The 144,179-nt window shown below is 42.9% G+C and overlaps 4 protein-coding genes across 8 annotated transcripts in view; 2 read left to right on the top strand and 2 right to left on the bottom strand.

Annotated features, from left to right (window-relative positions):
• Positions 1-12,156: 12,156 nt before the first annotated feature.
• Positions 12,157-52,043, top strand: UBAP1 (ubiquitin associated protein 1; the record flags this gene model as incomplete). Of its 3 annotated transcripts, XM_081103656.1 has the most annotated exons (7): positions 12,157-12,365; positions 21,750-21,790; positions 37,932-38,056; positions 43,321-44,253; positions 49,077-49,259; positions 50,205-50,306; positions 50,908-52,043. In XM_081103656.1, 6 exons carry the CDS (start codon positions 21,757-21,759, stop codon positions 51,046-51,048), a joined length of 1,518 nt encoding a protein of 505 aa, XP_080959782.1. In that variant the 3' UTR covers positions 51,049-52,043. The 3 variants fall into 3 exon arrangements, with proteins under 3 accessions (XP_080959782.1, XP_080959783.1, XP_080959781.1); XM_081103657.1 differs by lacking the exon at positions 49,077-49,259; XM_081103655.1 differs by lacking the exons at positions 12,157-12,365; positions 21,750-21,790 and having other exon boundaries at positions 37,853-38,056.
• A 1,237-nt stretch (positions 52,044-53,280) lies between these two features.
• Positions 53,281-99,525, bottom strand: KIF24 (kinesin family member 24; the record flags this gene model as incomplete). 2 transcript variants are annotated; one of them, XM_081103659.1, is made up of 12 exons in its annotated part: positions 53,291-53,990; positions 54,514-54,607; positions 56,072-58,306; positions 61,648-61,757; positions 64,056-64,127; positions 75,312-75,417; positions 76,233-76,354; positions 81,537-81,624; positions 83,665-83,880; positions 86,741-86,838; positions 92,549-92,738; positions 98,885-99,525. In XM_081103659.1, 12 exons carry the CDS (start codon positions 99,505-99,507, stop codon positions 53,850-53,852), a joined length of 4,095 nt encoding a protein of 1,364 aa, XP_080959785.1. In that variant the 3' UTR covers positions 53,291-53,849. The 2 variants fall into 2 exon arrangements, with proteins under 2 accessions (XP_080959784.1, XP_080959785.1); XM_081103658.1 differs by lacking the exon at positions 54,514-54,607 and having other exon boundaries at positions 53,281-53,990; positions 98,885-99,507.
• Positions 99,526-115,150: 15,625 nt separating this feature from the next.
• NUDT2 (nudix hydrolase 2) lies at positions 115,151-127,973 on the top strand. Of its 2 annotated transcripts, none has more exons than XM_081103689.1 (3): positions 115,151-115,322; positions 125,622-125,762; positions 127,409-127,973. In XM_081103689.1, the coding sequence occupies exons 2-3, from the start codon at positions 125,636-125,638 to the stop codon at positions 127,723-127,725; spliced, it is 444 nt and encodes a 147-aa protein (XP_080959815.1). In that variant the 5' UTR covers positions 115,151-115,322; positions 125,622-125,635; the 3' UTR covers positions 127,726-127,973. The 2 variants fall into 2 exon arrangements, with proteins under 2 accessions (XP_080959815.1, XP_080959816.1); XM_081103690.1 differs by lacking the exon at positions 115,151-115,322 and adding an exon at positions 123,462-123,527.
• Positions 127,974-135,671: 7,698 nt separating this feature from the next.
• Positions 135,672-144,179, bottom strand: part of LOC308528152 (myogenesis-regulating glycosidase-like) — a 12,444-nt gene continuing 3,936 nt past the window's right edge. Inside the window, 4 exon segments of the mRNA XM_081103695.1 lie at positions 135,672-139,688; positions 139,690-139,692; positions 139,696-139,723; positions 139,725-139,757. Coding sequence (XP_080959821.1) covers positions 137,538-139,688; positions 139,690-139,692; positions 139,696-139,723; positions 139,725-139,757 — 2,215 coding nt within the window. The 3' untranslated portion in view covers positions 135,672-137,537.

Here is a 144,179-nt window from a genome sequence, read left to right on the forward strand (position 1 = left end):
TAGGGTCCTTGCACTCTCTCATGTGTCTCAGGAGAATGACCCCATATTGACAACCTCTTCCTAACCCAATTTTAGGTTCAACTTCTCCCCACTTAGATTGAGCTTCAGAATTCTGATAATATACCCCTGGCTTCTGTCAGTACATATTGGTTGTATTGTCTCTTTCCTTCCTTATCAGGTCCTGGCTATTTGTGCTGCTACTTAATCCTAGTTATTGGTCTATTGGCCAGGTTGGGATGTTGGTTAAATCCAAAAGGGGAGGCACATTTCTTTTTTCTTTTTTTAAAAAATATATTTTATTGATTTTTTACAAAGAGGAAGGAAGAGGGATAGAGGGCTGGAAACATCGATGAGAGAGAAACATCGATCAGCTGCCTCCTGCACACCCCCTACTGGCGATGTGCCCACAACCAAGGTACATGTCCTTGATCGGAATAGAACCTGGGACCCTTGAGTTTGCAGGCTGACGCTCTATCCACTGAGCCAAACCGGTTAGGGCGAGGCACATTTCTTATAAGCCAGATATTTCTATACCATCTTCAAGCAAGGAAGAACTAACCTTTAGCAAAAGAAATGGGCAACTTATGAAGGCCTAGAAGTACAGAGAACACTGGAGGTTCAATATTTTCAGGAAGATAGACCCATATATTGCCATTCCATATCCTGATCATCAAGTTTTTCTGCTGTGTGGCAGGAGATGATAGTTTCTTCATATATTGCCAAGAAGGCCCTTTGACTCCACACCTAGCCTTCCCCCCGCCCCCACTTTTTGTTGAATGTATTGAGACAGTTAACCTTTATAGTCTTTCTCCAATTTATTACTCTCAACAACAAACATCCTATTACTTCTCAAACGTCCTATTACTTCTCAATAGTACAGAGAGTTCCCATTCTCTCCTAGCCTCACCATAGTTTCCTTTGTTACTGACACCTTGCATTAATGTAGTGCATTTAATGTTACAATCGATGAGCCAGTATTGACGCATTATTATTAACTAAAGTCCAGAGTTTACATTAAGGTCACTTTTTGTGTTGTACAATTGTATGGATTTTGACAAATGCATAATGTCATGTATACACTGTTACAGTATCATATAGAATAGTTTTATAGCCCTAAAAATGCTCTATACTTCACCTATTTATCCCCCTTCCCTAACCCCTGGTAACCACTTACTATCTATAATTTTGCCTTTTATAACCTTGTTTTTAATCGTTACCCAAGGATATGTCTTTTATTGATTCAAGAAAGAGAGGAAGGGAAGGGAAGGGAAGGGAAGGGAAGGGAAGGGAGAGAGAGAGAGAGAGAGAGAGAGAGAGAGAGAGAGAGAGAGAGAGAGAGAGATCATTAGGTTGCTTCCTGTATGTTCCCCAACCAGGGGTCAAATCCGCAATCTAGGTTATGTGTCCTAACTGGGAATCAAACTGGCAACCTTTTGGTGCACAGGACTATGCTCAACCAACTGAGCCATGCCAGCCAGGCTATAACATTCCTTTTAAAAAATATATATTTTTATTGATTTCAGAGAGGAAGGGAGAGGAAGAGAGAGTTAGAAACATCAATGATGAGAGAAAATCATTGATCAGCTGCCTCCTGCGTGCCCCCCCCCCCCCCCCGCCACTGAGGATCAAACCTGTAACCAGGGCATGTGCCCCTGGCCAGAATTGAACCTGGGATCCTCAGTCCACAGGCCAACACTCTATCCACTGAGCCCAACTGGCTAGAGCTATTACATTCTTTTTAATGGCTGCATACTATTGTGTTCTGTGGCTGGATGAATCCACTGATGCTGTTACATGACAAAGAAAAGGCCAGAATGGTAACAGCAAACCTTAGATTCACAATAGAAGCAAATCAAACTTTGCTGACCTGGCAGAGGATTCACTTGCCCATGTGGCTCACACTAACTTTGTATTTCCATGTTTCATTATCTTTGGGCAAAAGAGCCGTTTTGATCTCACACACTACCTTGGAAACCAGAAGAAAACATCTGGCACTCCCTCTGATGGGAGAACCAAAGCAACGCTATAAACACCATCTGTCAATTTTTCCTTTCAAAGGATTCTTTCCAAACTTCTGGGGGTTCTCTTTGCCAACGCCTTGTCATAGCAGCGCCAGAAGCAAATTAAATCATTGAAGCTTTAATGATGTCTGGTTAGGAGGCTGGGTTCCGAGGGCTTCCTGCTGCACAGGTGCACATCTTCATAGACTACCCTACTCTCCTCCACAGGTGCCCGTCTCCACCTCCTCAAGCAGAGCAGCCATGCATGGATGTGCACTTTGTTCTCCACACCAAAGTGCCTGGCTGAGGGGTCCAGAGAGAGCTGAAATCCTGCTGCACCAGTTTGCCAAGCTGTATACCCTGGCATTGCATCCGCTCAGAGAGGGTGCCTTTTTCTTTTTTTAATTAAATCTTTATTGTTCAGATTATTACATTTGTTCCTCTTTTCCCACCCCCCATAACTCCCCTCCTCCCAGTTCCCGCCCCACCCTCCGCCCTCACTCCCCACCCACTGTCCTCATCCATAGGTGCACGATTTTTGTCCAGTCTCTTCCTGCATCTCCCACACCCCTTTCCCCCCGCCAAGAATAGTCAGTCCATTCCCTTTCTATGTCCCTGATTCTATTATAATCACCAGTTCATTCTGTTCATCAGATTATTTATTCACTGGATTCTTAGATTCACTTGTTGATAGATGCATATTTGTTGTTCATAATTTGTATCTTTACCTTTTTCTTCCTCTTCCTCTTCTTAAAGGGTACCTTTCACCATTTCATATAATCCTGGTTTGGTGGTGATGAACTCCTTTAGCTTTTCCTTATCTGTGAAGCTCTTTATCTGACCTTCAATTCTGAATGATAGCTTTGCTGGATAAAGTAATCTTGGTTGTAGGTTCTTGGTATTCATCACTTTGAATATTTCTTGCCACTCCCTTCTGGCCTGCAAAGTTTCTGTTGAGAAATCAGCTGACAGTCGTATGGGTATTCCCTTGTAGGTAACTGAGTTTCTTTCTCTTGCTGTTTTTAAGATTCTCTCTTTATCTTTTGCTTTTGGCATTTTAATTATGATGTGTCTTGGTGTGGTCCTCTTTGGATTCCTTTTGTTTGGGGTTCTCCGCGCTTCTTGGACCTGTAAGTCCATTTCTTTCACCAGGTGGGGGAAGTTTTCTGTCATTATTTCTTCAAATAGGTTTTCAATATCTTGCTCTCTCTCATCTTCTGGCACCCCTATAATTCTGATGTTGGTACGCTTGAAGCTGTCCCAGAGGCTCCTTACACTATCTTAGTATTTTCGGATTCTTTTTTCATTTTGCTTTTCCGGTTGGGTGTTTTTTGCTTCCTCGCATTTCAAATCATTGACTTGATTCTTGCGCTCCTCTGGTCTGCTGTCGGGAGTCTGTATATTATCCTTTATTTCAGTCCGTGTATGCTTAATTTCTAGTTGGTTCCCCAATATAAGATCGAGGGTCTCATTAGTTTTCTTGTAGATCTCATTAAGTTTATCGGCGGCTTCCAAACAGTTCTTGAGAGACCTTAAAAGTGTGGTTCTGAACTCTATATCTTCCATTGACAATTTTGTCCTGTTTCTTTGTCTCCGCATTTTGTTATGCTTTCTTGGTGCACCCCCTAGTGGTCTTTGTTCGCAGTCTTATAGTTAAATCTTGATTGTTGTAGCTAATTCCAGGGAGGGTTTGACCTCCAGGCCAAGTGGCTCTGAGAATCAGCTGTGTCTGCAGTGAGAGAACTTCTGTCCTCTAGGGAGGTGCTAATCTAGCCTTTGCCTGAGGCTCTGCCTCTCTGAGTCCCAGCAACGGCTGCAAACCTTGGAGAGAAAGCTGCACTCGCTCTGACCGAAGCCAGACAGTCCCGCTTCTCCCGTTTGAGTCTGGGTCCCTAAAGACTCGCCCGGATCTGGAGCTCAGAGTCTGCGACTCCCTCCCGATTGAAAACGCCAACCGCGCCCTCCGCCGCCAGCCCGCTCCGCGCACTCCGCACCTCAGAATTTGACTTCAGCACTGCGCCTCCTCTGAGTGTCCGTATGCGTTTCTCTTTCCTCCTAGTTGTAGGACTTCCACTCAGCCAGCGTTCCTGTGGTTCTGGGTGATGTCCCTTCCGTTTTTTGGTTTCACTTTTGAAGTAGTTGTTCAAAGCAGCAAACTCCTGCGTTAACCTATGCCGCCATCTTGGTTCTCTCCTCTTTTTCTATCTTGCACAAAGGCACAGTTTAGCGTAGTGGCTGGCTTTGCCCTGGAGTTTATTTAATCCTATTGTAATTGTCTATTTATATGTGTGTCTTCCTCCTAAGGTTCTTAATGACTGAAATCTGGTCTTACTTAATCTTTATTCCCATTGCAGCACAGGGATAGTTGTATAGTAGACCTTAGTATATTAGCTCAATACATTACTAGGGACAAGGATATTCTACCCGTACCATTAAAAAATAAAATTGTCTTTACTATTAACTAATTACTTTTTAAAAAAAATCCTCACCAGAGGAGTGAGGATATTTTTTCCATTGATTTTTATATATATATTTATTGATTTTCAGAGAGGAAGAGAGAGGGAGAAAAAGATGAAATATCAATGATAAGAGAAAAACATTCATCCGCTGCCTCCTGCATACCCCCAATTGGAGATGGAGCCTGCAACCTGGGCATGTGCCCTGACTGGGAATTGAATCGTGACCTACTAGTTCATAGGTGGACACTCAACTACTGAATCACAACGGCTGGGCTCCATTGATTCTTTTAAAGAATGGAAAATGCCCTGACTGGTTTGGCTAGGTGGATAGAGCGTCGGCCTGCAGACTGAAGGGTCCCAGGTTTGATTCTGGTCAAGGGCATGTACCTTTTTTTTTTTTTTTTTAAATTTTTTATATATATATATTATTGATTTTTTACAGAGAGGAAGGGAGAGAGATAGAGAGTTAGAAACATCGATGAGAGAGAAACATCAATCAGCTGCCTCCTGCACATCTCCTCCTGGGGATGTGCCTGCAACCCAGGTACATGCCCTTGACCGGAATCGAACCCGGGACCTTTCAGTCCACAGGCCGACGCTCTATCCACTGAGCCAAACCGGTTTCGGCGGGCATGTACCTTGGTTGCAGGCACATCCCCAGGGGTGTGCAGGAGGCAACTGATCGGTGTTTCTAACTCTCTATCCCTCTCCCTTCCTCTCTGTAAAAAAATCAATAAAATATATTTTTTAAAAAAGAGTGGGAGGGGGGAAGGTGGAGAGAGAGAGAGAAAAAAAAAAAGAGAGAGAAATATCACTGTGACAGAGACACATTGATTGGCTGCCTCTCAGCCTGCAAGTGCTCTTGACCTGGAATAGAACCTGAGACCCTCTGGTGCACAAGTCAACGCTCTAACCCAGTGATGGCGAACCTATGACATGTGTGTCAGAGGTGACACGGGAACTCATTTTTTTGGTTGATTTTTCTTTGTTAAATGGCATTTAAATATATAAAATAAATATCAAAAATATAAGTCTGTGTTTTATTATGGTTGCAAATATAAAAAAATTTCAGAGTTAAGGGTTTTTCAAAATGCTGATACGCCGAGCTCAAAAGGTTCGCCATCACTGCTCTAACCACTTAACAACGCAGGCCAGGGCGACTATTTGTTTTTTACTCCTACGGATGACTCTTACCAAGTTTTCTGCTATGCTTTTTTTTCTTAGTTCCCTTTTCCTTGTTTTGTTTTATCTCCCCACCCCCTTTTTACTAGGTTTTCTCCCTCTCCTTCATTGATTCTATCAACAACCCAATAACTTTTTGAATTGGTCATTACATATTTGTTCTCATGCCCATTCCCTGTTCTTTTTCTGAGAACTATGATCCCCAGCTCCTTTACCAACTGGATACCAGCTAGATTCAGTCAATGGGAGGCACCAGCAGGAGAATGAAGGATGGGAGAAAGAGAGAAGTCAGGGTAGTTCTTCCTCTTTCTTATTATCACTGTGGGAGCATGTTCCAGCAGTGGCTGCCATCTTCTACATGGTTTCTACTTCCCTTCCTTTCTTGGACTCAAGTCCTGCTGTCCATTTCACTCCAGCCAAGCCCTGCTCTCTCCAGAGCCAAAGTTGATAGTTTGGTGTGTATTCTTTTAGTCATTTATGCTTGAATATATCTCTATCTCTATATATCTATATCTATATCTATATCTATATCTATTATCTATATCTATATCTATATATCTCTCTCTGTGTATAGGTGTACCAAAAATGTATACATACACTTTGAATAATTATAAAGGCAATGTTTATTATAATTATAAATTGAGTTATCAGCTGTTCAAGCGTGTATACATTTTTTGGGGACACCCTGCATATGTCAACATCTATCTATGTAGTTGTTAACTTTCTACAATGAGAACAATAGGCATTTTTTTGCAATTTGCTTTTTTATTTCCGAATATGTTGTAATAGTCACTGACAAATTGCTCCACAAAAAGGTTTCACCAGCCGAAACTGGTTTGGCTCAGTGGATAGAGCGTTGGCCTGCGGACTGAAAGGTCCCAGGTTCGATTCCGGTCAAGGGCATGTACCTGGGTTGCGGGCACATCCCCCGGTGGGGGATGTGCAGGAGGCGGCTGGTCGATGTTTCTCTCTCATCAATGTTCCTGACTCTCTATCTCTCTCTCTTCCTCTCTGTAAAAAATCAATAAAATATATTTAAAAAAAAAATTAAAAAAAAAAAAAGGTTTCACCAATTTATACTGCTATTAGCAGGGATAAGAATCATTATTTCTCCATCCATGCCAGCATTGACTATAATTAATCCTTTTTAGCTTTTGCCAATTTGATGAAGTGAAAAATGGGGCCTTGTTTATTTTTTAAAAGTTATTAGTGATGTTGAACATTTTTTCACTAGTTATTTTGTTCACTAGATATTTGTTTCTTCTTTAGTGAATTGCCTTTTGAACAAGTTACATCTATATTTTTCTATTGAATCATTCTGTTTTTCTTATTGATCTGTAGGGGCTTTTTTTGTATTGGGGAAATTAGCCCTTTTCCTGTTAGAGGGTCACAAATATTTTCTTCCAGATTATCTTTTCACTTTGTGTATAGGTCTGTTGTCATCATCAAATCTGTCAACCATTTCCTTTTGAATTTGGTGTCATGATTAGAAAAATTCTTCTCACCCATGATTCAAAATATTCTATATTCTCTTCTAATATTTTAGAGTTGTTGTGTTTATTTTTATGCTTTTGGAATTTGAAATCATCTTTTTTTTAAAATAAATTTTATTGATTTTTCACAGAGAGGAAGGGAGAGGGATAGAGAGTTAGAAACATCGATCAGCTGCCTCCTGCACACCTCCTACTGGGGATGCGCCCACAACCAAGGTACATGCCCTTGACCGGAATCGAACCTGGGAACTTTCAGTCCGCAGGCCGACGCTCTATCCACCGAGCCAAACCGGTTAGGGCTGAAATCATCTTTATCCATTCATGATCATTAGGATAACTGCATCTTCATTTGATGATCATCACGAAGTTCTTCAGGAACTTCAGAAGTGACCAAGAAACCTGAGTCCTTCATTGTACCCTGAGTTTATGAAAAAGGATAAAGGGTTTCAACCTGACCTCCAAGGTTCTCAGGATTCATCCTGACTTTTCTTTTGGATTTCACAGGAGAAAAGATGCCAGTGACTTTACTTCTACAGCCTTAGAACTGTTACACCCAAGCCAAGCCTCTTCCCTCGTGGTCTCTCCAACCTTATCTCTCTCTGCTCCCTTTGCTCTAGTTACTGATTCTTCTTGTCCTGGAACTTTCCTCCATCCTTGCCTTTGCTCAAACTGCTTTGTTCTAATTGCTTTGGGCACCCTCCATCCTGTTCTGTAAGGTCTAACTTAAATGCCTTAGTTCTCTATGAAATCTTCCTTGATTTCTCAAGTCCACCTAAATACTCTTTCCTCTCTACTCTTCAGCCATGGAATGTGTTATTTAGATGATTATTTGCCAGGTACTGTCATTATCTGTACAACTAAATGTCTGATTCCCTCATCGACCTCCCTCAGAGCATCTTTGTAGACTCATGGTGCCTGACACCTGGTAGGACTTAGCCAATGCTGGATGGCTACATGAATAAAAAATTGTAGAGCTGATTATATCTTTCCTACCTCTGCTCTTAGACTCCCCAAAAGTCTGGTAGTGTATGAAAGGAGGGAGAAAGAGTAGAAAAAAGAGGGGGAGGATTGTGAGGCGGTGTTCCTTGGACTGAAATGCTATTTGTAGACCAATTTCTAGTTGCACTGGGAGGAAACAGACACAGGGCAGGGTTAGTAGAGGACTGGCATCCTGTTCAGCCTTTTCTGGTCACAGGTTGAGTTACTACCCGGATTAATACCTGGAAACTGACACATATGCGTCACTCCTAGGAAGGTGGAGAAATATTTCATTTTCCAGGAAATGTCCCCACTTCCTTCCCATTTCTTTGTCCCCCCCCCCCCCCCCGCCCTTATTTCTTAAGGATGGGTTGCCTCCATGGGGGCTGGGTGGCACATAGCAGGCTGGCCTAGGAGTCAGTAGTCAGCAACCTGGTCCCCACTTAAAGCAAAAAGGCAGAGAAAGAAATATTAGATCAGGAATCTTAGGCTGATGGGAAATCTCAGGAAGACCCTGTCTGATGGGGGAGGCTTGTCTCTAGACTCAGGGACAAGCTAGAGGAGAGGCACAGGCCCAACCCTCCAGAGGTTTTTCCTTCTTAATCCTCCATGGCACCATAGTCTCCTGATTCCTTTTCTGCTTCTCTGGCCACTACTTTTCCACCTTTTTCTCTGCTTCCTCTTCCCATGCCCTACTTGTCAGTGCTTCAAAGGGTCCTATCCTCAGAAGTTATAATTAATCTGAATTTCCATTCTTCTAGCCAAACCTTCAAGAATTTGATTCAGGTCAAAAACCTTAAAGTCATCCTGCGTCCTCTCATTTCCTCACACCATGCAACTAATTTGTGAGCAACAATAATTTTTTTAATCCTCATCTGAGGATATGTTTATTGATTTTTTTAGAGCTAGAGGAAGGGGGAGAGAGAGAAACATCAATGTGAGAGAGAAACATCTATCACTTGCCTCCTGTACACGCCTTGACTGGGGATCAAACCCAAAACCTAAACATGTGTCCTGACCAGGAATTGAAACCAAAAGCAAATTTTGGTGTGTGGACGATCCTCTAACTCAGTGGCTCTCAACTTTCCTAATGCCATGACCCTTTAATACAGTTCCTCATGTTGTGGTGACCCCCAACCATAAAATTATTTTCGTTGCTACTTCGTAACTGTAATTTTGCTACTGTTATGAATCGTAATGTAAATATCTGATATGCAGGATGTATTTAGGCGACCCCTGTGAATGGGTCATTCGACCCCCAAAGGGTTCGCAACCCACAGGTTGAGAACCGCTGCTCTAACTGAACCACCCCGCCAGGGCTAATGTGAGCAAATTCTTATGGCTCTACCTTCAAAATGTACCCAGAACCTGACCATTTTTAAACACTTTCACTGCTGCTATCACTCTGCTCTACAGTACTATCATTTCCTTCCCGGATTACTGCAATAACCATTATGTGCTTCCACACTTGCCCTTCTTGCTCAGTGTAGCAGCTACAGTGATTTTGCTAAAAAGTTAGATCATTTCCCTTCTCTGCTCAAAACTCTCCTATGGTTTGCAGCTCACTTAGAGTAAAAGCCAAAGTCCTTAAAACTATCCTCAAGACACTATGTGATATAGCCAACTGTTACCTCTTTGTCACTTCATCTCCTACTATTCCTTTCTTTGCTCACTCCATTCCAGTCACACTGGACTGCTTACTTTTCTTAGAACATAGAAGGTGAGCTCCCACCTCAGGGCCTTTATACTTACTGTTCCCTTGCATTGGCCTGGCATTCTCTTCTTTTAGATATTTACATGACTTATTTCCTCACTTCCTCCAGGTGTTCTTTTTGGCCAGGGTGTGTCACTTCCTTCAGATCTTTACTCATGTCACCTTTCCCTGGCCATCCTTTATAAATTTCAACCATGGCCCTAGCTGGTTTGGCTCAGTGGAGTGTCGGCCTGGGGACTGAAGGGTCCTGGGTTTGATTCTGGTCAAGGGCATGTACCTCAGTTGCAGGCCAGCGTGTGTGCGAAGGCAACCAATTGATGTGTCTCTTTAACATTGGTGTTTTTCTCTGTCTCTCTCCCTTCCACTTTCTCTAAAAATCAATGGAAAAATATACTCAGGTGAGGATTAACAAAATAAAAAATAAGAAATTTCAGCCATGAATACTTTCTATCTTTCTTGTGCTTTATTCCTTTTCTTAACAGTACTACCATTATTATTATGTTATTTTTTTCTAGAATGTAAGCTCTGTGAGAGCAGGGATTTTTTTTTGGCGGGGTCTCTTTTATATACTGCTGTATTCCCAGTGTGTAGAACAATACCTACTATATTGCAGGAACTCAATAATACTTGTTAAATGAATGAATAAAAAGTTTATTTGGCCCAGGCTGGGTAGCTCAGTTAACTGGCGCATCGTCCTGTACACTAAAAGGTTTCGAGTCAGGGCATATACTTAGGTTGTGAGTTTGTTGATCCCCAGTCGGGTTACATTTGGGAGGCAACCAATTGATGTTTCACTCACATCAATGTTTCTATCTCTTTCTTCCTTCCTCTATAAAAATAAATAAAAACATGTCCTCAAATACAGGACACATGTAAACTCACATTCCCTCCTGAACATCTCTCCAGAAAATTTGCCCTCTTTGGCCAGCTGAATTCCTTATTATTTCCCATAGGGCTTCAGTAAACCTTAGGTCTTTCTTGTTTCTCTTAGTATGAGACCCCCAAAATGTGGCTCCCCTTTCACAATTTCTTCCCCCATATAGCTGGTCTCTTAATCTTGTTACGACAATCTCCTAAATCTTGCTCCAGTCATCCCCTAGTCTCCATCCCCAGTTTCTGCTTTAGTTCAGCTATGAGTATCTTATTCAATGCAGAAGATCACCATGTCTTCTCCATTTTATTCACTACTGCCATTTTAATTCTCCTGATGAAGAGCTTTGATCAGCTCACAGCTCTCTCCACAAATCTTTTATGGCTGTCTATTATCTGTTGAATTAAGTAGGCAAATAATATAGAATTCATGATTTGTTATTGTTTGCTTATTCTACCCCCCCCCCCCTTTCTGGAACTCTGTCATTGTGAGTTAAAATTGCTGCACTTTCAAAGTACATATATTATCTCCTTTGGAGTTCTGAAGAGAAAAAGAGGGTTGGAGAATTAAACATGAGAGAGTACACACTCTTTACATACCCAGAAAGTGTAGATGTAAATCTTTCCTAATCTCTTAGCAAAAATCAAGTTTTCCAGATCCATTGATGTACCATTATTATTACCCTCTGACTTTTCCTACTTTGAGAGGAGAGGCTTCTATTCTCCCACCATTCAGGAACTTTTGGGAACAAAGATTCACCTCATTCAGTTATGAATCCGCCATGCACCTGATTCCAGAAGACATCCAATAAACGCACAAGGCAGTAAAGGTGTGGGATTGGATTAAACTGGTTGAATGCCAGAATTGGAGGATTTCGAGGTCACCTTTCAACCCACTCACTTATAAATGAGGACAGTGAAGCCATTATCAGAACGGATTAAGTCTCCCATCAGGTCAGTGACCCGGGACCAGAAGCGAGACATCCTGATTCCCATGTAGGTCTCGTTGGTAAATACTTCTGCTTCCCTTCGTGTTTCCAGGCTCTCGGTTCCCGCCAGGTAGATGCCTATCTTCCAGGACTGGTTCAATCCTCTGACATGGAGGGAACCAGGAGAAGAGGCTAGAGGCCCAGCTGGATGAAAGGAGATGCAGTCGAGGGTAGAGGAGCGAGAAGAGGTCAGAGGTCGCATCTCATCTGCCAACTGCCCTTTGCCCCTTCAACTCTGGTCCCTGCATTCCGACCCGTCTCCCTAAATCCGCTTCTACGCCTTCCCCTCTCAGTGACCCTTTCCTTCTGCCTTCCCTTAGGGTCCGCAGGATTCACCCATTCCAATGGCAACGCCCCAGGTAGGAGCAGCTGCTCGGCACTAAAAGGGAGATTAGTTACGTCACGTCGGTTCCTCCCACTGGCCCGAGGGGCGTGGAGCGAGGCGTCATGACGTCAGACGCCCAAGGGGGCGGAGCGGTGAGGGGAAGGAGGAGGGAAGTAGGACTTCAACATGGCGGCTGTGGTACTGGCTTCGGCTGCGGTGACGGCCTGGCCTGGGGCGGACAGAGTGGAAGGTGGTGGTGTTCGCTCTCCCTAGAGGCCGTCAGCGGGACCGAGCGTGGGAGGTCGGCGGCGCCAGCACCTTTCGGCTTCTGGGACGGCGGCGGCAGCGGCGGCAGGTGAGGGGGGAGGCGCCTCCTTCTGGGGCAGGGAGAGGAGGGGCGGCATTGGGGGTAGGGCGCCGGTCCCGGGATACGGGTGAGGGAGGGAACCCGGGGAAGAGGCTCGAGGCCCAGCTGGGTGGAAGGAGATGCAGCTGAGGGTGTAGGAGTGAGAAGAGGCCGGAGACCCGTGCCTCGGGGCGGCTTCAGGGAGAGGGGCCGGCGTGAGGGGCCAGAGTTGAAGGGGCGGAGGGCAGATGGGTGTGGGGAAGTGAATTCGGATGAAGGGGACTAATACGTGCGGGACGATAGGCTGTGTAGACATCGGCCTCTCTTGCTGGAGTGAGAGCTCGGTGGGAACTGGAGGATGCCCGGGAGGGGGACCCAGGTGTGAGTCCGGAAGGTGAGTGATGTGGAGTTGAGGGTGAGTTGGGGACGCGCGGCGCAGATTGGGTTCTTCCCGAGGTGACGAGATGTGGGAGAAAAAAGGGAGTAGACCAGCTGAGGGATCTTTGGGGATACCTTTGACATGGCCAGGCCTTGTCCAGGTATGTTTACTTTGCCTCTCGTTGTTTCTTGGGTGGAGACTTACCTGTACAGTCCACCTGGGCCTCTGAAACAACCCCGATCTTTCTTGCGGAACATCAAGTTACAGTTCATTTATTTGATCTGTATCAGTGCTCGCTGGCCTTTGTGTCCTGCCACATGGACTGGATTCCAGAGTAGCCTCTTAAAGTATGACTGAACATAAAAACAGATTTTATATGAAGCCGAAAATTTTGAGAGTTTTTAGCCACCATGGTTGCAAACCAGATTTGGTAATTTAGTTAACTGTTAAATGAGTGTTATCTCTCTATCCTCAGTTGTGTATTAGTATTTGAGAATTAGGTTAGATACAGTGGACGTTTCTCTTTATAAAAATTTTATCAGATTTGGTGGTGGGGAAAACAGGGCACTTAGTCTTTAGTGATAGCTAGCTCTTTAGTTCATGTCTCAAAACAAGTTAAACTGAAGCTTTCTGAATTTTTATAGCAAATGTTTTGGGCTGAAAGTGTCCAAAGTCTAAAGAATTACATTGTCTGCATTAACTTTTTTATTTACTTATCTTTTTGTCGAAAGTATTACAGATGTCCCCTTTTTAACCCCCACTTACTCCCACTACCCCACTCCTGACCTCCCTTCTTCACTGCACTATTGTCTGTCCATGGGTTATGCATATGTGCATAGAAGTTCTTTGGTTAATCACTTCCTGCCCCCCCCTTCTCTCTGAAATTTGTCATTATTTACTTTTAAGTGGAATTAAAAAAATTTTATTTATTGACTAGAGGCCCGGTGTACAAATTTGTACACAGGTGGCGGGGGTGGGGGGGTGGGGGGGTCCCTTGGAGTAGCCTGCAGAGATCAGGATTCACCTCATGCCTCCAGCCTTGCAGCCCCACGTGGCACCCTGCTTTGGCCTGGCGCTGCTCCCTCACCTACTCCACCATCCCACCTGCGGGCGATAGATCAGGGTTGGGCTCCCTGCCTGGCTCCCTCAGCACCTAGGAGCTGGGCAGCAGCCCCGCCCCCTACCACCACTGTTGTGCTGCTGCTGTTCCTTGTCTGCAGGGTCATCGGCAGGGAGATTACCACCCCCCCCCCCCCCCCCAGGCCTTGGCCTGGCACCGCCCGCTCACTTGCACCACCATCCTGCCGCTGTCCTGCTCTCTTTGGGGCCCATCGGGAGGAGGTGCTGCCCACTGCCAGTGCCGTGTCACCCCCTGGTGATCAGTGCATGTCATAGTGAGCAGTTGAACTCCTGGTCTCCCAGTCGAGGTCTCCCAGTCCAACTCCCGGTTGAACAACTGCCTGAGAGGACAATTTGCATATTAGGCTTTTATTATATAGGATTTTAGAGAGAGGAGGGGGGAGAGAAACATCAGTTTGTTGTTCTACTTATTTATGCATCCAGTGGTTGATTATTTTATGTTTTTTTATTGATTTTAGAGAGAGGAAGGGAGAGGGGCGGAGAGAGAGAGAAATGGATGGACTGCCTCCTGCAAGACCCCCACTGGGAATAGAGTGCACAACCTGGGCATGTACCCTGACCGGGAATTGAACCAAGTGCTCAACCAACTGAGCCACAGTTGGCCAGGACAGTGGTTGTATCTTGTATGTGCCCTGACCAGGATGCACCACAACCATGGCATATCTTGATGACGCTCTAACCAACTGAGCTACCCAGCCAGGGCTTTAAGTGGAACTTTATAAATTAAATTTTTGTTTCTAACCCATCCTATTCATTTTTTTTCTGCCCTATTTCTGTTACTTTTTAAACATTTATTGAATGCCTATTTTTGCATTAATAAGTCATTAGAATTATGGAAATGGGAAAGTTTGTTTCTTTAGTGAGCATCTCAATCACCGCGTAGCAAATAACTTGCTATGGCCTTATTGGAAGATAAAGTGTTATCTATCTATCTATCTATATATATATATATATATATGAGCCTAAGTGACCGTTATGATGGAACAACTGGAACGACCAGACTTCTGGCCAGTAGCTATGATGCGTACTGACCCAGACCTTGTTGCTGGGGCCCTGACAGCCCCAAATCTGGTTCTCCTGCACCCCGGACCCAGACAGGAGGGAGCAGGGAGCCAATTCCTCGTGGAATCGGCCGTTGGTTAGCTTGCTGCTGGGGCCAACCTCCTGTGGTCCCTCTCCATGGCTGGCCGGCCTCCCTGATCGGTCCCATCACTGGCCAGGCCAAGGGACCCCACCCGTGCATGAATTCATGCACCGAGCCTCTAGTTTTAGAAATAAAGACAGGAAGAAAATTAAAGTATGTGAATAAAAGAACTTTCTGAATTTTTCTTTTGTATTTGATGCATTACCTCATTATGGCATATTTTATGTATATCTGAGAGATTTTATTTTTCATTTTGATTTTGAAGAAGACAGTCATAGTATCCTGATAAAATAATATTAGGTCGGTAAACAATTCTCAATGGTTGCTGGATCACATTTATCTAGGACTGGCAAATGTCACTTTATCTTGTTTATCTTTTCTTTTTGTCTTGACTAGAGTAAGGTATTTAAAATGAGATTTCAAAGTTTAATTCAGTGACTAAAATTCTCTCAAGTATTTTCTGCATTATAGGTGAATTTTCATTAGCCCAGAGTGTAGATGTCAGTATTATAAATATTTCCTGTTCTCTGATGATACTGTTTAATGTTTGGAGTTTTTTCACATGTAGATTATTTTAGTGTGAACTTTTTCCCGTAGACCAACCATAAAACCAACCATCAGTTCATCATAATCAGGTAATTTTCCTTAAACAATCTTTCTCAATACATGCATAAGGTATTGAGTAGTATCTTAATGTATTAAATAAGCTTTTTCTTAGGGGAAAAATATTTGAAGTTTAGAAATTAACTGGATTTAGTTTCTCATATAGCATGAGAATCCCTACTTCTGTATCATGAAGATAAGTGAAAAAATTTATCCTCTTTTCCAGAATCGTAATTGCTTATACAAAAAAGCCTTTCAGTTAGAGAAAGAAGTAAGGAGCAGATTCTAACCTATAGCCACAATTTCTTTCTTTTTTTTTTTTTTTATATATATTTTATTGATTTTTTACAGAGAGGAAGGGAGAGAGATAGTTAGAAACATCGATGAGAGAGAAACATCGATCAGCTGCCTCTGCACATCTCCTATTGGGGATATGCCCGCAACCCAGGTACATGCCCTTGACCGGAATCGAACCTGGGACCTTTCAGTCCGCAGGCCGACGCTCTATCCACTGAGCCAAACCGGTTTCAGCCACAATTTCTTATAGTATTGGAAAATAATTTGAATGTAAGAGTAATGTTTTCCTATAAATTGAGAGTTGTAATTTCAGGCTTTAAAAATTTAGGTGAAGGTAGCAAGATTTACAAAGAGAAAGGTGCTAACACTGGGTATATGCTGATGAGCTAGGCATTGTTAACACTTTACATAACTTAATCCTTACAGTTTGATCTGGTAGGCAGGTTGTGATATGCATCCTTTTTGGTGTTGAGGATCAGAGAATTAAGTAATTTAAGGTTACAGCTATAAAGTGCTTAGATTTGTCTAATTTTAATACCCATCTATTACACCATTTTGTCCCTTTTAAGTGGTCACAGAGCCATTCTAATTCCTGTCAAATAAATTTAAAGTGTAAGCACTTTTTAATTTTAAAGTTATGTCCTTTAAAACTCCTTCTTCTCATTGAAATAGTAGTGTTACTATAATGATAAGCACTTCACTAAAATTTTAGTCAATTAAGATGTCATTGGTATTCTAGGAGTACATGACTATTTTTGTACTTAACAAAATAATCTAGAGAAACTGGATAAGGGACTAAAAGTTTTCTTACTTGTATTGCTGAGTCAGGTTGGACCCAGTTTATTAAGGGCCAAAATTTGTATTTGGCAGTAATCCGAACATGTTCTCAGAATTCTGGATTGGTCATTATCAGTTGCTTAATGCTTACCAAACACTTCCAGTTTTTGAGTCATTGAATTGGCTCATGGTAAATGTGAATATTGTGCTTATGGAGTCAAGAGCCAGCAGTGTGTGTTTTGGTTGCTTCACTTCCTCCCTAACACAATATTGTCAGAATTGAAAATTTTTTTCTAATCTAGTGTGTTTGAAATGGTATCTATTATGTTTTTATTAGCATTTTATGAAATTGAGCATCTTTTCAGATGTTCATTGGCCATTTGTATTCCTGTGAAGTTTTATGCCTATTTTTATTGAGTTGTTTCTTTTTCTGATTGATTTTTAAGAATTCTTTATATACTTTGAATACTACTTATTTGTTAATTTATGGGTTGCAAATATCCTTTCAATTTATGACCTGTCATGAGACTTCTAAGGATCTTAGTGAGAATGTCAAAGACATGGAGCAGGGCTTGCTTCAGTGGGGCTTTGGTGCTCACTGAGTCTGCCTCTTGAGTGTGTCACTTGTGGATGTGTAGAGTTGTAACCTAGTATGATCTGAAGCTGTCCACTGGGCGCACTGGCTCTAGGGCCTTCAGGGAGGTGCAAAGTCAGCCACTACCTGGGGCCACCTGGCAAGAGCTACAGAGGGATTTGCAGATGACTTGGAGGCCCAGCAGTGAAGCAAAGCTAGTGCCAGGTCTTGGGTCTTTTATTGATAGGTTTGGGGTACACTGTCACCAGCTGTAGCTTGTTTGAGAGATTTTAGCAGAGTCTGAAACCTGAGCCAGGACAGGCCATTCAAATGGAAAAGCTGCTACAAACAGCTTGGGTGGGGCTGCAAATTGGATAGGGCAGGGTCTCAGGGAATCACCAAGGCAGAGCAAACAGTGTGCTCCAGGCTGATGGAGACTCAGATACGGCTGCCAGCCAGCCCTGCGACGGGAGGTTCCAGCACAGGAACAATGACCCCTGTGAGCACCCCTGTCTGGGATAAAGCCGCCCCCAAGTTCCTGCCCCAATGCCAGACAATCCAGTTCCTCCCCATATGTGTCTGGGTTCCCCAAAGCCACCTGGTGCTGGAAGTTCAAGTAAGTTCTTGCACAGGCCCTTTAAATGGGACACCTGGGTCTTCAGCAGCCTCCTTGTCACTCAGCCACAATCCCTGCTGGTTTTTACAGCCTGTAGATGCGGGGGACTTCTCTTCCCAGCTCTGGTACCCTGGACTGGGGTCTGGTGTGGGGCCAGGACCTCTTGTTCCTCATGGGTGGCCTCCTCAGAGATGATTTCCTTCCCAATTAAAAAAATGGCACACGTGGGTGTCGGACCAGCCCATTCTACCCCTCCTACCAGTTTCAATGTGCTTTCTTCTTCTCTAGTTGTAGGACTTCCATTCAGCCAGGTTTCAGATGGTTCCGAATGATAGTTGTCTTATATTTTAGTTGTAATTTTGATGTGGTTGTGGGAGGCAGCCAGTACAGGCATTTATCAACTCCACCATCTTGGTTCTATTTATATTTTTCTTTTTTAAACATTTTTTATTTTGTTTTATTTTACTTTTTCCATCACTGTTTATCCCCTCTATGCTCTCTTCCACCTTCACTCCCCCCTGCCCCAATCTCCACACTGTTGTTCATGTCCATGAGTTCTCTGTTTTTCGTTCAATCTCTCCACCTTCCCCACCTCCTGACCCCCACCCCAGAGCTGTCTCCATGTTCTTTATCTATGAGCCTGTCTCTGTTTTGTGTGGTAATTCAGTTTGTTCATGAAATTCGACATATAAGTGAAATCATATGGTACTTGTCTTTCTCTGACTGGCTTATTTCACTTATCATAATGTTCTCCAGATCCATCCATGCTGTTGCAAAGTGTAAAATTTTCTTTCTTTTTACGTCAGTGTAGTATTCCATTGTGTAAATATACCACAGCTTTTTTATCTACTCATCTATTGATGGACACTTGGGTTGCTTTCAAATCTTGGCTACTGTAAACAACGCTGCAGTGAAATAGGGGTGCATATATTTTTTTGAATTATTGTTTCAGTCTTCTTTGAATATATTCCCAGAAGTGGAATCACTGGGTCATAGGCGGTAACTTTTAGTTTTTTTGAGGTAAATTTCCACAGTGGTTGCACCAATCTGCATTCCCACCAACAGTGTATGAGGGTTCCCTTTTCTATATCCTCATCAGTACTGGTTAGTTGATATATTGATGATAGCCTTTTAGACAGGTGTGAGGTGATATCTCATTATGATAGAGCTTCTTTAAAACATCCCTGATGTTAGCTGGTTTCCAAAATTATGTATTAAATCAGGGGCTCAAGCAGCCTCCCCCCAGCCATTTGCCTCTCAAAAACAGCTGCTGCTTTGACCGATGATATCCAATAATACCAATAAATATTAGGACACCAAGATGAAAATGCTCATATCCTGAGCATATTCACAGCTCTCATGGTTGGATGCTTAGATACTGCTTCTTTCCCATCAAAGATTTAGGAAAAAACACATTTTTGGTATGTGCTTATGTGGGAAGGTTCAGGCTGTCAAGAATCTGGCTTCTAGGTTCAAAAGTCTCACTGTATTGTTGTGGTTTATGTACATAATGATGACTCTAGAGCAGCCGTGGGCAAACTACGGCCAGCGGGCCGGATCCGGCCCCTTTGAAATGAATAAAACTAAAAAAGAAAAAGACCATACCCTTTTATGTAATGATGTTGACTTTGAATTTACATTAGTTCACACAAACACTTCATCCATGCTTTTGTTCCGGCCCTCCGGTCCAGTTTAAGAACCCATTGTGGCCCTCGAGTCAAAAAGTTTGCCCACCCCTGCTCTAGAGCCTGTAAGAGCCTATGAATGTCTTCTGCACATATAAAAGGTTAAATCATTTTCATTATGGTTTGTTGGTTCTTTGAAAATCACCCCTAAAAGAACCCCTGTAGCCCTTAGCTAGGATCTTTCCATCTTTCTCAGTTAATTTGTATATATATTGCAAGGTATGGATTAAGGGTGGGTATAATAATATCATTATACCATTTCCACACTGTCTTTTAATTAGTGTAGCCTCATAGTAAGTTGATGGTAAATTCTCCAACTTCTTTTTCAAAATTGTTTTGGCTATTATATTTCCTTTGCCTTTCCATGTAAATTTTAAAATTAACTTGTCTGTTTCATATATATATATATATGTGTGTATATATATATATATATATATATATATTATTGATATTTTTACAGAGAGGAAGGGAGAGGGAAAGGGATAGCAGGTTAGAAACATCAATGAGAGAGAAACATCGATTCAGCTGCCTCTTGCATGCCCCCCACTGGGGATGTGCTTGCAACCCAGGTACATGCCCTTGACCGGAATCGAACCTGTGACCCTTCAGTCCGCAGGCCGACGCTCTATCCGCTGAGCCAAACCAGCTAGGGCTCTGTTTCTTTTTTTAAAAAAAAAAGTCCAAGCTCTGGTTGGGTGGCAGATAATCAATTAATTGGACCTTAATTGGGACAGTGGCTCAGTTGGTTGGAGCGTCATCCCGTACACCAGAAGGTTGCGGGTTCATTTTCCTATCTGGGTACATACCGAGGTTGCAGGTTCGTTCCCCAGTCAGAGCGAGTACTGCAGGCACCTGATCAATGTTTTTCCTTTCTCTCTAAATCAATGAAACCATATCCTTGGGTGAGGATTAAAAAACAAAACTAAAAAAAAAATCCTTTGCAGATTTTTATTCTGTTTTGAGTAATTTTTACAAATAGGTATAGTATGTTTACTTTAAAAAAAGGTTACAGTGGAAAATAAAAATGTTTTCACTATGATGCCTTGCAATATGCTATAGTACTGGCTAATAGATACCATACCATAAATTCATATACTTAGTCTTAATTTTTTTCTGCGTATGTCTTAGGTAAATTAAACACCATACCATATCAAGGGAGATAAACTTTAGGTTGAAGAGCTGAGAGTATTTGTGTAAGAAAAGACTTTGCACCTACTTCCTTATCTAGGGGTTGAAAGTGCAAAGATAATATTAAGCTAGATGTGTGGTTTTATGTTTTTCCCCCCTTCATTTTTTTTTTTTTTTTTTTAAAACACATTTTATTGATTTTTTACAGAGAGGAAGGGAGAGAGATAGAGAGTCAGAAATATCGATGAGAGAGAAACATCGATTAGCTGCCTCCTGCACATCTCCTACCGGGGATGTGCCTGCAACCCAGGTACATGCCCTCGACCGGAATCGAACCCGGGACCCTTCAGTCCGCAGGCCGACGCTCTATCCACTGAGCCAAACCGGTTTTGGCTTCCCCCCTTCATTTTTAAAAAATTTTATACAAAATTAAAACAGTACAAAGGTTGTATGTCATTCATTCCCACCTCAGAAATTTGTCTTTTTTAAAAAATATATTTTTATTGATTTCAGAGAGGAAAAGAGAGGGAGAGAGAGATGGAAAAATCAGTGATGATAGAGAATCATTGATTGGCTATCTCCTGCTTGCCCCTTACTGGGGATTGAGCCTGCAACCTGGGCATGTGCCCTGACCTGGACTCTAATCATGCCATAGATGGATGCTCAACCACTGAGCCACACTGGCCAGGCTCTGCTTTCTTTTTGGAGACTTTGGAACTGAGAAGTTTGAGGGCTATGTCAGTCCTGTTACCTTTTAGTCTTCTGGTTTCCTTTTTATAGCTTCAATTTTCTGTCTTTTTAAAAAAATTTTTTTAAAGTTTTTAATTTTTGTTGATTTTAGAGAGAGAGAAACATCAATTTGTTATTCCATCTATTTGTGCATTCACTGTTTGATTCTTGTGTGTGCCCTGACTGGGGATTGAACCTACAACCTTGGCAAATCAGGAAGATGCTCTAACCAACTAAGCCACCTAGCCAATTTTCTTGTAATGATTTGTTTATATTTTCTCAAGACATCATGAGTCTAAAAAATATTTCTTTGTTTTTCAGATTCTAAATGGCTTCTAAGAAGTTGGGTGCAGATTTTCATGGTAAGTAGACTATTAGATATGCTTTAAGTTTTGATTTGATCAGAAATTCGAAATCACTTATTTAAGTGCTCCTTTTTGTTTATTCAAATGAGCAGCTTGAGAAAAATAAAAGTGTACAAGGTAGCATATACATTCCCTAGGGCTTCAGATAACTTTAATATATGTATTTTTTACTTTGGAATTTTCTTCCTCATTACTATTTACATTCGGTATTCTGTATTAGCTTCAGGTGTACAGCATAGTGGTTAGACAGTCATATACTTTACAAGGTAGTCCCCCAAATATTTCAAGTTCACCATACATTGTTATTAAAATATTATTGACTGTATGCCTGATGCTGTAATTTACATCCCTGTGACTATCCTGTAACTGCCCATTTTTACTTCTTAATCCCTTCACCTTTTTTATCCAGCCCCCCAACCTCCCTTTCCTTTGGCAACCGGCAGTCTGTTTTCTGTGTCTATGAGTCTTTTCTATAGATAGCTTTAATATTGAAATATTTCCTCAAATGGATAGTTAGTCTCTCTGTGTTTTATTGTACTTGTAACTACCAGAGTTGGTTAGGGAGGCTGCCTCTTTTTGTTCTTTTCCTCACTGTTAGACGTTTTCTTTGTTGATTCAAAAGAGGGAAGGGGGGAGGGGGGGAGCATTAATGTGATTGGTTGCCTCATGCACACACCCCAACTGGGGATTGAACTCACAACCGTGGGTATATGTGCCCTGATCTGAACCAAACCTGAGACCCTTCGGTGCATGGGCTGGGGCTTTAATCAGTGAGCCACATTGGCAAGGGCTTCATTGTTCTTTGGCAGTATTTTGAAATATTTATCATTCCCTGGTCATAGCTCTTCTCTATATCAGGTATGAAAAATTCTAAACCTTTAGCTAATATTTTGATTAAGTTGCCCCTCCCCAAAAGGAAGTAATATACTACAAGTAAACCATGATCAGTAGATCAATGTATAATAGAAGTACCAATAGGAATAATTACAATTTTGCACTAGAGACTAATAGTTTACCATCTTTTTCTAAGATATGGCGTTTATAAACTTTATTATCTGCACTTGGAAGGAATGGAGGTGCCTAAGAAGTCATAATTAAAGACCTCTTTTCATATAGTAGAAGATAAGAATCAAAGAACAGAAATATCCAAACAATTATTTTTAAAAGGGTTTTAAAACTGATCTTTCATTTTATAAATCATGTCATTGTAAGAATGATTTGCTAGACAACTTGGCAACATGTGTTGGTCTGCTCTTCTGATTATGAAATTGTTTGTGTGACTCACCTCAGTCAGGGTGGTACAGCAGGCACTGCGCTGTCAGCTTGCTTATATACACTATACAACAGCTTTAATATCTCGAATTGCCATTGTATATATACTTACACTCATTACTTGCATATGTTTTGTTAAATCCCTTTGGAATTAAGTCATTGAAATTCTGGAATTTGCATTTTATATACTAGTACAGGTCAGCCATCAGATCTGCCAGGTAAGTTATCCTGTGTAAGGATCATTACAGGGCTCCTTGAAAGCACAGTAAAGTGCAACATAATGATGTTGTAGTTAACAGATTGAATATAGGATGGTGGTCCCATAAAATTATAATGGAGCTGAAAAATTCTTATCACCTAGTGATGTTGTAGCTGTCGTCATGTAGCACAAAAATGCATTACTTTTGTTTGTGGTGATGTTGGTATAAGCAAGACACTTTATAATAATACACAATTATACACAGTACATAATGCTTGATAATAATAGTAAACAACTGTGCTATTGGTTTATGAATTTACTATATTATACTTTTTATTTTAAAAATATTTTTATTTCATAAAGGGAGAGGGAGAGAGAGAGAAACATCAACGATGAGAGAGAATCATTGATCGGCTGCCTCCTGCACACACACACACACACACACACACACACTGGGGATTAAGCCCGCAACCCTGGGCATGTGCCCTTGACCGGAATCGAACCCCGGACCCTTCGGTCTGCAGCCCAATACTATATCCACTGAGCCAAACTGGCCAAGGCACTTTTTATTATTTTAGAATATACTGTATATGCTTTTTTTATATAAAAAACCTTTTTTTTACATAAAAAGAAGTTTGCCATAGCACAGTATGCTCTGTTACGCTGGGAGCAGACTTAGACATCTCATGTTTACTGCACCTCTTTTTTTGTTTGTTTTTTAATATATTTTTATTGATTTCATAGAGGAAGGGAGAGAGCGAGAGAGGAGACAGAGAGAAAGAAAGAAATAGAAACATCAATGATGAGAGAGAATCATTGGCTACCTACTGGGGATTAAGCCCGCAACCCGGGCATGTACCTTTGACTGGAATTGAACCTGGGACCCTTCAGTCTGCAGGCTAATGCTCTATCCACTGAGCCAAACCAGCTAGGGCTGCATCTCTTGATTGCATCATTTTCTCTTGTGTTTGATTTAATCTTGTGTTGTTTTGCTCATCATGGCCTCTAGTGTACAAATATCCACTGCTAATGTTATCACTAAGCAGCCACATTGAGTGATTGCTCTAGAAATGAAATTGAGTGATCATATAATCTTTTATATATACATATATATTTTGATTGATTTCAGAGAGGAAGGGAGAGGGAGAGAGAGAGAAACATCAGTGATGAGAGAGAATCATTGATCTGCTGCTTCCTGCACATCCCTACTGGAGATTAAGCCTGCAACCCAGACATGTGCCCTGACCGGGAATGGAACCCTGACCTCCTAGTTCATAGGGTTGATATTTAACTACTGAACTCCACTGGCCAGGCTGATCATATAATCTTGAAGAACAAGAACAAAGTGATGGAAATTGTTAAAGGATCTATGTCATTGAAGGCAATAAGACTAACAAAAATTTGAGAAGGGCTTATAACAGACATGGAAAAACTTCTAATGACCAGACATATAAGTGTATCTACCCTCTCAGCACTGTGATGATCACAGGCAAATCAAAAAGTTTGTTTGCGATTTTGAAAGAAAAGCCTGGACCTGACTATAATGTTGTATTTACTGCTAGCTCTAGGTCAGGGGTGGGCAAACTTTTTGACTCGAGGGCCACAATGGGTTCTTAAACTGGACCGGAGGGCCGGACCAAAGCATGGATGGAGTGTTTGTGTGAACTAATATAAATTCAAAGTAAACATCATTACATAAAAGGGTACGGTCTTTTTTTTTTTTAGTTTTATTAATTTCAAACGGGCCGGATCCGGCCCGCTGGCCGTAGTTTGCCCACGGCTGCTCTAGGTGGTTTAAATGATTCAAGAATTGTTATTCATTACATAATGAAAAAGTGAATGGTGAGTTAGTCTGACAGATGTAAAGGTTGAAGAAATTTTGGAAACTCTAGATATGCTGATTGTGGAGGAAAATTACTTGCCAGAGCAAATATTCAATATGGATGAAACCTCCCTATTCTGGAAGCAGATGCCTAAGGGACTTAACTTCTATTAAGGAAACTAAATAAGTGCCAAGTTTCAAGGCTTTTACCAGTAAGAACAGAACAGTCTTTTTTTTTTAATTTTTAAAAAAATATATTTTATTTATTTTTTTACAGAGAGGAAGGGAGAGGGGTAGAGAGTTTGAAACATCGATGAGAGAGAAACATCGATTAGCTGCCTCTTGCACACCCCCTCCTGGGAATGTGCCTGCAACCAAGGGACATGCCCTTGACCGGAATCGAACCTGCGACCCTTCAGTCCACAGGCTGACACTCTATCCACTGAGCCAAACCAATCAGGGCAGAACAGAACAGTCTTGCTTGGGAGCAATATTGCAGGCTACAAATTGAAACCCTTTCTGATTTGGCACAGTGAGAACCCCAGGATCTTGAAACATATCATTAAGCACACACTGCCAGTGTACCACAGAAACTGTAAGTAGTCATGGATGACCAAGCTTCTCTTCCAAGATGCTCTCCTGAACTGCTTTGCTAGCAAAATGGAGAAGTACTATTTTAAGATTTTGTGTATTGCTAATAACCCTTATTGGTCATCTTCATCCCAAAATCAAATCTCCCGCCAAATACCACTCTTTGATGCAATCAATGGGTCAAGGAGTTATAGTAGCTTTTAAGGCCTATCACCTGAAGAGGACCTTTGCCCAGGCTTTTGCTGCAGCTGAGGAAGACACTGATGCAATTCTGGAAGGATTATAACATCTATGACTGCAACAAGAAACTTGCTTGAGCTTGGGGTGGTGTCACCAAGGAGTTATGAATGGCATCTGGAAGCAGACATTCAAGAGGTTCATCTGTGACTTCAGAGGATTTGCCAAGCATGAGGAGGTTGCAAAAATCAACAAGTTGTGGTAAAGATGCCAAGCAACTTTAATCTGTCTGGATAAGGATGACATTGAGCAGCTCTTAAAGGTAGTTCCTGAGTAATTGACTAATGAGGAGTTAATTGTAATTGGAACAGGAACACATAGCTGAAAATGAGGCAAGAGAAAGCGAAATTGCAGGAGAGGAAAAAGAAGACCCCCCCCTCCCCCAAGAAAACTTACAATGGAGGGTTTAGCAAAAGCTTTTGTAAACCTTAACAAGCTCCTTTAAAAGTTCAAAACATGGACCTCAACACTGCAAGGTTTTCATTAACAGGAATGTTTATGGTGCAGTATTTGCTTAGAAGCAAATCTGATGGAAAAAAGAAACCAAGCAAACCCCGTGGACATGTTTTCTGAAGATTGATACCTCCTCAAGAAGAGCCCAATACAGATCCTTCAGGAGGTATTTTAGAATTCAGCACTGTTATTATAGGAGATGACAGCGCCAAGCATGTTATTTCCCTTGAAGACCTTGTAGTGGGACAAGATGTGGATGTGGAAGACAGTGATGTTGATGCTCCTGATGACCCTGTGTAGGCTAGTGTTTGTTTTTTAGTTCTCACCTGAGGAGGATATGTTGTTTTTTTAAAAAATTGATTTGAGAGAAAGAGATCGGGAGAGAAATACTAGTATTGATGGGAGAGAGAAATATCAATTGGTTGCCTCCTTTAGGAGTTCTACTGGGAGGGAATTTAATCCCCAGTCTTTTAATGTGTGAGACTGTGCTTCGAACACCTGAGCTACCCCGCCAGGGCTGTCTTAGTTTCTTTGTTTGTTATTTTAAAATATATATATATATTTTATTATTGATTTAAGAGAGGAAGGGAGAGGGGGAGAGAGAGAAACATCAGTGATGAGAGAGAATCATTGATTGGCTGCCTCCTGCATGCCCCACACTGGTGACAAGCCTGCAGTGTTGGCATGTTCCCCAACCAGGAATTGAACCATGACCTCCTGGTTCATGGATTGATGCTCAACCACTGAGCCATGCTGGGCTCTGTCTTAGTTTTTAACAAAAAATTTTAAAAAGTAAAAAAAAAAAGCCATGGCCGGTGTGGCTCAATATTTAGAGCAGTGGTTCTCAACCTTCTGGCCCTTTAAATACAGTTCCTCATGTGACCCAACCATAAAATTATTTTCGTTGCTACTTTATAACTGTAATGTTGCTACTGTTATGAATCGTAATGTAAATATGTGATATGCAGAATGGTCTTAGGCGACCCCTGTGAAAGGGTTGTTCGACAGTCAAAGGGGTCGCGATCCTCAGGTTGAGACTGCTGATTTAGAGCATCAGCTGTGCACCAAAGGGTCTCAGGTTTGATTCATGATTGAGGGCACATACCTGGGTTGCAGGTTTGATCCCCAGCTGCAGTTGCTAATCCTAACCCTGACCCAAACCCAAACCCGACTAGAGCACGTGTGGGAGGCAACAAATCAGGCAACCAATTGATGTCTCTCACATTAATGTTTATCTCTCTCTTTGCCTCCCTCCCTCTCTTTCACTCTCTCTAAAATCAGTGGATCCTCGAGTGAGGATTAACAACAACAAAATAATAAAACTAAAAAATTAAAAAAATTTTAAATAGGGAAAAGCTTATAGAATTAAGAATCCTATATAATAAAAGGCTAATATGCAAATAGATCAAACGGCGGAACAACCGAACAAACAGTCGTTATGACATGTGCTGACCACCAGAGGGCGTGTGCGGAACATGGCTGGTGTCAGCCACAGTGGGATGGTGGAGCAGGTGACTGGGAGCGCCAGACCAAGGCGGGGCGCTGGTCACTGTCATCAGGGTGAGCCTCTGGTGTTACTGAAAATTCTTTGCTCCCGTGCACCACGGTCCCACCGGTGCTTGTACCTGCTGCCGGTGCCCGCCCTGCTTGCACCTGCTGCCGGCACTGCCACTTGCACCCATTGCTGGCACCCGGCGCCGACCCTGATCACCCCGCTCCATCAGTGGGTTTGAGTGGTGGCTGCTGGCCCCAATTGCCCCTCAGGGCTTCTCCACCTCCCCCGGCTCCCGAGGGGAGATTGGGGCAGCAGCTGCCGCTCGCATCACTGATGGTGCCAGCCCCAATAGCTCTGCACCTTCAGTAGGTGCGAGTGGGGCCGGTGCCACCAGCGTGTGGGAGTTGTGGCGGCTGGAGCGGGGCTGCCTGCAGAAGGGGGTGGGGGTGGGGTGGGAACACAGCGGGAGGGCTGGGCAGGGGCATGGAGGATAGGCCAAGACCCGCCCCTGTGCCTACTGCAGCCTTGTGGTCCACAGTTCCTTTCAAGGTGCATGAATTTGTGCACTGGGCCCATAGTATATAAATAAAATAGTTTTGTGCAGCTGTACAGTGTATTTGTGTTTTAAGCTAAGTGTTATTACAAAAGAGTTGAAAAGTTAAAAAAATTACAAAGTTAATAAAGTTAAAAAGTTACAGTAAAACGAAGGTAAATTTATTGAAGAAAAATTTTTAAATGAATTGTCTAAATGTACAGTGTTTACAAATTCTACAGTAATATCCTAGGCCTTTACATTCCCTCACCACTCACTCACTGACTTAGAGCAATTTTCAGTCCTGCAAGCGTCGTTCATGGTTAGTTCCCTACACAGGTGTATCGTTTTCTATCTTTTATATCATATTTTTGTACTTTTTCTACATTTAGATAAACAAATACTTACCATTGTGCTATAGTGGCCTACAGTATTTAGTGCATTAACATTCTGTACATATAGGTTTGTAGCCTAGGAGCAATAAGGCTATACCATATAGTCTGTATGTGTAGTGGGCTGTAGTACCTAGGTTTTTATGATGTTTTTACGGTGATAAAACCACCTACCAATGCGTCAGAATGTATCTCTGTTGTTAAGTGACCCATGATTGTATTTAAATGATGAGAGGCAGATCTGAAGTTGCCTCTGCCTCCCTTTTTTAGGAGAAAAGAGAGGACGGAGCCAAGGACTGAGAGCAAACACCCTGTGAGAGGAAATAGCAAAAATTAAAAATTTAAACTAAGAGTCTTATTTAAAAAGAAAAGCTTTCTATCTTTAACCTTAGGGAACTCCTTTTTTGATTGGAGTGAAAATAAGGTGGACCGCAGGTTATGTGTTTCCGTTAAACCATTTAGAGAGACTATAATCTTCGGTTGTCTAATCAATAAAGGCTTTTTAGGAATTTACTCTATCCCTTACATTCCTAACCAGAGTTTTATTGTTGAATGAAACATTCTACCTGAGTAAAATTTGAGAAAAAAATTTCTCTCTTTGGCTTCTTCTGCTTTAATACTCTGAGCTACTACTTGAGTTTCAGTGACTTTGGTTGGGTTTTTAGATTAAGAATCTTATTTTTAGATATCATGTAGTTTAAGAAATAGAAATTAAAGGTAATAGTTGGAGAATAATAGGCAATCTTTTTTTAAATAAATTTATTTTATTGATTTTTTTACAGAGAGGAAGGGAGAGGGATAGAGAGCTAGAAACATCAATGAGAGAGAAACATGGATCAGCTGCCTCCTGCACACCCCCTACTGGGGATGCGCCCGCAACCCAGGTACATGCCCTTGACTAGAATCGAAAACTATTTTCTCCATCTCTCAGGAAGCTAAATAGATTTTCCTCACTGTTTTCTTTGTGAATGTGATCCATTTTAATTCTCCTTTTACATTGACTTGCTTTCTTGGCCTACTTATGTAGGATGCATGGTAAAAAACGGGAACCCCAGTTATGTTGTGTCTTGCTACTTGATCTTTTCAGTTTTAGTGACTAGCATCATATAGCTAGACTTGTATCTTTTGGTCAAAAGAGTATTTGATAAAAATTTAGTGTATTCCCCCTAAATTAGATGTTCCGTCCATTGAGGGGTCTGTGTGTGTGTGTGTAAGTCTTCTAGGGCTTTTGGGGTGTGGACAAGGAGGTAACTGCTTCATGAAAATGCCTTTTTTCTATTTACATATTTGGGCTGATCAGCTCTTGTGCTGCGCTTATGACTCATATTTGATTACCTTCTTTCCAATCAAGGTTGAACTTCTTCCATTGTCATTAATAACCATATACTGTGTTCTTAAATAGCACAATGAGAGATATAAACAGTTACTTTTCAAAGACCTTTAAAAATAATGTCCTTATGTACATTACAAACCCTTGGCTTAGTTTAAATCAGGCCTTTCTTGGATTATAGTGCTTTGAAGTGTCAATCCTCTTTAATTTTTTGTTTTGTTAATACTCATCCGAGGATATTTTTCCATTGATTTTTAGAGAGAGTGGAAGGGAGGGGGAGAGACAGAGAGAGAAGCATCAGTGTGAGAGAGACACATTGATTGGTTGTCTCCTGCATGTGCCCCAGTGGGGGCTGGGAGCCAGGGTTGATTCGGGTCAAGCTAGGTATTTGCTGTTGACCTGAATCAACTCCCACCCTTCAGTCTGAGGGCAGACACTACCCACTGAGCCAAACCAGCTAGGGCAATCCTCTTTAATTTTTAGCTCATTAACTACTTGTTTCATCTGAAAAAAGTTGTTTTCCAGAAGTGACTTAAGAGATTCTAAAAAATATTTCAACAAAGTACTTTTTTAATATCTGAAAAAAGTACCTTGAGATTCTAATTTAGGAAAACATGTTCCTATAATTGGACTTAATAAAAGTAAATTTCCTCCTTTGAAAGCTGTCCAATTTATGACCATTTAGCTAACCTCTAAAGAGGTGCATTTTGCTCTTGGTTTAATTTCTGCTAAGATATTGAAATACTTTTTCTGATTAGTAATAAAAAAAGGTATTTTATATTATAGAAAAAGGTTTTAAATGTTCATCTGTTAATGCTTTATAGTGTTAATGTAGAGAAGTTGACCATCATTTAATTGTTCTCCTGTATGTTAATATGCTGCCACCCTTTTTTCAAGATTTTCTCTTTATTTTTTGTTTTCAACATTTTGACTATTATGTACCTTGGTGTGATTTCTATGTATTTATTTTGCTTAGAGTTAGCTAAACTTCTGCGATCTGTGGGTTGATTTTTTTTTATCACTTTTGCAAAATTTGCAGCCATTATCTCATCACATTTCTTCTGCCCCATTATCTTTCTCTTAACCTTTTGAAACTCTAATTACATATGCATTAGGTTGTTTGATAATGTTCCAGAGATCTCTTAAGGTTCTGTTTCATTTTTTTCTCTCTTTGTGTTTCTATTCAGTTAAAAATTTTTTCAAAAATCCTTACCTGGGGATATGTTTTTATTGCTTTTTAGAGAGGAAGGGAGGAGAGAAAGAGAAAAACACTGATTGGTTGCCTCCTGAACATGCCCCTACTAGGGATCGAACCTGCAACCTAGCTATGTGTCCTGACTAGGGAACGTGCCCCTACTAGACAGTAGAACCCACAACCTTTTGGTGTATGGGACACGCTCCAATCAGCTGGCCAGGCACCATTCAGTTAAAAAAATTTTTTTTTGACCTAAGTTCTCTAATTCTTTCCTCTGCTGAGTATTATCATCTGATTAGTGAATAGCCTGGCTTATGAACTATCAAAATTATCTTTTCTGATACTGCATTGTTTTCATTTCTACCATTTCCAGTTGTTTCTTTATATTTCCATCTCTGTTGAAATTCCCCTTCTGCTCACACATGTTTACCTTTTCCATTAGATCCTTTAACATATTTATTAAAATTATTTTAAAACTCTAATAATTCCAATTTCTTAGCCATCTCTGGATTTGAGCCTGATGACTGGTTCCTTTCTTGATGGATCATGTTTTCTTGCTTCTTTGTGTCTCTTATTTTTTACTGAATGCCTTATAGTGTATATTAAAAAGCTCATTTTGCAGGTTATCTGGCTTGTTTTTGTTAGGGTATAAGTAACATTTCCTTCCTATTTTACATTCTCTAAGCAGATCTGTGTGTGTGCGTGTGTGTGCGTGCGTGTGTGTGCGTGCGTGTGTGTGTGAGAGAGAGAGAGAGAGACAGACTCACTCACTCTATCTATCTATCATCTATCTATCTATCTATCTATCTATCTATCTATCATCAGATTTTGCAAGTGTTACCCGATTTAGCCTTTAAGGTAGTAATAGCCAATCATGAAATTGCAATTTTCCACATAATTTTAAGTTTGATCTATTCTGTTCTTCTTTTTCAAAACCTGTTTGGATGAATTTGAATTAACAGTAAAACCAGAATTAAGCATAATCCATTTGTTTCCTTCTATTAGGAATTTCTCTTCCACATGGAATTGTAGCCTTTTTTTCAGAAACAAATAGGTCACAAGATCATAAGCATATTAGCAATTTAGAAAGAAAGAGAACAGAATGAAGCCTTCCCAGAATTTATAATGAGTCATTACACATGCAGCCCAGTCTCTTCCACCATGATATCATGCAAAGTGCTGTGCAGAACCTGACTTCAAGGACTGCCATAGCCTCAGTTATCAGAGATACACTTTCTTTTTCTAAATTGAACATAGGAAAATGGGCTTGGACGTTTTAGAAAGATTTTCAGTAATAAAGACGGAAACTAAAGGTGTTTGGGGTGAGCCAGGAAATAGCTACAATGCTTAATTCTCTGGTCCATGTAGGTTGAGTTTTTATTGAATCTATTTAAAAAGAAAATGTATTGAGAAAACAAGAAATTGATATGTTTAAATAGATATTGTGATATATTGAAAAAAATGAATAGTTCCTAAGGCATGGTTATACTAGTATTTGCAAAATATATTCTTTGTAATGCTCACAGAATTGTGATTATTCAAAATGTCCATTATTCAAAAGGTTGTTTTTTGTTGTTGCCATCACTTTAAATGCCTTTTTGTTCTTTATTTCTATCCCCTCCTCCCAATAATCACACAACGTTCAATCCCTGTTAACAAAGTTTAAAGGACTAAGGGAAGGTTAGGGGATGTGCTAAATCACCATGGCATTGATGTTAGTGAAATGAAACTGAATTTTATTTTATTTATTTACTTTTTAAAACATACTTTTATTGATTTCAGAGAGGGAGAGATAATCATGGATTGGCTGCCTCTTCCATGCCCCACACTGGGTATCAAGCCTGCAACCTGGGCATGTGCCTTGAGCAGAAGTTGAACCGTAATCTTCTGATTCATAGGTTGACGCGCAAACGCAGAGCCATGCTGGCCAGGCTGAAACTACTTTTTAAAGTAGATACCTGTAATTGGTGCTAAGTTAGTTGTTTAACGGTGTTCTAGTTGATCTTGTCTGTCCCTAAGCCAGGGCCTAATTCCATCTATAGAATATTAAGTCATCAGTGTATGTAACACTGTTATAGTTTCCAAGGAAACTGAACACCTTTCTTGAAAGATTCTCATTCTCAGATAGCTTTAGTATTTTTTATAGATTGCCCCCTTCCCCCAAATTTTTCATTACCATATAATGGAACTGTTTAAGAAAATTTTTGTTAGGATTAATGTGGATAGATTTTCTTATACTTGTATATTGTATAGGCGTGTGTTACTATGGATAGGGTTTTTTGTAATATGTATCATATTTTAAGCAAAATACTTAATTTTTTGATTGTTAACTTGATTTTATTCTTTCCAGTACTGCTTAGAAAATGCTAATTTCAGCTTTGTTTTTCATTAATCAGGGTACTAGCCAAAGATAGAATATAACTTTCAGGAACATTTGAGCACTCATTTTCATGGAAGACAGATAAAAATGGTTTAAAATTAAAAAGAGCTTTGTTTTTAATCTCGATAGCATAAAGCATTTTATAAGTGGCAGAAGGTTTTAGTGTTGTAATCAGCACTTGGTTTTGTTGGCAAGCTAGGTGATTTTTTTTTTCACCTGTTACGTTTTTGTGACTTTGTCCAGAATCTTACAAATGTGCTGTGTCTTGCTCTATTAAAACATTTTCATGACTAGCTTTGCCATTTTAGGTAAATAATGTTGAATTTTAATATTAATTGAATGTGAGTTAGTGTGGGGTTGAGAGTTAAATATGAAAGAAGTGTAAGACCCTGTCTTCTTTATTTGTTCTTCACTTACTGAGCAAATCTCATCTGCCAGACATTATACTGAGCTTGGGGGCTGTGGAGATGAGACATTTATCCCTTACTAAGGAGCATCTAAATGATCACTGATAGTCTCTGGGGGAAGTATGATCTGCCATAGGGGGCATGGAGAAGACAGCCGATCAATAATTCTTTCTTATCATTTGATAAATATTATCAATGGAAATGAACTATTAATAACACAGAGGTAAGACCAGGTAAGACCTGAGGTGTTATGAATTAGGTGTTCTGAGATGGAGGGTGTTCTTAAGATCATTCTTTTTTAAAATATATTTTTATTGGTTTCAGAGAGGAAGGGAGAGGTAGGGAGGGAAGGAGGGAGGGAGGGAGAGAGAGAGAGAGAAAGAGAGAGAGAGAGAAAGAAAGAAAAACATCAATGATGAGAGAGAATCACCGATCGGCCACCTCCTGCATGCCCCTCACTGGGGATCGAGCCCACAACCCAGGCATGTGCCCTTGACCGGAATCAAGTCGGGACCCTTCAGCCCACAGGCCGACGCTCTATCCACTGAGCCAAACCAGCCAGGGCAAGCTCATTCTTAAAGGACTAAAATTTTTTAATCAAGTAAATAAGGGTGGGAATGTGATAGGTATTGCCAGCTGAGAAAACAGCACTTAAAAGGGTATGACCAATTTGAAAATTTTCCTAGTGTTAATAATTATGGTTATGCCCCAGAAAAATTATTAAGTTGAATACTTATGGATTTAATTTGCAAGTTGAATGACAGAATGTTTTGATTCCAGCTAGTGGGAGAGTAGGGGTCTTTTTCCTGATGGAGGGTTTCAGGTGTATCAGACTAATATCTGCAACAAGATTGGAAATGATGACAAGATTACAAATATATCTTGACCTTGCTAGGTCTTTAAATCTATAGAGTTCTTAGAAGGGAAAGAAGTCATCTTCATGGAAGAGGTATATTGTTTTTTATTCTGTCTGTTAGTACTCAAGAAAATACACTAGTGTGAGGCTCAGAAATAAACCTTATTTTAGTAGCTGCTAATATTCCAAAAGCAAAACTCATTTTATTTTACTTATTTTTATATTTTTATTGATTTCAGAGAGGAAGGGAGAGGGAGAGAGAGATAGAAATATCAGTGATGAGAATCATTGATTGGCTGCCTCCTGCATGCCCCCTATTGGGGGTCATTGATTGGCTGCCTTCTGCACGGCCCCTACTGGGTATCGAGCCCACAACCTGGGCATATGCCCTTGACCGGAATCAAACCCAGGAACCTTCAGTCCACAGGCCGATGCACTGAGCCATATTGGCTAGGGTCAAAATTCATTTTATCAAGTATGTTTCATTGTCTGTGATGGTCTACCAGTAACTTAGCCACAAACCTGGTCCAGGAAAGAACCCATTGTCCAGTTTAGAGTGTATAGATCAGGGGTAGGGAACCCTTTTTCTGCCAAGTGCCATTTGTATATTTATAACATTATTCATGGGCCATACAAAATTATAAACTTAAATATTAGCCTGCTATATTTGATCAAACATTTCATTAACTCACCCCTAATGCCTTGGCAGGGCCAGACCAAATGATTTCGTGGGCCTTGTACAGCCTGTGGGCCAGACATTTCCCACCTCTGGTATAGGTAATGAGAGTCATATAAGAGGCACTCTCAGCCCTGACCGGTTTGGCTCAGTGGATAGAGCATCAGCCTACAGACTCAAAGAGGCACTCTCATTTTGTCTGACTCTATAAATCTGTGATGGTGTCCTGGTCTTTCTGTATTATTCAGCTGTGATAGACAACCTTTATTTATTTATTTATTTAAATACTAGAGGCCCAGTGCACGAAATTCGTGCACTGGGGGACTGGGGCCGGGACCCCTCAGCCTGGCCTGCGCCCTCTCGAAGTCCGGGAGCCCTTGGAGGATGTCTGACTGACATCCTTAGTTCTGTCTTGGTGATGGGAGAGGCTCCCACCACCACCACTGTGCTCACCAGCTGTGAGCCCGGCTTTTGGCTGAGCAGCACTCCCTCTGTGGGAGCGTACTGACCACCAGGGGGCAGCTCCTGCATTGAGCATCTGTCTGCCACCTGGTGGTCAGTGTGTGTCATAGTGTGTGTCATAGTTCCTCCCTTTGGTTGATTTGCATATTACCCTTTTATATTATAGGATATTTTTTACTTATTTCAGAGAGGAAGGGAGAGGGAGAGAGAGAAACATCAATGATAAGAAAGAATAATTGATTGGCTGCCTCCTCTAAGCCCCCTACTGGGTATCATGCCTGCACCCTGAGTCAGCAACCTGGGGATGAGTCCTGACTGGGGATTAAACTGTGACCTCTTGGTTCATAGGTTGATGCTCAACCATTGAGCCACACTGGCTAGGTCGGCAGACAACCTTTAGGGAGTTAAAGCCATTTAGTTATGTCTCTTGATAACCCTAATCTGATTCCGATGGTTTTCCTTTTTTTTTTTTTTTTGGTTAATCATCACCTGAGGTTATTTTTTCCATTGATTTTTAGAGAGTGGAAGGGGGAAGGGGAGAGAGAGAGAAAGGGAGAAACATCTCAGTGAGAGGGATACATCGATTGGTTGCTTTCCCCCTGTTTCCCAATTGGGGCCGGGCATCTAACCTACAACCCAGATATGTGCCCTTGACCAGGAATTGAACCAGTGACCTGTGGTATGTGGGCAGACACTCTAACCACTGAGCAACATTGCTCAGGGCTTTCCTTTTTTCATAAGTGCTGTGCTTAAAATATTTATACATCTATCCAGAATGTAGTCTTGAAAACAAAAAAACGAGTAATTCTTTATAGTAATTAAAAAGTGATTCCTACTGAAGTAGAGAAATCCTAATCAAAGAGGTTCTTTTGTGGAGATTCTGTCATCAATTCAACAGTATTTACTAAATGCCCAATATGTGCCAGGCAATGTTGTAGGTTTTGAGACTACATTAGTGTGAGTAAAATCATCTTAAATACTTGCCTACAAGGAGCTTACGTTCCATTGGGCAAGATACACAATAAGTATAATTATAAAGTGAATTATATAATTTGTTAGAAGGGAGTAAGTGCTATGGGAAAAAGATAGATGGTAACATGGGAGTATTGCAGTGAGGGTGGGGTAGTAATTTTATTTATTTTTAAAAAAATATATATTTTATTGATTTTTTACAGAGAGGAAGGGAGAGGGATAGAGAGTTAGAAACATCGATGAGAGAGAAACATCGATCAGCTGCCTCCTGCACACTCCCAACTGGGGTTGTGCCCGCAACCAAGGTACATGCCCCTGACCAGAATCGAACCTGGGACCCTTGCGTCGGCAGGTCAATGCTCTATCTACTGAGCCAAACCAGTTAGGGCTGGGGTAGTAATTTTAAATAGGGTGGTCAGGGTAAACCTCATTGAGATAGTAATATTTGAGTAAATACTTTAAGGGGGTAATGGAATAAGTCACATGAATATCTGAGGGAAGAACATCCCAGTTATAGAGAGCAGCCAGTGCAGAATTTTTGACTTGCATTTGAACCAGTTATGACTGTGACTTAGTGCAGTGTGAGCTAGGAGGCAACTACTAGGAATTGAAGGGAGAGAGGTTATGAGCATTGAGGAGATCTTTTAGTCCTCTGAGTACTTTGGCTTTTATACTATGTATAATTGAAAATAAACCCTAATAAGATCAAGTAGGATTTTTCTTTAGAAGTCAGGAGAGAAGGTAAGCAGTCAGAGAAGGAACTTCTAGTCTTAGGATAGCATATATTAATGTTGTATCCTAGACATAAGTTTATAGCAAAACAAATAAGATTTTTGCTGATATTTTCTACTTTATTTTTGATTGTAGGGACTTTCAGTTACCTTGATGATGTCCCATTTAAGATAGGAGACAAATTCAAAACACCAGCTAAAGTTGGTCTACCTATTGGCTTCTCCCTGCCTGATTGTTTGCAGGTTGTCAGAGAAGTACAGGTAAGTGGTGATATTTAGTTAAAGTTCAGTGCATTTAAAAATTTAATGAGTAAGAGTTGGATGTTTAGTGAAATAGAAAAAAAACCCATTCTCATATCTCTTATTTGTTTTTCTTATAGCTTTTTATTGCTTGGCTTACATTGTGTCACACACACACAAACACACACACACACACACACACACACACACACACCCCTATATATCTATTACAGATCTTTTGTAATATGTTAGATTGTATATCCTGGAATTCTATGCCTTGTCCAAAATGAATCCCCATTGCCTATCTTACTTATTTACTACTTTTCCTTTTCTTTATTAATATCCTTATTATCTCTCTGTCACTCGAGTTAGATAACATTTTTCTCTGTTGTGTCTCCCCATTACTGTCTAGTCTATCCATGTTCCCTCCAAACTAGGTTACTAGCAATTTGTTGAACATACTGGGTATATAACATGCTTTTTCTCATGAGCTGTTATCTCCATTTGGGGTATTTTTTTCTTTCTCACCATACTAAAAGCTGTTGCTCTTCTAGAATTGTGCTGAAATGCCATCTTCTCAAAAGCTTCTTTCTGAACCCTCTCATCTTTAAAGCTCAGTTACATATAAATGTATATATAGAATTCTTGAAACAGCAAAGAGCCCTATGTTATATGACTTCCTTTCTTCCTTCAGTACACATTTATTGAATGCTTGCTTTTGAGTGGTGCTCTGCTAGGCTGAGGATAGAGAGAAATGCCTTAATCGCTGTCCTCAAGGAGCTTACAGTTTAGAGAAGGAGTCAGGTGGAAAAACAGTACACTAATTCAAACTTCTTCCTGTGACTTAAGATTTTTTTAAATATACTTTTTTCAAAGTTGTTTTGTTTATGGGAGATTTAATGAGGCATTAGCATGTCATTCTAAAAAGGATTCTTTGTTGTATCTTTCAGTCTATATGCAGTGAGTAATCATAGTGGGAATATTTCAGTTATGTTTTCAAAAATAACAGCTTTACTAAGATATAATTCACATACCAAAAAAATCACCCTTTAAGGTGTGCAAATAAGTGGATTTTAGTATATTCAGAGTTGAATAATCATCATTATGATCTAATTTCAGGACATTTTCATCACCCCCAAAAAACTCCAGTGCCCATTAACAGTTACTCCCTATTTTCCCTTGTCCCCAGCCCTTAGCAAACACTAAATTTACTTTCTGTCTCTATAAATTTGCTTATTCTGGACATATCATATAAATGGAATAATACAACATATAGCCTTTTATAACTGGCTTATTTCACCTAGCATAATGTTTTCAAGGTTTGTCCATGTTGTATGAATGAAATATTAGTACTTTATTTTTATGGCTGAATAACAATCCATTGTATCGATAATACCATATTTTGTTCATCAGTTGATACATATCTTAGTGGGTTCCACTTTTTGACTGTTAGGAATAATGCTGCTATGAACATTTGTATACAGGTTCTTGTGTGGACATAGGCTTTCAGTTTTCTTGGGTAAATACCTAGGAGTGGAATTGCTGGGCCATATGGTAACTATAACCTTTTGAGGAATTGCCAGACTGTTTTCCAAAGTGGTTGCATTATTTTATCACACTCACACTACACGAGGGTTTTAATTCCTCCATATCCTTGCCAGCTCTTGTTATATTCTGTCTTTATACACTCTTCTGTAATAGTCTCTTATTGTGGTTTTGATGTACATTTCCCTAATTACTAATGATGTTGAGTATCTTATATATTTTTGAATATTGAATTGATTGATATTCCTTTTGTGTATGGAGACTATTGGACCAGAAAAGATATAGATTTCCCTTATAATGTTTTACCTTGTTTCGTTTGCAACAACAAATATTTGGTAAACACCTCTCTATGTAGGATACTATTAGCAATATGATTAAAAAACACCTCCATCTTTTTTTTTATAATTCTTTATTGTTTAAAGTATTACATATGTCTCCTTTTTCCTCCATTGATCTCTCCCCAGCCGTTCCCACCCCCTAGCACATGCCCTCACCCCCCTACTGTCTGCGTCCATGGGTTATACTTATATGCTTATATAAGTCCTTTGGTTGATCTCTTACCCCACCCCACGCTCGCCTTCCCTCTGAGGTTGGATGGTCTGTTCAGTGCTTCTCTGTCTCTGGATCTATTTTTGTTCATCAGTTTATGTTATTCATTATATTCCACAAAAGAGTGAGATCATGTGATACTTATCTTTCTCCGAATGGCTTATTTTGCTTAGCATAATACTCTCCAGGTCCATCCATGCTGTTGCAAATGGTAAGAGTTCCTTCTTTTTTACAGCTGCATAGTATTCCATTGTGTAGATGTACCACAGCATTTTAATCTACTCATCTGCTGATGGGCACTTAGGCTGTACACCTCCATCTTTTATTCTCATATTATCCACCACTTGGTTGACCCATTCAGAAAACTTGTTTTGAATGCTGTGACTTTTCTGTTTATTTGATCAGTGTTCACTATACTCATAGCACCCAGTAGTAACAGAAAGGGAAATCTAGGCTCTGAGCTCTATTCCAGTGTGGGCCAGCTGAAATTTTTTTGTTCTCTAATTGCAGATTAGCATTAAATTTTGACTGCCTGGGGTCTCCATGGGGAATTTGGCTGTGGTATTGGTGCTGGATCCTTCCCAATACAGAGAAGAATCAGACCTAGAACCACAGACAGCTAACTTGCAGCTTCCTATAACTTTGCCTTATTTGCCCTTACATGGTAGTACAAACTCCATTTTTCAGCTGAAAATTCATCAAGGGGAGCCAGTGAAAAAAACATACATAACCCTTGCACCCAGGGCCCAGAAAGCTTTCATTGAATGCGGTGGTAGTGGTAGCCACAGCAGTGGGGGTGGCCCTTAGTGTAAAGGTTTAGGGTGGATTCTGGTGTCACTCAATCATGGACTGGAATTGCCATGAATCATCTTGTATAGATTGCTTAAACTCCCAAGCCTCCATTTCCTCATCTGTAAAATGGGAATAATTACCTTTTAAAGTTATTGTAAGGATTAAACAAAATAATGCACTTATAATGCTTATTCTGGTTTCTAATACTCCATAATTGTTTTACTGTTTATTATAGTACACTCAAACCACACTCTTATCTTTCACTGTAATATTTCTGCTATTTTTTCCTGTATTTTTCTATGTTCCATGTATTCTTCATTACTTTAGTAGTTAAAAACCAAAAGCTTGGTAAAGATTTTTATTAAAAAGGAAAGAAATTTCCAATTATTTTTGGGAATAAAACATCGGACGCCTGTGTTTACAGGCATCAGGAAGTTGGTTACAGCCTCAGTTTTTGGTGGAGGAAACCACTTGGAAAATTGGATTTCCTCCACAGTTACAGGCAGCAGTCTTTGCCCAAGTGCTGTTTTCTGACTATGCTGTTAGTGATAGAAAGGAAGCACTGCAACCCTCAGGTGTCTTTCTGATGCCCAGCAGCTGGCTCGGGTGTAAGTGAACTTGGTATGCGCATTTCCAGGCTTCTCTTGTGTGGTTTGAAGCTGAAAGGCTTGGGAATGACCAGAGATTTCTTCTACTCTTTTCTCTCCTTTCCCCTTCTTTTACTCTTAATGTGTCTCCAACCTTGAATGTGCACACAAGACATGGATTAGCTTTGGTGCTTTCGGGTGAACACCAAAGGTTTTTCCTCCTATCCCTGGGTGGATTTAGTTTCATATAAGAGTGTATTTTTTCAGGTGTGCAAATGAAATTTTTGTAAATTGAGCTGTATACTTTAAGGCAGGGGTGGGCAAACTTTTTGACTCGAGGGCCACAATGGGTTCTTAAACTGGACCGGAGGGCTGGAACTAAAGCATGGATGGAGTGTTTGTGTGAACTAATATAAATTCAAAGTAAACATCATTACATAAAACGGTACGGTCTTTTTTTTTTTTTTAGTTTTATTAATTTCAAACGGGCCGGATCCGGCCCGTGGGCCATAGTTTGCCCACGGCTGCTTTAAGGTATTGTTAAGGATCCATTACGTAAATTCTTACGCAATTTGCTCTGTAAAATCTTAATTTGAATATGTCTAGATTTCTTATTTTTTTAATAATATATTTTATTGATTTTTTTACAGAGAGGAAGGGAGAGGGATAGAGAGTTAGAAACATCGATGAGAGAGAAACATCGATCAGCTGCCTCCTGCACACCTCCTACTGGGGATGTTCCCGCAACCAAGGTACATGCCCTTGACAGGAATCAAACCCGGGACCCTTCAGTCTGCAGGTCTACGCTCTATCCACTGAGCCAAACCAGTTAGGGCGTCTAGATTTCTAAATAAGCAGTTTTCCTGCACTTAGAGTACAATCTGTTTATTATAAGTTGATCGTGGTTTTAAGAAGCATATTTAGTTAGATTGCCTGGGTTCAAATCCAGGCTCTACCACTTAATAGCCTTATTACCTTGGGCAGTGGTACCTACTTTAAAGGGTTGTTGAAAAATCTAGGGTTATTGCATAAACTCTGCTTCAAATCATGCATGGTACTTTGTAAGTGCTGCTTAAATGTTAGGGTCTGTTATTATCCAGCACATGATCTATTAGGGCATTTGTGCTAGATAATAGCGACCTTAAGACCTAAAGCCCAGTTTGCTGCCCATAAGAGGCATGTGATATTGTCGGGGAAGTGTTTGGAGCAAGGGTGAGATCATCTGGCCCGCAGGCCATAAAGGCCTGTGAAATCACTTGGTTGGTCTGGCCTTGCCAAGGCATTAATTAAATGTTTGACCAGATATAGCAGGCTAATTTTTAAGTTGATAATTTTGTATGGTCCGCGAATGATGTTACAAATATACAAATGGCCCTGGGCGGAAAAAAGGTTCCCCACCCCTGGTTTAGAGAAAGATTAAAGCTACTGTGGTCACATGTGCTCTGCATCAAATGATAGAGACAGATCTTTGTAAGACTTCAGAGGAAGGAATAGGCCATCAGCAAAGCATCATAGAGCTGATGGCTGAGCTTTGAGCCACCAATGAAGAAACCTAGGAAGGGACATGGCCTGAGGGGAGAGAAGGAAGGGAATGTGACTGTAACATTTGGCCTGGTGCATAGGACTCGAGGTGGTGGGAGCTCTTTTTAGTTAATTTCTAGAAGTAATCCGGGAGCATACTTTGATTAAATCCTATAAATGTAGGAAGCCTTAGTCTTCCTGAGTGTAGATCATCCAATACACCTGAAATGCTGCATTGGGGAGGGGCAGCCACTTGGGTTTACATCTTCTTTCTCTGATATATCTTTGCAGTATGACTTCTCCTTGGAAAAGAAAACCATTGAGTGGGCTGAAGATATTAAGAAAATCCATGAAGCCCAGCGGGAAGCAGAGCGGAAGGCTGAGGAAGCAGAAGCTAAAGTGAATTCTAAGAGTGGCCCAGAGGGAGATAACAAAATGAGCTTCTCCAAGACTCACAGTACAGCCACAATGCCACCTCCTATTAACCCCATCCTTGCCACCTTACAGCACAACAGCATCCTCACCCCGACTCGGTACAGCAGTACCATGAAACAGAAAGTTCTCAGCCCACCCCACACAAAGGCAGATTTCAATCCTGCTGACTTTGAGTGTGAAGAAGACCCATTTGATAATCTTGAGTTAAAAACTATTGATGAGAAGGAAGAACTGAGAAACATTCTGGTAGGAACCACTGGACCCATTATGGCTCAGTTATTGGACAGTAACTTGCCCAGAGGTGGCTCTGGATCTGTGTTACAGGATGAAGAAGTCCTGGCATCCTTGGAGCGGGCAACACTAGATTTCAAGCCTCTTCATAAACCCAATGGCTTTATAACCTTACCACAGTTGGGCAACTGTGAAAAGATGTCGCTGTCTTCCAAAGTGTCCCTCCCCCCCATTCCTGCAGTAAGCAATATCAAATCCCTGTCCTTCCCCAAACTTGACTCTGATGACAGTAATCAGAAAACAGCCAAGCTGGCAAGCACTTTCCATAGCACATCCTGCCTCCGCAATGGCACGTTCCAGAATTCCCTAAAGCCTTCCACCCAAAGCAGTGCCAGTGAGCTCAGTGGGCATCAGAGTCTTGGGCTTTCAACTTTGAACTTGGACAGTGGCACAGAAATGCCAGCCCTGACCCCTTCTGATATGACATCCCAGATGCCTTCCCTCTCTGTCTTGTCTGTGTGCACAGAAGAATCGTCACCTCCAAATACAGGTTCCACGGTAAGCCTTTTAAATCCCCCTAAGTTAAAGCTCCAAAGATTTGTAAATTCTGCTTAGCAGTTGCCATCCTCACATTCTTTTTAAGGTTTAGGGCAAGATGGGCATGGCCAGATTGACCTTGCTTATACTGTAAGTATATGTAGTTCTGGTTATTCTCCTGAGGACAAGGATTATTAGCTCTCCACCTTACTCGAGTTGATGTTGGCTTGTTCCTGCCTAAGCAATTTCTTTTCAGTGGTGCATATCTTGTATTTGCATTGTTTTAAAGGCTTTCTTTTTTTGTACCCTTTAACTGTTTCCTATTACCTTCTTTGTTTTTTGTTTTTTTTTAAGATTGCTTGGTACTCTTCATTATATTTTCTCCCTACCTCATTCTACCTTGAAATTTGGTTCCTGTGTGTACCATGGTTCAGCCAATTTGTGGGTGTTTCTTCAGACTGGGTGGTGCTTTAGTACCTGGGAGATAATTTGTATTGGAAGTCCAAGAAAAACATAGAAATTTGTCACTTTAAACACATTGGATTTAATGGTGCAATTCCTTTTTTTCTCTCTCTGCTAAGAATTTTGCAGTTTTCTCCAAAGGGGGGGAGAGAGGGGAAGGTGGGGATTTAGATTTGATGTTTAAGTATGAGTTGATAAGAGAGTTGCGTCTTGTGCCAGCCCTGACCCCTTCTGATATGATATCCCAGATGCCTTCCCTCTCTGTCTCGTCTGTGTGCACAGAAGAATCGTCACCTCCAAATACAGGCTCACCTCACATGCAACTTTTTGTGTGTGTGACAAAACCAGATGATCTTTTAGAAAATCTGGTTTTGTCACACACACAAAAAGTTGCACGTGAGGTGAGCTTGCTTTGTCACAGAGTATACACATTGTTGCATTCTAGGATAGAAACCATGGAACGTCAGATTTTCCCCTGCTGTTCTTCCCTGTTTCTTTGACCAGTCCACAGATTCTTTTTTTTTTTTTTAATATATATTTTATTGATTTTTTTTTACAGAAAGGAAGGGAGAGGGACAGAGAGTTAGAAACATCAATGAGAGAGAAACATTGATCAGCTGCCTCCTGCACACTTCCTACTGGGGATATGCCTGCAACCAAGGTGCATGCCCTTGACCGGAATCAAACCTGGGACCCTTCAGTCCGCAGGCTGACACTCTATCCACTGAGCCAAACCGGTTAGGGCCAGTCCACAGATTCTTAAAATGAAAGCATATCAAAGACAGTATTTAAAGCCAGAAAGGAGCCTGATTGTATTGTTGGGATATCTCTCAAGACACCATAAGAAGCCTGCTATTAGTTGGTAAAAGGATGAGCCTTGGCCTGCACAGTGAGAGTAAGGTCCCAGCAATAGCATTCTTGGTAAATTATTGTCTCTGTTTCAGAGCTTCTATTGTCGAGAGCTCACTGCTGCTTGTAAATTTCCATGGGCTCTAGCTGGTTTGGCTCAGTAGATAGACTGTCAGCCCTTGGACTGAAGGGTCCGGGGTTTGATTCTGATCAAGGGCACATAACCTTAGTTGCAGAGGCAACCAGTATCTCTCTCATTTTGATGCTTCTCTCTGTCTCTCCCCCACTCCCTTTCACTGTCTCTAAAAATTAATGGAAAAATATCCTCCAGTGAGGATTCACACAAAAAGAAAAACAAACAAAAACACAAAATACTCTGGTGCTACCTTCTAGAAATCAGTTCCTCAGAGACTTTAGGGGGCACTCTGTTGACTCCCCAGGGCAGTATTTCTTTAAAAAACTTTTTAAAAAAATTTTTTTTATTGATTTCAGAGAGGAAAAGAGAGGGAGAGAGAGATTAGAAATATCAATGATGAGAGAATCATTGATCAGCTGCCTTCTGTACACCCCCTACTGGAGATTGAACCTGTAACCTGGGCATGTGCCCTTGACCGGAATTGAACCTGAGACCTTTCAGTCTGCAGGCGGACACTCTATCCATTGACCCAGACTGGCTAGGGTAATATACTGTAATTTTAGAAGTTAAATGCACTCTGGGAAGGATTAGGGATCCTCAGCTACCTTCCCGCCCTGACTCCCCTTAAAGTTATAGTAACCATTTAGATGAACTAATGACAGCTCTTTCTCAAACCAGAACACTCATCATTCTTTGAACCACCTGATTGTGGAGTTTCTTTTGGATCCATTCATTTTAGGGTGGGAGAGGCTCTGTTTCTTGCTGGCCTGGGAACTTGCTGCCCATAGAAACAGAACTGTTCTCTAAGGAAGTCATGACCCTTACCCTCAGGGAGCAAAGCCTGGTTTCCATCCTGGCCCTCTCTCTTAGTATGAGTCTGTGAAACCCACAGTGAGAACCTTTCTCTGTGAGAGAAGCTCTTTCCTCCAAGAGAGTCAGTGACTTCAGGCCAGGGGGAGGTGATGGTGTGGTCATCTGGGCTGTACACACACTTCACTTAGGAACTCCCAGGGAAGTATTCCTGGAATTTGGTTCTTGTTGGCTATTTTAGGCCCAATGTTTGGGTCTTAGTTTTCAGATTTTGACTTCATGTTTTAGTGTTTACATAAGCTAATCTTAATAATTGAGAAATCCATGGGATCATCTTGAGAGAACAATCTTATAATGTGCCTTTATTCTGAGTCGAGTATAAAACTGCCTGACTTGACTCTAGCCGGTATCTCTTCCCACTGTGCTTGCTGATTGTTAAACTTCACTATACAGTGGGGCCTTGACTTACGAGTTTAATTCGTTCCGAGACCGAGCTCGTTAAGGAGATCGTTAACTCAAATTACTCTGTCAACTCAATGCAAAAAATCGGCCAGAGACAGCTGGTATCTCAAAAAACTCGTTAGTCTGGACACTCATAAGTCAAGGCCCCACTGTAGATTGAAAGTTAATTGGCTTTGAGGGGAGCTCTGCAAAATGTCAACATGTGAAGGTCTTTGTGGCTGCTATGATTTCTCCAGAGAATTGTGCTTGAGGGCTAAGGAAGCTTGGGTAAGGCTGCTATAGACTTTTACTTAATCCCTGTTTTGGTTCTTGTCCCGCTCTCTGCTGTATGCTATGCCTGGTGTCTTAACCTCCTTTTTGTTGTTTGGTTCTCATTTTCTAGAGACAACCTTCTGCCTCCTGTGGAGGGTGAAGATGGGTGGGAAAGGTATTTATTGCCTGAGGTTTTTACTGCTCTGAGCACTCATTTTGTGCTCTTGCTTTATCCCAGCAGTACCTCTTGCTTCCAAATACTGAACCCCTCTCCTGTTTCTCACTTTTAATTTCATTGCTTCTGTTACCTTGCCTCTTAGCTTCAGATTTTCCCCTGCTGTTCCCTCTGTTTCTTTGACCTTAAAAGTTAATAGTTTTTATTATTTTAGTAGGCTTTGGGGAGGATCAGTGTCAGTTTGCTGTGTTAAATGAAATTCCCCCTTTGAAAAATGCTAATAGACCTCCATTTTTCAACTGATGATCAGAGCCCTGTGTCAAGCCCATATAGCCAGGCCCCCAGGATTCAGAAATGCCTGGTAACTAACCTCTAGCAGCTCACATTAATGTACTTTGATGCGAAAAGTACTGTGCCACCAGTGTGACCAAAATGCTATTTGGCTGTTGGTATTCTTGTGCCCAGGCAGAGTCTGACCCTGGAGAGACAATCTTGGGGCCTGCAAAGTGGCCAGATTGGTGTGATCCAGTCCCTATGGTCTGTGTATTGACTCCTGTAACCCGTGACTGTGGGTTAAATGGTTGAGTGGAAACAATGGATTTTGAGGCCTGTAATCTTAGCTTTTCCCAGCTGACTTTGAGGAGAGCATCTGGTTTTAGCTCTATAATTTTGAACTTGCTTGTAGGACAGCAGACTCCCTGTCTCCTAACCCCATGCCCACATAAAAAATAAAAATTTGTTGAAACATTTTTCCTGGTTCTTGGGAGCTGGGCCAAACTGCAGAACAGCTAGTGACCGTGTTCCCATGGTAGTTTGGTCCTTTGGCCTTCATGCCTTGGGCCTGAGTCATTATCAGAAGAGATGGGAGGAGTTAATTATGGGATTCTGTCCAATAATCAAGACTGGGGTTAGTAAGATTGGGTGGCAGGGAGCAGGCTGCCTATAGCCAGTGCATTCCACATTCCAGTCCTTGAGGCACAGCCTGGTGTGGCTAATATTCTTCAACCCTGGCTCTGTAGGACAGCAGCTGTAGCAGGGAATCGAAGCACAGTGTGGGGCAAAGGTGGAGCACCCTCAAAGCTCTCGGTCCCTGAGCTAACCGTGTGTGGGCAGCCCAGTGATAGAAATGAGGATAGAGACCTTGTTGGAAGAGGCAGCTCCAGACTTTGGGATGTTTGAGGTGAATGATCCCTTCACAGCCTAAGAAAGGGATAATGGAGCTCTGGAAAGAAATCATAGCAGCCAGCGTGGGCTTCAGTCCTGTGGGCAGCCTCAGAACTTCAACTCAAGCCTGGAGGATTTGGGATGGAAGGGCTTGTGGCTCTTGTGGTGCTTTCTCATTCTGCAAGGTGGGCTGAGGTAGACGACAGCCACACTTGCAGAGATGTCTTCCCAGCTTCTCTCTCCTTAGCTGGAGCTCCCACTGCTCTTCATTCCTCTTCAAGATGTCTGGCCAGCAACCTGGCCCTTTCTCCCAGGTAGACTGCTTCGACTGGGGCTTTGATTAATGTCAAAAATGGCAAACCCCTAGATTGGGCCATTTCAGTAACAAGTCTTTTGGACTTGCTTATAGGACAGCAGACTCCCTGTCTCCTAACCCCATGCCCACATAAAAAATAAAAATTTGTTGAAACATTTTTCCTGGTTCTTAGGAGTCCACATCTTCTTGCCTTGATCCTCTTGTTTCTCCACCACTAGGCCACACCTCCTAAATTCTCAATGTCACAAGTGCCCAACACTCCCAGCTGTCCCCAGACTTATTCTGAACTGCAGACGCTGTCCCCCAGTGAGCGGCAGTGTGTGGAGACAGTGGTCAACATGGGCTACTCCTATGAGTGTGTCCTGAGAGCCATGAAGAAAAAAGGAGAGAATATTGAGCAGGTGAGCATTTGGTTGGTGGGGAGGGGAGGTGTGTGATCAGCCAGAGAGAAGTCCCAGTCCTCTGGAGCTGAAGTAGTATCAATGTCTGTTCCTGTGAGTTTGGGGGACACAGGCACTTTCTTGGGGGAAACCAGCAGCCTCAGCAGCAGTGTTTCTGCTTTGGGGCTGCTCTGGAAACTAGGCTGAAGGAAAGCCTTGGGAGTATTGGAGCTGTTGGACTGTTATCCAACTACTCTCCCGCTTCTGCCCCTCCTGAGAGCACATCCTAGGGTTGAGATATGGTCAGGTTTCTCCCAGAAATTTTTATCCTGTCATAGCTACCCAGGGAGTTCCAGAATAGGGTACCAGTCTTAAACATTAGATGCATTTTCTGACTTGAGCTATTTCTTTTTAAAAATAATTATTGAAACTATTACATATGTCCCCTCTTTTTCCTCCATTGACCCCCTCCAGTCCGCCCCAGGCCCTCACCGCCCCATTGTCTGTGTTCATGGGCCATGCATATATGGATACAAGGTCCCTTGGTTGATTACCTCCCACCCACCCATCCACCCCCTCCTTCTCCCTGAGATTCCACACTCTGTTCCATACTTCCATGTCTCTGGTTCCACTCGTTCATCAGTTTATTTTGTTACTTAGATTCCACATATGATGACTTGAGCTATTTCTTAGCGGGATACCCTGCCCAGGCTGTGGAGTTAATGTTCTAGGAGATATGAGTCAGCTATGACAGGAACTCGTTTGAAAAATGGCTACTCATGTTTAGAAGGGTGTGCCTGTCTGTTCAGCTGATAGTCACTGAGGTCCTGTTGTGATGGATACAGTTCAAGGCACAAAATTAAGTCCTGTCCAGGATCTAATAGCCAGGTTGGGGAGATGTCACACTTGCTGGCTTGTGTAAGACTCTTGGGAAACAGTGCTTAGACCTCTTATTTCTTTTCTTAGATTCTCGACTATCTCTTTGTACATGGACAGCTCTGTGAGAAGGGCTTCGACCCTCTTTTAGTGGAAGAGGCTCTGGAAATGCATCAGTGTTCAGAGGAAAAGGTAGGAACCTTCATGCCCTCTGGAAAGAAGACACAGTGTGTAATCTCCTGGGGTTCCCCCCCTGACCCACAATACCCTTTCCCTACCAGTGACTGTAAGCAGAGACAGTTGAAGCACAGAATTTCCGAAATGTCCAGCTACTTTGGGTGTGTTTGGGTCAGATGAAATGTTGGGTTGAAGACAATATCTGGAATCCCAGAGAAGGGAAGGGGAAAATGATCTGGACTTATAAAGCGCACTTTAGGATGTCACTTTGCCTAGCCTGCTTCTGGGTTCAGTAAATTGCCTTGGTGGAAGTGGAATGTGGGTGGTGGGACTGGAACAAAGGTTAGTAAGAGTTGGCGCTGTGGCATCAAACTGTCGGTCCCAGCTTCCTCCACAGCCCTACTCTGCTAGGGCAGCGGTCGCCAACTGGTGGACTGCAGGCCACTGGTGGTCGGTGAGGTCCGAAAGGTTGGCAACCGCTGTGCAAAGGGGACCTCAGAGAGGCTCAGATGGCTCTGGCGAAGGATACATTCCTTAAGCAGCCCCCTATACATATATTTCTCCACTCAGCTGTGTGGCCAGACCCCTTTAATCTGTACTCTCTTCTGTCCCTTAGATGCTGGAGTTTCTTCAGTTAATGAGCAAATTTAAGGAAATGGGTTTTGAACTGAAAGACATTAAGGAAGTTCTGCTATTACACAACAATGACCAGGACAATGCTTTGGAAGACCTCATGGCTCGGGCTGGAGCCAGCTGAGACCAGGCCCTGCCTAAACCCTGCCACGGAACCACCCCTGCAGGAGGCCCTGAGGAGCCCACCTGTGGGGAAGGAGAAGGGGCGCACGTCCAGATTTTCTTTTGGGGGTGGAAGGTCAGGTGTGGAGACTGTTTGCCAGTCTCTATGAGCCTAGGCCCTGAGCTGGGGAGAAAGTGGGGAAGATTTGGCATGTGAATGCCCTTAGAACTGTCCTGGCTCCTTCCATATTAAATGTATTTGTATTTTGAGAAGTGTCCTTCCCACCTTGGCCCTCCAGAGAGATGTCTCTGGTTTTTCTGGGGTCTGTGTCTCCTCAGCTGAAACCTGGGCTGGCTGCCAAAAGGAGCCAGGGAGAAGAGGCGGGAGGGCCAGGCTCAGTGCTGCTCTGGGCCAGTTGCTTCCCTCCCCTGTACTGGTGGACTGAACTGTAATACAGGTTGAGTGCAATTGAAAGGTTCTTCCAGGGTTTTACTTTTCCCCTCTTTTAACAAAGTCTCTTAGTGTTACACTGGTTCTGCAATGTACTGAGGTGCAAAGAATGCCCTTTCCCCATGGGGCCCTGAGTTTGCCTCTACTGCCAGGCAGTTACCATGCTTCCCTGACCCAGCCTGTTTCTTTCGGCTTGGTTTGGACCACAATCCTGCTGCCAGGATTTTAAAGCCCCCTGCTCTAGGAAACAGTTGTCACATTAAGAAATCATTGGCCCCTTCCCAGCACACTGAGTTGGGGAGAAACAGGCCATGATTTAGTTGCCCAGCACTAACTCCATCTCAGTTCTCTTTGGAGAACAGCCTCTCCCACCAGTCCCCTGCTCTAGGATGACACAGCTAGTCATAGAAATCAGTCTCTTTGGTTTGTTTTGTATTATGCTGTACATCATTAAATATCTAAATACGGAGGATATACAGTCTTGATTAATCTAAAGTAATTTGCTAATAACTATTTTGATTCTTCAGAGAAAACTAATAAAAATCTAAAAGGTATGTCCCGCTATCAATTTCTTTATTGCCAAGGGCCATTTTACGTGTGTGTGAGTGATTTCCTGCTTAGATTTGCTTGCTGGGGATGAAACAGGACCTAACCACTTTGTCACTCAATACTTTCTTCCTACTCTAGGCCTGGGAGACCCAGGAGCTGGCCCTCCAGTTTGCCCTGGTTTTGGTTCACAAAGGCAGGCCAAGAGGAAGACCTGTTTAAACCTGACCTAGCTTGGTCTCTGGACCAAGGACATACCCTTTCTGTGAGACTGGCTGTTGAGGTGAGACAGGCTGGGCCTTTGGGGTAGTTACCCAGAAATGAGGAAGAAGTCCCTCTTCCCGTGATCTCAGACGTTTATGTACTCTGTACCACAGGTAGGCCTGGATGCAAACTGCTTCACCAGCTCTCAGTGGTGCTGTTGTAGCTGATAGAACTAGATTTATCCCTAAAGTTTCTTGTCCTTGTACTTAATACTGTCCTGTAGTCCCTGTTGTGCTCTTGGGTGGAGGTGGGTTTAATTCTTTTAGTGATCACTTGAGGGACTGCAGAGCCTTTGGGCCAGGAAGCACCGAAGTGGAAAGAGGCTGCCCTCTAGTGGTCAGATCAGGCATGGCCAGAGGTTGACAAAAGTTGACAAAGGATAGCAGGGCTATAGTCTCAGAAAGCCAGCTAGCCCCTCTACTTTTGGCCTTTAAAATTAAGCCCCCCTTTTAAAGCCATTAAAATTTATTCTTTACCTGTAGGCAATTAAAACTTCCATAGCATAATGGTTGTCGGGGCCAAGGCTGTGACACACGAATCTTGATTTGACCCATGGTGGCCTTGGTAAATGATGGCCACCTGGAGGCCACTTTGCATTTCTTGTCTTAAGCTTCTTCCTGCTAAAATGATAGACAGCAAGCAGAACTCAAGTGAAGATTGTGTGTAAAAATTCTGCTTCAGAGTCTCAGACCGTTGACTAAAATACTTATTGCCAAGATACCGAATAGAGGCTATTTTGAGAAGGGGGAGTAGACCAGGGTTTTCTGGATGAAGGTGAGCTAGGAGATGGACTTGCCTGAGAACCACTAGCTCTTCAACTGTTCCATGAGTGGGTGTGATGGGTGAGGAGTCTCAGATTGGAGCCAGGAAATGCCAACAGGATTATGAGGGCTTTGGGGGCTTGTAAAAGGCTGATCATCCCAGCAAAAGGCAGAGATGGACAAAGAACTGGATTGCAGGAAGGGAGAAGAACTGAAAGCATAAAGTGTGTCTCACATCTTCTGCTGTTAAAGAAAGACAGCAAGTCAAAGTTTATTCATTTTACATTTCAAAAGCCAACCTAAAGCCCCAAATAATGGGGCAGAGCTCACCCTGCCCCTGCCCCACTGGCATCAATGTTTTAGCTTTTGGCTCAACAACAGGCACAGAATTCACCTGATAAAGCTCCTGGGCTCAGCATGTCATCTTCCCCAGCTTGTAACCTCTGGCCTGTAGGTTTCCACTGATTACCCATACTCTTAGTTTCAAATTCAGAAACAGCTACAGGGTTATTCTGTGTGTTTCTACAGACAATGGGTAAGACAAATTCTCTTCCAGCCTCGAAGAAAAGTGAGGGGCACATTAAGATGCTCCTGCACTTGGAACTGAAGGATAGAGGCTTGTCCCTGAGAGAGGAGCTGGGGCCCAGCCAAGGCCGCGTGTGGCTATGGAGAGGCTAGCATGGACAGGTCCAGGGAGTGGGTTCTGATATCTGCAGGGATGATCTGGCAGAAGCTCCTCCAACCCCTGAGAACCTAGCACAGGCTCTTGAGCTGCCCCCACCATCCCATACTGGATTTGCTCTAAGACACCACTGTCCTCTCAGGGGCCTCAGACAGCCTATGGCAGGCCAGGTATAGCTGCAGCTGGTTCCTCAGACTCTGGATGCACTTGGACTTCAGAACCATGATTTCATCCAACTGGGTGACAAAATCTTCAAAATCCTGAGGTAGGGAACAAAGGACAAATGGTGCTGTTGCTGGCCCTCTCCCAGACCTGCTTTTCTCTTGCAGGAAAACTTCAGAGCCCAGGCCCTCCAGCTGTAAAACCTGCAGCAGTTACTATGGCACAGGGTGGGTCCCACTTCTCTGCATTTGGGACATTTTATATATAGACGTATTTTTCAGGGTAGGGGGTGCTTTTGTAGAAGTACTTCTATCTGCATGTGGCTCACTGTTACTGTCACAAGGAGGGCCCCAAGTAAGCTGCTGGGAAGGCAGAACGGTGAAGGATAGAGGCCAGAAGCATTTTAGCCTGGGAATGGGGAGTGTAGCACCATCCCCGACCTGTCCTTGTACTCCCTGAAGCTATCCCAGAGGAGTGGCAAGAAGAGGCCCAAAGCCTCAACAATGGTTAGCGTGTGGGCAGACCCTTACCCCACACCTAACCTTAGCAAACAAAGCTGACCATCATACTACTACAGACTAATTGCCAACAGCCCCTGAGTGTCCAGCCAAGGCCACTTACGTTAGGAGCCAGCTGGCTCATCAGTGTCTCCTCTTTGAAGCCCAACTCGGCCATTTCATCCAGCTGTTCCTGGTGTGCTCGGATGACCACCTGCCTGGGAACACCAGAGGGGATGCTGTGAACCTCTGGGCTCCCATCTCTCCTGGGTAGCTTTTAGGAGCTGAGCCCCATTTCCAAGCCAGGAGCTGGCTCTGCCCAAAGTGGTCAAGGCTCTGCCCAGGACCAACTCACCCAACCTCCCCCGGCCTGCACCTGTTCTCAGGACTTGTCAAGAAACTAGGAAATACCAGTGAGATACTGGGAGAGTTGGGGGCTTCTGGAACTGTCCCCTACCTCTCCAGGTACACTAAGGGTGCTGCTTCTAGAGATGAGCTGCCCACAGCTTCTCTGCAGAAAGGGTCAAGGCAGTACCACTCCAGCTGGCACACTTGGCACAAGGTAGAGCCTGCTGTCATTTCTACTTCTGAGGGGGTCCAGGACCAAAGCGAGGGTATTTGACCTAGAAGCCAGATGATCTGCCTTTTATCAGACCCTACCGATGGGCAAGACCACAGAGACAATAAGATTGTCTACCCAGGAGAGGCAGGCCGCCCCTCACCTGATTCCTCTGTCCACAGCCCTGGCCTGAGCATCAGTGAGTAGCAGACAGACAGCTAGCCTAGGTAACAGGAGCCCAAACAAAGGGCTGTAGCCTCATAAAGAAAGTATTTGTTCATCCTGCCCTCCAGCTCTGAGGCTTCTGATACTGTGAGGGGGTCTGCTAGATCCTCCACCTCCTTTCTTTCACATCCTCTAAGGCTGCTGTCTCATCTCTGCTGCACCATCCACACACATCCTCACCCTCATTTTTACCTTCCCTGTCTTGGGAGGTACCCAACCTTAGCTTTGAGGACACAACACCACAGCTAATGGGTTGCTGGGCAACACTTCTGGGAACACAGACCCAACAGAATGAAGAGGATTCTGATCTCACCAGAGGTCATAGGCCTGCTTATGGGGACAGATCCTCCCTTCTCACATCTCAGTTTTCCCAGGCAGAGGCCTATCCTGGTAGGCCTGCCCCAACGTTTTATTCATATCAGATGCATCTAGACCAGCGGTTCTCAACCAGTGAGTTGCGACCCCTTCGGGGGTCGAACGACCCTTTCATGGGTCGCCTAAGACCATAAGAAAACACATAATTACATATTGTTTTTGTGATTAATCACTATGCTTTAATTATGTTCAATTTGTAACAATGAAAATACATGCTGCATATCAGATATTTACATTACGATTCATAACTAGCAAAATTACAGTTATGAAGTAGCAATGAAAATAATTTTATGGTTGGGGGTCACCACAACATGAGGAACTGTATTAAAGGGTCATGGCATTAGGAAGGTTGAGAACCACTGATATAGACCGATTTCCTTGAAAAGCTGAACAAAGCCTTTCTCTAGTTGCAGTACAGCTGACACAGCTAACCATAGCCATTCCCAAAATAGATAAAACATTAAACTGGGGTGGGAGAGGGGTGCCAAAGGAGTTCAAGTCTCATGGAGAGAGTCCAACTTACTGTGCGTGCCCCAGGGTGGGCTGATGCAGTGTCCCGGCAGTCTTGGGAGAGCAGCTGGGAACCAGGGGAGAGCCTGGCCTTGCTAAGCACCTTTGGATTGGCCTATGTTTGAGCCAAGCAATGTCCTCATTGTAACAGGGCAACTTGATGGAGTCTATGGACAAATCCAGCTCCTGCCAAGCGAGCCCTGCCAGATGCTTTCTCTCCTGAACCCAGGGCTGGTCAGCCACACCACTGCTTCCTGTTTGTGGGGTGGGTGCAGGCTCACAGTGGGGTCTTCCTGCATGTATGGTGGGGAAGGGCTCTCCTGAGAAACCCTGGGAACTGTTCAGTTCTGTCTCCTTAGCACTGGCATCATACTGTTCACTAGCCATGTGCTTCAGGGAAAAAAGTGCAGTCTCTCTGCTCTGGTTGCCCTCTCCCAGGTCAGCCTCCCTGTTGGGCAGCTTGTCAGGTGGGTACTGTCGGATGGGTGATGGGGACAGGGCTGGCAGATCAGCACCAGGCTTATTGTCAGGGGGAGATGATGAGAGCCACAGGTGACCACTTGTCAAAGACACTGGCAGGACTACCTCTTGATCACCAGATGGCACTGTGTGGCCCACAGATGGCCCCTCTGTGCCCGATAGACTGTGTGTAGCCCCATCCTGGGCTGGCTGGTTCAAGGGAGGGCCCTCATCGTCGGGGTTCTCCAGGAGGGACACAGTGAGGGGAGCCATCAGCCCAGAAGCATATTCAGAGCACATGCCCAATTCCTCCTGAGGGGCTTCTCCTTGGAAAGGATGACTGGTTTTCACTGTTCTGGTTGCCACATTTAGGTTTCCTTCACCGAGTTCCTTCAGAGGTGTGCCGACTGTGTCTCTTTGGTCTGGGGATCCAGCAACAGCAATGAGGGATAGCGAGGAAGTGAAATCCTCTTCTTTCAGGGATGGTGAGCTGCCCTCAGCCTGCCCAGGAACTTCACTTCTGAGGGCATCCTGTTTGAAATCTGAGGCTGAGCCACTGCCTCTTTTCTGGTTATAAACAAAGTCTACCTGTGAGCAGTAAGGCCTCTCTGCCAGTGTGTCTCTGGGAGAAGGACCTGAGGGGGTAGAGTCCTCTTCTTTGCTCCAGTCCAAGGGCACTTTACTTGGGCTGTGGCCATGATCAACTGCTGCTCTTCTGTGGCTTGTGGGGTTCCTGGCACACATCCAGCTTCCGGTTAGATCCTTCTCATCACCATCCAACCGGGGGCTAAAAAGCAGACTCTGCTGCCTTTCAGCCACCTGCTCCTCAGGACCTTGTTCTCTCTGATGAAGGAAGAATGAGCCTTCGCTATTCTCCAGGGCGTGTCTGTGCTTCGTGGTCCTCTGGCTGGAGACATGTGAGAAAGAATCTTCACTGAAATCGCTGTCATCAAGGTCCTCAGCTTGGGCTCCATCGTGACTCTCAGAATAAGAGTGCAAGGGAGGAGCGGTCTCATGCTGGAGCTGCCCCTCTTGGGGCCTGTACTGGCATAAAAGTCTTTCCAGTGGTTGGTACTTCAACTTCTGTTGGAGGAGAGGTGGCTGCTGGAACTGCTGGTGATAAAAGCGCAAATGTTCCTCCCTCTCCTTCTGATGTGGAGGGATGTTGGTCCAAGCTTCAGAGGCAGGCCTAGCAAGCGTGTCCTCCTTGCTGCCCTGGCTGTACTCTGCTAAGTGGTGGACGTTGCCAAAGGGGAGCTCAACCCGTGACACAAGCTGCTTCTGCACTGGCTGCACAGTCTGCACTTTCTTGCACTTGTTGGTCAGCTTACCATGCACCAGGTCTTGTCCTGGGCCAGGGGCCCTGCTTCCGCACCCAAGGGCAGTTTTGTGGCCGTTCTGATTTTTCTCAGAGCACAATGAAGCTGATTCTTCTTCCCTTTTTTTGGCTGACTGTCCAGACTGCACAGTTCCTTTGACAGGGCTAGTCTGAATGACCCACTCTTGAGGACTCCCTCTGGAACTGCCCTTTTTACCAGGGACTTTAGGAACAGAAGTAAAAGGGATGTTGGGTGGGTGGCTGGCCAGAGGATGGGCCTTCCCTCTTGTGGAGCCAGGTGCCACCGTGAGTGACTGCGGAAGCCCCAGCTTGACTTTTTTGGGAGAACACTTATCCCCTGACAGGGCCACAGGGGAGCTCTGAATTCGTTTTGGAGAAGAGTTTCCAGATGTCCGATTTCGACTGGCAGCTGCAGTGCAACATTTGATGCCTTTCTTTAGTTCTTTGACCCTGTAAAGAACCATTTTATGTTAAATGCGATTCTTCATGTTCTATAATTCCTTTTCTACAACTTTCAGGGAAACAAAACCAAAGCAAAGTATTACAAGGACTGGGAGCCCTCTTTTTTATATATATATATATATTTTTATTGATTTTTTACAGAGAGGAAGGGGGAGAGAGAGAGAGTTAGAAACATCGATGAGAGAGAAACATCGATCAGCTGCCTCTGCACATCTCCCACTGGGGATGTGCCCGCAACCCAGATACATGCCCTTGACCGGAATCGAACCTGGGACCCTTGAGTCCGCAGGCCGACACTCTATCCACTGAGCCAAACCGGCTTCGGCGAGCCCTCTTTACTTGAACAAAAAAGGTCAATGTCTTCTCTAAGGACATAAACATGCACCCCACATTCCATAATCGTAAGTTTTAGAAATCACCACAGTCCCATGTCACTGAGAGGCCAGAGGAGCTAGAGTCAAAACTACATCCACGCAGGGCCCACTCCACGCTCCTGGAGCTTCATGTCTCCCACTCACCCAGTCACTATTCCACAAACTGGGCCCTCTTTTCCTGAAAACCACCTACTTTCAGGCTTCTGAGAAAACGAGTTCCCTCAAACCTGCTGGACACTTCAGGAAGCAAAAGCCTTAAGGAAATAAGCAGGCTTGTGCTAATACCAATAAGGGAAAATGACCTGTCTATTCCCAGGGTTTCTCAACCTTAGCACTAGTGGTATTTGGGGCCAGGAAATTCTCTGTTGGGGGCGCTGTCCTATGCACTGTGGGATGTTTAAAAGCATGGTTGGCCTCTACCCACTTCATGCCAGTAGCACTTCTCCCCCAGTACGACAATCAAAACGGTCTCCAGACATTGCCAAATGTTCCCAGGGAGGCAAAAATCGCCCCCAGATAGAGAAATGGAAAACCATGTTCTATTCCACACAGAAATTCAGGAGAACATAGAAAAATCCAGAATTAGCTCTCTGCTAGGATTCAGTTGCCAAGATTAAAGTCTCTTACTTTGTGATACTTAACACAAAAACACTGTAAAAATTAGGAATTACAAGGAGACTTCAGGTAAAAATGTAACTCTCTGGTGATTGGTTTGTAGATTAAAATCCCCTAACAGGGAGCAGTACTTCTGCCTGGGGGCTCCTGGAAAATGTCTTTTCCATTGCTTTGATTTTAATACAATCCTCAATGGGGGCTAAATGACCCCTCTGACCATTTCTGAAAACCAAGACAGTAAATCTGACACTGAAACTTGATTTAAATATTCCTTTTAGTCTGAGAAGCAAGGCTAGCAGATAACACAGCTAAGCAAAGAGATGTAGCAAGACATGAATTGTGTCCATGGATGGGCCTTTGCTTAGGTGTTGCAGTAGGGCATGCATACAAAGAATGGGCTGGCAGATGCCACAGCAAGTCTAAATGGTTCCAAATTACTTCTTGTTATTCAAATTTGAGCTATTTTAGTTTCATTAGGAGAGAAATCAAAATTCCTCCTAAGAAATATTTCTAGAAACCTTAGTGCCAGAAGGAATCTTACAGGTAATTTGGTCATCGATACTAAATGCTTCCAATATACTCTGCCTGTGACCAACGTCACTCCTGTCACAGAGCTCTCTTCTGATATACCTGTTGGGGTCCAGCTGGAACTTTATTTTTGCAACATTTTTCTAGTATGTGGAGAGGTGAAAATTTTAAATCAGAGAGGGGAAATTTTAAGCAATAAAATCATCCTCATTCTATGTGTGCATAGATTAATACCTAAAATTAGGCCTCATTTGAGCATATAAAACAAATGGCTTTCATATTTATTTTCAATAATTTATCAGACTACTTTGAATGGGAGAGATTGCTTCTATTGTACTTTTTCTATTCTTTTTCTTTTTAACCAAAATTATTCAAATAATCTCTCAGTTGTACTCAGTACATCCCCTATGATAAAGGGTTATTTCCATCTTCCTTCACTGAGCACTGGGAGGAATGTCTGTTCCTAATGATGAAGTTCAAGCAGTGATATGATGTCTATGATTTGGGGACTGGGTGGGGTTATGAAACAAGATCAGCTTAGAGTTCATAATTGTTGAAGTTGGGTAATGAACACAAGGGGAAAAAGAACTTCAAGCCATAGTGGTTTTATGGGAACAATCTGGGTCATCACGCATCTTCTATCTGATCTCAGTTTGTGAGGTAGCCACTTTCTTCTAGCAGGGCTAATGTGCTGGCATTAGGAAAACCATGTAATAAAAGAAACCTCCTTCAGGAAAGTTATTTGGGGGACCTACTAATGTCAAAAGTTAACATACACTGAGTCCTCACTACTGGGCATGGTGCTAAGCTCTTCATCCATATTACCTCATTGGTTCCACATAACTGCTATGTGAGGTAGGTGCTATTATTTCCTTTTGGAAGGAAACGGGGCTCAGAGAAATTGAAATCTTGTCCCAGGCCACTCAGGAGCTAGTGGCAGAGGCAGGGTATTGGCCCAGACAGTATGACGCCAGAGCCCAGTGTTGTAATCACTTTGTAAATGGTCTCTCCTATTTAAATGAGATAAAGTACACAGAAGGCCTCTCTCAAGCCCTGACACCCAGGAGGAGTGCCTCCTTTCATTCACAAATATTTATTGTGCATCTATTAGGTAGCAAGTATTGTCCGGGCAGCAGAGATATAGTGGAGAAAAAGGTAGATAAGGTTCCTTCCTGTTTTCATGGAACTTAAGTGATAGTTCATCTTTTCTTTTCAATGAGTTTCATAAAATGCCCTGGATACTAAGATTCTTCAACAGTAATAAAATAACAGGTTTCCCTCAAATAGTTTGTTAGTCTGGAGACAACTCCTGCGAGACCATAGAGGAGGATGTGAGAAGGACCAGGCAGCAAAGAAGCCAGAGAAGATGGTAATGAGAGCACCTTCACCTCCCACAGGAAACACATGTCCACAGGTAAGAGGCACTAGGTCTGCCAACAGCTCCTGCCCTTCTCTAGGCCTCAGTTTATCCTCCTATAACGTCTGCGTTAGTTTCTTCTAAGTGCTTCTGCCTTGACAAGTAACATGTATTATGTCTCTTATAATTAGGGCAGAGGCTAGTGGGAAGATTCTATTCCAGAAAAACATTTCATCTCCCATTAGCCATTTAAAAGCTACTGAACAAGGGAATGTATCACCTTCCTCTTGTCACAGTCACATTTGTAAAATGCCAGGGCCTAGCAGATCACATTTTTCAAATGATGAAGTGCACAATCCCTAATGGACCTCAAGGTCAGATCTCTGTGTGTGCATGACACACACACACAGGCACGCACGCATGTGTGCATGACCTGCCGCCTGAGAAGGACTCACCGGTCAGCATAGCGCAAGGTGTTCAGCGTGTGTTCAGTGGCCACGTGGCTGGGTGAGATGTTGGCGATCATGCAGGTTTTGGCATTGCCGATGAAGGAATCTTTCAGGACCTGTCCAAAGTAGAAGGTAGGCCAATGACGTCACCTAATAAAAGGCACACTGACTATTGTATGCAGGACAGGGGCCAGTTGCCCTGTCTACAAAAAGGAAATTCACAGAAGAAACACGAATAATAAATACAAAAAAAGGTACTCACTTCACATTAATCAAAGAAATGCAAACAGCCCGGCCAGTGTTGCTCAGTGGTTGAGCTTCAACCTATGAACAAGGAGTTCACGGTTGATTCCGGGTCAGGGCACATGCCCAGGTTGCTCGATCCCCAGTAGGGGGTGTGCAGGAGGCAGCCAATCAATGATTCTCATCATTGATGTTTCTATCTTTCCCTCTCCCTTCCTCTCTGAAATAAAAAAATGTATTTTTTTAAAAAATCTAATAAAAAAGAAAAGCAAACAAACCATTATAAAAACGAATATTCTTTTCACCCGTAAGATTAAAGAAAACTCATGATACCCTGCCTTCTGAGGGCCTAGAGAAACGGGCTCTCATAAACTGCCCATGTACTGTGTACTGTGAACTGGTACAAGCATTTGGGAGAGCAGTCTGGCAGTAGTATGAAAATGTAAAAAATGCACACACTGGTTTGGCAAATCTAAGAGTTTATAAACAGAACAAACTAGATAACTGTAAACTCAATACAATACAACCATTCAAAATAATTATGTATATCTGTACTTACTTACACAGAAAGAGCTAAAACTACTATAGAAGAAAAAAGGTATGATTCCATTACTCTGTAGGTGGATCTTTTTTGTTGTTAATCCTCACCAGAGGAAATGTTTTCTGTTGATTTTTACAGAGAGTGGAAGGGAAGGGGAGAGACAGAGAAAAATTGATGTGAGAGAGAGACATCGATAGGTTGCCTCCTGCATGCACCCTGACTGGGCCTGCAACCGAGGTACGTACCCTTGACCGGAATTGAACCCGCAACCTGTCAGGCCTCAGGGCCGATGCTCGAACCACAGAGCAACTGGCTAGGGATACAGGTGGATCTTCATATATGAGCGCAGAGAGATGCCTGGGAGGATGTTTACCAAAACGCAGTGGTGCCCTAACCAGTTTGGCTCAGTGGATAGCGTCGGCCTGCAGACTCAAGGGCCCCAGGTTCGATTCCGGTCAAGGGCATGTACCTTGGTTGCGGGCACATCCCCAGTAGGGAGTGTGCAGGAGGCAGCTGATTGATGTTTCTCCTCATCGGTGTTTCTGACTCTCTATCCCTCTCCCTTCCTCTCTGTGAAAAACCAATAAAATATATTTTAAAAACAAACAAACAAAAAACACAAAATGCAGCGGTGACTGTCACTGGGAGGTGGGATTTTCTGGTACCCTTCCCGTCTTCTTTGTACTTATATGTACTGTTTGAATTATTATTATTATTTTAACTAAATAGGGACACATTTTCTGGGATGAGGACTAATCACCTTTAAGAAGGGTTTCCTAGGTCCCTGGCTGAGTGTTTGGTAGACACAATCGAATCCAAAATCACCAACTCTGCCTGATAAGTAGCTATGTTATTACAGGGTCTGCTCCAGTCCCTGTGGAGCTACTAGTCTAGTTGAAACTTCTCCCTGAACACAACAATCGTCACCTCTACCTAGTCTGCCCTCTAGTGTGCAGGACTCGGTGAAGAAAGGAACCAGGGGCACCCACACTGTCTCCCAAGTAATTGTACCAGGCAGACTCCTCCATGGGCCATCTTCTGCAGCAATTACAGATGCTGTCTTATTGGTGTTTTCTGTTAATAAGTCTGAAGCACATTTTTCATGACAGAAAATAAAGCAGAAAAAATCACCTATATATAGTTCTACCACTCAGAATAATCAGTTAACAAATGCACAATTTTTCTGTAGAGTTTCTTCTCGTTTCATATTTTAAATTATAGATCTTGACCATCTTTCCTATCAGTACAGGTAAAAAATCTATCATTCTTTTTAACGGCAGCCACTAGTTTTTGTATTGAAACACTGGTCTAAGTCTTACAGCTAAGAAAGTACCCCTAAATCAACAAGGTTTCTTTACTTAGAAATAAGCAGAAAGCTGATGGATGATGGCCAAAAGAGCTTTGCTGCCCCCATGGGAGCCTGGCTACCTCACCCTAAGTTTCTATGCCTGAGTATGCTCCCCTCTCCTCCTATACATGAGAACTCCTAGAAGGAACATGACTCCTCCTCTCTCCCCACCCCCGGCCGTGCTTAGCATCATGCCTTACAGGCAGTGGATGCTCTGCTGAATGAACAGATGAAGGAACAAATGAGAATCAGAACAAATTCAAAACTCATGTTTAACATTACCTGAGTTAATTTGCTTTGCCGGAAGGGAGTATGGGTGTGTTCCTGATCCAGTGCTCGGATACATTCCTTCAGCTGCAAACAAGAAGCACATCAAATATCATATGTGATGAGGATTAATGTCTAGTTGTGCCTAGGTAAGAGCCCTCAACTTAAAATCAGTAAGTAGCTCTGATAGCATGGAACAGACAAACCCACAGACCTTCCCACAGGTCCTGAGTCTAAGCTTATATAGTGGCAGTTCTGGCTTGCAAGCTGCCTCTCTCCCCCCACACTCCTCCCAACTGCAGAAGCATTTAGAGAAAATATCTATACCACTCCCCCTCTCTTCCCTGCTCACACGTACACACCTATAATTGTAGCCTCAAGTGTCTATTAAAATATAAGTTGTCGGAATGGGGCAGGAAAAATTCTGGAGTCAGAGCTGGAAAGGAACTGAGAACACCTATGTCTTCCTCCTCATTTTAAAAAAGCAGGGACTGTGGCCTAAAGGTAAGAGCAAGTCACTTGCTCCTGGGATTAGCCCATCAGAGAAGTGCTCACAGGACATCACTAGTGCCAGCAGAGACCTGGATGTGCAGACCTCTAGGGGCAACAGATAGAGCAAAGGTGGGGAACAAGATAAGGGAGGAGAGATCTATTTCTGAGTCATGCATCGAGGCTAAAAGGCAGTAAATGAAAAGGAAGGGAGGCAAGAGAATGGAAGGAATCCCTTGGAAGTGCCAGTGCTGGGAGTTCACCAAGAACAGGTAAGTAGCTTTGTTATGGCTATTCTTGGTTGCAACCATAGATGCCTGCAGCTAACCCCTCTCTATCAAAGAAGCTGCAGGGTATAAGAAAATATAAGGGAGTTTCAATGTCCCCTTTTATTGCAAATCAATTCAATATCCCCAAACTTTAGCACTGGGAAGAATCTTCAGAATGGATGAACAGATAACCAAACCATGCCCCTGAGTTCCACCTGCCCCTTAAATATTCAAGTCTAAGTGTGGCCACCAAGCCCTATGAGTCTTTGAGAAGTGGAAAGCAGATTTTACTGAACACTAAGACTATCCAAGGAAAATAAGAAAGAAACAAGGGGCACCTTTGTGCATCTCACGGAATACAGCCTTTTACCCTATTCTAAATGGCTTGTTCCCAGGCCGCTTTACATGCTATTGCCCATGTGAGAGGCATAGTCAAGCCCCAAAGGGTTGTATGATTTCATAGATACTCCTTCCCAGTTTATAGTTGATTCCTGGGCCATAGTTTAAAAATTTGTTTTAAATTGATTTTTAGAGAGAGGGATAGAAAGAAACAAACATTGAGGAGAGAAGATCATCATCCATCAGCTACCTCCTGCACACTTCCTACTAGGGAGCGAGCCCACAAACTGGGCATGTGCCCTGACCAGGCATCGAATCAGGGACCTCTTATTCCTGTGTCAATGCTCAACCGCTGAGCCACACTGGCTGGGATGGACCATAGTTTTAAATATGAGAATCACAGATTTCTAGCTTGAGACTGTGGACCCTTGGCTATTTACTTAATCCATCTGAGCCTCAGAATCCTGAACAGAGTTGTGAAGACTAAACTGACTAGCATATAGTAAGTGCTTAAAATGTATTGGTTCTGGGGTTCCTTGGAGAAATAGTTGACTTCATTAGGGCTAGGAAAGCACAAGGTAAGAGTATGACATCTTGTAGTACCAAAAGGCAAGAAGATGCTCAAATAATGATGGGGCATGTCAAAAGGATACAGGAGCCATTTGAAAAAATTCCCAATAGTCAAATCTGGGACAATTTGAACAACAAAATAAATAATGATAAAAATGGATTATAATCTAGCAATAAAAAAATCCATTTACTGTTATAAGTAATCTATCCTATCTAATAAAAGAGAAACATGGTAATTAGCGTACGACCGCTACCCTTCCCATTGGCTAATCAGGGCGATATGCAAATTAACTGTCAGCCAAGATGGCGGCCGGCAGCCAGGCAGCTGGAAGCTAACATGAGGCTTGCTTGCTTCAGTGACGGAGGACTCCAACGTTCCCCGCCAGCCTTGCTGGCCTCTGAGCTTGCAGTTTGAAACATTGTAACAAATATAGAAGCTAAACAAACCCCCAGAAACCAGCTTTCAGCCTGCCGGGATCTCAGAGCTGGAGTTGATACTGTGTTTCGATTGTAGAACCCAAACAAACCAGATACCTGCTTTCAGCACCGAGGCCTAAGAGCTGGAGCCAGTTCTAAAGCTGGCCCAGAATTAAAAAAAAGAAAAAGAAAATAAGGAGCAGTTGGGAGCTTCAGTCACCCGCCAGCCTGAAAACAGCCCTCAGCCCCTCACCCAGACTGGCCAGGCACCCCAGTGGGGACCCCTACCCTGAAGGGTGTGTGACCAGCTGCAAACAGCCATCATCCCCTCACCCAGGCTGGCCAGGCACCCCAGTGGGGACCCCCACCCTGAAGGGTGTGTGACCAGCTGCAAACAGCCATCAACCCCTCACCCAGGCTGGCCAGGCACCCCAGTGGGGACCCCTACCCTGAAGGGTGTGTGACCAGCTGCAAACAGCCATCATCCCCTCACCCAGGCTGGCCAGGCACCCCAGTGGGGACCCCCACCCTGAAGGGTGTGTGACCAGCTGCAAACAGCCATCATCCCCTCACCCAGGCTGGCCAGGCACCCCAGTGGGGACCCCTACCCTGAAGGGTGTGTGACCAGCTGCAAACAGCCATCATCCCCTCACCCAGGCTGGCCAGGCACCCCAGTGGGGACCCCTACCCTGATCCAGGACACCCTTCAGGGCAAACCAGCCGGCCCCCACCCATGCACCAGGCCTCTACCCTATATAGTAAAAGGGTAATATGCCTCCCAGCACCGGGATCAGCAGAGCCGAGAGGCCTCCCGGCACCGGGATCAGCGTGACAGGGGGCAGCGCCCAAACCCCCTGATTGACCTGCGGCTCTGTGTGTGACAGGGGCCGGGGCCACAACCTCCCTATCCGCCCTGCTCTGTTTGTGCCAGGGGAAGGCGCTCCAACCCCCTGATCAGCCCTGCTCTGTGCCTGATACGGGGGAGCTCCCCAATCCCCTGATCGCCCTGCGGCTCTGTGTGTGACAGGGTGCGGCGCCCCAATCCCCTGATCGGCCCTGCTCTGTGTGTGATGGGGTAGAGCCATAACCTCCCCATCGGCCCTGCCCTGAGTGTGACAGTGGCGGCGCCCCAACCCCCTGATCGGCCCTGCTCTGTGGGTGATAGAGGGCGGCGCCCCAACCCCCTGATCCGCCTTGCTCTGTGTGTGACAGGGGGAGGTGCCCCAACTCCCCTATCGGCCCTACTCTGTGAGTGACGGGGGGAGCTCCTCAACTCCCTGATCGGCCCTGCTCTGTGCGTGACAGGGTACGGAGCCCCACCCCACTGATGGGCCCTGCTCTGTGCGTGACAGGGAGTGGCGCTGCAACCTCCCCATCGACCCTGCCTTGAGTGTGACAGGGGGCGGTGCCCCAACCCCCCTATCGGCCCTACCCCGAGCGTGACTGAGGGTAGCATCACAACCTCCCAATCCGCCCTGCTCTGTGCATGACAGGGGGCGGCGCCCCAACTCCCCAATCGGCCCTGCTCTGAGCCCGACCAGGGGCTGCACCTAGGGATTGGGCCTGCCCTCTGCCACCCGGGAGCAGGCCTAAGCCAGCAGGGCGTTATCTCCCAAGGGGTCCCAGATTGCGAGAGGGCACAGGCCGGGCTGAGGGAACCCCCCTTTCCCCCCTGAGTGCACAAATTTTTGTGCACTGGGCCTCTAGTCTATATATAAAAGGCTAATATGCCAAGTGTCTGACCATCCGACCAGTCACTATGATGTGCACTGACCACCAGGGGGCAGATGCTCAACGCAAGAGCTGCTGTGATGCACAATGGCCATTTACAGAGAAACGGCACTGTGGATCTGGCGCCCACAAAGCAACACTCGGCTTTCCCCAGGTGGGACACAGGCCCCACCACCACCTCAGAGTGACACCCACCAAATTGCAGCTGATGCCGAGACCCCATGGTGCAAAATGTGGCCCACAGCCCAGATCAGCCCAGCCCGAAAACAGTGGCTGTGGGTGCTGGGTAATGACGTCACATAGCAATGCCCAGCTTCCTCTCCCTAATGACTAGTTTCTTGGAGTTTCTTCACAGAAGTCCTGGAGTAGGTAGATAGGAGACTTGGTGGAATTCTATTTTCTTTTCATTAGCCAGAAAATGGAGATTTAGAAAACTTAGAAACTTGACCCGACTGAAAAGAAGTAAGAAATGGTGGAGCTTGAAAATGACTTCAGGTTTTCTCACTGTGCAGAATATAGTCAAACACTGCTGCAGTTAAATATTTTACCCTTTGTTCTCCTTTCATGATCTATAATAATAATCTGTTTCATGTTGATATTTACTGCTGTGTTGTTGACAATTACCTGAAAGAGAAGTTGGGGTGCTTCACTGGGTTGGAAAAAGTTTAGCTAAATCAGAAAGCAGGCCTAATTAAGCAAATTTATTCTATATCTATAAAAGGCTAAACTGACTTGCACATGCGCGACACATATAAAGCTCTCGCTGGCGCCAATCGCATGCGTGTGTCTCGATCTGTCAATGTCGATCGTGAAATAGGTTGACACTTCTATTATAGAGAAAGAGCGATATTAAAATATTTCTTCTATTATAGAGAAGGGATGAATAGCGATATTAAAATATTTCTTCTAATTAATTTCCTTTCAATGTTCATGAATTCGTGCACCAGGCCACTAGTATAATAAATAAATAAATTGGAAGTAACAGCTCTTTCTTACAGCAAATCCAACAAATGAATGTAGAAAGAATAATGGGAATAGAGACTCCCATCAGGTAAACACCACAGTAAATGGGTGCTAAAATTGGGCAGCAAAAGTGTGCCATAAACAGAGTATTTGCATAGCTCCAAAATATCTTCCCATAATGTTAATTACAAAGGGAAAATTATACCCTTACAGTGGAAAAACTCAGCCCAAACCACCTTAATTAGGCTATCAAGGTTAACATCACCAGTAATAAGACATATTGACTTCACACACCACGTAATATGATACACTGAGAAGGATGCAACTTCAGTGGAATTCTTGCTAAAAATTCATTACCTTAATCTAATCATGAGAAAACATCAGACAAACCCAAATTCAGAAACATTCTGCAAAACAACTGCCCAGCATTCTACAATGGTTTAAGGCCATGAATGACAAAAACTGAGAAACCTACAGAGAAATATGACAACTAAATGTATTACATATAGCATCCTGGACCTGAAAAAGAACGTTAGTGATACTAGTGGTGAAATTCAAACAAGGTCTGTATATTAGTTAATAGTATTACAACAATGTTAGTTTCCTGATTTAGGATAATTTTACTATGTTATGTAAGATGCTAACATTAGGGAAGCTGGGTGAAGGAATGCTATGTATTTATTTTTGCAACTTTTTCTGTAAATCTAAAATTATTCTTTTTCTCACCTCTCTTAGCCTCCCAATTTATCCCTTATGTGGTCTGCAAATAATGTGCCTAGCTGGAGACTTCAGTTCTGATCAACAGGACTTAAATAATGGGGCACAGGCAACACTATTATAGCTGTGAAAAGTAACAAAGTTCTCTATAAACTGCTATGGAGTGAGCTCCAGGATACTGTTAAGTGAAAAAAGCAAAGTGCAGAACAGTATTTACAGTATGCTACCATTTTTTTCCTGAGAAAAAGGGGTGAATACAAACATATCCTATATAATAAAAGCCTAATATGCTAAGTGCCCAGTTGACTGGTTGGCCATTCAACCAATCAAAGTGTAATATGCTAACAATATGCTAAGGCCACTCAACCGCTTACTTTGACGTGCACTGACCACCAGGGGCAGACAGTTGACCGATAGGTTAGCTTGCTGCTGGGGTCTGGCTGATCGGGACTGAGCGATCAGCCAGAGGGCTGGACACACCCTGGAGCCCTTCAACCATCCCTCCCTGGCTGGCCAACCTCCCGTGGTCCCACCCCAGACTGATTGTGCACTGGTGGGGTCCCTCAGCTTGGCCTGTGCCCTCTCCCAATCCAGGACCCCTTGGGGGATGTCGGAGAACCGGTTTCGGCCCGATCCTGCAGGCCAGGCCGCGGGACCCCACTGGTGCATGAATTCATGCACCGGGCCTCTCTCTATATAAATAATTATAAAAAAGGAGGAAAATAAGAGCTGAGGGGACAGGGGTGGACACTAGACTTCTCTGAACGCGGCTTGTTTTATAATTTCTACTTTAACTGAATATGAAACTGATAAGCTTAAACACAGAGAAGAATTATTCCAAGTGACTTCCCAACACAATATTATGATTATATATCCCCAGTGGGATACAACCTATGGATAAAAAGGAAACTGCAAAGAAGTCTTAATCTGAATTCAATAATCATATTATGAGTAATAATAGCATTATTCTGAAATACATATATATTGAAGTAGAACAAATACACTGATTAATGTTTTAGAATTTAAGAATTCTAGCATAATAGAAAACGTAAAGAAATACAAATTCAAAACATTAAGCGAAAATTCTATAATCTTTTTTATTGCTACTTATCCTTGATATAGTTTTTATTTAACTTTTTTCCAAGTGAAATTAACATTCAATATTACTTTATATTAGTTTCATGTATACAGCATAACAGACAATCATATACTTTACAAAGTGTCCTCCTTGATATTTCCAGTACCCACCTGGCACCATATGCAGTTATTACAATATCACTGACTATTTTCCCTATGCTGTACTTTATATCCCTCTGAATATTTTTAAACTACCAATCTGTACTTCTTAATCCCTTCACCTTTTTCACTTAGTCCTCCCCTCTGGCAACCATCAGTCTGTTTTCTGTATCTATGAGTCTATTTCAATTTTGCTTGTTTTGCTTAGCATAATATCCTCTAGATTTGTTCAGGCTGTCACAAATGGTAAGATTTCATCCTTTTTATGGCTGAGTAATATTCCACTGTATATATGTACCATGATCTTTTTTATTTTATTTAATTTTACATCTATTTTATTGATTTTTTACAGAGAGGAAGGGAGAGGGATAGAGAGTTAGAAACATCGATGAGAGAGAAACATCCATCAGCTGCCTCCTGCACACTCCCTACTGGGGATGTGCTCGCAACCAAGGTACATGCCCTTGACCGGAATCGAACCTGGGACCCTTGAGTCTATCCACTGAGCCAAACCGGTTAGGGCTACCATGACCTTTTTTAAACACTCACCTATGATGGACACTTGGGGTTGCTTCCATATCTTAGCTATATTGTAAATAACACTATAATGAACATAGGGGTGTATATATTCTTTCAAATTAGTGTTTTGGGAAAACCCTATAATCCCTGTTATATTTTTCTCTTTCAAAAAGATAATCTATTTCTTAGCTGTGTCCATCTTTTTAAAAAGATCTAGAAGCAAGGACTAACCCAATAGTAGTAAGCACCTGTAAATAGTCTCTAAATACCATTTCCCTCTAAAACACTGGGCTTGATGAATAAATGGCTGATTCAAACCTGGGGAAGGAAATGTACAAGATGAGCTTAGAACAGAAAGTCAAGAAGCTATCAGGGACTAGTAGGGTTGGGTCAAAGAAACACAGAAACATACTTGAAAAGGCTCCCACTAACCAAAGATACACAATTTAAGCAGCAAGAGAATAATGATTATGATGAGTTTATAGTAATACAAAAACCAACAAAAAAGTAAACGAAAACAAACTCATTGGTCATGTTTAGGTTCCCAGGATACCAACTCATTCTGAAAACTGGTGAATAAAGGCAAAAAATCTAGCATTTATCATGCCTCCACTGTATGAACTATATTTCAGGATAATCAGATAGCTGAGGAAAAGTTCTTTCCAGCTAATAAATACAGAAAAAATACTAGAATTACAATATCACCATTTTGTAATCCCTACTGAAACAATGGATATAAGTGATGAACATCAGTGGCTCTAAAGCTATTAGGTTAAAAACGCTGATGGTAAATTTTATAATGGAGGAATTAGGCTGACAATACTTGAATCTTTCTTAATTCTTAAAATCACAAAAAGAAACCACCAGACATTCTGTACCTCTTAATGTGTTCCTATAGGAAGTCTAAGAATGACACATGAATTATTCCTGCTAAAAAAATATAAAACTGGAGAACCAAGATGGCGGCATAGGTTAACGCCGGAGTTTGCTGCTTTGAACAACTACTTCAAAAGTGAAACTAAAAGACAGAACGGACATCACCCAAAACCACTGGAACGCTGGCTGAATGGAAGTCCTACAACTAGGAGGAAAGAGAAACGCATACGGACACTCAGAGGAGGCGCAGTGCTGAAGTGAAATTCTGAGGTGCGGAGTGCGCGGAGCGGGCTGGCGGCGGAGGGCGCGGTTGGCGTTTTCAATCGGGAGGGAGTCGCAGACTCTGAGCTCCAGATCCGGGCGAGTCTTTAGGGACCCAGACTCAAACGGGAGAAGCGGGACTGCCTGGCTTCAGTCAGAGCGAGTGCAGCTTTCTCTCCGAGGTTTGCAGCCTTGCTGGGACTCAGAGAGGCAGAGCCCCTGGGGACAGGACTGAGAGCCCCCATCACTGCTCTCTCCGGCCCACCCTATTGATACTGTGCGACCCGCCCTGCCCAAGCCCTGCACAGAGGCATTTGCCGGATAGCCTCAGGCAAAGGCTAGATTAGCACCTCCCTAGAGGACAGAAGTTCTCTCACTGCTGACACAGCTGATTCTCATAGCCACTTGGCCTGGAGGTCAAACCCTCCCTGGAATTAGCTACAAGATTTAACTATAAGACTGCGCACAAAGACCACTAGGGGGTGCACCAAGGAAGCATAACAAAATGCGGAGACAAAGAAACAGGACAAAATTGTCAATGGAAGATCTAGAGTTCAGAACCACACTTTTAAGGTCTCTCAAGAACTGTTTAGAAGCCGCCGATAAACTTAATGAGATCTACAAGAAAACTAATGAGACCCTCGATGTTATATTGGGGAATCAACTAGAAATTAAGCATACACTGACTGAAATAAAGAATATTATACAGACTCCCGACAGCAGAACAGAGGAGCGCAAGAATCAAGTCAATGATTTGAAATGCGAGGAAGCAAAAAACACCCAACCGGAAAAGCAAAATGAAAAAAGAATCCAAAAATGCGAGGATAGTGTAAGGAGCCTCTGGGACAGCTTCAGGCGTACCAACATCAGAATTATAGGGGTGCCAGAAGATGAGAGAGAGCAAGATATTAAAAACCTATTTGAAGAAATAATGACAGAAAACTTCCCTCACCTGGTGAAAGAAATGGACTTACAGGTCCAAGAAGCGCGGAGAACCCCAAACAAAAGGAATCCAAAGAGGACCACACCAAGACACATCATCATTAAAATGCCAAGAGCAAAAGATAAAGAGAGAATCTTAAAAACAGCAAGAGAAAGAAACTCAGTTACCTACAAGGGAATACCCATACGACTGTCAGCTGATTTCTCAACAGAAACTTTGCAGGCCAGAAGGGAGTGGCAAGAAATATTCAAAGTGATGAATACCAAGAACCTACAACCAAGATTACTTTATCCAGCAAAGCTATCATTCAGAATTGAAGGTCAGATAAAGAGCTTCACAGATAAGGAAAAGCTAAAGGAGTTCATCACCACCAAATCAGGATTATATGAAATGCTGAAAGGTATCCTTTAAGAAGAGGAAGAGGAAGAAAAAGGTAAAGATACAAATTATGAACAACAAATATGCATCTATCAACAAGTGAATCTAAGAATCAAGTGAATAAATAATCCGATGAACAGAATGAACTGGTGATTATAATAGAATGAGGGACATAGAAAGGGAATGGACTGACTATTCTTGGGGGGGAAAGGGGTGTCGGAGATGCGGGAAGAGACTGGACAAAAATCGTGCACCTATGGATGAGGACAGTGGGTGGGGAGTGATTGCGGATGGTGGGGCGGGAACTGGGAAGAGGGGAGTTATGGGGGGAAAAAAGAGGAACAAATGTAATAATCTGAACAATAAAGATTTAATTAAAAAAAATATATATAAAACTTAAATCTGATCAATCTTCTAGTTCAGCACTTTCACAAGAGAAATGTGAGCTACAACTATAAACCATATGTTATTTTAAATTTCTAATATCCACATTAATATATTTTAAATATAATATTAAATACATAATCTAATTATGTTTTAATCTAATTCATCCAAAAATATTATTTCAACATGTAATCAACATGAAAAAAAAAGAGCTATTTTATATGCTTCAAAATCCAGTGTGTATTCTACACTGAGTGTATCTCAATTCAGACTCGCATTTCAAGTGCTCAGTGGCCACATGTAACTTAGTGGCTACACAGTGAACAGCACAAATAGAGATCCTAACCACTCTATAGAAACGATAAAGGACATAGGACTATGTTACACATCCACACGGTGATGCAGTCAGCCTAATCCAGACTGTAGGAAATCTTGTAGGATAATGACCCAGTTTTCTTAAATGAATATATTGATATAAAAAGAGAGAGAGAGAGAAAGAGAACTGATAATGAAATAAAAGAGACATATCAACCAAAGGATCTTGTTTGCATATTGATTTGAACAAACAAACTATAAAAAGACATTTATGGGATAACTGAAGAAACTATACTACTTAATATAATGGATAATAGATAACATTAAACAATTATTTCTGTAGGTATGATACTGGTATAATTATATTAAAAATATTTTCTCATAATACAATATTTGTGGAAAATAACATGATGACAGGGCTTCATTTAAAATAATTCAACTAGGGAAAGGAAAGGTAGTGGGTAGACTTTTCACATGTTGACGCTGGGTGACAAGTATTTGGGAGAGCATTATACTATTTGTTCTAGTTTTGTATGTTTGCAAAATTAATGTAATTTTAAAACTTGATGAGAGAGAGAAAGCTTACCTAAGTTAATCATTCGGTAATTTCAGAAATACTTCTCTATTCCTAATTGGCAGGGAGTGACCAGAGGAAGGGAAGACAGAGAGAATAGGGAAGAGTTGCCTAGAATTGCTGAGGATCTGATTGGGCAGCCTCCATTTCCATTCTTGGAAATCACTGCCAGATAAAAGCATGCCCTTGCTCTGTTGATTCCATCCCACCCTCACCCACTCTGGCTGCATGTAAAGAATGGAAAAATCTCTCAAGAAGGATTTTTAGATGAAAGCTTTAGAACAACTTACAGCCAGAAGACTCTGGTTAATTTCTGCGCCTTCCATCTTTGTCTGTCTGTCTGAGTCTCTGGCATCTGCTGCTCTTTCACTGCCAGCCAAGTCGATGAAAGAGATCCTAGAGAAAAGACACAGCAGGGATGATTTCTTCGGAGCTTTGGTTTATTTTTGTATCAGTCAGCATTTTGTGACAGCCGGAAGAAATTAACACTGGCCCATACTCAGGAAAAAACACACATTACTGTCAGCTTTCCAAACGTATTGCAAGATTCTGATCTGCCTGCTGCTGCTGGCACTGTTCAACCCGACACTTTCATTGGTTTTAATCATTCGTGAGAAAGTATGATTGAAATTAATAAAACATTCTTCCCATAAGGCTAAATGACCACAATGTAAATCACTTAGGGGACCACTTAGATAATTAAACAGAAACTTTTGTGGGCTGCTTTCCAGCCAAAAAAAAAAAAAAAGGAGGAAGAAAGGAAAAAAAAAAGACTCATTACTCAGAGGTGATATAGGCTCATCCATCAGTGTGGCAGAGTTTGCTAAGATAGCACCAGAGAAGCAATGAATGTACCCAATTGTCTTATGGTTTCTTTCAAGAAGGATGGATTAATTTTCCTTTTTCTTTTTTCAGCCTGTAAGCTCTCTGAGATGCATTCTCTGCTATTCCTCTGCTGATACCGTGTTTCACGTTAGAAGCAATCAATGTTCCTTATAATAACTTAGGGTTGACCAACAATAGGCCATTACTTCATGATTAATCAACTGATGGCACTTCAGTATAATGATTTATTTCAGGGCTAACAACTCTACTCTAGCCTTGAAATAAAGAACTCTGTGGTGGCATGGTGTCCTGCTGTTGAGAACACATATTTCAAAGTCACATTAGGAAAAGGCAGACAATGCAATTCCTGAATATTTCCAGCTCACCTGCCAAATGTTCTCTTGGCTGAATCTTTAATCTGAATTTGGATGATAGCATGAGAGCGGGAGGAGTCTGCATTAACTCCAGTGGCCCCAGTGCTGCGCTCCTTGCTGCCCTTCAGAATCACCTAAAAAATAACGTCCATAGAGTGACTTCCCCAAGGAGTAAACAAAGCCCTCTGGCTCCCAAGAGTGGGCTGAATGCAACAGAGACCAGACATCTAACTTTGTCAGTACACTGTAGTTTTCCCCCCTTCATGTTGAAAGGGACCCAAACACTAAATCATACAGAGTAATGTATGATTCAACAGCAATGAAAATAACGTGGAATACTAATATTGGGGAGAACATTCAATAGCTTGAAAGCTCTTGATCTCATATATATTTTAATATCTTTGATGGATTTAGCCTGACAAAAATCCGTAGGGCATAATTTGGTTCCAAAGCAAGGTCCCATAATTCCCACCTATTTTAGTAATTGAAGCAAAGGACAGAAATGTGCATCATGGACTGACATCGATCAGCTGCCTCCTGCACACCCCCTACTGGGGACGTGCCCGCAACCCAGGTACATGCCCTTGACTGGAATCGAACCTGGGACCCTTCAGTCCACAGGCCGACGCTCTATCCACTGAGCCAAACCGGTTTTGGTGATGCTATCACTTTAAAAAACACTAGATTCCCTTTCCTCCCCCTTCTAAAATTCTTTCTTCTGAAGGAAGTATTTGTAGTAACTGAAGTCTATGGTGCAAGTTTCTAAATCTAGGTCCTTTAAACAAAGCATGTTGTGTGAGTAGTGAAATGGGGACCTGCTACAATAAAAAATAGAGGCAACTGCTGAATTCTGTGGTACTGGAAACATTCAGTGACTTATTAATAAGAATAATAGCTATGACAAATTGAGCTAGCATCACAGTAAGCATTTTATGTATGTTATCTAATTTCCTTGTCTATTACTAGACCTAGTCATCTACTATCATCCATATATTTCAGGTTCAGGAAAGTAAAGGTATGCTCAAGGATACACGGCACTGGGACACAGCTCTGACTGGTTATAAGGATTTAATCACTAAGTTTCCTGCATGAATATCAAAGAAGACCTATAGTACTTCAGTAAGATAGGCAATTATATACAACTGAGGTTCATCTAGGGGAAGCTCTTGCTATGTGGCCTCTGCTACCAATCATAGCCAAGGAAATGATAAAAAATAAAATAACATAAAGCTGCCAGTTGTGAGACAGGTAACAGGTGGCCATATCTGAGTGAGCCCGAGGGTGATCTCTGAGGATAACACTTGAAGATGATACCTAAGAGTGATACTTGAGCAAACACATGGGTGATACTTGAGTTAGTATGACACCTGAGAGACAGTGAAAGTGTGACATCTGAGTTTGCAAGTGCTGTTGTTTCGAGTCAATTAATGTTTATGAGGGTAACTGTGTCAGATATTCATAATTTATACCAACTTTCCATTTTGATCTCAGCTGGGCTTCCTTCTTGTACAACTTTGTATGTACTACCGATGGAGTGTATCAATGGCAATAATATGTTGACTAACAAGAAACTTCTTTCTGCTTTTCTCAGGAAACATACCATAGGATAAAGCAGTGCCATATACTCTTCCAGGGTGAAGAGTGTGATTTGACACCATAGCAAAGAGGACTTCCTCTTGATTTTTTCTCCTTTCCCACTGAATTGGTCTAATCTCCAGGGACAAACACATCATGAGGACCAAATCTCGTGAAACTCTGGGGCAAAAGAACAAATGGCTGGGGAAAGTGGGGCCAAGGGAACAGGTATATGAGAAACAATTTCCTTAGGACTCCACAGTGGAGGTAGTTCTAGACAGGTAAGAATGGTCACAGCCTCAGGGGAGCCTATTCAACACATCCCACAAACTTTGGTTCTGTGCCTGCCTTAGCAATCCAAGGGGCTCTTGGCTCTTAGGTGGCCCTCTAAAACAGCCACACTCAGATGCTAGCCTGAGATTTTGGATCCCAGGACTCAGAAATCTAATAATCACACAAGTATGAGGCTGCATCCCTTAAACAAATTTGCCTATTTGTCCCAGGAAAAAGAAACTATTAGAAAAAGACATATCATTAGTGGGCCACCCTCCCATTTCATGCATCCAAGTCTGTGGAGGGGTATATTGTGAAGCTGTTCTAAAGGTGAATATTGTCAAGTACCCAGTCTGTCCTTCCAGCCTTCTCCCTGACTCTAAACAAAACTTGTTGGATATACTAGAAGATAACTATGATGGCTGCACATTAGAATCACCTGGGGAACTTTTTAAAAAAATATATATTTTTATTGATTTCAGAGAAGAAGGGAGAGGAAGAGAGAGAAACATCAATGATGAGAGGGAACCATTGATTGGCTGCCTCCTGCACATTGGACCGAGCCTGCAATCTGGGCATGTGCCCTTGACCAGAATTGACCCCAGGACCCTTCAATCTGCAGGCCAATGCTCTATCCACTGAGCCAAACCGGCTAGGGCAGTGGTCGGCAAACTGCGGCTTGCGAGCCACATGCGGCTCTTTGGCCCCTTGAGTGTGGCCACGAAGTTTCAATTGCACTGTAAGTGCGTGCCCGCACGTGGTATTTTGTGGAAGAGCCACACTCAAGGGGCCGCAGTTTGCCAACCACTGGGCTAGGGTAAGGTGGGTATTATTTTAAAAGTTCACCCTAGCTCATTTGGTTCAGTGGATAGAGTATCAGCCTGTGGACCAAAGGGTCCCAGGTTCGATTCCAGTCAAAGGCACATGCCTGGTTGCAGGCTCGATCCCCAGTAGGAGGTGTGCAGGAGGCAGCCGATCAAGTGATTGTCTCTCATCATTGATGTTTCTCTCTCTCTCTCCCTCTCCCTTCCTCTCTGAAATCAATCCTATATAATAAAAGGCTAATAAGCAAATCGACTGAATGGCGGAATGACCAGTTGCTATGATGTGCACTGACCACCAGGGGGCAGATGCTCAATGCAGGAGCTGTCCCCTGGTGGTCAGTGCACTCCCACAGGGGGAGCGCTGTTCAGCCGGAAGCCAGGCTCACAGCTGGAGAGCGGAGCAGTGGTGGTGGGAGCCTCTCCACCTTCGTGGCAGCTCTAAGGAGCAGTGAGCCGAACAGTAATGAGCAAGGGGTCCTGGACTGTGAGAGGGTGCAGGCTGGGCTAAGGGACACCGCCCCCCCCTCCAGTGCACAAATTTTGTGCACTGGGCCTCTAGTCTAATCTTAATAAGAAAATTATATTAAAAAGCCACTGAAGCATACACTTTTAAAAGGTGAGTTTTATGGTATGTGAACTATATTTCAATTTAAAATACTAATACCCACATCTGGGCCTCACCCTTGAGAAATCCTGATTTAACTGGCCTTACATGGACTCAAGCAAAATTAAAAGACATTATATAACTAGAAAGACAAGACAAAGAACAAGACAACATGCTTATGACATACAACACTGACAAAAGACTCATATCCAGAATATACAAATCAATAAAAGACAGACAACCCAAAAATGAGGAAAAAAATCTGAACTGGCATTCCCAAAAGAGGAAATTAAAAAGATAAGTTAAAAATAGTAAAAGCTCTTCAATTTCCTTCTTAATCAGTGAAATGCAAATTAAATATATAATTAAACATTTTCAAACAGGCAAAAATTCAAAAATCAAAGAAAGTGTTGGTGAGGATGAAGAGCAATGGGTTTGCTCATATACAGCTTGTGGGAGTGTGTACTCTATGTTGGAAAGCAGTTGGCATCATGTAGTGAAGTGGAAGATGTGCATTTCACACCATAACCTAGAGAACTCGTATGCTGAAATGTGTATAAGAACATTGACAGACTCATTGCTCAGAAGAGGCCCAGGTAGAAACAACCCCAATTATTCATTAACAGTGGAATGGTTAAATAGATTATGCTACATTCATATGATGGAGTTCTAACTGCAAAAAAAAATGAACTACAGCCATATGTAAAAACATAGATGGATCTCAAAAGCATAATGTTGAGCAAAAGAAGACACAAAAGATGTGATTTTATTCATACAAATTTAAAAAAACGGGTGAAAACTAAGTTTATCTATGGATAATAGTCGGTAAAACTAACAAAGAACAAGAAAGTGATTAGCATAAAAGTTAGGAAGATAGGGGAGTATGATTGGGTTCTTGTGGATGCTGCAATGTTCTATTTCTTAATATGAGTAGTTGATTATGAGGGCACTTGTTTCTTTATACTGTATACATATAGGTTTTATGCACTTTTCTGTATAGTGCTTTTTCCACAATAAAAAAGGTTAAACAATTTTTTTTAAGTAAGGGAAAAAAATCCCCCTGATGATCTAATGTAAAGCCAAGTTGAGGACTACTTCCTTAAAGGGAAATTCACCAGAAATACGTGTACATAAGTTAATAAAATTCCAGAATAGAAAAAAAATCTAAATATTCTAAACTATTAACAGTGGATATCTCAGTGGAGAAAGTACAGTAAGTTAAAGGAGACTTTATTTTTCTATTTTACATATATTTTTTTTAAATATATTTTATTGATTTTTTACAGAGCGGAAGGGAGAGAGATAGAGAGTTAGAAACATCGATGTGAGAGATACACCGATTAGCTGCCTCCTGCACATCCCCCACTGGGGATATGCCCGCAACCCAGGTACATGCCCTTGACCGGAATCGAACCTGGGACCTCTCAGTCCGCAGGCCGACGCTCTATCCACTGAGCCAAACCGGTTTCGGCTATTTTACATATTTTTTAATGTTTAGATGTAATAATGAGCAAGTGTTACTTTGGTTATAATAAAAGGATAACTTTTAATAAAAGAAGATTTTAAAATACCTTTGGAAGGATATACAAAAACATTAAAACAGAATTAGTTGCCTCAGGAGAAGGCAATAGGAGGGATATTTTCATTGTATCTTTTGAATTTTGAGCCCCTGTGAAAGTATTACCTATTGAAATTTTTATTTAAAATAAGAATATTTCTCTCTAGCAGCTTTTCCCAGAGCCCACTACCAGAGAAATACTCATTAGCAGCCTTTGAAACTGGCCCAAGAGTATCCTCTCATGCATTAGGTTCTCTCACATGCCCTACCTCCCACTACCATGGGACTGAGACAACCAACTTAGAGAAAGAAGTGATCCTCTAAGAGAAGGGCTCACGTTTTACAAATGTGAAGTGGTGTGCTTGCCATTGCCATTTTCCTAACTAAATCTGAGTCCATCATACTTGCTAGATAGCAAAATGAATTCTTCCCCTGTACTTAGGCTGCTATAGTGGTGTAGTAAAGAAGGAAGGGAGAGTTACCTCTAACAGGAGCTCCACGCTATCCACCTGAACCTCTCGCAGTCCCACGATCTGTACCACGTGCTTGCTATCTTCTCTTGCGAAGAGCCTGCAGAGGCAAGAACATGTTATTCCTGAACATACTTCCCAGGCCCTATGCCCTGAGCTCACCCCAGAAAGGTTCCTAATGGACAGCCTAAAATATATACTGCTAGATTTTTAAATCCTATAAACAAGATTCTATCACTTTTTATGCAAGGGTATAAAAACAATTTGTCCTCTATTTTTAAGAGTTAATTTAAAGCTCCTTAAACTCTGGATTCTAGTTTAAGAGGTGGACTGAACATATATACTTTTTTTTTTAATATATTTTTTATTGATTAAGATATTACATATGTGTCCTTGTCCCCACATTACCCTCTACCCCCCCCAACATATATACTTTTATCTACATTTATCAAAGCCCGACTATTAGTATAGAAAATATATTTTATTAAAAAAACAACAACAGAACAAATTTAAAAAGCTCTAAACAAACAAGAAAGGGTGCCATCAGTGGACCAGGACATGTTAGAAGTCCCAGAATGGGAGGAAACAAAGAGATATTAGCCAATTAACCAGAGATACAAAAACAAACAAACAAAAAAAACACACAAAAAACCCCCACAGCACAAGATACTTGCAGAGTAAGTCTAGGTGAGCCCTAGAGAAGCTTAAACCCAGGACTAAGCATATTCCCATCCCCTTGGCTATAATCAAAGAATGCAAATATACAGGGCAATATACCTGGGTCATTCACTAAAGAATCACACAATGGTTGAATAATCTGACTGTCGCTTCACACGAACAAATGAACCACATACACAGCACAACAGTGGCTTTTATTCTCATGCCAACTATTATTTAGAGGAAGTGGCCATTCTGACTGGAAAGAGCCCCTAATAAGGTTGCTGGGACTTGGGACAGAAGCTGTGATTAAGCTAACTTGAGGCTTTAAAACCAAAACAAAGAGGGTAAAAAAGAAAGGCAACTCTTTGTCAAAGCAGCCCTAGAGCAGCACCCTCCTTAATTTGGCACAACTGAACCACCAAAATCTATACATTTTCTGATTGTGGCATACCGTCCCTTGTTGTTGGAAGAGTCCACAAGACCATGGCTTGCCTAAACCCACTCAGTGGCCTCTCTGGTTATGCTACTCGATACTCTAGTGCCCCTCTACAACGGGAGCTGATCCTATCATGTTTTCCCTACTGAACTGGAGCAGCTCCTCCACCTCCCCTCCCATCCAGTACTCGCCTGGAGCACACAGAACTTTCATGTCCTTCTGGAAACCTTTGCTGTGGGGCTAGTCTATTTCAGATTTGGTTTCCCCAGACTTCTACCATGCTCCGCCTCAACTCACTCCTTTCCACTTGGTGTTGCTACTCTACTCCCAACATGTCTCATGTCTGGTTAATTCTGTTACGATAAACTTTTATCCCTTCATCTCTCCTACTTCTTTTCTCCCTCTTTTTCCCCAGTAGATACCTTCACAATTTTGTTGCCTCCTACTCAAGTCATCTGTTTCAACATAAATAAAATTTTAGGCCATAAAAATACAATAGGGATTTAAAATCAGAGTTACTCAATAAATTTCTAAGTTACTATTATGTTGCAAGGGCAACAGTTTAAGCTTTATAAGAGTTAAAAGTCTAATGTGAAGTAAAGAGATTTTCTTTTCTTTTTACTGACTTAGGAGAGCTATCACGAAGCTTACCCTAAGGTTATTGAGGAGGAAAAACAAGAGAAAGTGGAAAACATTATAGTTCTTCTAGTGTAATAATAGGTCAAAAGAATAAAAAGGGATTTACATATATGTTGATTTCCTGACCTCCTGAAATTAGATCTTTTTCATAAACCAAAATAAAAGGGATAACCTTTGGGTAAATATTAGGATATTGATCACTTTAAAAAAATACTAATGAAAGACGAATTTACATCTTTCTCTAGCAAAACTGACAGTTTAAAAAATATGTATCTGATTCAGGAGACTCTCATTTCATGAAAGGGCATTAATGTACCAAACACTGTCATTAAATACCATGATTCAGTGGACTCTGGCTGAAAACAATAGTGAACAGATTCACAGTTTCCCACTCATATCCAGTACCTTTTTCTTCTATTTAGGAGGTCATAAAGCTGTCCGCAGTAGATTTCATAGAAGCTGATCCACACAAAGAGGTGCCTTCTTGGCTGGGGCACTTCTAGTTGCCGGAAGATGTCTTTCGCAGCCAGAGCATACAGTCCTGGGTTCTGATGAGTTCCTATCATGGTGTAGGTCTTTCCAGCACCTGTCTGTCCATATGCAAAGCAAGTGGCATTGCCTCTGAGGGAAGAATAATTTGTATTACTAATATATGAGAGAAATACTGATCTACCCGTAGATTTTTAATGACAAAAGTCAGCTTGAAAAAGAATATTTGGCAAAATTCAGCTATAAACATACAATCCTTTAAAGAGAGGAGGGCTTTACATGATAAAAACACAGGAAGAGGAAAAACAATTTTCAAAGCAGCACATGAGTTTTCTGACAGGAATATTTTATGGAACTGGTAAGATCACAGGACAACTCTTGAGGATAAGGAAATAAGAACTCTTGCTAGATGCTTTAGAGCAGCAGTTGCCAAACGGTGGTCCGTGGACCACTGGTGGTCCGTGAGGTCTGAAAGGTTGGCGACCGCTGCTTTAGAGGATCCCAGAGAACATGATTTTGTGTTAATCTGGAAAGATAAATTTGGTGAAAAAATAAGAGAATCAAATCAATAAATAATAGATCATAAGATCAATATGATGGTAGTGACCATTCATGTGAATATAAAAGACGTTTAGGCAGAGGTGAAATCAATGTAAGCAAAGTATTTGAGGAAGACCTCAAAGTTTTCACTTTTAGCAATAAATTGCTTGGTTACTTGATTTCTAAGATCCTCTCTAGCCCTGATGTCCTGTGATTCTAAGTGAGAATCACTATCCTTGCACGTGGAAAGATGTGTGTATACACTCTGTTTGAGTGTAAAGAACTACAGAATAAGAGGTGGAAAGGATAGTTAAAAGACCACCCGCCAATCATAGTATATTTAAGAGGAGTTGGAGACTAAGATTACCTGAGTATTGTGGGACCAAACTATGTAGTACTAAATCACTCTGAGATCTGTACCGTGCGCAACTCTCTTATTTATTGGTAATATCACAAACATTCAAATTCTACCTTATTTTAAAAACGTACTCTCTCAAACAGATTTGGTACATAAGAAACTGAACCTGAAAGATATTTTACTTTTTTAGCTTACTTATACAAATAATTATAAAAAATTTAAATGACTTCTACAAAACAATAATAAAAAGACAATAAAAACAAATGAAGATATATAAATGACCAATAAGCACATGAAAAGATGCTTAATATTATTAGGCAATAGGGAAATTAAAATTAAAAACACAGTAAGATACATACAGTTCCATACCAATTAGATTGGCTAAAATAAAAAGGCTGACAATGCCAAATATGGTGAGAATGCAGAACTGCAACTCTCATATATTGCTGCTGGGACTATAAAGTAATGCATGGAAAACTGTTTGACTTTTTTTTAAATTAAAAAATATTTTTATTGATTTCAGAGAGGAAGAGAAAGGGAGAGACAGAAACATCAATGATGAGAGAGAATCATAGATTGGCTGCCTCCTGCGTGCCCCCTACTGGGGGTTGAGTCTGAAACCCAGGCATGTGCTCTGACAAGGATTCGAACCGTGACCTCCTGGTTCATATGTTAACGCTCAACCACTGAACCACAGCAGCTGGTCCTGTTTGACCTTTTTTAAATACACCTACCCTATGACCCAACAATTCCATTTCTAGATTTTTATCCAAGATAAAGGAAAACATGTCTACAGAAAGACTTGTACAAAAATGTCTATACAGCTTTATTCATAATAGTGAAAAAAAAATGGAAACAACCCAAATGTAAACCAACAGGAAAATAAACAAATTTTGGTATATTCATAGAAGGAAATATTACCCAGCAGTAAAAACAACGGGTACATGCAACAAGATGTACTAATACAAAAAATACATTATGTCAAGCAAAATAAACCAGGCATAAATTTCTATTTCTATGACATTCTGGAACAAGAAAAACTAATTTCTAGTGACAGAAAGCAGGTCTGAGGTTATATAAGATCTGAGGATGATGGTGTGGAATTAACTAAAAGGGACACAAGAAAACTTTCTGGGGTGGTGGAAATGTTCTGTATCTTGTTCCAGGTATTGGTTAGTTGGATGTATACAACTATCAAAACTCATTAAACTTGAATACTTCTTAAGATCTGTGTATCTTACTGCATATAAATTACACTTCAAGTTTTTTTAATATTGTGAAAGTTTTTTAAAAAAATAAAAGTGAAAATACTCTGAAATCTGTGACTCTAGCAGATTGTTTGACAAACATGCCTACATTTTAAATATACAACAGAAGTCCCTACTACCTTAATATTTACTAAGTGTAAATAATTATTTCAAATTTAAAAATATATATTTATGAAAGAGAGATCACTGACAGTCACTTACCTATCCTACTCCAAGGAAAAAATTAATAGCCAGAATATATAACTCCTAGTATCAAAAGTTCAAACTAACACCCTGACCAGTTTGGCTCAGTGGATAGAGCGTCGCCCTGTGGGCTGAAGGGTCCCGGGTTTGATTCCGGCCAAGGGCATGTACCTTTGTGGCGGGCACATCCCCAGTCAGGGGTATGCAAGAGGCAGCTGATTGATGTTTCTCTCTCATCGATGTTTCTAACTCTCTATCCCTCTCCCTTCCTCTCTGTGAAAAATCAATAAAATATATATATATATATAAAAAGTTCAAACTAACTATGACCACTAAAACCTTTTTATTCTGAGGACTTTGATGAAATTATATTGTTGTCAGCTTATATTTTTCCACTAAGCACAGAGAATCAATATCATCAGTGTAAAAGAAAATTTTGCTGAAAATTTCTAAATGCTTGGTAAATTCTATAAATAGAGACACAAAATTTTTCAGAAGAGATTAATTTAAATTTGTAAGATCAAAACACAAATTAATGTTTAATTCAAAGGAACAAAAAAGCATAGCTCATATTTGTTTTTTAAAACATGATTTATGGAAAATAGAAAATAAAAAGCAAGAGAAGCAAAAATTATTATCATACCCATTGAAAATATGCTGAATGAGTGGGTGAGTAGTCTTCATATATACATCCTGATTGGTGCATGCCTCACCAAAGACTTCATCAAAATAAAAAACATGCTGAAAAAGAAATTTGGTTTTTATAGAAAGAGACATTTTCTTCACCACTATTCTAATTAGCACATGATAAAGGCACAAATACATCTTTAAACTAATAGTAACTGACCGTGACAAACTTAGGAATAAACAAGCAATCAATAACTGTCAAGTGACAGGGTCTTCTTTTACTTGAGATCTCTGTTAGACATTTTCTTATAATGTAAAAAAATGAAGACACACAATTTTTATAAATTAAATTGATGAGTACAAGAGTGAGCCAATCCTCTGTAGATCCAGGAGAGAAACTGAATTCTATGGAGATTATCCTCATATTTCATATGCCCAGCTACTGCTAACGTATTTGACAATTGGGAGAAATTCTGGAGGAAGACCTCCATTCTATAGGTTACATAGCTCAACTTTTTTTTTTAATCCTCATCGAGGATATTTTTTCCATTGATTTTTACAGAGTGGAAGGGAGGGAAGGAGGAAGTGAGGGAGGGAAGGGGAAAGGAGAGGGGGGAACACTGACATGAGAAACGCATTGACTGGTTATTTCCTGCACACCCTTCCCCCCCTGGGCTGGGGATGAACCTGAAATTCAGGTACATGCCCTTGATCAGGAATCAAACCTGAAACCTTCCAGTGGGTGGGCCGACAGTCTAGTCACTGAGTAACATTGGCCAGGGCTACATAGCTTAACTTCTAATTTCATAAACATTTACTGCTCATCTGGTAGCATGTGTATTACAGTAGGCACTTCAAGGGGCCCAAAGATAAAGATATTACCTGCCATTACCCCACTCTACCACCTAAAGATGTTAATACAGATGATTAAAGGTAGAAAAAAACTTGAAAGATAAGTACATGTGAAATTCAAAAGAGAAACATATTTCCTGATTGGGAAAGACTATGAAAAAGACTGTACTGAGAATGAGCCATGGGGAAAGAAGAGAAATTTGAGAGGCCGAGATAAAGGTATTCTAAGTAAGCACTGTGGGAACATGAGTCCAAGCAGGAAAGCACAAGGAATGTTTAGGGAACAGGAAGAATTTAATGTGGTTGAAATATAGGATCTTGGTAGGTAGAAAAGTAAACAAGAAGACTAGAATGAGTTACGACTATGTTGTAGAGGTCTTAGGACTAAGAGAGGGGGTGAAATGTTCATATTTAATTCAGCAAAGAATAAAAAAGGGCAACAAAAAAACTTTACAAGGAAGAGAGATAATCTGAGCCATTTTATTGGAAGATTAATCTGGCTTCACACTGTGAATGGACTGGGGAACAGGAACATTAGGTAGTTCAGGGTGAGGTAAAAAGGATCTAAATTAGATGTTAATAATGGAAGTAAAGGAGACAAATGCATGAAAAATTTGGATGTGAGAAGTTGGAGAAATGAATCTAAGATGACTCCCAAATTTCAAGCCTGAATGGACAGCATCATAATGGCTGTCCATTCATAATGAATGAGATATGAGGTCCTATCGTCTGCTACTTTTTGAACCTGCTGTAATATCTGGTTAAGGAAAAATTGTATGGGCAAGTCCAGAAAAGTGTACTTGGGTCAATTTACTGTGGGTGACTCTACCTCAGGTTCAATACTGTTTCATGTACTATTACATTACATTACATTACAATGGAAAATTGTTAGGTCATCTAAGAAGAAACTGGGGCCACAAAGCCGAATTTATCAGGAAAAAATCTCCAGAAGTTGGAAGGTGAGAAAATAATGAATCTGTGCAGCATCATTAAGAGATCTGTAAATAAAATTTTTAAAATGTAAACAAATAAATAAATAATAAAGTATTTAAGAGGCAATGGAAAAAAAAGAGATCTGTGAACTTTAAGTACTTTGAAAATATAATATGATTTCAAGAGCAGTAAAATGTTCATAATTGTTAAATCCGGGTGATAGGGTATATGCAGGTTCATTATACTTTTTATTAAGCTTGAAAATGGCAATAATAAAGAATAAAATATAGCCCTAACCAGTTTAGCTCAGTGGATAGAGCGTTGGCCTGTGGACTGAAAGGTCCCAGGTTCGGTTCCAGTCAAGGGCATATACCTTGGTTGCACATGCCCAGTAGGGGGTGTGCAGGAGGCAGCTGATTAATGTTTCTCTCTCATTAATGTTTCTAACTCTCTATCCCTCTCCCTTCCTCTCTATAAAAAAAATCAATAAAATAAATTTTTAAAAAAAGAATAAAATATATATCTAAAATCTGACTTTAGTGATCATGATTTATATATAACTCATAACTGGTCTTTAAGCAAGGAGTCAAATCCATTCATTGCTCAAATCTCATCAATGATCTTTATAGTTAAGTATGAAATAAAAAACAAGATACATTTTATATATTTGACACCTCTCAAGAAAATAAGAAACAAATGAACAGAAGTAAATGTGGGAATACATTTTTTGGCTTTTACATAATGGCTGTTTTTCCTTTTCTTCTCTAAGTATTAGTAAATAACTTTAGATCTTGAGTAAAACATCTTAGAAAAAAATTAATTGATGAAAAGGATTAGTATCTTACCTTTCAATAGAATTCAGGTATCAAGTTTTCCAGTACTTTTATAAGTATTTTCATGAAGGATATGTAAACATGCAAAATTATTATAATTCATAAATTCCTTTGCATCACAAAGGACTTTCATTTGATCATACTTTATCAATGAGAGTGGATTTACACTCACTTTGACCTTGATATGATCAGGGTTCCATAGTTTATGTTTTATGTAAGTTTTCTTTTCAGACCATAAAAGTAATGTGTATTTATAAAATATCTCTGGGAAGATACAGGTAGTCTTGTACCTTGTAACAGGTAATATTGGTTGCCTTCAAAGAGAAAATGGGATTAGAGAGACACTTCTCACTGCATACATTTTTGTGCCCTTTGATTTTGAAATAGGTGAATCTATCATATTCCAAAATTTTTCTTTGTCCACATAAAATGAGTAACACAGCCAACTCTAGATTCAAAAAACATGGGAAACAATAGAGAAGAAATTAAAATTATTTGTAAATCTTACTACTCAGAGATAGCCACTGTTGACTTAAAAAAAATTATTTTTTATAGGAGTTTATTTCAGCCAAATTGATGACATTGCTAGTAAGCAAGATCATAAATGCTCTCACCACCATTGACTTTTGATATGTTTCAGTACCATCTTTCTTTTCCCTCTAATATTTTTTCTTTATTAAAGAAATTGGAGCCCTGGCTGGGTAGCTCAGATGGTTGAAGTGTTGTCCCGATACACCAAGGTTGCAGGTTCGATCCCGGTCAAGACACATACATAAATCAACCAATGAATGTAAAAATAAGTGAAACAACAAATTAATGTTTCCCTCTCTCACTAAAAAAAATCAATCAATAAACAAAAATAAAATAAATTGGATTGAAACATACAGCTTTGTTTCCTTGTTTTTTCACTTACTATATTGAAAGGAAATTTAATGGTAAGCAGTTTAGCACACTACATGTATATGACCATATAGACTAAGTCACAAAAGATGTGAAAGGATAGAATATTTAACGAGCACAAACATATTGCTTTAATTCCTAAATAAGTTTAAAAATAAAGCTCTAAGAATCTTGGATCAATATTTATTTGCTATAACCTCCCTTTTCTTTCCTCTACTGAAGAAAGGAAAAAAAGGGAGGGAGCCCTCCCAACACTTTTATATTATAGCATTGATAGGTAAGGACTTTGACCTATGAGAGCAAAGGTCCAAAGTTCAAACGGAAGAGAAAGTGCTATGGAAATTATAGGTATTCAATAAATATTGATCAATGGTAATAACAAAGAGGTAAGGTTATTGTGTTTTGGGATAATGGAAAAATACAAAAGATAAGCTGATGCCTCCCAGAGGGAAATATTGTGACAGGAGCATCATTAAGGCAGTCCTGGGTGGATGGTGATTGGATAGGGCTATTACTATGGCTGTAAGTAGCTATACTAGATTTCATTACAACTAATTGATCATTTGGACCATCTTCAAAATAAATACCTCCCACCTAAACCTAATAGACTGTGCATTGACCAGCAATCGATAAAGCTATTAAAGAGTCTGGGTTAGTTATATAGTGGCCTAGTAATTTAGTGCCCACTGAGGAGGCAGTGGATTATTTTGAACGTTACTTTTAAACCCAATTTTGGCCACCAAAGAAGAATGCAAGTGTAAAAGGGGGGAAAGCAGTAACAATTTGACTTCAATGTTAAAGGGTTTGTTCCAGTAGAGTAAGATTTCAGTTGGCTAAGGTGAACTGCTAGCTCACTAGATTACTTACCACTTTTTTTCTTTCTACCAATCACTGGGTTTTGAGGCAAAAGAGTGAGTGTGAGAGCAAAGAGAAGAGGAGAATGAATATAATATGAATGTCATAGGGAGGCAGATTCAGAGTAAGAGAAAGTCCTAATCCCCATTTAGATTATTCACAACTGCTTCACAATTTTAGGAGTACCTAAGTTACAACATCTTCCATCTATGGGGTTTGCTGCTTCCCTATGAGACTGAAGAGCTATCAGTTTAGAACTTATTTCAATACCAAATCCTTTCTCCTTGGACTCTTCATGATCATTCTGGCAGGGATTGAACATTTTTTGTGTGTTTGAGCAACTAGTGTTTTATTTAAACCCTTATATATTACATGCGACATTATATCCCTGGATTATGTTCACCCACTACCCTGTACAAAGAGGTCTGCTCAAAGAGCCCAATTTCCACCAAATTAAATCTAAATTCAAAGACAGTTGGGAATCAAAATAAGCAGTTGGCTTGCAATCTAGGGCTTTGTTGCTTGAAAATATATCCTCTATTATTAAACTCCAGACTCACACTCAACAGAGTGAGAAGTTCACACTGGGAGAGACAGGTGAGAACTGAGAATGTGTGACCACCTCATAATAACTTTGGGGTATATGCTCAGTGACTAGTCCGATCACCAATTCATTATTTAAATTCTTTTTATCCCTTCACACCCCCTCCCCACCCCCTTTTGCTGAATATGTACAGTGGAACCTTGTTTCTTGAATGTCTCCCATCTCGAACAATTTGCTTCTCAATCTGACAACCCTTTCATGCTTAAACCTATATGATCAGTCATGCATCTGTGAGGTGACAAAAAAAGGAGAGAATGTGGGAATACAAGTCAGTTTACCAATGCTAAAATCTCAGTATATTGTGAATATTTTTGTGGTTTTTTGCTTTTGTTGCTGTTTATAATTATTAAATTTTCATTTACATTTCATGTCTTTTTTGTTATTAATGTGTTTATTTATAGTTAAACAGTACAATAGACATGTACTATATATAAGAAAGGTTAAAACAGGGAACCATTTAGGCGTCTGGAATGGATTAATTCCATTTACATTATTTTTAATAGGAAAAAATGATTCGGTTTTCGAACAGCCTTCCGGAACAAATTAAGTTCGAGAAACAAGGTTCCACTCTATCATTAAATTCACATAAAGCATATTAAGTGGATGTATGATACAACCCTACTGCATCAGAGTAGAGAAATTATGTTTTCGTATCCCCACTGCATGATGTTAAAAAAAAGCAAAGGTCCAGGGTATCAATGATTTAATGTACTGTCACATCAGGGATGAATGACAATACCAAACCAGAAACTGGAATTTAGAATTTGTATACTGTCACTTAAACAAAAAGCAAAAATTTGACATACTTGGTAATATTAGTTCCAAACACAAAAGGAAAGCATCATACCTGCAGAATATATTGTGTGAGGTCAACTGCTTCTTTCTTCTCATGAACAAGTAGAGTTTCGTTGTCTTCTACAGTAATAATATTAATTTCTCCACGGCGTACCTCCCTCATGCCCAGAGGGCGTTTTCGAACACAAACTCTGATTTTCTCCATCTCAGTCCAAGGATTCTCTTTCTCTGAGGTGTTCTGTCTGATACAGTATGTTCATAAGTGGGCTTTAATTTTTAACAATAGGATAAGGCTACTTAAGAGAGCAAAGTATCAGTACATTTTGTTGTAAAACAGTATATATATATATATATATATATATATATATATATGTATATATATATATATATATATATATATATATATATATATAGAGAGAGAGAGAGAGAGAGAGAGAGAGTTATATAGTTATATATTAACCAAAGAAAAAGAACAAGAATGCAAGACTGAGAAAGTTATTAGCTAAATCCTCCTGATTACTTCTCTCTATCCCTATTACACCCCACCCTTTGTCCTTACTGAAGAAAACAACAAAACCCTAAAACTTTGCTTTAGCTCTAAAACATGTGTTTGGCTTCCAGATGTGGTCTTCCAAAAGGTTTCTAATGATGGATGATGGATGCTTTCTTTATGCCCGCAAAACTCAGGCTATCAAAACCTCAAAATTGAATGCAATATGTCCCTCCAAGGCCTTTCTAAGATCTGAACCCTTGTTTCCTTTCAATCCAATTATTCTTGTACATCTACCGTTTTCTTGATCATTCAATATAATGTTTTTTTAATCTTACCTGAATTTACCTTGAATTAGGTGGTATGTTTTTATGTACTTTTCCCTTGTTTCTTCCAAATATATTCTGCCTTGTTCTCATACTTTCCAAATATATTATGTCTTGTTCTCATACTTTCTTTCTCCCCACCCTTATATGTATTTATTTTAAAAAATATTTTTATTGACTTTAGAGAGGAAGAGAGAGGGAGAAAGAGATAGAAACATCAATGATGAGAATCATTCATCAGCTGTCTCCTGCATGCCCCCTACTGGGGATCGAGCCGGCAACCTAGGCATGTGCCCTTGACTGGAATCAAACTTGGGACCCTTCAGTCCGCAGGCTGACGCTCTATCCACTGAGCTCTAACCAGCTACGGCAATATGTATTTATTTTAGAATCTGATTCTATACTTCTTCTTTCTAGGATAATTTTATGACTGGTTCTGTCCATCACTAAATTCATTCTTCTATTCAGATGCATTTCTTCAGTGAACTCACCAATCTTTATTTTTTAAATTTATTTTATTTGAACTAATCAATCTTTATATCTAGAATATTTGAGGCAAATAGTCCCTTGGGTTAGGGATACAAAATTCATCAGGTTTACTTGCTGAGCCTAATGATGGTATATATGTATATATCTAAAAATTGACCTCTTATCTATAAATTCCTCTTAAGCTAGGTAACAAGAAAATGGGATTCTTGAAAGTAGGAGTTTACAAGAAACAATGCCTTTGGAATATACTAAGAATATCTTAGCAAGACAAATGATTCCCTTCTTTTGCACTTTAGAATTTGATTAATAACTCCTAAAAAGCCTTTTATAATATACTAGAGACCCAGTGCACAAATTTGTGCATGGGTGGGGTCCAGCCGGCTGGCTTGCCCCGATGGGGGCTGATTGGGCCGGGCCAGTGGAGGGTAGGGGCCTCAGGAGGTTGGCCACTGGCCCCGCCCCTAGTCGAGGTTCGATCAGGGGCGGGGCCAGCTGGGGCAAGGGACCATGAGAGGTTGGCCAGCCGGCCCCATCCCCGATCCAGTTGGGGTCAGCTGGGGTAGGGGCCGTCCCCCAATCAGTCCGTTGTCTAGCCACAGTGCATGTCATAGTGACCAGTTGTTCTAGTCATTCCGGCGTTCTGGTCACTTAGCTTTTATATATATAGATTTTAAATAAGATTATTTCACTATATCATTGTTTCATGTCAATTTCAATTTTTATGAGCCCTCTAATTGGCTAGGAAATGATTTTTTTGAAAGGATCTAAATTAGTAAAAAGTGGCAAATTAATTTATAGTAAATGTATAAAGACATTTTGTTTTTTAGCCACATACAGTAGGTCCTCGGGTTATGTTGGAGCTCCGTTCCTACAGCGTGACTTTCGCCGTAAGTCAGAACCCACCTACATTAGCAGCTACGTCACTCACATGGAGCACATACACAGCAGTAATGAAGTGAAACAGTAAAAAAAATTTAAAAGATAATTCCTGACCTTACTTGTGGTAAATAAATGATAAAAAACATAAAGCACATATGTACATACATCAAAATGATGGAACTTTTTTTTTATAAATACTGTAAATGGGAGATGGTAATGTAACCATAAAACGACGTACGTCGAGTCCGACGTAACCCAAGGACTGCCTGTACAGCACAATTTATTTATTTTTCAAAAATATATTTTATTGATTTTTTGCAGAGAGGAAGGGAGAGGAATAGAGAGTTAGAAATATCGATGAGAGAGAAACATTGATCAGCTGCCTCCTGCACACCTCCCACTGGGGGGATGTGCCCGCAACCAAGGTACATGCCCTTGACTGGAATCGAACCTGGGACCTTTCAGTCCGCAGGCCGACGCTCTATCCACTGAGCCAAACCAGTCACGGCTATATAGCACAATTTAAAAAAACATATAATTTTGGGGTTAAGTGTGACAAAATCTTCACAATCATTAAAAGTGGATGATGGGCATATGCTGGTTCATTGTGCTATTCTCCCTTCTTTTGCATATGCTTCATTTTTTACAAGAAAAAGCAAAATTAAATTTTTATTGAATTTATTGGAGTGACATTGGTGAAAAAGCAAAATTTTAATGCATCTTTAAAAAAAAATGTTTTTACTGATTTTAGAGAGAAGGGGAGATATAGACACATCTATTGGCTGCCTGGCTGCTTCCTGCACGCCCCCTACTGGGGGGTGAGCCTGCAACTCAGGCATGTGCCCTGACTGGGAATCAAACCTGCGACCTCTTGGTTAGTGGGTCGATGCTCAACCATTCAGCCACACTGGCCAGGCTTAATGCATCATTTTAACAAGGGCTTTATGTCAAAGTCTCTAGTTGTTGGTGAGTATTAATGCCCTACTTGTATAAAGCTAATTAAGCAGGACAATGTCCTTTTCAAAATTGACCAGGGACTCTAGGATGGGTCATTAGACAAAAAGACTGTAGTTTTCAAGTTCAAGGGAGAAAAGGAATGAATATTCTTTTAAAAGGCTCTGGTTTTAGCCCGACTGGTGTTGCTCAGTGGTTGAGGATCAAATATGCACCAAGAGGTCACTGTTTTGATTCCCAGTCAGAGCACATGCCTGGGTTGCAGGCTCGATTCCTGGCAGGGGGGGTGCAAGAGGCAGTTGATCAATGTTTTTCTCTTGTTGATGTTTCTATCTTTCCTTCTCCCTTCCTCTCTAAAAATCAATAAAAACGTATATATTTTTAAAGGCTCTGGTTTTAAGGCCCAGTCTTCCCTAGAAGAAATAAACTATATCTGTTTGACAGGCAAAGAGTTAAGACAGCTGGAGTTAGATCTATTCAAGTCTTAAGTCAAGGCAACCAGTTCTCTAAATACCTTAGACTTCTATTACAATTCTGAGGCCAGCAATTTATTTTGAATGTATCTGAGTTGAGGCACTCAAAACGAATGCCTAACAAGCCTTAACTTGGTGAGAGAGTTTCTCAGGGTTCTGAAACCTTGTCTGTTACTTGGGGTATGGGTGAGAAAGCAATATTGAGGATTTATTGGGGGAAATGTATTTCTTATCTCTATTTCTCTAATACAGACAGTCCCCGACTTAAAAGGCTCAATTTATGATTTTATGACTTTATAATGGTGTGAAAGAGATACACATTCAGTAGAAACTGCACTTCAAATTTTGAATATTGATCTTTTCCCAGGCTAGTGATATGTGGTAAGATACTCTCTCATGATGCTGGACAATGGCAGTGAACCGAAGCTCCCAGTCAGGCAAGTGATTAGGAAGGTGAACAACGGATACCCTACATCAGTGATTTTCAACAGGTGCCGCAAGAATTTTTAAAACATGTAATACCTGCCCTAGCCGGTTTGGCTCAGTGGATGGGGCGTTGGCCTGTGGACTGAAGGGTCCCAGATTCAATTCCGGTCAAGGGCATGTACCTTGGTTGTGGGCACATCCCCAATAGGGGGTGTGCAGGAGGCAGCCGATCGATGCTTCTCTCTCATCAATAAAATATATTAAAAACAAACAAACACATGTAATACCTGACTATTTATTCAAGGGTACTGACCTCTTTTCTCTTAGATTTTCAAATTAAAAAATGACAACAGCCAACACAATAGCTGATGGATGTGAATGCCCTGTCTTGAACCATAGATATATAAGTCATATAACACAATTACATCTTATTAGTCACGTCACATAATAAGGTTGTATCTGATTGGTTAATTCTTGGTACCAGAAATCCTTATGTACAAGTATAGGCACTTACTTTTTTAAAAAAAGTCACTTTGGAGCAGAAAGGAGAGGTAACTACTATAACTTTTTTTGTGTGTGTAATCAATCAAAATTATACCTATTTTTTGTCAGATCAGCAAAAAATAGATTTTTTTGGTGTGCTGCAGAATTTTAGTAATTAGTTTATGTGTGCCATGATATGAAATAGGTTGAAAATCACTGCTCTATAGTGTACTGATTGCCAGTTATTTTTTTGGATATTGTGTTGTGTGATATTTTTAACTTATAATGGGTAGGACATAATCCCACCCTTTATTATCCTATTCTGTATAATAAAGAATGGGAAGAGTGAGGTAATAATAATATAAAAGATGAGAAAGTTAAATTGAACAGCTTTTGCTCTGGGTTTGTCACATATCAACCTCTATAATAGCACTTATCTCATCATACGGTTGGTTGTCTGTCTTCCCACTTATCCTGCCCCCTAAAAGATTAAGAGTCTCCAGATATCATAATCTTTATATCCAGAATTGAGCCTAGCAGAGGTGGTATTTAATATTTGCCAAGTAAATTACATAGCAATATTTAAACTAAAATATCCATTCTGTCCAAATAAATAATGCAGTGTTATCTTTAATCTACTTATAAATAACTCCAATTTAGATTTTTATGTGTTGTTCAACAAAAGGCTGTAATAGCCAAGAAAATATTCTTTCACCAAGAACAAATATATATTTTTATTACTAATTTTTGTGTTTTTTAAAGAATATTTTTTATGGTAACAAGACTATCTAGTCCTATCACAATGGAAAGAAAACAGTACTTTATGTTCTATGCTCTGCTAAACCAACCCCTCCCAAAAGTTTCAGAAACTCCCAAAAGTTTATGAAATTCACTTATGTATTTCAAATTATTAAAGGTACTTTTACCTTAAACATTGAGGCTTCTATTTTTTTTAAATAAAAGAACTGGTTGATTATGATCCTCTGAAACCTTAGCCAATATAAGACTAGTATCTTGTTTTAAGGTATGAATGGCTTTAAAAAGAGGAAATGTGGCTTAACAAAATATTTTGTTTCTCCATAACTCACCATCTAAAGTTTTAAAGTAACAAAACAAGCAATACATGTTATTTAAAATTTTTTTTCTATTATGCCAGTGTTAGTATTATTACTTGATATTTCACCTCTTTAGGAACCTTATTTAAAATTCTAATTTGAAGCATTGGGTGAAAATAACTTATTGTCACCCTGACTCTCAAACCCTAAACTCTAACAAAAGTGTCTTACTCTTTGAAGTCACCAAAATCATCTGTTCTTCCAGGCCTGGAGTTGTAGAAGGTACTCAAAATCAGGACCGTATTTTAATATGTGCAGGTAAACTGCTCCAAAGACCTACTTAATTAAACTACACTTTTTTTTTTCTTTTTTAAACTAAGCTTTACACCTCCTGGTTGGTTGAAGTGAATTTGATAGCCTTAAAAAATATGTATATCCTGTGGATTGTGTAATTTTTTCCCCACTATATAAGGCTAGTTAACTATTTTGCCTTAATGGATGCACTAGATGTACTGTATCATATTACAATACAATAAATTATAGAAATAGATCTGCAATAGGAATAATAGTGGATCCTGGCAAGTAACAGATGCTTGATGTACATGAACAATATCATCTTTCTTCCACCTGGAAAGTCCCAAGACCACATTAATTTTCCCCTTTCAAGGTATTTCTATTATCAATGCAGAAGCTGCTCACTATCATTTTCTATAAATGAGTCGGTTGCACTCCTCTGGTCACGAAGAGGCTCTTGCCTGAGGCTCCCCACATTCAAAAACAAACAAACAAACAAACAAACAAACAAACAGTTACCTGATAACAGAATGAGGGATTCCATAGTTATACCCTGAAACATGAGAGACTCTTTGAACAATGGGAATATCACAATCGCCCAGTATTGGAGAAAAGTGATTTGATGACAAGAGTGAAGTGTTAGTTTCTGTTTGCCCATAGGAATCAGCAACTGTGGCATTCAGAATTCTTGTTTTTGTTTGGTACTGGGAATCATCTGGTAGCATGTGCTCCAGCACTTTTAGGTAACGAGACTTCTGTTCATTTGCAGAAAAATCTGATAAAGTGCACATTTCAAACCCATAGTTGCTGGTAGTTTTGTCTTTGTGTTCAGCAGGAGAATCAAAATGCAATTGTCTGCGAGGTCCAGATCTGGGCTCCCGAGGCTTGCTGTACAGGTTGCTTGTCTGAAGAGGATGCTCTGGGCTACTGACTGCTTTATCTTCTTCTTGCATAATCTTAATGATTTTGATAAGTTGGAAAAGTCGTTTGCGGTCGTTCATGTCATGGACTCCCAATTTGGAGTAGTCCTTCATTGTAACCTTTGCTAATTCATCTATTTTCTGAAGGCCAAGGGCAGTAAAATGAGGATAATACTGTGCAAGTTCAGCTTCACAAAGACATTCATATAACCAGGATGTCATTTTTGTGAATAGGTTTCTATAAACTCTAAAGAAAAAAAACAAGTCATTCATTTGAAATACAGTATATACTAATATAATACAATTTATTCCTTTAAAAATACAAAACCCACAAAACATGCAGAAAAATCCATTCTAGCATACCAAGTTTTCAATAAATATATTTTTCTTCTGAACTGATTAAACAGCATAGTACCTAACAGGGTTAGGGAATATCCGGTCCTTGGACCCAGGAAATATTTTGGTCTGGCCCTGCCAAGGTATTAGGGGTGAGCTAATTAAATGTTTGACCAAATATAGCAGGCTAATTTTTAAGTTGAAAATTTTATATGGCCCAAGAATGATGTTATAAATATCCAAATGGCCCTTGGCAGAAAAAAGGTTCCCCACCCCTGGCATAAACAAAGATGCTTATGATGCATTTGTGGTAACAGATAAAATTTGTTCATCTGCTTAATAAAAGAGACTTTCATTTGTACATACACATAGCTACAAGCACACACACTTTATACAAGTAACTTACTTACTTCTAGGGAGTTCCTTCCAAACTTGTAATGTCTACTTAACACAAGCAACAAACTACTGAAACATTGCTCCCAACCACTGATTGTAGCAGGACTAATTTTAGATGTTCAAGTTAACTCCAAGGCATGTTGCACAACTGTTTCCATGATTAATGAACAAAGGCTAAGAACTCTTTTAGAATGCGAAGCAGAATTAAATAGCAAACCACAAAGGATTACAAATTAATGTAACTCTGAGAAAATCACATTTGTATCTGCTGAGTACTGGAAAAAGTTAGTTGCATAAAGAGGTAAAAATGCCATTAATTTGAAATCTGATTCATGATTTCAGATCATTCTAAAAGGTAGGTGGTTGTAGATGCCTATCTGTACAGAACATAAATAAGAGTTTACCTGGGAAATTAATACTATAGTCAAGATTTAATTTATTTTTAAAATATATTTATTTTATTTCAGAGAGGAAGGGAGAGAAATAGAAACATTAATGAAGACAGAGAACCACTGATCGGCTACCTCCGGCATGCCCTCCACTAAGGATCGAGCCCGCAACCCAGGCATGCGCCCTTGACTGGAAATGAACCTGGGACCGACCCTTCAGTCCACAGGCCGATACTCCATCCACTGAGCCAAACTGGCGAGGGCTACGGTCAAGATTTTATTTTATTTTTTTATTTATTTTTTTTAATATATTTTATTGATTTTTTTACAGAGAGGAAAGGAGAGAGATAGAGAGTTAGAAACATCGATGAGAGAGAAACATCGATCAGCTGCCTCCTGCACATCCCCCACTGGGGATATGGCCGCAACCCAGGTACATGCCCCCGACCGGAACCGAACCCGGGACCCCTCAGTCCGCAGGCCGACGCTCTATCCACTGAGCCAAACCGGTCTCGGCAAGATTTTAAATGACTGCATATTAAAATGCTTAATATGCCAAGGTATTTAATTAAATACTAACAAATGATGTAATAACATATAATCCTCGTCTATTAATAAAGTCAGGACCCTAGGAGTTTCTCCATACCACTGTTAAGTTCAAGTTCATGAGAACTTTCAGGTGTGTGTGTGTTTTTTTTTTTTGGGGGGGGGGGGTCAAATTCCTTATTAACTCATGGGTTTTTATATATTTCATGTACTCTAGTTAATTGTCTAAAGTCTTTGACACCTTCATCTTGTATATTTCCTATCCAAAACCTAAAATTGGCTTTCCTCCAGGAAACTAGAAGCAGCTGCCCATTGTCCCACATCCAAGTAAAGGTTATGCATTCCTAGCAAGAAAGGATAAAGAAAGTGGAGAGGGCTTGGGGATTAAGGAAAGAATGAGCACAACCACACTGGCCCTTCTCTTCCCTTTGGAGATCAGGAACAGCTCTTCTACAACCACAAGTAGCTAGTCCAGAAAGGTCATTACTGCTTTCATATTTGAGTTACTAAATAGTCTTTCTTGGTCAATTTCCAACTTTGTATAAACTCCAAACAACTAGTTGTGGCTTCTGGAAGGACTTATTAAGAAGGACTTTGAGGCATTTATAATCATTAATAGAATACAGGATGAGAATCTGGGCTGGAGGGTATCATGTCATTTCCATTTTATTTCTAGTGCCCTTCTTTGGTCATACTGTGACTGAAAGGATGTAAATAGAGTTCTTCATCATAAAAGTGATAGGATATAATAATCATTAAGAAGAACAACCAGGCAAATGGAATATAGGGCCAAAATTTATAGTAAATTATACATTTCAAATATTTTAGAAATTTGTCTGATCTCAAATATCTTCTACCACTACTAGTTCATATTCATATAAAAATGACAAATGAGTAAAGGAAGAGTTAGATGCCAAGGCTGATGATTGTTGATGTGGTTTATTTGAGCATTCCTATCATAGCTCTAACTTTACTGGGTAACTCAGAGCAAAGAGGACAAATACATAGCCTATTGATAGATATCTGTGCTGCTTTTTCTCCTCCCATATCCATAGTAAATAAGCCAAATCCATTTCAATATACTTTCTTTCTCTTTTTTGTTTTTGTTTTGTTAATCCTCACCCAAGGATATTTTTTCCATTGATTTTTAGAGAGTAGAAGGGGGGAGGGGAGAGGAGGGTAAGAGAGATAGAGTGAGAAACATGGATATGAGAGAGACACATCAATTGGTTGCCTCCCTCATGCGCCCCAACTGGGGCTGGGGTTTGAACCTGAAACCCAGGTAATATGCCCCTGACTGGAATCAAACCCCTAATTCTTTGGTGCATGGTCTGACGCTCTAACCACTGGCATACCAGCCAGGGCTCAATGTTCGTTCTTACTAAACTCTAAAACAGCTTTAGAATCTCCCCTTTTTGGGGGGAGGAGGAGGGTGTACAATACTGTACAATTCCATGAGTTTTGACAGTTATATATACTTGTAAAACCATCACCACAATCAAAATATAGAATATCACCCTCAAAAGATTTCTCATACCTCTTTACATTCATCCTTCCTGCTGCCCCTGGACCTAGGCAACCACTGATCTGTTTTCAGTCATTATATATTATTTTGCATTTTCTAAAGGTTTAGTATAAATGGAATTATGCCATTTATTCTCTTTTGTATCTGGCTTTTCTCAGCACAATTGATTTGAGACTTGCACATTATGCACATATCACACACACACGTGTATCCACACACACACACACACACACACACACACACACACACATTTCATTTAGGAAGAGAAAGATCAGAATGAAGACTTAGGTCTTTTCATGACTAATCCCATGTTCTTTTCACTATGCTGCCTCTTTCAGAAGTCTGCAAAGACAGTACCATTGCCAGGCCCTCTAATAGGTCCACTATCTATCCAGCTCAGTAGATCGGCTGCCTCCTGCAGATCTGTGCGGCAGCATGGTATATCACAGCTGTTACCACCAGGAAAATGCCCTGCAATCAGCGAAATACACTGGAGGACAGATGATCAGGTTTTTACATGTAGGGTCCAGTCATATTCAATATCACAAGTATGTAGAGTTCACCTTTGTGACAAATCCAGAGACTGCTAGGTCTCAGCTGTTGGGGTAACAATCAGAAATAGTATTGGAAGAAATCCAGTTGGCAGAAATTCAAATTTTCTTATCCTGGTGGCAGAGAAAATAAACTGGAGGGGGAACACATGAAACTTTATACACAATTAAGGAAGTTTATTCACATTCCAGGATGTGGAAAAAATCCAACTATTTAATATGCTCCCTCAAACTCTCCATTTATCTATTTAAACTAGGTAACTCTACCCACCAAAACTGCCTGAAACTGAACTTGCAATCAGATAATATTCCATTTAGCTGTGTGACCTTGGGCAAAATCACTTAGTTTCTCTGAATTTCCATTTCCCTCTTTCAAAGTATGCAGTAAGACAGTTGTGTAAAACTAAGCTGAAACTATAAAGTACTCCATAAGGATGGGGCCATGTTCTCTTATTCAACACTAGAGGCCCAGTGCACAAAATTCGTGCAAGGGTAGGCTCCCTATCAGCTGCCGGATGCCGGCCCGGGCCTCCCTTCACACCTGCCTTGGCCTGGCGCTGCCCGCTCACTTGCTCCACCATCCCGCCATGGTCCCGCTCTCGTCGGGGCCCATCAGGGCCAGCAGTGCCTCCACTATCACCCACTGCCAGTGCGGCGTCCAACACCCGCCATGTTCCGCGCCGCCCCATGGTGGTCAGTGTGCGTCGAACTCCCCGACAGTCGAACTCCGCCCATGGGGAGAATTTGCATATTAGCCTTTAATTATATAGGAGGATTGGGTCACTGGATTACTTTTTAGAAAAAAGTATGTGCCATATAAATGACTTTTAACACTATTAAAAGATGATTTCTTTACAGTAAATCCCCACTTAATACTGTTGATAGGTTCTGTAACTAAGTGAAATGACAGGTAACAAAATCAATTTTACTATATAGACTAATTGATAAAAACAAGAGTTAAGTTCCTATGGCATCTCATCAGTGTTATAATAAAACATTATTCAAGGCCCTGCCATATTTGATAAAAGGCTGAATATATAATATAGAATCAAAAGATAAGGAATTAGACATACTAAAGTAGATGTATTATACTACCAAATACACTAATAGTAACACTATGTGTAAGCTTCAATTAACTTAAAACTGTTTCATTAATGACAACTATACAAGTACATTTCTCTCTTTCACTGGCATAAATAGTTGATGTACAAGAAAAAAATAGTTGATGTACATGCCTGATCAGCATATATAATGTGGAGATAGATGATGCTACATATCAAAAGACCAATATTTCATACACATAGTCATGTGTATGTGCAGTCTTTTTTTCTTTTTTGTAGTCTTTTCTTTTATTCAACTTTACTGAGGTATAATCTTCCTATATAATAAAACCCTAATATGCAAATTGACTGAATGGTGGAATGACCAGTCGCTATGACATGTACTGACCACCAGCAGGCAGATGCTAAATGCAGGAGCTGCCCCCTGGTGGTCAATGCGCTGCCACAGAGGGAGCACCGCTCAGCCGGGCTCATAGCTGGCAAGCACAGCAGTGGTAGTGGAAGCCTCCCCCGCCTCCACAGCAGCACTAAGGATGTCCAACTGCTGACTGCCGGCTGGCCGGCTCAGGAGGGAGCGGGCCTAAGCTGTCAGTCGGACATCCCCTGAGGGCTCCTGGACTGAGAGGGCACAGGGCGGGCTGAGGGACCCCCTTGCCCCCCGAGTGCATGAATTTCGTACACCGGGCCTCTAGTCTACACTAATAAAAGACAAACATGCAAATTGTCCATACCTTCGCTATGCCTTAAGCCACACCCACCAGCCAATCAGAGCGACTATATGCAAATTAACTCAACCAAGATGGCGGCCGGCAGCCACAGAGCTGGAGCGAGCAGGAGGCTTGGTTGCCCAGTGATGGAGGAAGCCAAGCTTCTCGCCTGCCGTGGCCAGCTCTGAGCTCCACTCAAGGCAACAAAGTTTCAATTATAGAAGACAAATAAACCCCAGATACCTGCTTTCAGCCGGCCGTGGTCACAGAGCTTGAGCGAGCAGGAGGCTTGGTTGCCCAGTGATGGAGGAAGCCAAGCTTCCCACCTGCTCTGGCCGGCTCTGAGCTCCACTCAAGGCCACAAAGTTTCAATTATAGAAGGTAAATAAATCCCAGAATAAAAAATAAAAAGAAGGAAAGGAGAGGCTGGGAGCTTCCATCGCCGGGGAGCTTGGCCTGAAAACGGCCCTCAGCCCCTCACCCAGACTGGCCAGGCACCCCAGTGGGGAACCCCCACCCTGAAGGGGGTGTGGTAAGTCTGAAAACAGTCATCAGCCCCTCACCCTGGCTGGCCAGGCACCCCAGTGGGGACCCCTACCCTGAAGGGGCTATGGCCAGCCTGCAAACAGCCATCAGCCCCTCACCCGGGCTGGCCAGGCACCCCAGCATGGACCCCCACCCTGAAGGGGCTGTGGCCAACCTGCAAACAACCATCAGCCCCTCACCCAGGCTGGCCAGGCACTCCTATATAATAAAAGGGTAATATGCAAATTGACCCAAACAGCATAACGACTGGGAATGACTGGTCACTATGACACACACTGACCACCAGGGGGCAGACGCTCAATGCAGGAGCTGCCCCCTGGTAGTCAGTGCGCTCCCACAGGGGGAGCTCTGCTCAGCCACAAGCCAGGCCGCCTGTACAGCGGTGGTGGCAGGAGCCTCTCCCGCCTCCTCAGCAGCACTAAGGATGTCCAACTGCAGCTTAGGTCTGCTCCCCGCTGGCAAGTGGACATCCCCTGAGGGCTCCTGGGCTGCCAGAGGGATGTCTGACTGCCAACTTAGGCCCAATCCCCCGGGGAGTGGGCCTAAGCCAGCAGGTGGTCATCCCCTGAGGGGTCCCAGACTGCAAGAGGGCATAGGCTGGGCTGAGGGACCCCCCGAGTGCACAAATTTTTGTGCACCGGGCCTCTAGTTTATATATAATAAACTAAATCCATTTTAAGCACACAGTTATATGAAAACTTAACAAATATTTACTCATGTAACCACATCAATGGCAGAGAACATACTGTTTTCTAGAAAAAGAAAATAAAGGGCAGCGAAGCAAAGGGTTATCTTCACCAAAGGAGGAGAAAGAAAGGTGTGGAAGAAGAAAATACTCTCAATTAGAGAAGGCAGAGAGTTATGGAGAACTTTCAGAGTAAAGGACTATGGGGCTAAATCAATAACACTAAAAAACAGTTTGGCATTATCTTTGAAATTGAGTCTTCATGTATCATATAATCCAGCAACTCAATCTGAGAAAAACTTTTGCACATGTGCTTCAGGAGGCACATACAAAAATGTTCATAGCACTCTTCATAAGAGCCAAAAACTGAAATGACCTAATGTCCACTGACTGGAGAAGAGATAAACGTGGCATATTCAGATAATAAAATATTTTATAATAATGATAACAGAACAAATTAACATACCCTAAACAACTGATCAAATCTCAGAAGGAGAAAAACAAATCCCAGAAAATGATACACATTTCTTTAACGCTCAAAGCAAGCAAATCCAATGTATTACTCAGGGTAACAGTTACTTCTAAGGCAGTGGTTCTCAACCTTCCTAATGCCGCGACCTTTAATACAGTTCCTCATGTTGTGGTGACCCCCAACCACAAAATTATTTTCGTTGCTACTTCATAACTGTAATGTTGCTACTGTTATGAATCGTAATGTAAATATCTGATATGCAGGATGTATTTTCATTGTTACAAACTGAACATAATTAAAGCATAGTAATTAATCACAAAAACAGTATGTAATTATATATGTGTTTTCCGATGGCCTTAGGCAACCCGTGAAAGGGTTGTTCGACCCCCAAAGGGGTCGCGCCCCACATGTTGAGAACCGCTGCTCTAGAGAGAGAGCACACGTGCACTCAATTACAGTTTATATATAAATCAATAAGTGTATGTTTTTAATATATTTTTATTGATTTCAGAGAGAAAGGGAGAGGGGGGAGAGAGATAGAAACATCAGCAATGAGAGAGAATCATTGATCAGCTGCTTCCTGCACAACCCCTACTAGAGATTGAGCCAGCATGTGCCTCGATCTGGAATCGAATCATGACCTCCTGGTTCATAGGTTGATGCTCAACCACTGAGCCACACCAGCCGGGCTCAATTATATGTTTTAAATGAATATGCTGTTCCCGAAAATAAGGGACTACACAGGAAGATCAGCAGACATTAGAGCATATTAGTCACTCTAATTATTATTATATAAGTAGCATAAAATTACAAGGACTAAAATAGCTTCTGACTGCCAAGAAATATTTCATCCGAGTCCCTCTAAACTGTGACAATGACCACTTCTTTAAATATATAGAATAGCTCTACTGAGATATAATTCACATACCACACAATTCATCCATTTAAAGTGAATTCAACGGCTTTTAAGTATGTTCACATATTAAACCCCTAACCCATTTAGCCCTGGGCAACCACTAACAATAATCACTTTTTAAGATATTACTAACAAAATCCTTAGGTCCACTCTACTATAAAAAATGGGTACAGCCCGAGCCGGTTTGGCTCAGCCGATAGAGCGTCGGACTGTGGACTGAAGGGTCCCAGGTTCAATTCTGGTCAAGGGCATATGCCTGGGTTGCAGGCTCCATCCCCAGTAAGGGGGCGTGCAGGGGGCAGCCGGTCAATGATTTTCTCTCATCATTGATGTTTCTATCTCTTTCTCCCTCTCCATTCCTCTCTGAAATCAATTAAAAATATATATTTAAAAAATAAATAAATACATAATGGGTACAATACAAACCCAATATTCTTAATCAATTTTCCTCAAAATGTTTCTGTACTCCATGTTAGGCATAAGGTCCCTAATTAAGAACACAAGAAATTCAGTATTACCAGTGGGAGATTAAAAGGTGAGTTATACAGTATATATGTTTCTCTCCAACAAGGAAATTTCAAACTCCAAGGATTATTCTATCTATAGACTACTGATCTCAACAGAACACAAGTGATACTCGACAACTGCTTAAAATAACAGCTGCGAAGGAATGAGAATATATGATACTTAACGGAATTCTTAAGGCTAGTTGTGGATTTTGGTCACCAATCATGAATTACACACAAAAGTAGTTTTTAAGAGATTGTTTCTTTTTGTAACTAAAAAATGTTTCAAGTTTGTTTGCAGTTAAGTAGCTAATACTTGCAAGTACTGCAATTCTTTTCAAGAGCCCCATTATGAGGTTATTAAATTTCTAAATCTGGTGAAAAGCAATTGCCTAAAAATAAACATTAAAAAATTGTTGAGCCTAGTTATCTTAAAACAGTGCAAGTATTTCTCTAAATATAAAGGTTTAATTTTGAAAGACTTCCCAGTAACAGGTGGTAAACAATATTAAGTTTGAATGCAGTACTTTATTTTTAAAATCGTGGTCTAATCCAATTGCAGAGTTATTATTTGCAGATTTTTGCCATTTTTGCAGATATAAAATATTTTCAACAAAATATATCTCACATGATCAACAATAAAAATATATTAAAAATATATCACATATGTTTAGTTGGAAAAATAACTATGACAATCATTTTTTATAGATTACTTAGATGATACAGATTCTTTTACTCAGGGTTACATCCGTTTGGGAACTGTTGCCAAAATGGCATGAGGAATTATTTCTAAAGGAGTAATGCTGAGAAAGCAAAGAAGAATTAAAACTATAATTACATTCACTGGAATCTAAATTATTAATATGTAATTGTGCTACTTGACTAATCTCCTAAGACTTATGATAGATGTCAATTATCATCTTTTAAAAATGAAGATAAACCAAGGCATAGATAACTCATTAAAAACAACTCTGTGAATTTGTTTTAGAAAGTGAACAGAGATATGCATGTATTAGCTACATGATTCAATACCACTCATTTTACTGAATCAAATCACAACATAAGACGGTAACTAATTTAAAAGACCATAATAGACACAGCTCCTTATTGCTGGTGAAGTCTCAGCTAGAGTCTTTTTGGCCTGGATACTGTGCAATATTATTAAGTGGGTACTTCCAGAATTCCAGTGTGACTTTAGTATACCTCACAATAAAACTGACAATGTTAGGGATGTCTAGCAGCAAAACTATGCAGGAATCACTGTTAAAATGTCCCCATGATTGAGCATTTTGACTATTTATCAATAAGCAAACTCATTACCTACCCACAAAATCTGCCCCTCCACCTTTCTGTTCCTTAGGGAGTAAAGTTGGGTGGGTGACAATACCATTCACTAACTCAGAGCTAAACTGAGAAGCATCCTAGATTTCTTCCTCTCCCTTCCATTCCAAATCTAATCAAGTTCTCTCAATTTAATCTCTTAAATATTTGTCAAATTTCCCCTCTACTATCCTCATTACTACCAGCACAGCCTTGGTGGTTCAGCCCCAGTATCTTTTACCCTGATCATTATTACATGTCTCCTAACTGCTCTGCCTGCCTCCAGTTTTGCCCCCTCCAAACCATCCTCTACACTACAGAGCCAGATCATTCTTTTGAAAACACAGTATGATCATGCTGCTCCCTTATTTAAAAACTTTCAGTGGCATCCTATCACCTCTCTAGAGGACAAAATCCTTAGCATGTCTCACAAAGCTTTCCAAAGTCTAGCCCTTTCCTCTCTCTCTCTCTCCAGTTTAGTCAACTTCTTAGACAATTTTATTTCTGTGTATTTATTTACATTGTACTCTTAAATGGCTTCCTCCCACTCACCAAACCTTACTTTATCTGTATACCTCTTACCCATTTATTAAAACACAAATGATCTCCCTAGATATGGTTGGATGTCCCTTCTGTGTTCATATCATACTTTTTGCCTATCTCTTATCACTGCAGTTACATTCTGTAATAATTATCTATGAGTATGTCTATTTCTTCTACTAGAATATGATCTTCTTGTGGTCAAGGAATGTGTCTTATTAATCTTTTCATCCTCAGTACCTAAAACAATGTTTGGAAATAATAAACATTTCATAATTACTTAATAAATAAGTTAATAAATACCCCTATAATATTTTTAAAAATATACAAAAACACTTGATAACTATCCATAGTTATAGGTGGTAGGAACTTTTGTCAGGGTAATTTGATTGCTGAGGAAAATCTTGCCGGGGTCCAACCCCAGCGGGTCCAGGGGTCCCCAAAGGTGTGGACGGAGTCGGCGAAGAAGGAAGGACACGGAGGCAGCGTTCAATTGATCAGCAGCCTAGCCAGGATCTCCAGCCAAGTTCTGGTCTCGATCTCCAGAGAGGTTCTGCTGTTTATTGTTTTGTTACATCCATATTTATACCAGTTGATTTTAATCCTGTCAATTTCTATTACAAAGGTTAGGGCGTTTCTTATCTCCATTCCAGGGAGTAAAGATTATGTAGTTTAAGCATGATTGTTTGTAGTTAAAGTGATTAACTACCCGCCTGGCACTTAGTTAAGGAGTTTCATCCCCTCCCTAACTTCAGGGAAAAATTCCTACCTGGGGAAACAACCTTTCTAGGAGAGGCATCCCCTCCCTGACTTCAGGGAAAAGTTCCTACCTGGGGAAACAACCTTTCTCGGAGAGGTGACCTTGGTTAAAACACACAGCGCTAAGGGGAGCAAACATATTAAGAACAGTATGCTATATAAGCCAGGTCCCTTGAAACATATGCTGTGCAGATGTTTCTTTCCTGCAGCGACTGTGTCAAGCAGCAAGGATGGACCGGCTTCCGGCAAAATCTGGCAGAGTTGGTGGTGCCCTGACTCACTGCTCCTAGGCAACAAAATGAAACAAGGTTGTATTACTCAAATAAATTGTTATGGACACAGCTATGGTCACAGTTACAAGAATTTTTCATCCCATCATTCAAGAAGTAGTTTTGGAGAGTCTTTTATGAGCTAGACCCTCTTCTAAACATTGAGGATATAGCAGTGAGCAAAACAGATAAGGTGACTGTCCTATTATTCTAGTGGGAGGAGATAATCAAATCTCACCCCTGGCTGGCTTGGCTCAGTGGATAGAGCGTCAGCCCGAGGACTGAAGGGTCCCAGGTTCCGTTCCGGCCAAGGGCACATGCCTGGGTTGCGGGCTTGATCTCCAGTAGGGGGTGTGCAGGAGGCAGCCGATCAATGATTCTCATCATTGATGTTTCTATCTCTCTCCCCCTTTCCCTTCCTCTTTGAAATCAACAAAGAAATAAAATTTTTTAAAAAAAGAAAGATAATCTCAGATAGTGATAAGTACTATAAAAAAAAAAATAAAGCAGTCCTAGCCCGATTGGCTCAGTTGAGAGCATTGGCCTGCAGACTGAAGGGTCCCGGGTTCGATTCTGATCAAGGGTACATGCCCAGGTTGTAGGCTTAATCCCCAGTAGGGGGCGTGCAGGAGGCAGCTGATCAATGGTTCTCTCTCATCATTGAGGTTTCTCTCTCTCCCTCTCTCTTCCTCCCTAAAACCAATGAAAATATATTAAAAAATAAAATAAAGCAAGGTGAAGGGTCTACTTCACATTGATCAGAAACGTCTAATTCAGAGGGGAACATTTGAGGTGAAATCTGAAATAATATGGACTCATTTACATAAAGATCAGGAAGAACATTCCAGGAGAGCACATGGGCTTAAAGTGTAAATGAGCATGGCATGAGAAAGACCAACGTGGCTCTAGCAAGATGGAGAGTTGTATGATACGAGGACAGAAAGGTGGGGGCCAGATAATGAGGGTCCATTGGGCCATGGGTTTTCACTTTAAGTTAAAATCCAGACACCCTGGAAGTCATTGGAGGATTTTAAGTGGGGAAAGAACATGATCTTTAAAGATCACTCTGCCAGTTCTGTGGGGAATGGATTATGGAGGGTGGGCAAAGGAGGAAGATCATTTAGGAAGCTACTGCAGTTAAACAGGCAAAAAATAATAGTGACTTGGAAAAGATGTTTGCTTCTGTGAGAATTAATTGGGATATAAGTAAAGTGCTAATTCAGTATCTGGTACATAAGCACTGAACAATAAAATGGTGTGAAAAATTTTAAAAAAATGAAAAAAAAAATGGTGTGAGGTAATAGAAAATATACATTGGTCTCTGCCCCTGGTTCCAGACCCAGGGCTCCTAAAATTTGGAGCATCTTTTGTTCTGAGGTCATTCTGGGTGGGCTCCTGGATGAGTGTTGGTGACCAGAAAGACCCAGCCATAATTAGAAGTTTGGAATTTTCAACCCTACCTCCCATTCTCCAGAGAACAGAGGGGTGGAAATGGAGTTAGTAATTGATCATGCCTATATGATGAAGCCTCCTTAAAAATTCCCAAAGTATGGTTTGGTGAGCTTCCAGACTGGTGAACACATCCACACTGCAATGTGACGCACCCCAACTCGAGGGGCACAGAAGCTCCTTTTTTAGGACCCTCCCAGACCTCGCTCTATGTATCTCTTCACCTGTACCCTTTATCATATCCTTTAATAAACTCGTAAATGTAATTTTAGTGTTTCTCTGAGTTGTGTGAGTCACTCTAGCAAATTAATTGAACCTGAGGAAGGGGTCCTGAGAACCTCCAATTTGTAGCCAAATCTGACAAAAGTTGTGGGTAACCTGGGGATCTACTATTTGCAGTTGACATGTGGAGTGGGAACAGTCTTATGGGACTGAGTCCTTAACCTGTGGGATCTGACACTATCATAGACTGAGTTAAACTGCTGGACACCCGTATGGTGTCACAGATTTGTTTGGTGGGGGAACCACCCCCCATTTGGTGACTAGACATGTTAGAAGTGTTCTGTGTGAGTACTAAAGGAGACATACAGAAGGGAAAGAACTGAGGTTTTTCCTCTACACAGGAAAAAGACACACAGGTGGAAACAGTTTTTCCAGTCAAATGGTACCTATTATTATTAGTTTATGCCTATAGAAAACCTTATTTAGTAAAACATGAAAATCAAAATCCTTAAGACAATAACTTAGGAAGTACACGATGACCACAACACAAGTATAAGAAATATATCTATGTTATTTATTTAACAAAATTTGTTGAGAATCTATTCTGCACAAATTATGAATGGGTTTGCTAAGTCAGCATGGGAAACTGAATTAATAGATCAATTAATCTGTAAGGGACCAGAGAAGAGCTCAACCTCTCACTTGACAAACAACAAAATTGCAGTCTACAGAAAGAAACTGCTGTTTCTATTGAAACTGCTACCTAAACTGGAACATGAGAGGATCATGCCCTAGTTGTCATTAACAACATAAAACATAAAGCGTTTTTAATGAAATGTTATATGGGCAGCACATTACTAATGCTAAGAAGATGTAATATTTACATAAAGTCTCTGATATAGTTAGTACTTTTCATAGAGTAAATGCTCAATAAACGGTAACTATTCCACCTGTATGGTCTTTGGGAGGCTGAGTGTGTGATGTCTACCTGACATCAACTGTTTGATTAACTTGATAGTAGAGCCACAGGAATTGGAACCTAACTCAACCCTTTTATTTTTTAGATGGAAAGAGAGGTTTAAAAGGGCTAAATGACTTGCAAAGCCAGCCAAGACCAAACTCTGAATCCCCAGTCTGGTTTCTATTACATGTCACAGATCTTCAGGTTGGTAGTGTTCAAACTTTTATAAGAAGGTAAGAGGAACATAGCTGCTATATCTGACTTTTCAGTCCCTAATTAAAGTCTTTTTGAGCGATGATTTTAATATAAGAATCATCAACAATGCAGATTGGGTATATATTGTCTTAGGAGTTAACAATGAAACAGTTTTGATAATGCAATTCTATCATGGACACCTGATGAATGACAGTTACCAGAGTAGCTGTTACATGCACTTAAGTAGAGAGACTACAAGCAGAAAATAAACCCAAAGGAGAAAATGATCTAAAGCATTTTCTGAAACACACTTAAAATGTGACAACTGTGGTTCACTAAGAAATTGAGACAAACTCTCTTGGCATACAGCAACAACAGAATGGTTTGTTTTAAGCCAAGACTAATAGGGAGGGAGTCTAATAAAAGCATTGGGAAATCAAGACTAAAAACCACAAGTTTGGGCAGAGTTGTAGCAAGTTTTCCTTTTCACAGAGTGGAAAGACCAATCTTGCGCTTTCAAGGCCTCTGCATATGAGATTGGGGTTTCCGCTCCCTACTCCCATAAAAAAAAAAAATCTTTGTATGGGAGGGGGAAGGGGGATATGGCATAGAGGGGAACCCTCTCTCTGTGGTGAGTTAAACTCATTTCCTGCAAATTTTACTATAGCATATCTCGTTTTATTGCGCTTTGCCTTGCCTCGTTTCTTACAAACTGAAGGCAAGACCCTCCACTCGCTTTATTGCGGTACTCCTACCACGGTGGTCTGGGACTCAGCCCGCAACATCGCCGAATTATGTCTGTAAGGCTCTGTGAAAGACGCTTGCCTTGTCTCAAAGACCTCAGCATTACCAGGGAGAAGGAAGGAAAATGGGGTTCGCGGAAGTACGCAAATAAGCCATGGAGGAATAGAAGCGCTCTAAGACGGGGCTATGGGTTCAAAGGTAGGAGGACGTCTAGACTCAGAAAAGGCTTCACAGAAGCGGAGTTCGAGATAATGTCTGAAGAGGAGGCGAAGATATGGGGATGAAGGGTAAAGAGAGTGGGGATGCGCTCGGGCAACCCGGAGAGACCAACTCACAACCGCCCGCCTCTTCTCGCGCTCGGCGGGCGTCCAGCCTCTCCCGCGGGGCAGTCGCCAGGGCTCCCAACCAGGTCTACCCCCGCCCCGTCTCACAGCCCTTTCTCACCTCGGAGGCTTCCAACCTTCTCCACGGTCAGGCCTGTCTAAGGACAGAAGACGACGGGAGAGAGCCCCCAGGGTGGCGGCGGAGGTGCCTAGTCAACTCAAGAGCTGGAGGCAGCGGCCAGGCCGCATCCCCATGGTAACGCCGCCAAACTCGGGTTCGAACGCCCGCGCCCGTGCCCGGCGCTGGCAGTCCCGCATTGTCCTCCAATGGGCGTCCAGGGAACTCGCTGACGTTAGCCGTCATCTCCTCTAGAAGACCAATCAGGGGTCGGAAAAGACAGTGGGCGTAACCCTCAAGTTCCGTCTTTCAACCAATCGTTCCACTTAAGAGAAGATCTCGCGACGTTCTAAGAGAGAGAAAGGCAGCTTTGAGGCGGGTCGAGAATTTTTCTCCTTCAAATCATTGGTCCCCCAAAGCGCAGTCGCGCTCCCCGGATTGGTCGACGTACCACTCCCTGGAGTCTCCGTCCATGAGCCCCTCCTTCCTCCCTCGCTTCGGGTGAGTAGCTGAACGGCCCGTGTGGGTTTAGTTCTCTGCGGATCAACTGAGGCTCCGGCTCAGCAACGGACTAATCTCGCGTAGCTGCCGGGTCAAAGGTGGACGCGCGCTCCTCCACCTGGGTTTAGGGCCCAGCGCCCCGATCGCGTTCTACCTTCCCCTTCCTGGGCCTCAGTTTTAACCTTGTTGTTAAACTTAAAACCCTGCCTCCTTCCCCAAAGAGATTTTATATTTTCTAATTGCTTCACTTATTTATTTATTTATTTTTTAAATATATATTTTATTGATTTTTTACAGAGAGGAAGGGAGAGGGATAAAGTTAGAAACATCGACGGGAGAGAAACATCGATCAGCTGCCTTTGCACACTTCCTGCTGGGGATGTGCCCGCAACCAAGGTACATGCCCTTGACCGGAATCGAACCTGGGACCTGTCAGTCCTGGGACCTGTCGGTCCGCAGGCCGACGCTCTATCCACTGAGCCAAACCGGTTAGGGCTGCTTCATTTATTGAATGGAAAATATCGTGACAATTATAGCGGAAGTAAAGAAAGTCAAACGAGAGTCTCACTACCTAAAATACCATTTACTTTTTCTTTGTTCGGGCCTGGTTTGGGTCCTATGAACTTGTTAAACTTAGTATATATAAGTAAAGTAAAGTGAATGCAAGCAAACAGCCAAATGTAGACCACTAGTGCAGAGTTCAGGCAAAGAGCCACGATATTGGGAGTGAGACAGACACTTCTCTGAGTCATAGTTTCCTTTTTCTTCTTCTAAAAAAATGGTGGTAATGCCCCAGAGAGTTGTTGTGAAGATTAATTGAAACAATGGAGGTGAAGCACTTCGCACAATGCTGGGCAAGTAGTAACTCCTCAAAAAATGGTAGCTACTAACTTAATAGAAACAAAGAAATATACGAACCAATGGGCCATTAGACTTACTGTAATTGAGTACCCAATTTAGCTCAAAACTTGTTAAATAATAATTAAGGAAAGGATCCATTCTTCAAACGTGAAATTTCTTCATAGTAGCTATATTGAAAGGGATTTATCGTGTGGAACCTTTTTACACTTTTTTTTCAATTGATTTCAGAGAGGAAGGGAAAAGGAGAGAGAGAAACATCACTGATGGGAGAGAATCATTGATGGGCTGCCTCCTGCACACCCCCACCGGGGATTGTCCTCCACTCTGCAACCCCAGGCATTCCCCTTGACTGGGAATGGAACCATGACCTCCTGGTATATAGGTTGATGCTCAACCACTGAGCTACACTGGCCAGGCTTGTGGGACCTTTTACATGAGGAATATACATGGCGTGGTGAACAGTGTGTTTCCCAGCAATTTTGCAGAAAATATAAAAAGACTTTTTTAAGAAAATATGTTTATTGATTTCAGAGAGAGGAGAAACATGGATCAGCTGCCTTCTGCATGTGCCCTACTGGGGATTAAGCCTGCAACCCAGGCATGTGCCCTGACTAGGAATCCAACTGGCAACCCCCTGATTTGGTGCGTGGGACGGTCCTTAACCAACTGAGCCACACCTGCCAAGTTGAAAAGCCATTTCTTTATTCATCTATCAATAAAAGCTAAGCGCGTGCCATTAAAACACCATAAACCCTGTCTGGTGTGGCTCAGTTGGAGTGTCCTCCCATACACCCGAAGGTCACAGGTTTGATTCCTGGTCAGTAAGGTGCATAGGAGGGGAACTAATTGCTGTTTTTTACATCAGTGTTTCTGTCTCTCCCCCTCTCCCCCTTAGGTCAAAAAAGGCATGTTCTTGGGTGAGGATTAAAAACACACACACACAACAAAAATAAAAAAGCTTTCTGGTGATCTTTTATGATACAGGGATAAGAGTGACACATACATTCAGTACTTCTAATGTGTCAGATCCTATGTATACATTATTTTGAATTACAACAATTGTGAAAAGTAGGAGTTATTCTCATCTTACAAATGAGAGAAAATGAGGCTTAGTGAAGTTAAATATTTTGCTCAAAGTAGCACAGTTGTTTAAAGAGCTAGGTCTTTCTCACTGCAAAGACAGCCATGCTTTTCTGTGCTGTGCCATGCTATTTCAGACTGAAAGAGGATGAAAATGCTTGTAATAGCAGATGCACAAGCAGACTCACCCAAATGGAGTGAGGTGGGCTCCAGAGGTACCTACAGTGAGAGCAAAATTTTTCTCTAATGGAAATTTCCACCTTGGGAAATGAAGAGATGAGGTCAGAGAATCACTGAACTCTAGACCCATGTCATTTTACCTTGTGGTTAGTCTTTAACACTTTAAGTTCAACTTGTCCCAAACAGAAATCATTAGCTTACATTCTACTCCCTACTCTACCTACTTATCTTCTATAGTTACCTAAACCATACGTTCTCTCTCTCTCTCTCTCTCTCTCTCTCTCTCTCTCTCTCTCTTGGACAACGAAACATCAAATCGTGTTGATTTTCTCTTTGAGATATCTTTCAAATACATCCCTTCTCCTTTCTCACTGCCTCTGCCTTAATTTAACTCTATATCATTTGTCATCTGGACTGTTGGCAACGGGCTTGTAACCAATTGATCTTGCCTCTAATCTTCCCTTCTAATTCATTTCTACCTCCCTTGCAATTCATTTCCACCTTCATTGCTTCCAGACATGCTTCCAGAATGTCTTTGTAAAATGTCAGTCTGACCATATTATAGCCCTCATTGCTGTCAAAGGCTCCTCATTGCCTACAGAATATACACTAAGCTGTTTGGCAGTGGAATGCCATCTTGTGCTTGAGGGTCTTTGCCCTCCACCCTTTTACCTGGGCGCCCCTCGCCCCCACCTTTATTTTTCTGGTCAACTAGCCATCCTTCAAAATCCTTATAGGGTACCCCTTTGACCTAAAGGTAATCACTCCTTTCTCTTTGCTATCTTTCCAGCTTACACATACAGCTATGATGCCCAAAACACACTGGTAACTTGTCTGTTTAAATATCTTCCACTTTCACTAGGCTGAGAACCCCTAGAAAACAGGAGTTTTGTAGTACTCAGCTCCATATCTACTCTTCAATCCTGTTACATTGCCTGTCGCATGGGATACACTCAACAGATGTAAGATGAATAAACAAATCCCCTCAGGCTAATATTAAAATTCCCCATCCTTGCTTTCCAGAATTGTACAGCAGATGGCACTAATAGGCCACTAAACAGATTCCCTTCACTAGGAATGATTTTTGTCTCAACCTTGTCTGACTTTGTCCTCATCCTGGAAGCCAATATGCATGTCATTGCAGGTGAAATCTCCTTTTTCCTCCCTCAGCCAAATAGCAAAGATAGCAAGATGACTCAGCAGCTTGGTCTCCGAGATGAGAAAGTGGCAGATGTCCAGGGAAAGGTGCAGTTGAGGGAACATTTTCATTGTCTCAATTTCATCATGGTGGTTGGGGGCTTTTTTCTTTCCTGTTTTCTTTTTCTCTTTGCTGGTGTTGTTACAAGAGATAACTTTATTCATAGATGGGTGGCTCATTTCTGTCCACCCCTTTGGAAGGGGAGAAGGGAGTTGGAGAATCAGAGAAAAGACCATGATGATGTGGAAAATAAGGGAAAGCTGAGCCGTCACAGAGTTGCTCGTGGGCCGGCATAGTTGGGCCTCCTCACAGTGGAATGGTCTGGGCAAATTTTCTGGACACTAGCATCTTAAATTAGATGCGTGTGTGCTTGTCCAAGGCTAGCATCAGGGTGTTCCCAATACTCGGTACCTGGAAACCCCCACACTACTGGGTATGGTTTTGAACATGTGGTTTTAGGTTCCTGTTTCCTAGGAAAAAGCAGAAGAGGCAAAGAAACCCTTATCCAGAGAGGCAAAGTTTAGGCACCTCTGGCTACACTACCCCTCCAGGGTTGTCTTTGGGCACCAGGCCCTTCATTCATATACCCTTCCAACTAAAACCCGTTCTGTAGAAAGGATTCCAGCCAGACATCTTAAAAACTCTCCATATGAATATAGATCAAAGACTGGGAATTTTGGAATTGGAAGTAATTTTTATAAGTCATTTGCGTGTCCTCTGTCAGGGCCGTTTTTGCCCCAAGCCCTGCTCTCTCATGGTAAGGAGTGCTGTATAAGGAAAAAGAAGATAGCCTTTGGAGTTAGGCTTACTTGGATTCAAATCCCACCATTCACAGATAGGTATGCCTTTGGGCAAGTATTTTAACCTTTTTGAATCTCAGTTTCCCCATCATAAAATGAAGATAGTAATGCTTATCATGAAGAGTTGTTTTGAGCATTAAAAAAAGATACACGTAGCCCTGCCAGTGTGGCTTAGTTGTTGAGGATCGACCTATGAACCAGGAGGTCATGGTTCAATTCCCAGTCAGGGCACATGCCCGGGTGGTGGGCTCCATTCCCAGTGGGGAGTGTGGGGGAGGGCAGCTGATCAATGATTCTCTCTCATCATTGATGTTTCTATCTCCCTCTCCCTTCCTCTCTAAAGTCAATAAAAGCATATTTTTTGCCAAAACTGGTTTGGCTCAGTGGATAGAGCGTCGGCTTGCGGACTGAAGGGTCCCAGGTTCGATTCCGGTCAAAGGCATGTGCCTGGGTTGCGGGCACATCCCCAGAAGGAGATGTGCAGGAGGCAGCTGATCGATGTTTCTCTCTCATCGATGTTTCTAACTCTCTATCTCTCTCCCTTCCTCTCTGTAAAAAAATCAATACAATATATTTTAAAGCCAAACCGGTTTGGCTCAGTGGATAGAGCGTCGGCCTGCGGACTCAAGGATCCCAGGTTCGATTCCGGTCAAGGGCATGTACCTTGGTTGCGAGCATATCCCCAGTGGGAGATGTGCAGGAGGCAGCTGGTCGATGTTTCTCTCTCATCGATGTTTCTAACTCTCTGTCCCTCCCCCTTCCTCTCTGTAAAAAATCAGTAAAAATATATTTAAAAATATATATATATATATATATATATATATTATAAAATATATATATATATATATATTTTAAAAAACACAAAAAAACCCATATTTTTTAAAAAGATATAAAAAAAACAGGTGCAGTGTAATTGACATAGTGTAGATGCTTAATTGATAAGATGGTGGCATGAAACATTTTTATTAAGGGGACAAGTTGGGGGAGGATTTGGGGAGCTCTTTCTATACCTAAGGGTATATTTGAGGGCTTTGGGGTTGAGCTATGCTTGCAATAGCACTCAGATTAATTTGAAAACACGGACACACAGCACATCAGTATAGCCATTTACCTGTAAATTATTTTTTGGCACCTAAATCCTGAACCTCCTAGGTGTGAAGGAGTTATATATAGAGAGAGAAAGCCAAGGCACTTTTCCTTAGCTCCTGGAACCTCCTGATGACATCAAGGGGTGTTTTTTGGTTTTGTTCAGGTTATTTTAACCACCTAAGGCATTTTGCCACTTTTCTGAGGTGTGAATTGCCTGCTGTTGTCCTGGCCTGGCGTTCTCACCTCAGTGATGGCTGCAGGCATATTTGCATATTGGATGCTGTGTTCTTTAACCTCCTGAGATTTGAAATCATTTGAAGTGAGAGAGAGAGAGAAGCAGAGACAGAGAGAGACAGAGAGATGCTTTCAAACCCCAGAACAGTTTCAGCTTAGTGGACTCCAGAAAACCTCCAACAATACCTCCATTGACTTTTATGTAAATGGCACTCTTTAGAAAAACACTGGGCTATTTCCCAAATTCGCAGAACATTCCCTGAGCATTTGTTTGAGTGAGGTGTGGAGAGAGTTCTGTTGAATCAGTGAACATCTGTTGAGGGCTGCTCTACTAAGTCCCAAGGAGACAGAGCTCATGATGTGGCTCTTCCCTGCTAGAGCTAGAGATTTACCTTACTAGGTTTGCATGCTTGTGGCTTTGTTCTATGTCCACTTAGCTAAGCTGGAACTAGGTTTCCCAGGATTCCCTTCTGTATGGTTCCAGGTTAGGGTTGACTTTAAGAAAATTTTATTTGAGATTTGTAAAGCTGAAGTGAAGTAGCTACCAGTACACTGTGAAGGGGGCAGAGCAGGGTAACAGGCATGGTGGCAGTGCATAACCCTTGATACTGATGTGCGCATTGTTTATGCACAGCCCCTGAGGCCTGCAGCGCCACAACTCCACTGAATCTCCTCCTTCAGCTACTCTGAGTCCTGGGCCAGGTGTACACGCAGCTCTGTGTGTGGCACAGAGCTCCAGCTTCTGCAAGTCACCTGCGTCAATGAGCTTGCAGATGGTGAAAGGAAGTTGCAAGTTTCAGTTTGTCCTCATGAGTTCCACTTGTCCTTTTAGTTCCTATTTGTTCTCACAGGTTCCAGTTTTCCTTGCTCTCCCCCACAGCCAGCTTCCCTTCCCCAGTTGCTGGCCTGCTGACCTATAGAGACTTCAGGCCCAACAGCAGATGCAGATGCGGCAGCACTGCAGGGATTTCTCCCTCAACTCCCATCCAACTCCTTGAACAAGGTCTAGTTCCTATACTAAATCCTTAATTTTCTGTTGCTCATAGTGTTTGGCTTCTCTCATCAAACCCTATAGTAGAAATTTATTCAAGCCATGTGAAAGGCCCAGAAGATAGGTGACATCTGAGTTGCTTCTGAAAGAATGAGCAGAAGGTAATGTGTATGGAGAAGGAGGGAGAAATTCCAGAGAAAAGCTGGCTCAAGCCAAGCAACTGAAAGGAAAAATAGGAGTCCTGCCTTTCTAGAACTGTCTCAGACTTCCTCCATGAGTCGAGAGCATAGATAGAAAGAGAACATCTAATCCTAGCTCTTAATCTTAGCTCTTCTGGTCTCATTGAGATGGACTGTTGTTGGTAGGTCTGGGTTTTAGATGTTATCACTCCTGTGCATTGGTATCTACTGAGATACACTTTTGCTCGGGTTCACCCTTGATACTCCTCTAAGTCCCCTCCCCTTAGGAAAACATTGGCCTGTTTCCCTCTCCTCTCCTCGTTGGCTCTTCCATCTTTGTTTCCTGAGGCTGTGTTGGGATGGCAGTGGTGTGAAGGAATGCTCTGGGGCTTCCTGTCCCAGTCAGGGAGGGTTCTGTGCCTGTAGTCTTGGATTGCAGAGCTTATCTAGGGATTCTAACATTTATTCCATGGGAATCCACCCAAGGCAGGCATAAGGTGCCTTATACTTACTATAATCTACACTTATAACTTGCTAATACTTTCCAAGCATCTTGATGGGGCCTGGGGGAGAGGGGTCAGGGAATGGGATCAGACACCTGTCTCTGCCGATACCTGGAACCAGTAATTTGAAACTTTTATTTCTGGCTTCCAGAATGGGGAAAGCTCTCAGCATAAATGTGGAGACCAGTGAAATAGAACACAATGCTTAATAAAACCCGATTTCCATTTAAATGAATTTTTAAACTCAAACAGGATCACATTATACATACTATTCTAAAACATATATATATATTTTTAGTATGTCTGAAAATCTTTTTACAAGCAGCACATTGGCTCTACCTCATTTTTTTATGGCTTCATAATTTTCTTCCAAACTATAAAGGAAAGTTTATTTAGAAAGTGACAGGGGTAGTAGAAGGGCCCTTGGAGCTTAGGAGAAAGAGGGAGAAAGATACACACCATGAGGGGTGAAAGAGGGAGGAGAGGCAGGGGTGTGCTCTGGAAAAGAGAGAGCTTGCTCATAATTTTTATCATGTAGATATACTGTACTTTATTTCATGATTCCTTTATTGATGGATATTTGTTTTTGCCTTTTTTTCTTTTTGACATTTCAAACAAAGTTGTAATGAACATCCTTGTGTGTGCATTTTAAACATATATTTCTGTATGTCAGATGCCTAGAAATGGCATTTCTGGGTCTAAGGGAATATGCTATGTTTTGATATTCATAAGTAAATTGCCCTCCTGTGAGGATATGCTAATTTGCTCTCTCACCAACAGTGTATTATAGCATAGGCCATTTTAGAAAGCCCTTTTGAGATTGTTTCCAGTCCTTAAAACGCTCATTACAGGTTTGGAAAGGTCGCAGTGTTGGGCGTGTTTGGTTTTCTGGTAAGGAACTGCTGTTCCCTAGAGTAACATTACCATCTGTTGGCAGTCCTCAGAATTGCCCTGAAACAGGTTTTAGTTTGGACCTGATTTTTTTGCCTTTGATAGATGCAAGCTCATCTTGATTAAGCACCAACAAAGGGGCCATAGAGACCATCAGCTCCTACCCCAGCGACCCTCTCTGCAGTTAGCTCTGCTGTCTGTGAGTACCAGCTCTTTCTTTGGCCCTGGAATCTTGCAGGTGAGGCCCTGCTGACTCAGGCCTCATCCTGCATGGGACACTCTCCCAGGCCTTCGCTGCATTTGAGACATTTAGTTTTCTTTCAGTTCTGCCATCCCACCCCAGGACCTCTGTCTGTACTGTTCCTTCCACCTGGAGCACGCCTCTCTCCTCCTTCCCTTTGCCAACTTAAGCATTTACTTCTCTGTCAAACATCCCTTCTTCCAAGAATCCTTCCTTGATCCCTTAGACAAGGTCAGGTTGCTCATCATACATTTTTCTTTTGTAGGACATACTTTATTGGCAATTATTTTTTAATTTGCTTAATTATTTAATTAAAGCCCTCCTCTTCCGCTAGAATATAAAACTTGCCGAAACCGGTTTGGCTCAGTGGATAGAGCGTCAGCCTGCGGACTGAAAGGTCCCAGGTTCGATTCCGGTCAAGGGCATGTACCTGGGTTGCGGGCACATCCCCAGTGGGAGATGTGCAGGAGGCAGCTGATCGATGTTTCTCTCTCATTGATGTTTCTAAGTCTCTATCTCTCTCCCTTCCTGTCTGTAAAAAATCAATAAAATATATTAAAAAAAAAACAAAAAACAAAAAAAACTACATGAGGGCAACGGCCTAGAATAGTGCTTAGTACATAGTAGGGACTCAATAAGTATTTGTTGAATGAACAAATGGCACAGATTTTTCTTAACAGGGTCTTAACATAAAACATCTTCCATATTGTTGTTACCTTGATTACATGTTCCCCTTCAGATGGTGATTTTTTTCCAGTTCTGCAGATATTTCTACTGTTCTCCCTTCCTGTCTTTTGTTGTTGTTGACATATTTTTCTGAAATAGAAGAAAAGACTACATGAAATGGAAAAGACTAAAAAGTTTAGTTTTTATTGTATTGCTTATTATAAAATTAGTAAATGTTCTCTGTAAATTTCCAAACAATACGGAAATACGTGGAGTAGAAAATGAAAGTCTCCTCATAACCTCATCCTCCAGAAAACACTATTGATGATGTGTCTATCCAGACATTTTTCTATGCATATTGAAATTTATTTACATACCAGGCACTGCTCTGAAGCACTTTATAAAAGTGAAGTCAAGCAATCCTCACAGCAACCCTTGAGGCAGAACTATTATCATCTTGTCTTACAGATGAGGAAACTGAGGCTTAGGAGGAAATTGCACAGTGAATAAGTAACAGAGCCCGAACTTGAACCCAGGCTCTAGGTTCACTCTGGACCACCATGCTAGTTCCACCTCTGATGAGGTGGGAGACTTTTTACTATGTGTGCCCTTTTTGAGCTTCAAGTTTTAAACCATGTGAATATATAACATTCCAAAACATGGATAAAAGACTAAAAAATCCATGACAAAAAAAGTGTACACAAGCTACCTTTCCTAAGCGGCCCCCTTTAAGCCATCAGATACCACACTGTTGGATCTCTTTGCTCCAGAAACTCAGGCTGGAGCAGCCGTGGGCAAACTACGGCCCGCGGGCCGGATCCGGCCCTTTTGAAATGAATAAAACTAAAAAAAAAAAAGACCGTACCCTTTGATGTAATGATGTTTACTTTGAATTTATATTAGTTCACACAAACACTCCATCCATGCTTTTGTTCCGGCCCTCCGGTCCAGTTTAAGAACCCATTGTGGCCCTCGAATCAAAAAGTTTGCCCACCCCTGGGCTGGAGGCTGAGGAGAATGGGATTGTGGGTTTGATGAGAATATTGTACTGCATCTCTCCCATTCCCAGCATCTCTCCAGTCTCAGTGGGTTTGCTTCCAAGGATCTCTTGTCTCTTAACACACATACCAGCCTTTGTTTTAGACTTGGAGGAGTTAGGATAGAGCCACACTGACAGGGTAGGGCCAGCGTCCTGCAGTTAGACAAAAAGGCCTATCTCTGATTCCTGGTTTCCCCCCATTGGCTCTTGGCATTCTGCTTTTTTCTGTAGGTGATGAGGTCACTGTTAGCTGGTCTGTGCTACTCCCCAGCACCAGAGTGCTGCTCCCCCAGAATGGATCTTCCTGCTTTGTGTAACTTCCCAATGTCCCCTTCTTCTTTATTAAGTTCTCAAATAGACCATGGCCCTGAGAGCATGTGGCTTGATCATCTTCCGAAGACGCCTCATTCCCAAGGTAGACAACGCTTCAATTGAGTTTCTACTGCTGCAGGCATCAGATGGCATTCATCACTGGACTCCTCCTAAAGGTACAAGTACCCAGAGGGTCCCAGGTTCAATTCCAGTCAAGGGCTCATGCCCAGGTTGCGTGCAGGAGGCAACCAATCAATGATGCTCTCTCATCATTGATGTTTCTATCTCTCTCTCCCTCTTCCTTACTTTCTGAAATCAATTTCTTAAAAAAAAGAATGAATTTTTAAAAATTTGCACATTTGAGTTTCACTAAGGAAAGACAAGGTGACAAAATGGAAAGAAATGTTACAAATACTATTTATAGAAATAGCCACATTTGCTCCTGATCTCCTATGTCACACTGAAAGATTTCAAAGGACCCCTCTGAATTTTGGGAGGCTTGGGCCTGGGGGAGAAGTTACCCTGTTAATGTTGATGGGCAGAATGCCGAATAGCTGATGTTGGGAAGGTGTGCTTAGAGACTCCCACACACTTCTGAGGGAAGGTAAGACATCCTGGATCAGAGTCACTTCTGCCACCACCAGCACCCCCCTCACCTTCGTCCTTTGATGCATTACCTACCTGTGTTTGTGAGGTGCCATATGAGGTGCCATACAGAGAAAATTCTCCAGAAGCCATGAGCTCAAATGGTCTTTAAGTACAAACTGCTGGTTGCTTTCTGTCGGAGCTGTGCAGCAGCAGCTGACTCAGGGCAGTGCTACGAGGACCCTAGGAACGAGGAAGACTAGAATATAGCCCTGTCTCCCAACAAAGAAGGGAACAGCTAACAATTCCTGCTCCCCATGAGCTCCTAAACCAGGAGGCCCCCAGCAACTGCCGGAGCCATGTGTTGACAGAGGCTGCCAGACCCCTCCCAGTCCTTCTTGGCTCTTCTGGGCAAACTGAGAATTTGCAGGAAGGGCCTAGCGGCAGAGCTGAGGGCTGCTCCCAGTCTGCAGAGCTTCAAGTTCTCCTACAACAGTTTCTTGGCAACTGTCTGCTCGGGTTTAGGTCTTGCCAACAAATTTTCTTAGAACTGTTTCTCGGCTTGTCCTTAGTCTAAGTTCCCATCAGGACTTTCCCTATGAAACTGGAATCTGGTCTTGCTCAGTTAGAAAGATGAAAACAATTTGGAAAAGCCTTGATAGCTACTTGGAAACAGCTGCTGATGCTGAAGTACATGGTTTTGAGCCTGTCTGTTGGCCTTGGGACTTTAGAGACCAACTGCAGACAGTGTTAACTCCTCACTGTGGATTGAGGCAAAGTGCTCACTCTCAGCTGGCTCCCATCTGCCAAGAAGGGACTGCCCCTCCTTGGGAACATCACTTTAAGCCTTAAAGTTTAAGGTCTCCAAGGGAAAGGTCTTCCTAAGCATATGGGATGAGGAAAACTCCAAAGAATAAGAAAGCAGAGGTCTGAGGGAGGCCATCTCTCACCATCAAAGGAGCAGTGTTCTAGACCAGACTTGCCAAGTACATGGTCTGTTTCTCTGTAGAGAAGATGGGGTGAGGAGGAGGGGTTTTCCAGATACTGCAGAGCCAAACACTACCTGCCCTGCACCCTATTCCTAGGCGTGTTCGGATATTACCAATCTCTAGCCGCCCTTTAGCCTAGCAACAGCTAGAAAAGTCACCAAAGATCCCATCTTTAAACCATCTAACCTGGAAAATCCAGCTTTGTTGAAGATTATCTCCCCCTCCTCTTTCTGTTTTCTCCTAACCAGGCCATGTGGAACCCGGAGAAAATGAATTGGAAACAGCTCTGCGGGAGACTCAGGAGGAAGCAGGCCTAAAAGCAAGCCAGCTGACCATCATTGAGGGGTTCAGAAGGGAGCTCAATTATGTGGCCAGGAAGAAGCCTAAAACAGTCATCTACTGGCTGGCAGAGGTGAAGGACTATGACGTAGAGATCCGCCTCTCCCACGAGCACCAAGCTTACCGCTGGCTGGGGCTGGAGGAGGCCTGCCAGTTGGCTCAGTTCAAGGATATGGAGGCATTACTCCAAGAAGGACACCAGTTTCTCTGCTCCACAGTGGCCTGAGCTGAAACACAGTCATTTGCCTCAGTAGGATCCTTGAGGGCCTTTCTGAGATGAACCCACCTTCAGCTCCAGGGAAGGTTGTGCTGGTCTTTGGCTCATCATAGCAAAGAACAGATAGGTTAGTAAATCAGCCTTGCACACTCAGAGGCGAGCAGGCAAAAATCTGAGCTGGGTGGAAAGGAAGGTAGGAGGAGTTTAAAAAAAAAGTGCATCCTTGTACAAAATAAACCTTAAGCAACCTATCTGTCCTTTAAGCTGCTGTATTTATTTCTTGGACTCCTGCTCTTGGTGGGAGAAACACTAAAGTGAATTGGAGCTCTGGCCTTAGCCAGAAGGAATCCTGTGTCCATGCAGTGTACCCCAGAGAAGCTAAGGGAGTGGGGCTCTCCTGCCTCTGGGACTCCAAGCACTCTCACCCCACCTCCACTGAGACTTTTCTACCTGTAGTCAAATGGGATATGCAAGTGAGTGGAACTAGAGCACAGGAATGAGGTCTGTTTGGCTCACTAATGTATCTCACCCGGCACCAGTCACATATGTTGTAGGTGCTCAGTACATTTTTTCTAAAATAGAGTCCCAAGGAACTTGGGGACATAGCCCAGATCACAGCAGGGAGAAGAGGGACAGTCAGCCCTGGGCCACCACGTCAGTGACACATGTGCTCCAGCCTCTTGGCCCAGTCCTGCCTCCCAGAGTCAGCATGGGCCTTGTCAGCATGACTGAGGCCACTGGCAAGAAGCACGCCCAAGGGACTCTGCTGTGCCACCCAGCAGCCCTGTCACTACACATTGTGCATTCGTGCCTGCAGCTGCCTTCTCCACCTTCAGCAATCGCTCACTATTGGTTTTTCTCTCTTCCCTCCTACTCCCTTTCTCCACAACTCAACTGTAAGACCCAGAGGTGCAAGAGTTGGGTCGCAGCCCTCTTTTCCCTTGCTACTAGGGCTCAAGGAATGTAGGGCAGGTGTTAGATCCTATAGCCCTTCCAGAAGCTGTTAGCAGCTGAATTCATGTGGATTTTATTAGAGGGTTGTTGCCCAATGAAGTGCAGAAGATTGGCTGGGAAGGGTCATTGGCAAAGGTCAACCCAGATTACCAGGGTCAAGAACTACCACCTCTAGAGGAAGGAAAGAGAAGTCACCCAGGTCTTAAGCGGCTTCCAGATGTTTTCAGTCCCCAGATCTCCGTGCAGACAGGGCAAAAGTATTAGCGAACAGGATCTTGGAACATGGCCAGGGACCTGAACGGTTTGGTTCCTCACCCCTCTGAGCAGCACTCTGAAGGAGGCCTGCTGCAGGAAGTTTTTGGAGCTTAATGTTCTCTTTCTTGGCCAGCAGGGACCACAGCCCATTGATTTAATAAATGCCTTGCTGGGCAGTGGTGCCAAACCACAGACTAGCTGCCTCCTAACAAGGGCTGGCCGGCCCTGTGCTCTCAGCATGGGAGGCTGTGGAATTTCAAGATGCTAAGACCTCATACATATGTCAGCGTTGGAAGGGATCTGGAAAACGACCTGATTTTGCTGCTTGTTTTTATAGTTGGGAAAACAGGCTTACAAAGGTATGCTTTGAGGATGGGGTGCCAGAGGAAAAACTGCTTTAGAATATCTTGTATATCTTTGGGGTCATTCCTCTGGGCCTCACAGAGTTTTCCATTAAAACACAGGTACTTTGGCCCTGACCGATTTGGCTCAGTGGATGGAGCGTCGGCCTGTGGACTGAAGGGTCCTGGGTTCGATTCCAGTCAAGGGCATGTACCTTGGTTGCGGGCACAACCCCAGGGGGAGGTGTGCAGGAGGCAGCTGATCAATTTTTCTGTCTATCCCTCTCCCTTCCTCTCTGTGGAAAATCAATAAAATATATTTTTAAAAAAAAAAGAAAGAAAGAAAGCCAGCACAGGTTGCTGAGAAAAAACAAACAAACAAACAAAAAACACAGGTACTTTGGCCCTGACCGGTGTGGTTCAATGGTTACAGTGTGAGCCCACGAAACGAAGGGTCTCAGGTTCAATGCCCAATCAAGGACATTGGTTGCAGTCTTGATCCCTGACCCGGTCAGGGTATGTGTGGGAGGCAACTAATCGTGTCTCTCTCACATGGATCTCTCTCTCTCTCTTTCCCCCCTCCCTCCCTTCCACTCTCCAAAAAGATCAATGGAAAAAATATCCTCCGGTGAGGATTAACAAAAACAAAAGAGCACACAGCTTCTTTGGAGAAAGGGGGGCCTTACATTGTATTCATTTGCTCACTTTGCAGGAAGAATTAACAGCATGGGACTAGGCAAGTTATGGAGGTGGATAAGGGCGGGAGAGAGTGGAACTGAGACCGGGATGTGGCAGGGGAGCAGGCTTTGTTGTCAGCACCACTTTGCTTCTTGCTAGCTGGGCTTGTTCAAGAGCGTGAGTCTGAGGTCACAATTTCCCCTTCAATCTGAGGCCCTCCAAGCTCCAGAGCACCTCCTTCTGGCAGTTTTTCCTAATAACCACCAATCCTATAAATACCATCCTAGTTTCCCCACCTGCACCCAAAGAGGCTCTCCTTGGAACTCCACCTGTTGTTCCCAAAGCCACTTCCACCACCCCAGGGTGTAGAAGCATCTAATGGACTTATCCCCACTGGGGTGGTCTTAAATTTCCCCCTTTAACAGAGGGATTTAACAGAGGCTCTGGAAAACCAAAATGCCTTCTTGCCTCCCAAAAGCAACACCTTCCACCCCCACAGTAGGCACTTGTTTGCTGACTTGAAGAGCCAAGAGAATGAAGTTATAATGGTCGTTGTAATGGTACAGTTTTTATGGGTGTGGGGCCCCAGCTAGGTCCCCCACATTTGGAAAGCAGAAGCTGACATCTCCATGGGTCCAGCTTGTGGCCCAACCTGCCTTCTTTGGTAGAGGAGGGACACACCAGCAGCCTGCAGCTACCTTAACGCTGTGCTATAGGTGTCTAGAGAGACCTGCTCTCTCCCTTCCTCACAACTTGCCCCCCCCGCCAAACCCCCACCCCAGTTTGCTTCCCTTCCCCTCCCATTCTACCTCCTACTCAGAATTATGTAATAGGAAATTCCCAACTGGGCTCTCTGAGGAGGGGGAAGGGGGCTAGGGAGGGAAAAACAGCACGAGGATACAAAATACAGAGACAACCTCTTCCTGTCCTTAAGACCAGGAACTCCAGGGACAGGGTCTCCCCCTCTTCCTTCCCATTCCTCCCCTCACCTCACCCCAGCCAAAGTCAGTGCTTGCCACATAAGGCCAAGAATTCTCCCCTCCCTTAATGGGTGAAGGGGGTCAAAAGGTACAAACTTCCAGTTATAAAATGAATAAGACCTAGGGATGTAATGCACAGCCTGGTGGCTGTAGTTAATAATACTGTCTTGCATATTTGGAAGTAGCGAGGAGAGTGGATCTTGATGTTCTTAATACAAGAAAAAAGTTCTTTCTTGTCAAATGTTAATTGGACTTATTGTAGTAATGTAATGCACAAATATTGAATCTTATGTTGTATACCTGCAACTAATACAATGTTATGTCAATTATAGCTCAATTAACAAAAACAGTTATCGGCCTCTGTTTTTCCCTATTAAAATGGTGAGGTACTTTGAAAAAAAAAAAAAAAGAATTTTCCCCCTCCGCTCAAGCTGCTGGAAAGATTGTTGGGTATGATGAAGTAATGACTAGTCTTAAGATAAAAACCAGGTTGGTCCTTGGGAACTGGGGTGTGTCAGAGAGGGGAGGGAGGGTGTCAGCAGAAGTCCCACTAAGTCAGACAATGGCAGGAAAGGAAATTAAAAAAAAAGAAAGAAAGAAAGGAAATCACCCAGTTGCCGCTGCGGTTTTCTTCAAGGCTGGGCCTAGGCAGGCCGCCCCTTGCTAGGATGTGCTGTGGAGCTATTCCAAAAACAGAAGGTAGTGCTTCTTCAAATGCTTTTCAAAATATGTTCATGGGTATGTGTGTGTGTGAGCAAAACAGAAACAGGTGCGGGGAGGATTCAGATCTTAGAGGCCTTGAACACCAGAGCTTGATTTAATTCCTATGTGACATAATTAAATTTCAAGAAGAGTTCCTTGGATACTATGTGGATTGAGTTGAAAGGTCACAGAGCAGAAAGAGTTACGAGGCCACTGCAGTGGTCCAGGCTAGAATTGATAAGGTCTGATGTGGGGTAGTGATCAGGGGATAGAGAGGTCAACATTGACCTTGGACTTAAGGAGGGGAAGAAGGACCAGAAAGCTCAGTGGGGGGAACCAGCAGAAGACTTGCTCTGGAGCTAGCTACAGTGAGAGACACTTTACCCAAATCTGGAGGAACAAGGGCAAAGACCCTTCCAGAAAATTCACATCTTGGTCTCAGAGAAAGGGCTTAGCCAGGGTTCAGCTGATTCATATGGTGTTGGACGGGACACTGAGTCAGACTCTCAGAGTGCATAAGGCTGCAGAATGAGGATATTAGGCCCCAGCCCTAGATTTCCTTCAGTGGCCACTCAGTTCCTCTCCATTACCTCTGAAGAAGGGAGTTCCCATCTATATATATAAAAGCCTAAGTGACCAAATGACCAGTGGACTGGTCGCTATGATGCGCACTGACCACCAGGGGGCAGATGCTCAACGCCAGGGGAGTGTGCTCAGTGTGCTCCCACAGGGGGAGCACTACTCAGCCAGAAGTTGGGCTAAGCTGTTAGTAGGACATCCCCCGAGGGCTGAGCCTCTAGTCCTATATAATGAAGGGAATATGTAAATTGACCATCACTCCACCACAAAGGTGGTGGCACCCATAGTGGAGGCAGGAAGGGGAGGGTTTCCCTAACACAAGATGGCTGCACCCACAGTGGAGGCCGAGATCCCATAACGAGCCATCAGCAAGGACCTGAGGCTGCGCCCCTCCCCCCAACTGCGCCCCCGCCCCCCCGCCCCCGTGGGGCTTGACAGGGGACCTCAGGCCATGCCCCCTGCCCAGTGGAGCTTGATGGGGGACCTCAGGCCGCACCCCCACCCCAGCACTGGGCCAGGGACCTGAGGCGGCACCCCCCACCCGGCAGGGCTTGACAGGGGTCCTCAGGCCACGCCCCCAGCCTGATGGAGATTTACAGGGGACCTCAAGGTGCGCCACCCGCCCTGGTGCTGGGCTGGGGGACCTCAGGCTGTGACCACCCAGCCCAATGGGGCTTGATGGGGGACCTGAGGCTGTGCCCCCTTTCCGGTGGGGCTTGATGGGGGAATCTCAGGCCGTGTTCCCCACCCAGTGGGGCTTGACAGGGGGACCTCAAGGCACGCCCCCTGCCCTGGAGCCAGGCCAGGGGACCTCAGGCCGTGCCTCCTGCTTGGCGGGGCTTGATAGGAGACCTCAGGCTGTGCCCCCCACCCAGCACCGGGCCAGGGGACCTGAGGCTGCGACACCAACCCCCGCCCCCCCCGCCCCCCGGGAGGCTTAACAAGGGTGGGACTGGCTGGGTCTGGATCTAGTCCAATGGGGGTGGGACCAGCCAGGTCTGGGTCTCGCATGATTTCGAGGCACACGTGGGTGGGCGGGGACTTGACTCTGGGTCCCATGGTGTGCTCCAGACTCTGACAGGAGGAAGATATTCATATACATTTTACTAATTTTCTTTTATCTCTGACACTTCTATTATAGAGAAAGAGCAAATAGCAATATTAAAATATTTCCTCTAATTAATCCCCTTTTAATGTGCCTGAATTTCGTGCACTGGGCCACTAGTTTCTTCATATCAGCCCATCCCTGTTCCCCATCAGCCCAGGGGTAAAAAGGAGACCAATGAAGAATTCTGGCCATTAAAAGGCTGCTGAAATCTCCATTGGAGGAGGGGCAGCCCCCACCCCAACCCAGCTGTGCAGAGAGAGAGAGAGAGATTTGGAATGCACAAGAGGTGCTGGCAGGGAAGGGGGTTGGACAAGGCTGGAAGGGGCCAGCGTTCCTGGCATCCTGTGAAATAGGGGTAGCAGTTGCTTCCAGCCTAGTTCCCTCCCCTCATCCTATCCCCAAGAGTCAGCTCTTTCTCACAGTTTCTGCCATTCCAGCTCCAACCCCCACCTCAACTTCTTGAATCTCTTTTATGGTGTCAACGAGGGAAGGGAAAACACTTCTTGGCCTAGAACCAGTCCCACTGGGTGGCAGCTTCACACACACACAGACACACACACACACACACACACACACACACACACACTTCGGCTGGCTTCCCATTCTTGGAGGTATACAGGCCAGGGCTGAGCCATGCTGTTGGAAGGTGAATGCTGGATGGGAGTTTCTAGGTATCTGGGTGCAGAACATCAGGTTCCAATCAATGTTGGTTACTAATCTCCTGTGTGACTTCAGGCCAATGCCCTCTTCTCTTAGTGCCTCCGTTTGTTCATCCGTGCTTTTGTGAATAATCAGGCCAATGGCAGAGGCCAGACTAGAAACCAGATCAAAAGCCAAGGGCCAGTTTGCTAGTAATTGGCCACACAAGGGCACTCACTCTTCCCTTTGGCTGTGCCCCTCCCCCATCTAGGCTGTAAAATACTGCTGCCTGCTCTCAATGCCCTACTAAAGGGCTCTTCCTCCTGCTCCCTGCCGGGTTATTTAGGCCTTACCGATTATTTTATCCCTCCCTATTCCCTCTCAGGACACACTGCTTAGTCCTGGACTCTCTAACACAGAGGTTCTCAACCTGTGGGTCGTGACCCCTTTGGCGATCGAACGACCCTTTCACAGAGGTGGCCTAAGACCATCCTGCATATCAGATATTTACATTATGATTCATAACAGTAGCAACATTACAGTTATGAAGTAGCAACGAAAATAATTTTATGGTTGGGTCACAACATGAGGAACTGCATTTAAAGGGCCAGAAGGTTGAGAACTACTGCTCTAAAAGAACTTTCTGCAACTATGAAAATGTTCTGTAATCTGCACTGTCCATTATGTTAGCCACTAGTCACACGTGGCTTTTGAATGCTTGATATATGGCTAGTATGTCCAAAGAAATGGTTTTTAAATTGTATTTAATTTTACTTAATTTAAATTTAAGAAGCCACATGTAGCGCCCGCTGGCGGGCGTGGCTCGGTGGTGGAGTGTTGACCTGTGAACCAGGCCGCCATAGTTGGATTCCTGGTCAGGGCACATGCCCAGGTCGCTGGCTCAATCCCCAGATTGTAGCTCGATCTTCAGTGTGGGGCGTGCAGGGGGCAGCCGTTCAATGATTCTCTTTCCCTCTCCCTTCTTCTCTGAAATCAATCAATCTATATATATATATATATATATATATATATATATATATATTTAAGTCACATGTAGATAGTGGTTACTATATTGGACAGCACAGGTTCTAAGCAAAACTTTGCTTTGTTCCTTTTTTTTAATTTTTTTATAAGGTTTGATAGGAGCTACCATTCATTGAGCATTTACTCTGCCAGTTTTTGCATAAGTGCTTTACTGACACATCTCAACAAATCCTAGAAATTCCATTTTAAAGATGAAGAAATGAAGGCTTGAGAAGTTGGGTAAACTGGTTTCAGATTGCATAGAATGCTGGAGGGCCAGTCAAGCTGTAGTCATGCTCTCCAGCCATTTAGGGAACTTTCCAGGACGCAGCCTGAGTCTACAGTCACTCCATAGCACATGGTTGGGCACCAGGATCCAGGGAGGCTCATCACTGAGTACTGGTTAATACATGCTCTTGGCAAAAGGAGAAGGAAACTAATTCCACTTACTTCTCATCATGTGGGGACTCTGGAATCCTGTCTCCCAACATCCTATCTTCAGATATCGCTTATCTTGCCTTTCTCCTGGACAGTGTCCTTTGGAATACAAACTCACACCTCAATGGGTGCTATGTGCAGAGGTTAGGGAAGAGGATGTCACCTGCAGGCCCAGAGGAAGCCAGTTGGGCTGGGAGTTAGGACCTGGAAAAATCCTTGTCATTTATAAACAAGGAAACAAGAAACAGTATTGTAATAGCTACCTTTTATTGAGCACCTACTTGTGCCAGGCACTTTACATACATCTGTGCTTATAATTCCCACAACCACCTGGGAGTTGGACATTATTATCACCATTTTACATATGAGGAAAATGAGGCTCAGAGAGGTTAAGCAGCTTGCTCAAGGTCACACAGCTTGTTGAAGAGTGGTAGAGTCAGCACGGGAGACAGATAGGCACCTGTGAGTTCCCTTAAAATGGTATTAGGCATTCTTCACACTGAGAAAATAGAGGGGTGGAGGGCTGGGCACAGAGATGTATTCTCTAGGGGCTGAGGGACTGGTTCTGCTGTCCAACCTGTAGATGGAGGCTGAGCCCTGCCCTGTTTCCCACCTCCGGGCTCTGGCAAACAACTTCTCCAGACTTAGCTGTGAAGTCAGAAAAAAAAATGCTCTGGCTGAGATTGATCTTCTTAGAACGGAAAAATGGCTGAAATGAAAGACCTTACCCTGTACGTGTATTTGCAGGCAGAGATGTGCACGTGTGGTGCGTGTGCTGAATGAAGCACACCGCCACCAGAATAAGACTATCCCTTCCTGCCCTAACCAGTTTGGCTCAGTGGATAGAGCGTCGGCCTGTGGACTGAAGGGTCCCAGGTTCGATTCCGGCCAAGGGCATGTACCTTGGTTGCGGGCACATCCCCAGTGGGAGGTGTGCAGGAGGCAGCTGATCGATGTTTCTCTCTCATCGATGTTTCTAACTCTCTATCCCTCTCCCTTCCTCTCTGTAGAAAATCAATAAAATATATTAAAAAAAAAAAAAAAGACTATCCCTTCCTTTTAGGCCACACCCCTGCCACCTGTGCAGGGAGTGAGGCAGCTGAGCAGTCATGAAGGGGCTGTTTATTTCCTACCAGAGTTCCAGGGACATTGCCTGGGAAGAGGCCAAGTCAACAATCAAAGCCTCAAATTTGCTCCCTGCCCCCTACCTCCAGGGTTACCCAGCTTCAGGGGTGTTGTGTTCATTCTGCAGATCCAGGGATGACACATGATGCCTCCCCCCCCCCCCCCCCCCCGCCTCTCTCTCTCTCTCTCTCTCTCTCTCACACACACACACACACACACACACACACACACACACACACACACATACAGGGTCTTGGGGTAAGGCACCAAGTCTGGCCTGCGTGGTCTTGCAAGTCTTTGTGCTGAGCACATATGTGTACACAAGGCTGAGTGCATGTGTGTACACAGATGGTTAGTGCAGTGCTAGGAGTCTCTTCACAAATGAGGGACAACGATGATAGCGCTGCGCTGAATCAAGCCCTCCAGTTGGCCAAGCACCCCCATCTCTTCCCGGCAGCTGGGGTGGGACCAGGTCAGTCACAGTTGAGGCCAGGGCTGAGAACTCAGGACCTGGCTTCCAACTCCAAGAATATGCCCTTTCTTAGTGTGGCCGGGGGCTATTTTGGGACCTGAAGGAGGATCAAGTCCCCACTTTGGAAGGATAAGATGGCTACTCAGGCCAGAATGGAGAGTGAGGTTTTTCTTTTGTGCTTTTAAAATCCAACCATGTGTAACAGGAACTGACCTTTTCCCCCAGAGCTCACACCCCCCCCCCCACCCCAGAGAAAGGTTTCTGTAGACAAGGGTGAGTGGAGGTTTCTGTAGACAAGGGTGAGTGGAGGAAAGGGGCTTGTTAGGTTGTGCGCAGGAGTGGGAGGCTGCTTCCGCGCCCTCCGCTGGCCCTGCAGGAGTGGGTGGAGCACATTTATGTTAGCACCCAGGTAGAGGGTGGTACAGAGGTAGGGACTTCCTGGGGATCCACGGGGTGGTTGTGACGGAGGGTGAAAGGCCTGCAGGAAGGCGGGTTAGAGCTGTGCGGTTCCCGGGCTCCGGGCTGGGTCAGGACGCCCAGATGAAGTAGGCTATCTCATCTAGGTCGACGGGGTAATCGGTGAGCAGCACTGGGGTCTTGTCAAAAAGCTCACCCTTATAGCTGCGCCATTTGCCCGCGGGCAGGTAGACGTCACGCTCTTGCTTGCCGGGCTCCAACACTGGCGCCACCAGCAGGGTGTCCCCGATGAGGAACTGCGAGTCGATGCGGTGAGCTGTCTCGTCGCCCGGCGCGATCCACCAGAGGGGGCGCACAATGGGGTCGCCAGTGTCCGTGACCTCCCCGGCCAGCTCCAGCAGGAGCGGTGCCACGAGCGAGGCCCTCAGGGCGGTGAACTTGTGCGCGATGGCCACCACTTCCGCGTCGTACTGCCAGGGTGGGACCGAAAACTGCATAGCGGGCATGAACGCGGCCACCTCCAGCCAGCGCACGTAGAGCTCGCGGTCCGGCACCTTGCCGCCGCCCGCGGTGCGCTCCGGCACCACGTTGCCACCCACCATGTCCGGCAGGATGAACGGGTAGCCCAGCATGCTGACGGTGAGCACGGCCGGGATGAGCGAGCGCAGCCCCAGGTCGTAGCCCCACACGGAGTCGCGGTCCACCAGGCGGAAGAAGCAGGAGATGTTCTGCGACTGGTAGCCCACGCGGACCTCGGCCAGGGAGAAGAAGGGAAGCGCCATCTCCGTGTAGCGCCGGCTCCAGATGTTGGGGTCCGGCAGCGGCCTGTAGGTGCTGAAGTCCCGCGGCAAATAGCTGACTTCGCCCGCGTCAAACTTGAAGGAGGCGACCTCGTAGTGCGAGCGCAACCGCCGCAGGTGCCCCTGGAACCAGTCGCGGGCCTCGGGGCGCGTGAAGTCCAGCACGGCGCCGATGCCGTTCCACCAGCGCACGAGCGCCGGCAGCCGGCCGGTGGGCTCGCGCACGAACAGCTCTCGCTCCACGCCCTCGCCAAAGGACGAGGAATTGTAGTTGACGAACGGGTGCACCCAGAGCGTGACCTGAAATCCAGCGTCGCGCAGGCGGCGGAACATGTCGCTGGCGTTGGGGAACTTGACCTCGTCGAAGTCGAAGTCCCCGTAAGCAGGTGTGTACATGTCGTCGATTTCCAGGTGGCTGCTGTTGAAGCGGTGCTGTCGGATCTGCTGGGCGAAACGCTGCACCTTGTCCTGGTCCACCTCCCGCCCGTACAGCACCCACGTGGACCAGATGGGGTCCCGGAAGGTCTCGGGTGCGGGCACCTTCAACGGCTTATTGAAATAGCGCCGGACCATGTACTTGTGGATGGAGGTGATGTCTGAGCCGACACACACACGGTAGCTGAGCTCGAGCGCGGCGGGGAGGCCGGCCGGTGGCTTGAAGGGCGTGTTGCTGTAGCGCGCCTGGAGCCGCAGCGAGCGCTCCGTCCCGTTCCAGCCCAGGTGGAAGGGCACTGAGTCGTTGACCTTGATGGCAGCCGCGCGCGAGGAGAGCCAGTAGCGCTCGAGGATGCCTCCGAAGGCGGCGTCGGAGGAGTAGACGTCGCTGGTGACGAAGGGCTGCGGCTCCTGCTGGCCTTCCAGCCGGATGGGCCAATGCTGGGTCCTCATCTCCGCGCCGCCGTACCAGTGCGACGCCTCGTCCCCCAGGAACATGGCGTGCTCCACGGCGAGCCCCGGCTCCTCCTCCTCCCAGCGCACGCGGTAGCACATGACCGTGTCCTTGGGCCGCACGGTCTGGATGAAGAAGTGTAGCGGGCGCCCATCCGCTGTGCGGGAGCAGCCCAGCAGGGCGCCATCGCGGCTGCAGGAGTCGAGGTCCAGGGCACCGGAGCGGAAGGCCAGGCGGAAGACCTGCTCGCCCTTCTGGTTGCGGATGGAGAAACCTCCAAGGTTAAGGTCCAGCTGCTCCGCGCGCAGACGCTCAGCCTTGCGCAGAGAGGCGCTGTAGAAGCACCAGGCTACCACCGCGGCCAACACCAGCAGCAGCCCCAGCACTACCGAGCCCAGCAGCGGTTTCGCCTCTTTTGATGATGCTTTGGGCTTTACAGACGAGAAGTTGTCAGGCAGGAAGGTGTACATGGCTGTGGCTGAGGCAGCCTCAGGACTCTTCAGGCCTGTGTCGTGCCCAGGGCGTCGGCGGGGGTAGGCCTGGCTCTTCTCCAGATTTTGAGGCATCAGCCCTCAGTCAGTTAAGGAAGGAACGGGCAGTGGGCACATGACAAAGCCCATCTGAACCTGGCCTGCCAGAGTCTGGAAGGGGGAGAGAGAGGCGGAACGGACCTTCTCATTCCATAGTATTTCCATTTGCTGCAGCAAGAAAGAAGAGGTGTATACTTTGGAAAGGTGTATTCGGGGACATAAGGGTTTAAGACAGTGGTTCTCAACCTTCCTAATGCCGCGACCCTTTAATACAGTTCCTCATGTTGTGGTGACCCCCAACCATAAAATTATTTTTGTTGCTACTTCATAACTGTAATGTTGCTGCTGTTATGAATCGTAATGTAAATATCTGATATGCAGGATGTATTTTCATTGTTACAAATTGAACATAATTAAAGCATAGTGATTAATCACAAAAATATGTAATTATATATGTGTTTTCTGATGGTCTTAGGCGACTCCTGTGAAAGGGTTGTTTGACCCCCAACGGGGTCACGACCCACAGGTTGAGAACCAATGGTTTAAGAAATGGCAAAGGTGAGACTTAGGAGGACAATCTGTATCTTACCCTTTCTCAAGGGCCCTAATGTTTGTCGACATTAGTCAGGACTCTGAATGGGCAGGGGCAGATGGCATGCATCCTATTTTTGTGGGGAAGAAACAAACCCAGACAGGGTCAGGGAGAAGTCCAGATCACAGAATATCAGACTTCATGGGATCACACATGGGAGCAGTTCAAGCTGAAGAGAAGGGGAAGGGTCTGGAGAGGACATGGTTCCCCAGAGATGTGGCCGTGGTGGGAGAGGGGAGGCATCATAGGGCAGTAGGATGAGTTTCCTTATCCCCAAAGGGGAGAGGAGAGAGCAAGAAGAAACACACAGCTCAGGCATGGAATTTAATCAGAAGCCAGGTTGAATCTGGAGATTAGTTCTGTCCTAGGGCTTGGTTTGGAGGGAGGCAGGGTTGGGTTCAGACATTAGGGCTGGGGTCAGGAGCCTGGCTCAAGAGCCATGGTGGCTGGCTTCTCAGACCTCCCCCTCTTTGTCCTCAAATTCTACCCTGCTTTCAGCCATTGTTCACCAACCCATTTCCCTGCCCACCTTCCTGCTCTGCTCCCAGCACCACATCTTTGGCCAGCTGCCACCTAGCTTTGTCTCTGCCACGCACCCACCATCCTGATGCCCCTGCCCTAGTTTTGGACACTGTCTCTTCTCCCCAGTATTATTGCAATACTTCCCCTATAGACCTCCATGCCCTAATTTCTTTCCCCCAATGCCTTCTGCTTATAGAAACCATAGCGATCCTTCCAAAGGTGTGGTTCAGTTGATTGGAGTGTCGTACAGTGCACGAGAAGGTCGTGGGTTGGATTCCCAGTCAGGGCAGATTTGGGGAGCATGCAGGAGGCAACTGATTGATGTTTCATTCTCACATTGATGTTTCTTTCTTTCTCTCTCCCCCCTCCTCTCATCTCTTTCTCCCAAATCAACAGAAGCATGTCATTGGGTGAGGATTAAAAAAAAACACCAACTTATCAGATCACATCTCCTCCTAGTTTACAGAGCTTCTCATGAACCCTGGGATGAAGTTCAGAAGCATAAATTTTGCAACTGAGGTTCAAGACATGATATGGTCTCATCTGCCTTTTTGATTCCATGTCCAGCCAGGCCTATCTTAAGACTACCAAGCTAATTTTTCCCCCAACCTAAATCCTTCAGGCCACCTGCTTTAGATTTCACCCATCCACCTTGGGCCAACATTTCTCCCCAACCTACCAGCTCTCCAGGGATCAAGGTGCACCTCCCCCCCAACTACACACATATACTCTCACACACTGTATGCTAAACACCCAGATATGACTGGGAAACATAGACTTGGGGGAGGTGTTTTGCAATCTGCTGCTCAAGGCCACTGACTCTTCCTGATTTAGCCCTCAGGACAGAGTCCAACAAAGAAATAGCCCTAGCCAGGTGCATACAGACATACACACTGCCAGCCAGCCCGCTGCACCAGCTAGGGGAAAGGAGAGGGGGAGACTGGCAAACAGTAATTAGTCTCCTCCCAGATGCCAGTGTCTGTTTCTAAGTCCCCCAGGAGATGTCAGAACTGTTCAGGATCTTTACCACCCCCCACCACTCCCCTGAAGAGACTATCAAGAATGCCAGGTGCAGATCAGAACTTTGATCCCAGATTTCAATACATAGCCCCTCCCCAATGTGCTATCTCGGCCTCATTCTCTGTGCTCTCTGCCCCACCCAACAGCCTAAGCTAGTTGGTTCTGGCTGGTCTGGAACAGCCTCTTAATCCCTTCCTCTCAGCCCACAGAACACTTAGCTTTCGAACTCCCCTCCCCAGAATGGATTCCCCTTCCTGTAGGTACAAACTAGAAAAGTTCTCCCTGAGAAATGCAGGCAGGAACCTTTTGCTGATGACCTCAAGCTAAACAAAACCCAAAGAAGGTCTTAGGTGGCCCAGGTCAGAGCTGCTATATATTATATTCAAGGCCCCATTCTGGGCACTACGGACATAAATGGGAAAGGTCCAGAGCTGGATAGGGCCCCTCATTCTCAAAACTTTCATATTAAGTCAGACCATTTCATGACCCCTGGAGGCAATGGAGAGGCCACCAAAGTGACCTTAGAAGCCTTTTCCAACACTTAATTTCTGAGAAGCTTAACTTTCTAGGATTTGGAGGTTCTTTGATGAAGGATAGGAGCCTACAGGCCTGAGCACCCACTCCATGCAGGCCCTGTGCTGGTCTCCCAAATGCCAGCAGAGCACCCACCCTAACAGTAATGCCAAAAAAGAGGCATAGCTACAGTGCCTATTGTACATATGAGGAAACAGTGGCCAAGTCAGAAAAAAAGGAACTTGTTTGAAGTCACCCAAGTAGGTTTCCTCAATCCAAAAAGTCAACTTAATCCTCCACAGCCCCAGTTTTAGGAGACAGGACTTAATGGTCTGACAGGCTGAATGCAGCAGAGGAAAGGAGCCTTGTGGTCAAGAGGCTGGGACAGGCTTCTATCAAGTGGGTGTGGGCACGGTGAGGCCTGTTTTCCCAAGGGCTGCTGCTGCTGCTGCTTGCTCCAGGAAGGATTCTTGTGGGAAAGGGGCAATTTTAATAGCATCTGGTACCGGGGCTATGGGGCAAGAACAGTGATTCCAGTGTTAACGGTGGCGTTACAGACTCCTGTAATCTGCTGCCTCCACCATCAGACCAACCACAGGCTAACGTCGGCAGGTGGGTTTGTCCCTAGCCAAGACTTCTCCCCACTTGGCTAAGGTCGACCTCAGTCGAGGCTGCCAGCCCCCAGTCGGGTATGAGGAGGAGGACCCGACAGGCCCAGCTGAGGGGAGGCCATTCCAAGCGGATTCGTTTCTCCAACACTATTCCCAGGGGAATATGTGGAAATGTCAAAGGCAACTCGATCCGGCCCCTTTCCCTGCTCAGCGGCGGGATCCGGGAGATCGAGTGACTGGGCCTACAGCCTGGAATGCTCCACCCCCACTCCCAGTGACCCGCCCAACAGCTGCAAAGTCCAAAGGGACAGACTGAGGTCAAGGGGCCTGTCTCCCACTGGAAACCAAGGTGACTCAGGTGTCCAGACTCTTCGCACGCACTCAGCAATAGGAGCAAAAGTGAAGTGTGCTCCCTCCGAACCCGCCCCGCCCAAGGCCCTCCCCCTGGGCTCACTCACGGCAGTGACCCCAAAAGTGGGGGTGAAGGTAGGCTCCTGCAGATCTCCACGCTAGCCAGAGTTGAGCTGCCACCGCGCAAAGCGGAGCGCCGCCTACTTAGGGGACAGCTGAGGCCCCGCCCTCTGGCTGGCTGGCCACGCCCAGGTCTCTTGGTCTCGCCCAGGGCCTTGGAGTCCATCCCCGCCCCAGACGCCGGACCCCTCCTCCCACATTGTCACGCGGACTTGAGGCCCGGCTCCTTAGCCCCTACCTTCCTCCTACTCCTCTGGGCTCAGCTCCCGGCACCTCAGGCCAGCAGCCAGCCCAGTGCCTCCCGGCTCCGCCCTCGCCCGCAGGCCCGCCCGCTTGCGTGGGGCGGGGGCGGGGGAGGGGTCTGCTCCAGGTCTTCAGGGAAATGTAGGTGTGGAGGAAGGAGCGGCTGTAGAATGTTAGGTTTCTTGCACCTCCCAGCTACATTTGGGTGCGTATGAGAAGGAGCGAGCCGCAGGGTAAAGGGACAGGGCTAGCGCTTGGCATTCCTTACCCCCCAGATTTGGGCAGGTGGAGGTCGTCTCGGTATAACGCTCTTATCAGCTCTCCCATATGGAAAAAAAAGTTTCTTTTTTTTAAAAAATATATTTTATTGATTCTCCACAGAGAGGAAGGGAGAGAGATAGAGAGCTAGAAACATCGATGAGAGAGAAACATCGATCAGCTGCGTCCTGCACATCTCCCACTGGGGATGTGCCCGCAACCCAGGTACATGCCCCTGGACCGGAATCGAACCCGGGACCCTTCAGTCCGCAGGCCGACGCTCTATCCACTGACCCAATCCGG

Source organism: Myotis nattereri (assembly GCF_964212035.1).
Source record: "Myotis nattereri genome assembly, chromosome: 12".
Lineage (NCBI taxonomy): Eukaryota > Metazoa > Chordata > Mammalia > Chiroptera > Vespertilionidae > Myotis > Myotis nattereri.

Bases quoted from the DNA above. Each gene is read 5' to 3' on its own strand.
- NUDT2 (XM_081103689.1), top strand. From the start codon at position 125,636: ATGGCCCTGAGAGCATGTGGCTTGATCATCTTCCGAAGACGCCTCATT. The intron at 125,763-127,408 runs GTACAAGTACCC...TCTCCTAACCAG, and splicing joins TCACTGGACTCCTCCTAAAG to GCCATGTGGAACCCGGAGAA.